Source organism: Agelaius phoeniceus, chromosome 3 (assembly GCF_051311805.1).
Source record: "Agelaius phoeniceus isolate bAgePho1 chromosome 3, bAgePho1.hap1, whole genome shotgun sequence".
Classification (NCBI taxonomy): domain Eukaryota; kingdom Metazoa; phylum Chordata; class Aves; order Passeriformes; family Icteridae; genus Agelaius; species Agelaius phoeniceus.
The window spans coordinates 22,835,729-22,979,907 of record NC_135267.1 but is presented as its reverse complement, the minus strand read 5'-3'; the positions used below and the strand labels follow the sequence as shown (position 1 = coordinate 22,979,907).

At 38.0% G+C, this 144,179-nt stretch overlaps 1 protein-coding gene across 2 annotated transcripts; it reads right to left on the bottom strand.

Annotated features, from left to right (window-relative positions):
• Positions 1–29,622: 29,622 nt before the first annotated feature.
• BCKDHB (branched chain keto acid dehydrogenase E1 subunit beta) lies at positions 29,623–141,019 on the bottom strand. Of its 2 annotated transcripts, XM_054629592.2 has the most exons (11): positions 140,835–141,018; positions 138,294–138,371; positions 135,666–135,734; positions 119,629–119,762; positions 118,792–118,947; positions 114,746–114,854; positions 108,164–108,261; positions 105,951–106,061; positions 76,549–76,635; positions 36,468–36,620; positions 29,623–31,135 (listed from the first exon to the last, which is right to left on the bottom strand). In XM_054629592.2, exons 1-10 carry the CDS (start codon positions 140,968–140,970, stop codon positions 36,480–36,482), a joined length of 1,119 nt encoding a protein of 372 aa, XP_054485567.2. In that variant the 5' UTR covers positions 140,971–141,018; the 3' UTR covers positions 29,623–31,135; positions 36,468–36,479. The 2 variants fall into 2 exon arrangements, with proteins under 2 accessions (XP_054485567.2, XP_077030977.1); XM_077174862.1 differs by lacking the exon at positions 76,549–76,635 and having other exon boundaries at positions 140,835–141,019.
• Between the last annotated feature and the right edge of the window lie 3,160 nt (positions 141,020–144,179).

Below are 144,179 nucleotides of genomic sequence, written 5' to 3'. Positions count from 1 at the left end.
TGAGGTTCTACAGGCACTGACTTTAGGCAAAATAACCAAGATCTGTGTGATGGAAGTCATCTCAACAACTTCGTGAAGTCAGAGCATTCTTAAGATGTGTTCATGCTTCTGGGAACGTTGCTGAAACTGATATTATTATCAAAAATTTAGTAAAAGCAGAATGCTAACTCTTTTATGTTTAAACATTCACAATATTTGCTGATTAATTTTTCCCATACTTGATAAATTTTTTACAATCTCCTCCAGTACATGAACTGAGTGGCATCAGCTGAGAGGAGAAAGGGATGGGCTGAAGCTAAATACGTGAAAATGTTTCCTTGCACATTAGGTCATTCAGCTGCAGGAGTCTGTTCTATGTTCAGCTAATGCACACGTGAGCTTGGTCCTACAGGGCCAAGCCAAGGAAGGGGCTGTGTGGGGCAGCATCCTGCCTCCAGCAGGGGCTCCAGCCTGAGAAAGGAGTAACACCCAGTATGGCTCTTCTTACCTGCTTAGGTAACCCCTCCCTGCTGGCCTGAGTCCTTTTTATTTGGACACTTTCATTGAAAGTATATCCAAATGAGGCTTCAGTGTGAGCTCCTGTGTACCCAAGTCATCACAAATTCTAAAAATTGTTTCACCCAAACATCTTTATTAAATCTGGAAACTTCAACTAATTTATTTCCTTCTTCAAGAACTTACAAGTAAAATGAGTGGAGAAAGTGGGAAAGGCCTTGAAGTCTATGAGAGACAAGACCTCTACAGAGAGAAAAAAACTGACCACAAAAAAGATTCACAAAAGTTCACAAGAGAACCAATGTTATACCTAAGGTAGTGTGCTATGTTGTACTAAACAGATAGAAAATCACATCAACATCCCTGACAACACGCTGAAGAGATGGCCAGCAGCTGAGGTGGCCAGGAGATAAGACAGCCTGTCAGATTTGTGCAGTGAAAAGACAAGAAATGCCTTAGTCAGGCAGCAAAGCCAATGGGATTTTCTGCCCAATCTCAGCAGATTCATTTATCCAGCCCAGCAGCCAGACCTTGGTACTCTGGAGAAACTCAGAAACACAAAACAGGAAAAAAAAAAAAGAAAAAAAAAAAAGTCAGCAAAGAGAGAACATATCAACATAATCAGGGCTTCTTGGTGAACAGTCTTTCTTTAACCTGTTCAAGGCCTGAAACTGCTATTTTGCTGCCCAGCTCAGTGAAAGTTTGCCCTGTGTTGCCCATTGCTTGAGCACCTGCGAGAGACATTTGCAAATAAGACCACAAGCAGATAAGATTTCTGAAGCCAAGGACAAACCCTCTCTTACTGTGACTTACATACCCAAAACTTGTTATCATTCTACAGCAACAGCCAATACAACAGGATTTTAATAATATTTGTCTAAATTAAACTTTACACAACACATGCTGAATCCTTCAGTACTGAGGGAGAGGGGGGGAGGAATATTCCCAATGCTATGGTTTAGCTCCTGTTGAACTGGGACAAAATCATCACTTGTTTAATTTTTGGGACTGGCTTGAAAACTTGGCTATGTTAAATCAATGAAAACACTGCTGTTGGCTTGAGAGAGCTTAGCATCTATGAATATATTATTCAATGATGGAATAGGGAGAAAAGGCTGTAAAATGCAGACAGCAAGGAGTTCTGCAGTACACCTGGACTTGGTCCTTCTAGAAAAACACAAGTGTGTGTTCCCCAGCCCTGTAGGATCCATGAGACCAGGGTTTGCCAAGGTGCTTGGACCTTGATCCATATGGCAGCCCAAAGGTGGAACTCAGCCGTCTTCCTCTGTCCAGCCTCTGTTTCTCTCTTGGCCCTTCTCTTCTGTCTCTCACTCAGCCTGTACCACTGCCACCATCCCAAAAGCATGGCATTCACTCAGGAGAAAGGGAGAAAGATTTCACCCCAGTAAATCAGTCTATTTTTCTCTATCCTCCTGCCTGGAAACTATTGCCCAGGAATCATAGAAAAATCTTGACATTTTGAGTTTTTCTGCCATCTTCCTATAAAAACCAAAAGAATGGGATCAAAAATCTTGAGTCTAGTGCCTAGCATGGAAAATGTCAGAAAAAAAATTGTTAAAATTTAACAAATTTGTTTATATACAAGAAATGGACCTGCTAAGTGAGAGTAGTAAGGAGCCTCACATAGGACTGAAGTGTGTCCAGGTTTGAGCAGCACTGGAAAGTCATTTTGTATTGCCAGAGCTATGCCGTGGTTTGTAAAGCAAAGGAAGAATGACCATCATTTCTGCACACAAAACTGCTCAGTCAGGATAAATTCCATTTGGGAACGGGCAGCCATGAAGTGTCTGACCTGGCCAGAAACTTGGTGACATAGCAGAAGCCAGGTTCAAAGACTCTTACAGGACACAAGTGGAATGCCAGCTGCATCAGGGACCTTGGCTTGGATCAAGCTTTTATTGACCACATATTGAAATCTCCTGCTGAGGTTGGCAGATGCTGCTGAATTCATCCATTGCTGGTTGACACACTTCAGGCCCACAGTCTCCTTCTGCACTCCTAACTTGTGCTCTTGGTGATATTTTGACCTGATTTGGGATGTAACTGAGATCTAGGCAAAGAACTGAGCAGTTTTTCCACCTGCTAAGTGTGGTGATTGATGGCTTTTCTCCATTTCTCTTTTGCCTTCACACACAGGCAGAGAAAGAGGGCTGTCTTTGTTTTATCTGGGTACCTTTTATACTGTTATTTGTACTTTAAAACACATTCAGGTGCGACTGCAAATGCAAAATCTACATAACAGACTGTAATGGATGTACCCAGACTACTTGAAATACCTTCTGCATCAAACATTTTTCAGCATTCTTGGAAATTTTAACAAGGCATCTTCTTGTGAAAGAAGAATAACAAATACAGGCCATTTTATTACACAGTAGAAAATAACAAACTTCTAAGTCCACAGCAAAGAGGGCATTTTTAAAAGAAGAACAATTTCACTTTAAAAATCCAAGAAAATAACATGCTTTAGAGCATAAATTAGAACATAATGCCATTTTGTGGTCTCAGACTAAGCAAGACATTATCTTCTCATCACAATTATTGATAAATACCTATTTTGGCACCCACTTCTGCATCTACTCAGCTTGCCTAGGCTGTTTTACCCATCCTGATGGTGTAATGGGCTTCCACATGAAAATGTCTCTTATTTACTCAAGACCTGAGCCAGAGGTTGAACTCTGAGCCAGATTGAGCACCCCAACTCCTGGCAATTCAGAAAGAAGTGAGGATGCCAAGGCCTTAGAGACACACCATGATCCTCTCTTGGTCATGGCTTGCACAGATCAGTCAGGCAGGAAAGCCATTCAGTGCACGAATGACTCCTCCAGTGCAACCAGTCGTGCGTGCTGCGCCCTCAGGTGCCCAGAGGCCCAGCTTTGCTTGCAGCACTTTGCTCTCCCAAGCTGTTCTCCTCCGCTTCCCTGACCCTGCAATGCCATCCCTTACCTCCTCAGAAGAGGGGAGAAAGGATGGAGAGGGAGAGGAATGGTGGGGTGCCACACCAAAACCTATGCTGGAAGGATAAGTTGGGGAGCATCACACCCAAAGGGAAAAGCCTGGGATGCGAGGTGCAGGGAAGTTCTGTTTGCTGTTGTTGCACCCCCCTGCCCCTGCCAGAGCTGGGGTGAGGGAGAGGCAGAGATGCCTGAAAGCATCCTAACTTGCTGTCAGAGAGCAGGAGGCTGGCTGCTGCTGAGGACAGAACATCATCCACTGCTTGGAAAGAATGAATGTGCAGTGAGAGGCGAGCTTTGGACGCAAGGCTGCGGTGCCTGACGCTGTGCCAAGGCAGAGCCTGGGCTCCGTGGGTTACAGGCATGTCTGTGTGCACACAACCATGAGAGGTGAGCCGCTGGCTGCAGTTGGGGCTGCAGTCCCCATGGCCCTGTGTTTTCCTAGCTAATATTTAGTTGAGAGGCCTCCAAGGAAAACCCATGGGATGCTGGTGCTGGTGATTCAATAAGTGTCATTCTTCCCTCTGAGTCAGTGCACAACCATTTCCCATAAATGGGGTTAATAAGTCCTCGATGGCTGGAGAGAGCAGTCTTTTAGGCCAGACATAAAAAGCAGAAGTCCTGAACAGTAGTGTGAAAAACATTTGTAACTATAGCAAAGTGAAGGGATTTTCCTAGCTCTGTATAAACAAATGGGTTCACTTCTGCACATTTTGTTAAAGCAGTATCAGGCCCATTTTCCATTGAGAGCAAGCCAGCTTCAGAGCAAGACTAGTCCTGGTTTGGGGTGAAAATGACTTTTTTATTATGTATGAACAAGGTGATATTTTTGTCTGAGTTTTGTCCTGCAGTGAGGGATGTGAGGTCAGGCAGTGGAGGGGAGCCATTGCACCAGCACACTAAAGAAGCAATGGTGGGGGAAGGACCACCACAGTGGGGCTCTGTCCAGAGGAGTGCCTTAGGCTGGGGTTTGCCTGGCAGGTATTTGAAATGATGCCACAATAAATGCCACTGCTGCTTCCAGCCATGCTGCACTGAGCAGTGGTGCTGAGCCAGCATGCCGAGGTCCCCAGCAGCCAGGGACGTGCACAGTCACACCCAGCTGTCCCAGGAGAGCCATGTGGCACTGGCTGTAGGCAGAGCTAACATGTAGCCCTGGAGTTTCACTGTTCTTAGGGATGCAGATTTTTTCTGCTGAAAAGACTTAGTTATAAGGCAAGGTTTAGCAAAGAAAAAGTAAATCAGAAAGTTACCTAAATCAGAAAGTTATAGTGAAAGCATTTCATAAAAACCAAGTTAAAGGCGGGTGCAAGAGATGCTGCTCAGTGCTGCCCAGGACTAGTCATGAACATCACCTCCACTACTCAGGTGATTCAGGTGAAATAGGTACCTCAGGACACAGAACTACAATTCCAGAGAGGTGTGAGAGCTTCTGAAGGTGGTACAAGGGGCTGTGGGGAGGTGGGCTGGTGGCCAAAGCAGAGGAGGAAGTCTCCATTGAGGGGATTAATCACAGCAGCAGTCACTACTGTCAGGAGGGAAGGGACAAGGGCCCTCCCCACACCTGCCCAAACCAGGAAACTGCAGGAACCTATTGCCATAACCTCAGTTCTCACCCTTCCTGCCATGGTTCTGCTCTTGCTGTGTCCTGTGTGCAATTCCAATATAAGCTCTTCAGAAACACTCATCATTGTTATATGTGGCTATTGCTATTATTTGTACATTTAATGACCCTAAACACGCAGTGATAAAAGAAATGGACACCTAATGTGCAGCTAGCAGAAGCCAGAAATTGTCACAATTCCATATGACTGATGGACATGGTTCTCCAGCAGAAGGGAGGCTCTGGAGTTACTTAACCCTCTCTGTACCACAGCATTAGTAATTCTCACTTGTAGTAATCTGCCAGAAGCCTACACAAAAGCATGACTCTCCACCAGAATTCACATGGTGTAGAAACAACAGCCGTGGAGAGATGCAAATACTGTCATGCTGTTCCAATCAAAATCAGTGCAGGTGCCCAGTTCTTGTTGAAATCTAGTACTTTTTTTTCTTCTTTAGCCTGAAAACTGCCATTCCCTTCTTCTAACCTCACATTTTACAGCAGCTTAGAAACCCTCACTGGCTTTTTTCAAAATGTTTAAAGGCTTCTTTACTTCTGTTCTCTCTTCTTGCAAAACGAGCCTTGGACATCCACACTGGAAAGTTTTAAAGGAACTGCTCTGCTCAGACAGGCTAAATTACTTGGTTACAGGCAGTCATTAGAAGGCATTGTTCATGACGATTTTTCTCCCTGTTGGGCATTATTTAATTGCTATTTGATTTCACCCCTGCGTGAACTCAAAGGCATTTTAAAAGGACTGGGAATAAAATCTCACTTGCAAGAAGCCAGCATTTCTCCTGCAGGGAATACTTAGGACAGGAAGCAATTCAAGGTTAAGGCTCTGACATCTAAAGGGCCTTCTTGTGAAGTAGGTGACTGAAATCCCGTTAGAGATGGACCTTGAAGGGTGACTCAGTTTACTGTAAACACCCTGCAGCTGTGCAGCAAATCGCCCTGTAGCCTGCACAGACACCTAGGACAAAGCAGAGCAGATATTTTGGATGCTTTGGGGTTTCTCCTTTTCCCACTTGCTGCTTTTGCTGTGCCTGGAAATGTTAGCCTGTACTGCACACAGAACACAGGCAAGGAGGGGGCACCTACCCCCAGGCACCTGCATTTCCACCTGGGTACCCTGGCTCCCGGGTCCTGCTGGCATAAAACTTCCTCCACTATTCAGAGGTGTTAACACATTTGGCACCAGCTTTGGGAAAGTTCAGAGTTTATCCTCTGACAGTGTATGAGCACTTTGCAGACAGTGCTGATTTATTAATTTTATTATTCATACCCAGATAGCCATGATCTATTATTTTTAGATATGAACGTTTAACTGTGTTGCCAAGAAAATGTGTCCTCTGACACATTTGGTTTCTTTCTCTTTCCTTTTTTGAGCAGTGACACAGTCAGCCCTTTGTTCTGCCATCCATTAACATCTCACTGGAGCTGTGATGGGATAGTATGTGTGGGACAGCACTTTTTTTATTTGCTTGCCACTTCCAAAGATGTTGCCCTGTTCTTCTAAGTTCTTCTAAGCCTTCTGATGTTTACATTCTTGTAATGAAGTTTCTCACACACTTTTATGTAAATAGTTATTGTTTTACATTCTTTTCTAGAGAAAGAGAAATTTGATAGACTGTTGGTATGTCCAGGATCATTGGAGAGGTGGAAATTTCATCCTCCAATCCACTGTCACTTTTGAAAGTCTATAAATATTAAAGTCAGGAAATAAACATCCCTTCTTCTTACCTTAGAGTTCCAGTGGCCGCGTTGTTTTATTTCACGTCCTATTTCACACAAAGGGGATCTCATTTCCCAGTTCAACAGGTGCTGTACAGAGTGGGGTTGTTGATGGCAGTGCAAGGGAAGTTAAATTTTATCAGAGCACTACTGCCCTTTGCACGTATTTCACAGATACCTCAATGCCTCTCTGTTCTCTGCCATTGCTGCCTGTGCTGACAGCCACTGCCCTCAGCTACAGCCACACGATGCACACACAGGAACAGTGATGAAATCCCCCACCGTGTTAGGAAAGGCACATTTTGCTGGAGGCACGAAGGCTTCACCGGGTAAGGCAGATTGCTTCTGGACAGAGATCTACTAATGAGGAGCTGCTGAGACACTTCTGTCCCCAGCTCTTTTCTTCCAACAAAACTGTGAGAATGTAAGTGTCTCATTTTCCTGTGAAGGATTAAATAACTACCCACATCCAAATATTTATACTAATGAGCACATTCTCAGGATTTCCTGATTAATACCTTTTTTTTTTTTTCCCTAGCTACATGCTCACAATGCTCCAGGCTGCAAATGGAAGTATAGCAGGGATTCAAATGAGAGAGATGGGGTGTTATGTGAACAGTTCACAAGCACGTGCCTTGAGAGAGAGCTGTGCTGGGAGCCATTCCCTCATGTTTTGCTGAATCCCCCTTTCCCATTACACCATGGCACAGCTCTGCTCTGAGGAGCAATAGCAGCTCTGGGCTGAGCCCCATGGTACTGGCTCCACTTTGGAACCGCAGGCAGGGGTGTTGGACAGATGTCCTTGCACCCTTTGGCACTGGGCAAATACTACACAAGCCCTTTGTCTCAGCTTGGCTGCAAACTCATCTCTCTTTAACACCCCAAAGTGCAGCCCATGGCAGACCTAGGGGCATGGTTGCAGTCAATATTTCCTCAGATGAAGATTTTAAATATCGGTTTGTTGTCTGGACTGTGTTCATAAAATGCACTTTTAAGGTTCATCAGACCAAGAATTAAAGCTTAGTTTTATAGGAATGTTTGGTTTTCATACATTTAACTAACCAGTAGTGGTATCTTTGAGTATATTTTCAAGCAAACCCATGAAACACTTCTATAGTTGAAGAAAAAATTGAAATTAAAGGTGCCAGTAAGAAGCATAAGCACAATGAAACTACCAGGGCAAAGATAGGGCATTTCTGGAGTATCACTCTGACAGCAGTAAAATGCTCATAAATGTAATCAAAGATTAGATGCCTGCTGTTTCCCAGATTGCACGTGAAAATACCACCAAGAGGAAATATTTACAAGCAAGAGGAACATACAACAAGTGCTTCAGCAGCTGAGTATGTGTGCAGTTAAAAGAGTGACAACTGGGTAAACAGGCATGACCTCTGGCATTTGGCTCCATAAAGACCTTCCTAAATAGCCAAAAGCTCTGCTTTAACTAAAAGCAGCAAACAAGGTGTGTGTTGATGATATCTGCCTATAAGAGGTTTTTATTTTGTGCATGCCACAGAAAAATTGCACACTGTTTTCTAGTAACTACACCAACATGGCTATGACATTTCCCTTTTGCAACAATGTAGTCATTTTGTTATTTTAATTATTGTTAAATAATTAAATAGTTAATAATTAAATTAAAATAATCATTTTAATTATTGTTAGATAGGAATTAATGGGGTATTTTTCTTTTCAACACAAGGCTGACAGTGCTGATTTTATAACACACTTACTTCAGGCATTCTTGTCTGTTTAGAGAAAGGGGAAAATTGGAGTGAATCTGGTTTGAAATCTGCTCCTTGATTTGGAAAGATGCCTTTGAGAGACTCAGCAGAGATTACCAGTCTGATTCCATTTGTGACACTACAGCAACACAAACCTCGATCCTGACCTGACACCCTCACAGTTATCACTAAAGCACTGACTGTCTCTCCTGGGGCCAGTCCTTCAGCCCTGGGTGACACTGCCCATGGTAATCACACTGATGCACACATACAATACTTTGCCATGTCCTCTGACTATCACTTCTTTTCATGCTGAAAAATACTCAGTCGTGCAGCAGACAGATGTTTTGATTTATCCCTCAGTGCCCAAAAACAGTGGCAGCTTCACAAAACATCTACTGATGCCTACAATCTTCTTTTATTTAGAAACAGAAATGAAACAAAAATTAATTAGTTGATTACCCACACAACACATTACTAGAAAAATTAATTGCAATAAATATTTCACCACTTTCAGAAAGTTCAGTAGGGTAGTAAGTCTTTGTCCTAACTTATGAAGACCAGGTTTGTAAATGTGCAATGAGTTTGAGTGGGATAAACACCTCTCCAAAAGGCTGTTCTGGAGGGGACACTTGCAACATCCCTTCCACTGACAGGCAGGCCCCAAATCCTGGCTCCTTCTTTGAGACCCAAAACAGGAGACAGGGAATGAGGGAATGGGGACAGGGGGCAAAACATGCTCCATTTCCATCATACTGACAGCATATAACCACAGAGAAATCTCCCACAGCAAACTTACCTTTTATTGACATTAGAGGCAGGATTAGAAAAATCAATGAGAAAACTATTAACATGTCAGATTTCCCTGATGGCAATGAGAGCACTAAGACATTATGGGAGCTGCTCTGACTCAGTGCAGCACATACTGAAACCCCAGTAAACTTCCCCAAACCACCAAGTACACAGGCTCTGCTGCTGTTGAGCTTCCTGTTGATGCAGAAGTTATAGATTTCTCTTGCTGCCTGCAGTAACTGCAACTTTATCTTTTTAATGCACAGAAAGGAGTCACAACTCTTTTTGTGAAATCATCTAAGTTACTAGATGATTTCACAAAAATGCCACTACAGCCTTTAACATAATTTGTGTAACTTCATCAAGAAGTCTGATGGAGAGATAGTGGACAGCTTAGGAAAAGGAAAACAGGGTACAAATCATGTTCAAAACATATACTTGATATTTCTTCAACAACTTGAACCTGGCCCTAAAAATCATAAATGTGTCAGTATTATTTTCTGGTGATATCTTTGAATGGAAGATAAAGTATCTTTCATTACCATGTAAATACAACCTTCTAAACTGCCACGACTCAGTAATAAATTACACAAACATGTATAAATGTCGGGAAAAGTTGATTCCAGAATAAATAAGGTTTTGCAACTCTTCATGTAGCTATACAATGTTTTCTAATTTTTTAAACAAAAATAATTTCTAAACTATATTTTTAGACAATACCAGTTATACACTGAATTTCTGTGGAGTTAATTATAAAATGTAGATTTCAGTGATTTGAAAAAATGCATACCTTTCTTTTAGATAGACCTGTCAGAAACTAGGCTCTTGTCCTGCTGGGGAACTTCAACCACTCCAGCATCTGCTGGGTGTGTAGCACAGTGAGCTGTAGGCAAACCAGAAGAATCCTGGAATGCTTGGAGGATAACCCCTTGAGTTATCCAGGTAATAGAGTGGATGAGGAAGGCCAAGGCAAAGCTGGAGCTGAACTTGGCAAGGGACACAAGGAATAACAGGATTGAGAGCACCTCTGCCAAAAAGGACTTTGGAGTGCTGGTGGGACTCAACAATGTGACCCCAGTTCACTAGAGAACAAAAGTGGATGGAAAAGTCCTTACAAACACATAAATGAATTTAGCAATGTGAAATATCTCTTAAATCACAAGGGTTACATGGAGCACAGTGAGGCCATGCTTATGAGCTCAGCACACCTTACAGAATAGGATTTTTCAGCAGATCCATTTCCATTGTGGGGTAGGTAAGAATTGCAAGTGCACAAGAAATGTGGGTGGCCATGGAGAGGGTAAGGCCTGGGAAATGCTCTTGGTTTTTCAGCAGAGTTATTTGGGCCTCATGGCTCACTAAAGGACTATTTTACAGCTTGAAGCTCTTCCACATTTCTTAAGTATATTCTATATTAAACGTGAACTAAAATAGACAGAAGCAATTTACCATAGAAATGTTGAGGGCAGCAAGCTGAAAGTAGAAGAAAAGTATTATGTTCAACCATGCCAAATCCTGCCTACAGCTCTGGAGTTTACCTAAGTTCAAGCTAAAATGAGGCTTACAAACCATCACTAAGAAATAAAAAGACCTGCAGAAAAAAACCCTTCCATATTGGCTTTTTGACCTGTCCACATTAACCAGCTTCTCAGGTGTTATTTCAGGGCCTGGGAAGGGGCCAGAGCTATAGCCTCTTACAACTGGAGCTGTGGGAAGGGTTTAGCTAAGCACCAGAAGCTCTGGGGGGAGAGATGAGAAGGTAGAGATAGGAACCTTAGGTAAGAAGGAGATTTCAATGGGTACAGGAATGTTTTGGGCAACCAAGAGCTGGAGAAAATAGAGGTGCACTCAGAACTCTTCAGCTGGGCTGGTTTCATGGTGAGGGCACTCTGGACTGCCAGGTCAGCCTGAGATTAAATGAGACTTAATTAACAGTTCCTTGCTGTTGAACAGAACACAGCTGCCCTACAAAGCCAGTTTCATTCAACTGTGAATTAAAAGGTGGGATTAATGCCTCTAACAGCCAAAATCAGTGCTCTTGATTTCCTGTTAGTTTTCCTTGTTTTGTTTTCACACATCTTAGGAAAAGCAAGATGGTATCCAGAAATGAAACTGAAGAGAGACTGTGAAGAACTAGCTCTTTAAACTTGTTTTATATCTTGTTGCATTTTTACCAATTCATTTAGCATTTTTTCACCACACTGATCAATCTGTAATGTCCTTATTGGTTATAAAAAATCGTTCCCACCAATATGACAATGACACAATAACCAAGACAACAAGATACAGTTAGTCTTGAGACTCACAACTAATTTAAAATAATTAGTGAGGCACTACAGACTTCTGACTTGAAAAAAAAATCTTTTTTATTCTTGCCATCCAGTTCAGAGAAGCTGATGAAAGGAAGTACAACTGATTAGCTCTCTCCTCCAGATATGAGTCCAAGGTGTCCTCAAATGGAAGAAAAAGTTCTTGTGCTGTCAAATGCCCTGTGAGGGAAAGGAGCCCGAGCTGCCTCAGAGCAGCTTGTGTCTCCTTCATCCCATTTGTTGCAGCTCCATGTGACTTGCTCTCTGGCTACTATAAATTGCTCATTTTATGGAGTTTTATGAAAATATGAATCTGCATCTCCTTTAGAGAACCCATTGTTTTGCTGTTTCTGAAGCTCTGTCAGGAATAAAATCTGTCCACAAGTCTGCCTGCAGACCACATGTCTGTGTTATATCTGACACAATGGCAATAAAATAGTGCAGCAGATTTAAGGCTTTAGAACTTGGGGGGTGTGTCTTGAACATGGGGTCCAAGTTAAGGCTTTAGGAGGGGCTAAGGCTTTAGTGTGTCATTCCAGGGGAAGTGAGAGGGGCTCTTGTATTTCCCAACAGATAACTGAGTTTCATGGGGAAAGAGAGCCACTCACTCTTGCATTTAAAAGCCCTCAGGAGGGATTAATGACATCTGGTTGATGTCTGTGCAAATAAAGACACATTTCATGCTGCTGCTGCAATCCCAGGAAATGGGGGGAAAGTGAGTTTTTTGCTCATGTCCAATAAAAACTAAATGGGAATTTAATCTACAGGTACTTCTCTCAGAAGTGATCAAGAAGTAATTGAATTAAGCAGACAAACTGCAGTGGCAAACCCTGAGCCCAAATGTGTCTTGATCAAAAAGCAAGTGCTGATAATGCATGAGCTGTAATAAAACTGATTAGGCCACTGACTGGGAGGAAATTTGTGGTTTTGTTGTTGTTGGTGTTATATTGACCAGATCCTCTAAGTCTATTAATTCCTTGGACCTGTGCTTGGGTAACACTTAGAGCACTGCAGAACCTATTATTTGAAAAATAACCTCGGTAAAGCCACAGATGCAACATGCAGAGATAAATGAGACAGGAATCAAAGCCACACAGGCTGGCTATCTTTCTTCTATCAGAAGTGAGGTGAAAATCATTAACTAGCTCTCAGAGGGAAACTTAGGCAGAAAGCCCAAGTGGATGGGCAGGGAAAGAGGTGCTGCAGTGCAGTGCTGCAGTGCAGTGCTACCTATTTCAGGTAACTGAAAACATATTTCAGCTAGTTTGCTGTGGTTTTCATTCAGAAAATATTTAGCTTTGATCTTTTGCTTTCCTTTCCTGATATATGCTAACCACCACCAAAAATGAGTTGTGATCAGTGCAATCTCCTCATAGATATTTGACAGAACATGTGACATCCTGAAGACTATTACCAGGTTGAAGTAATTGTCATCCCACTCCTGCCTGTCTGTGATTCTTTAGTAGTCCTCAGGAGTCCTGCAAACAATATCCAAACTACACAAACACCATGTCACTTTTCCTTCCTGTTTACACAAAAATATACATTTGTACAGATAAACTTAGACCAGCTGATTCCTGTGGAACTGACCACCAGCCAGAGGGAGGGAACATCTGAAGGATAATAATTTTATCTTCAGCTGCTTTTGCTGGGAATCGGAAGAGGTTTTAAGTCACTCTCCCAAAAGGGAGAGAACAGAAACTAGTGTTTGGGTTTTTTTTAACAGGCATCAGATTTCTGTGCAGCATGAGCCACAAGTAACTCTTCAAGACCATGGGTGAATGAAGATCTGAGCAGAAGTGGTTGGATGCTGAAGGGCAGAGTGAGGCTCTGTAGTATACAACAGGAGACTACAGAAATGGGGGAGAACTCCTTGGTTCATGCCAATCACAGGCCAGCTAGTACAGCCCCTACTCCCTTCTTCCCACTAAAATTTCAGAGGAGCAGTTGCAAAAAAAGTGTTTTCTTTGCTTCATCAGAGTCAAGTATTTTCAGAAGTTCCCCAGTAATACAGGAATAAAGGTGTCTCTGGCTTTCAGCAGTTTCCTCCATGCTTTTGAAATCCCAGCCTGCTTGCCTCACGTACTCACATGACCTTCATGACTGCTGCATCCAAGCACCTCACCATCTTTCAGACATTAATTTTCCCAGTGTACTGTCAAGCAGCCTGGCTGTACCAGCTCTGCTTTACAGAAAGTGATAAATGGCAGTACCAAAATCAAGACCTAGAGACACAAAAAGACTCAGGCATTCTGCTGCCCAGCGTGATGAAATGCGTGCTGGGGGAGGTTTAGGTTGGACATTAGGAACAATTTCTTCACATAAAGTATAATTACTATTTACTGAAATAGGCTGCCTGCAGAGGTGGTGGAGTGACCATCCCTGAAGGTGTTTAAGGAGAGACTGGACATGGACAAAGTGCCATGGTCTAGTTGACATGGTGGTGTTTGGTCATAGGTTGGACTTGACCTCAGAGGTTGTTTCCTACCTAGCTGATTCTGTGATTCTGTGAAATGTAACATGATCCAGCAGCATGTATAGCCTGCTGCTTTTACAGTACACGGGGAGGCTCAGGGATGTACAGCTTCCCTTCCAGTGCCCCACATGGGCTGCAATACATGGGCAGCAGGAGGCACATCGCTGCACCAGGAGGTGAATGAACCTCCACACCCCTCCAGGGCATCCGAGGGATGTGAAGGTTCATTCCCAGTGTCACACAATCATTTCCATATACATAGTAAGGTCCTTCTGAAGCCATCCCAACTACTTGACACTTTCTTTTGTTATAAAGCTCCTGCCAGATGCCATTTCTTAGGTAACCAGAAATTTCTCATTTCTGACCTAATTTCTTCGTCACCATTTCTTTTTTTCTACTATTAACACTGCCATTTAACCTAAATAATTATTTTCTCTCACTGTGATTTCAACACATGATTTTTTTCATGAAGTGTCTGTTTTCTTCATATCATTAAGCCAAAGAAGTCACTCTCAGTCTCCACGTGGAAGATAGACATCCCATTGCTTTGATCACCCTTAGAGCCTTTCACCACATCTGCTTCAGTTTATCTGTTATTAAAACACAGCTGATCAGAGCTGGAACCAGTTTTCTAAACAAAATCATGCACAAAGCCTTGCACAGCAGTGCTAATGCTTCCCATCTCTAGGGGGAAGATGTTGTCTGTCTCATCCTAGAACATGAGTGGATCTTTTTAGGTCACATTTTATCTGCAGCTGTAGCACTCCTGCAGCTGGGCTCAGTTGCTGTGACTGCTCAAGAGGCACCAGAGTCCGGCCTGCCTCACACCTCCCTGCTTGTTGCATGTTTAGCAGCTCTGCAATCAACACACTTAACTTCATCCCTACTTCATACTTAACTCTGGGCTTTGCCCACTGTGGTCTGTTGTGAAAAATGCCCATGGCCACCACGGGAAGGGAAGGGAAAGCCACCCCCTCTCTTTTGGCTACTTGCCCATCAACAGGAGCCCAAAATAGTGAAAAGGCTCAAACCTGACTCCCACAAGTCTGAGGCTTTCACTTCCAGGCGCTGGTGTCTCTGTATATTTTGGGCAGGTTTCACTGAAGAGGACAAGACAGCCAAGAGAGGCAGCCCCACTTGCTTTTGTTTTTCCCTAGTCAGTGTTATCAGAGCCTGCTGACTAATTAGCAAAGGACAGTCTTGTGCTTCTGAAGTGCATATGGCCTGACACCAGGAGCAATTTCTAGAGCATAGAGGCAAATACTCCAAGGAATACAAATGCAATAAGAAACAGTTCCCTGAAGCTCCCCATCCCTGCTGCATCCAGCTGGTTGGGCAATTAGTCTTTTTTTCATTATGATAATTTTCATTTAATAATTAATATAATGTCATTTAATTAATATAATTTCATTTAATAATTCATTAATATAATTTTCATTATTATAATTATAGTCCAATTTTAAATACCTGCCATAACCTTCTGGAATATGTACACAAGCACTTTATGAAGCCTTAAAAACAAAATTAAGAAAATATCTGTACAGCAACAGGAATACCAAATCTTCTGGGGTGTCCAGTGGCAGCCTTCCTGTTCTTCTGGGATTAAAAGAAAACAAATATAAACCCAGCAGAGCATAAAGCAAAAATTAATGAGCATGCCAAGGTATCCTTTGATAGAGGTATCAAGCAGGAGTGCTGTAATTGTTCAGCTTAGTTCTTCATTTTAAGAAACTTCTAACACTGAGAAGTGTCTTTGATCTGAACAAGGGAACAAGTGTTTTTGATACGGGCAAAAAATAAGGGTGCTTAGAGAGGTACATATCCTGTGCCTCTTGTATAATTATAGAAATGTAATCAAAATGGAGCTCTCTGGTGAGCTACAGGCATCTAGGATGGGATTTGCACAAGGAAGTGACAGGAGAGATTCTGGGAAGGTGTGGGCCAGAAGCTTACTGCACTTGTGAAGAGATGTATTGTGATCTCCAAACTGCCATCAGCATTCTGGAAAAAAAGATGTCTACCTCTAAACAGAGGTGATTATGCAGAAAACAAATTTAGAACTTATTTTTAAGTCAGTCCAAGTTTTATGTCACAGCATTTTTTGCCTGCATTCTTAGCATTGCTCTGGAATGACAATTGAAAAGGAAACTACTTCATTTAGTGAACAGCCAAACTTCAGATGAGCTGTTTGAAATGCTGTGTGAAGGAGCCATGTGCCATATATTTCTGAGACTGCAGTAAACAAGAACATCTCATGACCGACTGCATCAAAGTTTCATTTAGGAAAAAAACAGATCCAATCTCTTTCTGTAGGTAAAAGAAGTTTTAGCAAGGCTTTCTCTTCTGTCTGCTGGATGAAATCCTGAATTTGTCAGCTAGAGCTGTAGAAACTGAACCCAGATACATCACCAGTACTGCTTTTTTCCACTGGTCTTCCCAAGTGGACTGCAGGCTTGCCATGGTTGTTGCCATTATTAGAAATTTCAATTGCAAGATGTGATATGACACTATCTACACAAACAGGAGGAAAAAACTAGCACATCAGGGACTTTCCCCTGTAAGTCAACAAGCATCAAGAGCAAATGGAAAACACCAGATCCATCAGTCATGCTGGCATCCCAATCCCCAAGCACCACAAGGCTATTAGGGACACAGAAATACTTGGTGTCACATATTTGAATTACTGTGTCATGGTGGCTTTCAGTAACACCCTGTAAAAGGTCCTCAGAAATGTTTCCCCAAACTCTCAGGAATGTGACAGAAACAGTTTGCCCTCAGCCAGGCTCCAAGCAAACAGAGCACATTGTAAAAACCACTGTCCATAACTTGCTGCATCCCATTTGGTTACAGATGCAGATACAGCCATGTGCACACATCTGGCCACGGGTGCGTGACAGCTGTCACCTCTCCAGCTATTGCTCTGGGACATTAAGTTCTGCATGCAGCAGTCAGTGGCTTCATGGGAAAGTAGCTGGAGCTGAAAGCAGTGGGATCCAGCAAAAACAACTTAGTATTGCAATGCTCATCACCCCTTCCAGTGTCCCACCATAAGTGTAGTAAATAGATGAAATTAAAGCAAGAGAACAGCCCAAGATTCCCATGTATGCTAAAATTGATGGCCACCAGATTCACAGAAGCAGTGATGCAAGTGGTATGAATTAAACTCACAAGTGTTACTCATTTTTCTGGGTGTAAAACCCCCTATTTTTTAATTCAAATATGGAGGGAATCAGCAATACAGTACATGCAGAATAAATTAGTGGTTCATTCCCAGACCCAGCAGGCCATAACTCTGCCTGCCCAGTTCTTGTTTCTATCTGGTTTTGGTCTGTGTGACTCAGAAATCCAGCAGATGATTTCCCCAAAACCGCAGACATTGGTCCTTTCATCTACTTCTTCCCAGCTGATCTTCAGCTCATTTAGGTCCTTGCTAATGTTTTGTTGACACAATGCTCTTGGTCATCCCTAACTTGTCTTTCCAAACATTTTCTGGACCCCTGATGGCCACAGGGCCCTGCCAGCTTTCCACTTCAGTATCTTCCTGATCTAATGAGCTTTCCTACCATAGTGGAGGCCTTCTCACTCTCTTCAACTCCCTAAAAGGAGATGGTAGCCAGGTGGGGATCAGTCTCCTTTACCAAATAGCAAGCAATAGGACAAGAAGACATGGTCTCAAGCTGTGGGAGATTTAAGTTGGATATTAGGAAAAATGTATTTACCAAAAGGGTGGCGAGACATTGAAAAACATTTCCCAGGGAAGTGGTGGAATCACTATCATGAAAAGTGTTCAAAAACTGTGTGGATGTGGCACCTGGAGACACGGTTTTGTGCTAACATGTTGGTATTGGGTTAACGGTTGGACTCAATGATCTTAGAGGTCTTTTTCAACACTCGCAGTTCTATGTTACTTGTCAAGCCACACTCCCAAGTATTTTTTCTAAGAGCTGTTTTCAATCCATTCTCTTCCCAGCCTGTAAATGTGGCCTTACACCTGTGCAGGACCCTGCCCCTAGCCTTGCTGAACTTCACAAGGTTGACATGGGCCCACCTTTCAGGCCTGTCAAGGTCCCACTGGATGACATCCCCTCCCTCCAGCAAGTCAGCATCCCCACATAGCTTGGTCTTGTTAGGAAAATTGCTGAGGCTGTACCCGACCCCAGCATCCACGCTGCCAACAGAGATGTTCCACAGCACTGATCCCAGCACTGATTCCTCAGGAACACCATTCATCTTGGGCTCCACACATCAAGCAGGTAACCAAGGCATTCCCAGTTGTTATTACTGCAGATAGCATGTGTGCCTCTGGCCTGGCCAAGCCACAGCCTCTCCAGAGATGCCTCTCATCCAGAGCATGCCCCTCTGGGACCAACCGTGGTGTTATTAACTCACACCATACTTCCACACTCACAGTTTTGCCCAGAGGAGGTCTGAAGAGCAAAACCTGCACGTTTTGTACAGAAGAGCTCACCCCAGCAAACACTTGAAGTGAAGGTCATGCCTGGAAAAGCAGTTTTACCTTTCATTTATTGGATTTCTCACTTTGTATCAGAACGCAAAGTGGGATTGTGGGAGAACACAGTGAAAAATAATACTTCAAAAGATTTCAGCATGAAAAGGTTGATACATGTTTCTGGCACAGGGGTCTGAACTAGAAAACTTCAAATATGTAAACACACCCAAAATGCTACAAAAGATCAGGCCAATCATATCTGCCACATGACTGACTTTATTATAACTGGAAGCCATACAGGTACTGAACAAGGATTTTTTTAATTCTTTCAGATATTTTGTGAGCTTCAGAAGGGAATTCTTGGCATGAATACTGCTTGAAAAAGGGATTTTCAGCAAATTAACCTTACAGGATATGCCAAAATGAAAAAGCCATCTATCCATGGATTTCCTGTATCTTTTGGCATGTCCATACAATAGAAAAAATTTTGGGGGGTTTATTTATGATTATTATTTTGGAAGCTGAGTAGTGCACTCAAGACTTTAATCCTGGTAGCTGAATTGTGCAGTCAAACCACTGACCTGTGGACTACTTGCAAAACAGAAAACTTACAAAGAGCTTGAGAGAGGTTATTTCCCTCTGCAAAGCCACAAAGGTGCCAGCTGAACTTCAGGGTCCAGGTGCCAGCCTACAGCTTTCCCTTGAGGACATGGAAAACAAGGAACCAGCTCTGATTTTCACCCTGGAACCCTTCCTGTTCCAGGAATGGCAGCTAGGGCAGGGGGAGGCTGAGGCTCCCTTGGGTTTGAGCAATGAGCAAGATCCTCTGGGTTGAGCATCCTCATGCCATGCCATGCCATGCCATGCCATGCCATGCCATCCCATCCCATCCCCACCACTGCTTCCAGAGCTGACATGCTGCAAACCCCCCTGGCTGGGCTGGTGGCACTGCCTTCCTCTGGTGTGTGAGAGGCAATGCCCACAGCTTCATTTCTCAGCAGGCCCTGCTCAGTTCAGTGGTAATAACATGTTTGCTACAGGATGTAAAAATAGAAATGTATGGATGTGGTAATCCCTCCCTGAAAGCCTGTCCAGTGTTGCTCAGGGAATGGCTACACAGGCAAGCTAACCCCTATCACACTTTCTTGCATGTTTTTCATCATCTCTAGCTGTACCTGTGCTGCAGACTGAAGGTGGCCAAGTCTAAGGGGTGGGGTTGAGAAAAAAATAAATCAAGGACTTTCTTTAAGCAGGTTTTTCTGTTGAAGAAATTGTGTCAATTCAGAAATCTTACATCTTCATTAAAGTATTTTTAGCTACCATTGCTACAAGCCCTGCCTTAAGTCTCTGGAGCTAAAACCAGATCTTAGCAAACAAACTAAAGCATAATCCCTCTTTTTCAATATACTTACCTGTGTGAATTTCTGGCATATAGCACACTGGCAGAAAATCAGTACTTTTCACTCAGGTGGTTTTTTGGTTTTGTTTTTTTTTTTCTTCCACACAAGTAAAAGGAAGAGGGGAAAAAAAAACATTTAGAAAAGAAAAAAAGATGTGGAAAAAAAATGGGAGTGGGGGGAGGTGTTATGTTCAGGCATATCCAACAGAAATTAAGAAATTCTCCTCAATTCTCCTTCTTTTTATCAGAGATCTGTTCATCAAATCCACTTTAGAGAACTGACATTGCTGACAGTTTTAGATGTTCTCCACATGAACACCAGAGATGCCTCTTGGTCATTTTTTCTCCCTTTCAACAATGAAGGCAAGGAAAACAACAATAGGCAAGGGTAAGGGAAGCAAAGGAAAAAAGCTGAACTTTAGTATTACATGCACAGATCCCATCATGGCAAAAAATATAGTCAGTCTAATAGCATATCCTAGGCTGAGTATATATAATAAAGGCATATAGCAGTATACAATGTTTGCTGACAATACTGGGGTACAGTTAGTTCAACTAGAAATGCAAGTGATGAGGTAGTTTTTAAGGTGATGATGCTGACACTGCTGAAGGAGAAGCTCTTCAGCTCTTCCCTGGTGTTCCTGTGCTTTCCCCTGAGAGGACTGCTGGCTGAGGGAGTCGGTGAGGATCCCATCCTGCTCACTGCATGTGTCACAATATTCCAGTGGAATTCACCTATAACAGGGATGAACTTCACACATAATCCAGGGGCTGCAGTTTGGACTGGACAACAGCCTTTTGTTCCCAGCTCTGTGGCAGAGCAGAGCAGAGCAGAGCTGCTCCTGGCACCGTGCCATGGGGTTGTCTGCTTGCTCAGTGCAAGGCCCTACCTGTCAGCCACACAAACAAGAGATGCTGCAGGCACAGGCCCATCTGAGTCACTGCTCATGAAAGGCTTTCCTGGTGTGACAGGAATGCTCTGGCCAAACTGGCAGCACTCTGGCCACAGCCTTTCAAATTCCTTTCAAATCCCTGAGCACACCACCACCACCACCTTCAAGGAGCTTTGCATTCTTTCATGGCCAGGAAGCTCTACCCAGGTGTGGGACAGAGCTGGAGCCCTTGTACTCTCGTGTCATTTTCACTGGCCTGTTTATTTCTGTGTGGGCTTGCAACCCCAAAAGCCAGCTGGGCTTTTTGTATTCTGGGCTGCATCCAAAGCAGCCTGACCAGCAGCTTGAGGGAAGTGATTCTGCCCCTCTGCTCTGCTCTTGTGACACCCCACCTGGAGCACTGCATGCACCTCAGGGGTCCCCAATACAGGAAACACACAGACCCTTTGGGATGAGTCCAGAGAAGGGCCACAAAGATGATGAAAGGGCTGGAGCTCGTCCATGAACACAGGCTGAGAGAGCTGGAGTTGCTCAGCCTGAAGATAAGATTCCAGGACAACCTCATGACAGCCTTCTATGACCTAAAGTAGGCAACAAGAAAGCTTGAGAGGAACTTTTTACAAGGGCATGTAGTGATAGGATAAGGGGGAATGGCTTTAAACTGAAAGAGGGCAAATTTAGATTAGATACTAGGAAGAAATTCTCTGCTCTGAGGTGAGGCAATGGAACAGGCTGCTGAGAGGTGGTAGATGCCCCAGTCCTGGAAGTGTTCAAGGCCAGGCTGGATGGGGTCCTAAACAGCCTGACCTAGTTGAAGGTGTGGCAGGATGGTTGGGCTAATGACATTTAAAGGTCCCTTTCAATTTTATGATTCTAGGATTCATGCTTAGCACCCTAGTCCTGTGAGGTCATGCATCAAACCCCAACAGTTTTCAGGTCTAAGAGAAACCAGACCTGGTCCCATGGTCCATATGTCCACCTCACAGCCATCATCACTGGGCTCTCAGTGGTTTGAAGATATCAGTACAAAAAGGTTTCCAGGAGTTTCTCCTACTGTTTATACTGCCTGAAACAACATTTTTCTCCAGACATCCCTAGATCTCAGCAGCCAAAAGGCAGAGCTGCATTTACCCTGGGACTAAGAGGAGCAAAACAAGAAGGAAAACAGAGAAGCCTTGCAGACAGGAGTCCAGAAGGAAGACATGGGGATGGGGTGAGGCAGAGCTTGCTCAGGGATCTGCCTGCAGCCGTGAATGCCTCTCTGCCTGATGCTGGCTCCGGCGGCTCAGACGGGCAACAGAGGAACCGGGACTGGCACTTGGCAGGAGGATAATTATAATCTGGGCTCTGCAAGTGTGGGTTTGCTCTCACTGAAATAAACTCCTCCAATCTATGATGAATATCAACATTGTAGGCACAAGGGGCAAGGCAGTAAATTGTAGTAGGATGAAATACCTACATTTAATTATGCAAAATTATATAGAATTTGAGAGTTTTCCTGATGCATGCTATTTAAAGCTATGCCTAAGTGCACTTCCTTGTCTGAATAAAGCAGCTTTTGTTGCAAGATGTGGGCTTACTTTGTAGTTTACAATTTATAATCTTCACCACATTTTGTCACTTTCTTATTTCTTAACTGAGATGGTTCTGAACATCTTATTTCAAATAATAGAACACAGCTCAAGTGCTGCACTATATACAGCCTCTTAAAAACTCATGAACAGGGTTCTGTTGATTTTTTTTCCTCCAAGATACTGATACTTGAGTATGCTCTTCACTGAAGTGTGTAACACATGCATGCACAGACAATAGTCATTGTTCCACCAGCCTAAAATTCAAGCACTTGTACACCAGGTGGATGGTGCCAACCCCAACCCCACTGATTTTCCTTGCAAATAATTTTTGATCAAACCAACCAGGAGCATTTAAATAGCCCCAGACCAGCCCAAGTGAGCTCACTCTTAGTCTCCAAGGTTGAGCCCTGCTTTGGGACACTGCCTTGGGAGCTGTGCTGCACTCTCATCATGGTGGGGCTTGCAAATTACAAAGTAAGGAGCATCCATCTCGAGGCAGAGGGACACCTAAATCATTTCCAGTGTGGGCAGAGGAAATGACCGGCTGGGGAAGCTGAAAGGGTTGCCACCCACACAGTTCAGCAGCCCTGGAAATAAAAGAGGGTTTTATGTGCAAATAAGAGCCTGGAATATTCCTGCCTGACTGGCTTGGCATGCAGGATTGTGCAGAGTGAGCTTACAGCTGCAGGCCAGTAAGGATGCACAGGATGTCAACAGAGAGACTGAAATTTTGTTCAGCCTCAGTGAGCACAACATTTAGCTGGTGATGGTGACCCAGACCTGAACCATTTATTCACATGCAGAGACACATGGGAATATCTCTGATCTGATGTTCCTGCCAGTAGCCAGCCCTCAGCACCCTCCCTGAGCTGCAGGGCTCTCCTGAGGGGTGGTCAATCCTGCACAAGCCTTGCAGCTGCATTGGCTGGTAGGGCCAGGGCCTGGTGATGAGGCAACAAGATCTGATGTCCTCCAGGTGTACAGGACACAGGACAGTGGAGTCATGGCTTTATTTCTCAGTGTTGTGGTTTAAATCCCGCCAGCAACTAAGAACTGCACAGCCACTCACTCCTCCCCTCCACCTCCCCAGTGGGGAGGAGAATAGGGACAAAAAAAGTAAAGCTTGGGGTTTGAGGTAAGAACAGCTTAATAATTGAAATAAAATAATATAAAACAAAATAAAATAAAATTATAATAATAGTAATAGTAATATTGGAAAGGAGAGAAAGAGATGAAACCCAAGAGAAACAAGAGGCACAACATACTTGGTGACCAGCTGCTGACTGATGACCAGTGCCTGCCCAAGCAGCAATCCTCCTGGCCAAGTGCCCCCAGTTTATACACTGGGCATGGCACTCTATGGTATGGAATATCCCTTTGGCTAGTTTGGGTCAGCTGTCCTGGCCCTGCTCCCCACCAGCTTCTCATTTGTCTCCTACTGGCAGAGCATGACAAACTGGAAAATCCTTGAATTAAGGTCAGCACTACTGAGCAAAACTCAAAAGATCAAGGTGTTACCAACATTATTTTTGTACTCAATTCAAAACATCACATTGTACCAGCTACTTGGTGAAGAAAATTAACTCCATCCCAGCCAAAACCAGGACACTCAGATGCAGTATCAGGTCTTCATATTCCCAAGCAGAGAAGGGGAGTAATCACAGACACAGCTCATTGCATGGAACTGCAGCAACACTTACTGAGCAGATTTTTACAGCATAGTATCAGAATTAGCGAAAGAACTAAAGAGCTTCATAAATAATAAAATAACAAATCTCACTTGAATTTAACTATTTCCCCTGGTTGAAAAACAAGCAAATAAATCCAAAGAACCTGCTTAATTAATAGCCTCATATTTAATACTTAGTTGAAGAATCTTAAGATTTCATCTATGGATATATGTTTCATGTACAGATATTTATGGATATTTATGTTACCAGGACAGTAGAAGGAAATTACTGTAACGTAAGGATTGCTTGTCCTTAAAAATAAAATGAATCAAATTCATTGGGAAAGATACTTTAAATTTCAATCTCATGGAGCCAGATTCATTCAAGAGCAGCCTCACTAATTTCAGTGTGTCTGTAGACACCACAAACATCAGTTTCCTTTTGCAGCTATGCTCCACCGAGATAATTTTAACTGCATTCATAACTTGAACATCCTCCTTCCCAAAACATCAGGATGAATGCAGGCAGTTGCTGTGCTGCCACAAAACAGCTTTGCAAGAGCAGAGGCAGATGAAGCTGAGGGGAGTGAGTTGGTGCAGCAATGACAGAAACCCAGACAAATCTGCACAGGGCATCCCTTAAACCACAGTACTGTGGAAGCCGAGGCTCAGTTAGCGATGCTGACAGCAAAATGCTCCGTGATTTCAGTGCTCGTAACACAAGATGAATCACATGTTCTTCGTTGAAAGCTAATTAGATAAAGTGTCATCTCCCAAAGGCTCAAGCTGTGCAGATGACAACACCCAGATCACTGCCTGAGTGGGTGTTTCACAGCCTGAGCAGTGAATTGCTGTAAGTCACCAAAGCTGCCTCCACCTGGGTGAAAAGGAACAAGAAGGGATGGGGATGGGACATGGTGACTGCACACACCACAGGCAGGGAGAGATGCACAGTCTGTGACATCCAGGCTGGCTCCCTCTCCCAAGGGACTGAGGCTGGGATGGCAGCGGAGTGGGAAGCCTGGGAAGGCTGGAGTCACTGGTTGAGGACAGGCAGGGCTAGGACCCTGCAACAAAATGCTAATGCCTTCCTCACACCTCTTCTTCCTCTCACCCCATCGCCCAGCAGCAGCAGCCACCACTGCTCTGATCCACACTCCACGACCTCCCTGAGCCCAGCTCCCCTGCCTGGGGCGGCAAAACACCCAGCAAAGTTGTGGGTTGGCTGTGGCATGGGGCCAAGCCAGGAAGGGAAGGACCAAGGAGGAGGCCAGGGCTTCAGCTCTGCTTTGTAAGGCTGTTCAACATCCACTTGCTTCAGTGGCCTCTAAGTCAACTGTAACACAGCAAATGAGGAAGAATAGTTTGGTTTTATTCCAAAAAAAAATAAGTCTGACAAAAATTACTTCAAACATTTAAAAGTGTTGTAGTTGATGGAGAAACTAGGTTGTTGGCAAAAAGGGAGGGGGGAAACTTTACTGAAGAGATAGGTGGGGGGACTGACAAAAAATCATTTGAGAGGACTAAGTTACATTTACACTAGGCTTGTCCTTAGTCCTTTTTGTTCTCCATGTATTAACATTTGAATGCCAACCTGCTCACACTTTCCTTCCCAAGCTAAATTCTGTTTTGTGAACAAACCACAGGATCAGTAGGTTACAACAAGAGATGCCATGAAACCATCAGAGCAGCACTTGAACAAGGCTGCACTTTGTTCCTCCACTGCCTCACCACTCTTTTGAGAGCCATCTTTGAAAATTCCTGAGGCCAAAACACTTTATTATGTGACACACACATCTCAATCATCTTATGCTTAGACTTGAGGCACTACCCTGCAGCAGGCTGGGTGGTAGAGAAAAGCATACAGCACTATGTTACAGCCACAGGTCCTGCTGGGGGCACCTTCCCTGCACCTCCTGCACAAACCATCCAAAAATTTTAAACGTGTCTGCGTTTGCCCCTTGCAAACCCCTAGACTAGCAAACAACAAGAGGGAGACAGCCGAGCTGCATGTGGAACACTGTGCACGGCAAATGCAGGCAGGCTTGGAGTCACACAGCGCCTGTCAGGTCTCAGGTCATCACTGGAACACCATCTCTAATATCTCCCCTGTGCAGCTGCCACTGAGACCTGCCTGGCTGTGCTGCTCCAGCCGTGCCAGAGCCCGTTCCCTGCTCACAGACCCGAGCGGTGCCGCTGTCGCAGCTCTCACAGGGCAGGGCTCTGCACCCTCTGCTGCCCCCGCCCCGCCAAACCAGAGGCACCTGGGATCCCACAGGGAACAGCTCCGCACAGCCACAGCCCTTCGCCGGCCGCAGCCTCGGCAGGGGCTGCCTGGAGCCCCCAGCACAGCTGAGACTGGCAGGGCAGCAGAGGGGAAGGGGCTGCACCAGCTGAGACTGGCAGGGCAGCAGAGGGGAAGGGGCTGCACCAGCTGAGACTGGCAGGGCAGCAGAGGGGAAGGGGCTGCATCAGCTTCAGCACCCGCAAAGTCCCGCCTGCAGCCCGGGTCAGTTCTCAGAACTGCCAGAGACTACTCAAGCCTGGAACTAACAGTGGCTCAGGCAGGGCAGAGCTCACCAATGCTGCAAGAGAGCAAGTCAAACAATTTCTCTTTTCAGCAAGTACTCAGCTGCAAGCAGAGTGCAAGTAAACAGGAATGATTTAATTACCATATAAAAGTAATTAATTACACACAGGAATCAACAGGGATGCCTTATGAGACACTGGTGGCACATTACTGTCAGCTGTAGAACAGTTAGCCACAGACCTACATGAGCAAGACCAGACACTAGTTTCTGCTCTTAGAGTAGCAGAATTATTTTGGCAGACAAAAATAGGGTTTAAAAACATCACTAAAGACCATAAAGCAATTTCAAAGCAAGTAACATAAAACCAAGGCTGAGGTTGCTTCAGTGTTGCCCTTGAAATATGAAAATAGGCAGCTGATCAAATTAATTGGTATTGCTTATCAGGAGGTTTAGTTCTTTCTGTTAGGGGGCTGGGGATGACTTACATGACCTGAAGTATGGATTAGGCCACTGCTGCTTGTAGCAGCTGGACTGAAGGACAGACCATCCTCCCCCAGCTTCTTCCACCATTTAGTGCATGGCCCTAGCATCCTCAAAACACTTCATGTGCCTCCTCTCCATTCTATCCCTTCTGCCAAAAGCATAGAATGAGAATTTTGTCTGAAGTTAAGAATCTAATGCCCACCTTTGGGCTGTGATCCCATGGCAGCCACTGGGGAATTAGATCCTGCTGCCCACACATTTAGCAATGACGATCTGCAGCCCCAGATGACTTCAAGCATGGTGAAAGAAGGACTGATGGGAGATCTGAACCTTTCCAGACAAGCAGCTGAGGGCCAGGCAGGACACCTTACAGCACCTAATGTGGCACCAGGCAGAGACCAGTGAGTGGAGTCAGTTCAGCCTGCAGAATGAGTCAAGATTACCTTAAAGGAACTTAGTACTAGCTCAACTGCTCTGCTCAGTCATACACACCTAAATCCAGACACATTTAGGTGGCTTAATCCTGAGCTGAATCCCACATAGAGCCTACAGAAAGCAAGGGAACTCATGTCCCATTAACTCACTCCTGTTGCTCATGGTTTTGCTGAAATAGAACTAGGTCCTTGCCCCGTTACCTTCAGATAATCATCAGAAACCTTGTGACATATGGCAACCAACTCCAGCCAGGTAACAGCTCCAAGGTTGGGGTTTTGCTCTAAATTATTCTCCTTGGGGAACTAACAGGCCAGTGCAGCATCAGCCCATCACCTAGGAGATGATACTTTCTTTCACACACAACATCATGGATCCCACCTTATGTACATACTAAGGATTTGAGCAATTTACTTGGAAAATCAAGGACTGGACCAATCTCAGTGTTGGCATTTTATGCAAGCTCACAGAAAAATAGTCAGACATCAGCTATCCAAAGTTCTAGAAAACAAAGGACTCCATTTAGATGCCTGAATGCCAGCATCTATGCTATTTGAGATGCACATGGGGTTGGCAGATACCAATAGGTCCTATGGAAGCAGCAGCTGGAGACATGGAGACCATGCAGGATACCCCAGGGTGTCTCAAATGGTACTTGATGCCAAAGCACAAGCAACTGAACCAAGTTCTAAAAATCATGTTTCATACTGAAGTCAGCTGTAGCCCTCCCATATCTAATCAATGTGTATCTTGCAAAGCAGCTAAGCTGAAAAAGAGCTACAAAAGAATTGTATCCTTATTTCAGGTCTGCTGAAATCTGGCAGAGCTTACAGACTGTGTCAGCTTATTTTGTTATGAACATATAATGCTCACTGAACCCCATGAGCTGCTGTGATAACAATCTCTGCCAGCTTGCTGAATGGATTCCTTTCAGTTGCTGCCTCTGAAGTTATGTGGCTAGAACAGAGCTTCTGCAGTATACCAGTGCACCAGGTTTTAGCTAAGGGAGCAAGAAATCTGTCTGGAAAGATTAATGGGCTCAGAATTGATTATCAGACTGTAGGAGCAGAAGGTCATTGTGTCAAGGCTCCTGGCTACGGCAGCGAGAATGTACTACTGGCTAATCCTCTTACAAACACATGCACTTCCACGAGGAAGAATACATCTAATGATTTAAGTCCAATTTTTATATAATCAGCACACTGTTTATTATGGTGAGGTTGTTATGGCACTACAGTCTTAACTGAGCTAGATGACAGAAGAGGATACAAGTCTTTCATCTGCAGTTAATAAATCTGGGGTCCCAGGAAGGGTGTGTAGGTCTTTCATAGAATAATAGAATAATTTAGGCTGGAAAAGACCTCTAAGATCATCCCAGTTCAACCATTAACCTTGCACAGCAAAGTCCACCACTAAACCATACCCCTAATATCAAAGCTACACACCTTTTAAAAACCTCCAGGCATGGTGACTCCCCGATTTCCCTGGAGCTCTTCCAATATTTGAAAACCCCTTCAGTGAAGATCTCAGGATCCAGCAATAAACTTTGTACTGTAAGTATTTCCAGCAATTGGTGTTAAATGAGCATGACTAGATAGATTACTAATTTTCTGGACTATCAGCAAGGAGTAGTGACATGATTTTTCCTTTAGGAGTTACTTAGTGTGAAACAATCATTGCCCAGGTTAAATCTGAGAATAAAATTAGGAGACCTAAGTGGTTAAAACCCAGAAAATATGACTTGTCTTTGGATTTTATTATTAGGAAACTTAATAAGAAACAGTTATTTGTATGTACCAGCATACACCTTCCCATCCAGTTTAGCACTGTAAGTCATTTTTCCTTACCACGCACTTAAACAGCCTCCATCCTTGAGCACAGGTTATGTGAGTGAATACTGCCATCTAGGCAGGCTTTTGGAGGCAGCACCTATTTTAGAACATTAATTCATGTTTGCCAGGGAAAAATATTCTATATTACCCAAAACAGAGAAGAAAGGAACAATTTTTTATACTGTTAAAACTGACACAACACCAGTCACCGAAAACACAAAACCTGCCCCTCAACCAGATTGCAGCAGTCCACATTAAGTGCGAATATTTTCTACATGTTTATTAAGAAATATATTATTTCATATATCAATACAGGAAACTTGAATTTAAGCTTTGCACTACATTAGAAATCACTTTTTTCTGTGAAAACTGTAAATACAAAGTATATTTTATTAAGGCTATTAATTACCAAAGTACATTTTACTAAGGCAGTACTATAATTGCATTTATTTTATATGCTTTGAAATACAGTAACAGTACATTTTTAGGAGACAGTTACTAAAATATCTATTAATGTTTTACAAAGACAGAAATAATTTTTAAAACCATTTTTCTTCATATGACCAAAATAGCTTCCATCCAGCACAAAAAATATAAATTATGTAATGCACCTATCTTATTTCAGACAATAAACAAGTTCTATACATGGCATTTACAGGAGACTTGACACATTTTGACAACAATTTCATTTTGATTGGATAGATTAAGAACTAGCTCCATTATCAGGTGTGAAATTCTTTAGGGAATGCACAAACTGTGAAGACAATCTTACACAAAATGGTAAGACCTGAAAAGGTAACAGTTTAGCACTTCCCATAGATCCACTGATATTGAATGTGAAGTTATCCTCCTCAAGTTCCTCCCTGGTGTGTTTCACCTGTCACCTTGAGGATTGTCCTGAGCAGGTTTGTGTACAAAGGTATTCTTCTTTCTCTCAGAAAGACCCCCCTGAACAATCACAGAAATGTGATTATCTGGCTACAGCCATCCATCTCCTCAACCCCCCCCCAGTCCTTCCCCTATTCGGTAAGAAGCAATGCAGCATGAGACTGATTTGTACAGAGAGCAAAGCAGGCAAAAAGAAGAGGAATTGCTTTTTGCACAGCTGCTTAGTAGCAAACACATTCCATTTCTAGAAGGAAGGATATTGCAGCAAAGATGTACCAATTAAGCCTCTCACTCCCAGCAACAAAGCAAAAAATGCTCTCCTCCCCTCTCAAGAAAAATGGACTTCCCCTTGCAGAAAGGGAAATCAGTATTAGGGACTATTTTGCATGAAGCCACTCAAGTAAAACACTGATGCCACCAGTTAAAGCAGTCTCTATCCCACAAGTTGGTCTGGCTGTGTAAGGTTTATTGTGTTGAAAACAGTCACATTCAAATAACTTCTTTGGGTTCTTCCAAAACAATAGCAAAACAAAGAGACTACATGAGCATAACATGTTTTATTGAATAAAATTCTGCTTCTAATATTTACACAGTGAAGTCTAGATGTAACCTAGTGAAGCACGGCAATGTGCAATTTTCATTCAACATCTGGAATATCTTTGAATACATCTGAAAGTACTTACTGTAACAATCACCTGCCCATCACTGATTTCATAATTAAGGAAAATTTGAACTTGCTGAAGAATAGCCAAGATGAACATTCAGGATAGCTGAGTTAAAAGAAAAGTCTGCTATGTAAATTCAAAACCCAAAAGATCTGATTAAAATGTCAAGAGTTTTGAAGGCAGCTTCTGTATTTTCCTGTTGTTCTTCTCCTCTCTGCAGAAAAAGATGACAAAATAAATTATAAATCTGAAGACTGAAACTAATATCTGCACATTAAACAGACAGCACACTCCAGGGTAATCTTAGTTCTTAAATTCATAATGTCTTAACTTCAAGGTGTATGAACTAAAACAAATTACTATCAATTACTTACTGATTTTGTATTAAATACTATTTCATGTCTGCCAGGGTAGACCCACAGAAATTAGAAATGCTGCAAATGATACCTAGAGTCAGCACACCACTAATTATTGCCATTTACTCAAAGAAAATTATGATGAACTACCTTCCCTCCTACTCTAGAATGTTAAGCATTTAATGTTTTGTATTTTTTCTACTAGATATACTATTATTCTACTATTACAGAGAAGAGGGGTCTGGTAATGAAACTATAGTCAACACCTTTCCTGTTTACAGGGATTTTTTTTAAGATAATTTCATTATTGATCTTGCATGAGTTCTCAGCAATGCCTGAATGCAAGTACAGATTTGCAGCAGCCATACTAACAGTCTAACTCATAGCTCTAGTAGAGTGGTATCTTATATGTGGACTACTCACTTGTAAGACATGATTCACTGACCACCTGTATGATTTTTGTCATCCAGAAGGAAATGATTATAAACCAGGAATGTTGTGTCCTACTCAAGTTTCTGGAGGCTGTTAATTCTAGTGGGTTAGAGATAGCTCTTATTAAGCAGGCAGTCTTGTCTGACACATTTTTGATTTATGTATTGAAAGAAACTGGTTTTTAGTCTCAGGTTAAAAAGATTTTGCACAGTCTCTCATATCTTATTTACCAAACAGGGAGAGGAAGTACAGTTGTCCTGTCCTCAAGCTAACCTGTATGAAGCCCTGCCAAACAGCCAGGAGTGCAAGGAAGACACAGTTACTAACTGAAGTACCTTCCAGGTCCCTTCCTGTTTCCCAGCACAACCAATTTCAACTGCATGCTTGGAAAGAAAAACAAATTTAAATCAGCCCCCTAAGATCCCCTAACATCACCTAACCTTTAAGCACCAAGATTAAACTTCTCATAAAATAGTTCTGCAATGAAGTTTGGTGTGCTGCATTTTTAGAGACTAAGTTTGTAACAGTAACAATGCCTCTCCATGAACACACATGAACACTCTCGTGGAGGTAAATTGTAACCAAGCTTTAAAATTCAGAATTTGACAAGAAAACAAAATATGCAAATGTGGTAGTAAAAGCTGCAAAATATAACAGAAAAGCACTTAAATACCTGCCATTTCAATGCTACAGTCAGCCTTCAACAGATTTGTGAACAAGAGCATATTTTATAAAACTTGTCGCTATTTTCTTCAGTTTCATGGCTATCTTTTGTTTCTTCCTTTAGGGACTTTTTCCCTCCTCAAATAAACAGCCAGACACATTCCATTTACCCAGGAAATGTAGATCCATCCTAATCTCACTGCTCTTTTTATTTTTATCTGTTTTCCAGCTACAGAGAGTTATCTGGAACACAGCTGCCTACCTAGAAGCTATTTCTCATTCTCATTCTCTCTAATGTAGCTACAAATTTTAATAACTGAGGAGCTGCTGAAAGACAGAGACTTTGCTCTTGCCTGTCTCGTTGGTGAGGCACACAGGAGACATTAACAAACACTGGCAGGAAATCCATCTGTACTGACAAACTCAAGATAAGCAACTACCTGTGTGTGAGATGCTGTCAACATAGGCTGAACAAAACTAAATGTACATTAGGATAATAATGGTAACTTTAGAAATTATTAACCACAGTACCCAGATATTTTTACCTTTCTAGTTCTCTCTCCCCTATCCCTCTGGGGGGAAATGAGAAAGGCTGTGTGGGGTTGAGTTGCCTGCTTGGGTTAAACCACAACACCAGCTTGACCATTTCTGTAACTCAAAAGCCAACCCTACACCCCTCTTCACCACAGGGAACTCCTAGCTGCCCTGTCTCTCCAACAGTAGGACGTGAAGGGGCCCAACCTCTCTAACGTCCAGAAGGACTAGCTGTGCTCAAATCCACACAAACTGTATAACCATTTCTTAGAACAACATATGAGATGGTTTGGAACACATAACTTCATCACTCTGTACCAATGGCAAGTAACAAATGTTACCAATGAGTACAAAAATGTAAAGCAAATGTAAAGCAATCCTTCAATTTCTTAGAAACATAAGTGAGCTACCTTACAGGCAAACTCTGTGGAGTTGACAGCAGAATGGAGTTCTGTTGCAACTGCTGTGTCAAGTATGTAAGACCAATGTACAGCAGACAGAAAAATAAGGGAATACTCCCCTGAAATGTGCCTTACAACAAGACACATTAATGTTCTCTCATAGAAAAACATAGAAAAACTTTGAGCAGCTCATTCTGTGACACTAACATCTAGTCACACCGACCAAAAGATATGGTGCTATGGGCCCCAATATCTGGATGTTTTGTTAGACAAAGCAACAGACAATGTTCTGTTAGACAGAAAGCAGAGTTTTCTGTGTCTTGACACTGTTTTTCAGACAACCTCTACTAAACCTGCTCCTTGATATGCTTATGCTAAATCCAGGCAAATTTTTTAGACCAGGGTTAGTGTGGATTTCCAGTGTCGAAACTGGGCTGTGCACAATTATGATGCAATCTCAGAACCCATTTTTCAGCTCATACCTCCCTCACTTTACCATCCTATAGAGGAACAGGGGGTTAACTAAGTCTCTGAACCACCAAATGCCCTCAGTTTGTCTCCCTTTTCTTACAGAGGTAACAGTATTTGGTGCTTTGATTTCCTCTGAAAAGGAACAAATCAGAGGCTATCTAGCATGAGCCAGTAACTTGCCTCAAGGAACAGATACAACCAAACCATTCTCCTTAGGTAAGATACTCTGACTTTGTTACAGAGGTGCCAAAATAAAAGGAAATAAATCTTTAATGAGTTTACTTCAACCCAGATCAAAGGCAAGGACAACTGTTGAAAAAAGAAGAGCACTGATTACATATTCTACAAAAAATATGACAGGTCAGAAAACAGCTTTACTTTTAATACCAAGGAAATGAGGTGCACTAAGAACTGCATCACCAGCTGGGCAAGGGAGGGGATTGTCCTGCTCTGCTCTGCACTGGGGCAGCCTCACCTCAAGTGCTGGGGGCAGTTCTGGGCACCACAATGTAAACAAGCCATTAAACTATTAGAGAGTGTCCAAGGAGGGCAACAAAGATGGGGAAGGGCCTTGAGGGGAAGCTGTGTGAGGAGCAGCTGAGGGCACTGGGTCTGTTCAGCCTGGAGGAGACTGAGGGGAGACCTCACTGCAGTTACAGCTTCCTTGTGAGGGGAAGAGGAGGGGCAGGCACTGATCTCTTCACTCTCATGATAAGGCAGGACTAAGCTCAGGAAGCTGAGTCAGGGAAGGTTTAGGTTGGATATCAGGAAAACGTTCTTCACCCAGAGGGTGGCTGGGCATTGGAACAAGAACCTTAGAGAAGTGATCATAGCACCAAGCATGGCAGAGTTTAAGAAGCATTTGGACAACAATCTTAGGCATGTGATGGGACTCTTGGGATGTCTTCCACAGGGCCAGGAGTTGGACTCAACGATCCTGATGGCTTCCTTCCAATTCAGCATAGTCTGTGATTCTATGAATTGCTCTGGTTTGTCAGTCATAAGTGATTTTTGAGAAAAGTAGAACTACATTATTTTTTGCAGAAACTGCATCACTGGTAGCAATCCCATTTCTCATACAGAAACTCCACTGTCTGCTATTGAGGGAAACAAACAAGAGTGGAATGCCAAAAAGTCTCCTGAAAGTAACTCTGGGAGTTGGAGATGAGGGTTTGAATCCTTTCTTCCCAAGACAGGGTGGTGGGGTAACTCTAAGAAGGGGTACAGTCTTCAATCTTTGGCTTACAAGACCAATGTTTTTATAAACTATTAGAGTTAATTAGAGTTTGAGTAGTTTATTTTCTAGGGCAGCCACAACGGGGAATAAAACTAGGATGATTGTGAAGTAAGTGAATGAGGCTAGCTGGCCAATGATGATGAATGGGTGTTCTACTGGTTGGCTGCCTACTCAGGATAGAATGAGCACATTAGTGACTAGGGTTCAGAATAAGATTTGTGATAGAGGGGGGAAAGTTATTGATTGCAGTTTTGATGTGTGTAGTAACGGAGTGAGGAACAGGACGAGGATCGAGGCAGCTAGGGCTAGTACACCTCCTAGTTTGTTTGGGATGGATCGGAGAATGGCCTAGGCAAATAGGAATGTGGGGAGGGGTTTAACATTATGGTACTGGTAACCTTCTATCCATGGCTCTAAAGTTAATTCACAGTTTAATGTAGAGGTAAAACAGGCAGAAGATGGCACCCCTCATATAGGGCCCACATTGGCCTTCCTGTATTTGGTGTCAACAGCTAAAAATCCCTTGCCTGTCCATTACAGTTTCTATTGTTTTCTTATTTTCATTTCCCATGTACAAGATCCATCAAGACTGTATCTCAAAAACCAGGTTACTTTGTTCAGTTAAAGGAAGCACAGAATACATTGTGTTAACACATTTTCTAAACTGTTAAATTTTGGTCATTATACACCAGAAGTTCTCCTACAGCACAATTCTAAATCCTCATCAGCCCATCCCACAGTCAAATGTTACTTAGTAATATTATAATGAAACAAAAGATTTTACAGACTGTGAGTAACAGACACAGGATTATATATTACTTCACAGTCTTTGCACTCTGCAAACAGCAATCTTCAAGCTTGATCAAATTACATTGAAGACCATAAAGGAAAATTATTTTTATAATAAATATTAAACAGTAGTACTTCAACAGAACTGTAAGACACTACAGATGCTTCACGTATTTCCAATGGTTTGTGTGTGTTTACAATACAGAGCCAATATTCAGAGTAAATTGGGTGTTATTTGTACATTGCAGGATTACAGGCCACCCTGAGAAGTGAAAAATTACAAAATTTAACACTGTGGTTTGCCTATGAAGTAACTCTTGAGTATTCTTATAGAGATGAAAATATGGTCTCTGCATAAGTATTCCTTTCACTCTCCACTTTATACTCTTTTCACTTCTCAAGATTCAAGACACTTAATTTTTAAATTGATCAAGCAGTGTAATTAATTTTGAACACTGATTTCAATGGCAGTACTCAAAAATATTCAGACCCCTTTAAGACTGAAGGCCCAAAGCTGTAAGAGGCAATTCTTATTAAAAATAATTAAATAAAGCAATAAATTAAATAAATAGTTTAATAATGAATAAATTAATTAAATATACAAGTAGCACTATAGGCCCAAACCTTGCAGGTAACCTGTCAGTACAAGCTGTTATTCCTCACCTGTAGTGTTGCTCAGTAGTTAATCATTCTTCTAAGAGCATCATAGCATTTCCATTTGTCTGGGATGTAGAAAGGCTCAAAGATGTGAGGGAAGGGAGTGTCATAGCCACATACTCTTGCAATAGGAGCTTCTAAATTCAAAAAGCATTCCTCCTGTTAACAAAAGTACAGAAAAAATGTTAGTGAGGACATTCTTTTCAGGAGTCTTGAATCACAAATTGGGGTCATATGAACTTTGCCAGACAGACAGTCCTGGAAACTCAGAAGTTCTATTTATATCACTGAATAAGTAGTCATAACCAGAATAGTCTTCCTCTTGCACAAAAGTCCTAATTAAAAATACAAATCATATTAATGTTATTTTCATTCTCTGCATGTGTGCTGCATTAAATCATAGTCAGTTTATATTTAGTACATCTGCTATACATTCAGACAACTCCTGCCAAGAAACAAATATTTTAGGAGCAAAGGAGTAAGAGTCTATTTCCTGTGCCACTTTTAAACATATAGAAAAATTATATAATCTAAGAGTGCATATTATTTGTTGGATAAAGAAACATCATATTCAAAATTCTTTCAACTCTTAGATTATTAAGGCTCTGTCTAAGCATTAAGCAGTTAGGAAAAGTGGATTTGCATATCTTCAACCTTTCAGTCAAATCCATGCTCTACTCAACCCCCCACAATTTGTGTTCTACTTGGAGATCAGATTTGATAATGACTCATAATGTTTCATTACTTGACCTAGAACAGCACAAAATATTACAAACACCACATTAATTTGAAAGTAACCTGTAAATATGTAACATGATCAGCCTTAATAACCAAATAAATAGTGGGGTTTCCATCTTCTTATTCTCAAGTGCCAGAATGATGGCATGGACCACAAAAATCCACGAGAAGTGGATGTAGAAATAACTTAGCCAGACCAAACTGATCTTGATGCTAATTATCAGCTCCCCTTTCTCCCCATATCTTTAGTATAGGTATTTGCTTTCCAAAGCAGACAAATGAAGTGATAAAACATGTCTCCTCCTGGTCTCTCCTTTATGGCGTGCAGCAACTGAGAAATCCTGGCCAACTTCCCCTGTACTTGGCTCAGCAAAATGGAAGATGAAGTATTATCTACCGGTCCTTTTCCGCCAGGCCCACAGGGAAAATAGTTAAAAAGCTTTTCTACAAATGCTTGAACGAAAAGTTAAAATGCTTTTCTACAAATGAGTGCCAAGTATTTTCTCAGACTGATGAACTGTTTTGAATGCACGTTGCCTTGCAGTCCATGGCAGCCTAATTCTACTTACTGTGCTTTCTATACATCACTGTTTAGCAGTATAGAAGGTACTGGTAACACACTAAGATCTCAACCTTTCACTCCAGTATTGTGAGATGGGTTTTTCTGGACAATGAACCAAAGTAAAAAGTCCAAGAAGTCGTGTGATTGCACACAGTATCAATTACACTTAATAGTGCATTAAATCACCTAGAAAACTTCACAGTCTGAGTAGGTTTGAGGTAAAAGATAAAGGCAAACAATATAAATATTTTTGAGCTCCATTTCTAGACACTCTTTTCTTTGCAAAGCAAAAGATTCACATTAGTACAAAACCCTGGAAAGCAGAGTGTAGTAAGCCCTTTATCTGCCTATGAGATAGATCATGATGTCCTACTCTGACCTGCTGGCCAGGGTAATTTTGATACTAAACAGACCTCGATTCCCATGTTGTAACTGACCAATAAGACAAGGCAATAGATTTTGGACCATCCCAAAACTGACTGCCCAATCCACCTGTCAGTTGCATTACACCAAAACATGCAAATATATTTTAGACCTGCAGGCTCCCAGCCCTGCAGTGCTGTTTTCAAGTGCCCAACACAGACCACTATCTAGAAGACAGACTGTTTAAACAAACTGATATCTCCCCAGGAAAGACATTAGGAAAAAACTTTAAAGTTAAATGGTTTTGGAAGTAAAGTAGTAGGCATGGGATTTCTGGTTCAGTGTAAAATGTTTAGTTTTGAAAACCTGTATGAAAAAGTCATACTCTATTAGCACAATATCCATAACCTCCAAAATTCAATTAAAGTAAAAAATTATTATTTTGTTAGAAAAGTGTTTATGAAACCAACAGCTATAGTTATTAGTTCAATCTATCAAATTTTTTTCAATGTAAAAAATTAAAAAAAACATTAAATTAGTGTTCTTGCCCTGCTTCCTAACTGCAGAGGCCAAATTCTGGCCTCAGTTATTCAATATGACCTTTGCCAATTTTCCTTCATTTGCCTGATTTTCACTGAAAGCTTTCTGGAAAATACATTATTATATTAAGATATAAAGGCATATAATTGGTCATATAATTCTATTTGAACATGTGATGCTTAATACACTCTCATTAAGACTTTTCAAAACACCTAAAGAGCACAGGTCGCAATAAAAATGTGTTCTTGAAATTCACAGCAATCAGTCAAATGTATCACACATGCAACACTTTAAAACAATTACATGCCTTGATTTCTTAGAATAGGACCTAAAATCAAGGACTTGCTGGATGTTAGATAATTGTATATGAAATGGATCCTCCAGTATGTGGTACACTCAATCTATTTTGCCAGATTACAATGTCCCAGTATGCTAATATAGAAAATTTTATCCAAGTTTCTTTTAGCTTTATCTAAAAGCATATTTTACTTTTATCAGAGACACAGGTACTCATTGCTAAATCAGGGTTCTGAGTTAAAAACTCTTTAAAATCTTTGAATGAGAACTGCAGACATTTACAGAGATATACACTTGTACAAAAAGGATAAAATAAAATATCAAGTCCATTATTGGGCATTACTGAAAGAAAACATTACTCATCCATCTGCAATGTATGGAAAAATAAAGCAATCTCATCTGCTGTTTGGAGGAAGTGCTTTCAGGCATCGGGGCAAGAAGAAGATAGTTAAAAGAGGTTTTTTACTCCAGCCTGTCCTTCCTCTGAAGGGAATCTCTGCAATTCCACAGTCACAGTAAATGACCTTCAAATGCAAACACTTTGGTAAGTAAGTACTGGTAAATGAGACTATTTAATGCATAGCTAGCAAATCAGGCAAATTCAAACTCAGTCTTTCCCCCATTACAATCCTAATTTCTTTATTTCTATCTTTTGGATCTATTTCATTTTCCCCTGTAGCTGGCATGGATTAAAATCCATAAACAGGAATTTTTTTTATTTTTAATTTCTGTTGTGCATAGAATACTTCCTAAGTGAGAAAGCTTTCCTTTAAAAATAAATTACTTCTGCAATATTTTATGTCCTCAGAGTCTCTCCCACACTATTCTTATTTTGCAACACTACAAGTACTCCAAAAATTAACAGCTACTAGAATTCCAGATGTCATCTACACGAGACCACTGATTTTACAACTCCTTCTTCAGTGCAGGAATTTACTTTCTGAAGGATGATAAACAAAAGTTTATATAAAAGGCTAATATGAATACCAAGAGTTAGATGGAACTCTTGATGTTTATTGTGGTATTATAATAAAAAGAAGACTAAACATAAAGTCCATTACACAAGGCAAACTGTAGGAACATTCTTCATGCAGGAGTACTCATTTTTTGGCTGACAATTACAACAAATTTAGACTCAGGAATTCATTTGCAAATGAATTGCAGGATGCAAAGCTTTAATTAAATTGTGGTCAGTACTGTCAATTAAAACTGAATTTTGCCATCTCATCTACAGATTATAAAATTTTAAAAACCACATACTTAATTAAAGAACTTTTCAGAGTGAAAACTTACTGCATCAGAGTTTCAGTTTCTGTTCTGGATTTTTATTCAGATTTATTTATGCTGTTGCCATGAACTCAAGTGTGGGGCTTAAACAGTTAAGAAAATTTATTTCAGATCACTTTTTTCATGATTGTTATATCTATATTATCAATTACTTCCACATACAGATTTTCAACAGTAAATTACCTATTATTTTAAAAATAAGATTAAACCTATTATAGGTTAATAATGAACACGGAAATCTCATTTATAATAAAATCTGTTCTTTAACTCATAGCTTAGATTTTCAAAAGAAGCTTTCCAAAGACATTTTCAAGCAAGTCCATTTTATAAAATGTGGATTTCATGCAATAAAGCTGAATAAAGACTAAACGTCTTTTTCCTTGGTTTCTGCTTAAAAATAATGTCTTATTTTAAAAACCTACTTTTTATAACAGAAAAGTCAAGCGTTTTCAGTTTTCATATGTTTCTCAGTTGTAGTACAATACTTTTTACAGCTGCAAGCACCAAATGCTACACATTTTAAACACACTTTGCTTTGACAACAAATATATGTCACATTCCTATGAACAGTCACTTCTATGAGCTACATAAGTACTATACAATGCACCCACGAGATATTCTCAAGTTGAGATATGAATAGAGAGAGTGATCTATACATTCTTTCTTTAGAGGAACTTTCTTTTTTCCAACAGCTTTGCCATTTTTGTCTTAAAGTACTTCTATAAATCTTTTCCTGATAGTTACAACCATGACACAATTTTTCCTCAGAGAACTCTGCAGATGTATGTTGTAAACTTTTAACTTCTATCAAATATTTTTCTCCTGTTCAAATCACTTTAAGACTATAAATTTATAACTCAGCACAGATTAATAATGATCCATTTTATTTGTTACCAATTCTTTGAATATACGTAATTAATATTTTGTCAAATACAGAAAAATAGTTAGCTGCTAAAATTATTTATTTTGTAATTGTCAAAAGAGATCATACTTTTACTTAAAAAATACTTCAGTAATAATAAAACAAAAATTTAGGAGGGAAAAATGTCTGTTCTGTGTAATTAATTTCCTTGTTACCATTAAAAAGCAATTAACTGCAAATATTGTCTTTGCAGTAATAAATCATATAAAAGAGTATTTATAGAAAAATTCAAATTTATTCCATAAAAGATAAAGTATTATAACATAAAACGAACAATTCATACACAGGCTTGAAGATTGCTTTCGAATTTCATTTCAGCCAGCTTAAAAAATGAATGGAACAATCTTTAATTACCCAATACACAACTGGTATGGTCTGTTAAATTTTCCTTATCAAGTTAACAACAGAACCACTCCAACAAACATTGACAGCAAGAGCATTAACTTGAAGCTGTTGGCTAAGTTGTCTTGGTGGCAGAACTGCACAAAGAAATAGGCACTGCATTCCCAGGGTATTTACAATACCAAACAAACAAACAAAAAACCCCACACAAACCAAACAAGCCCAAAACTTTATTTATGTCAAATAATTATCTTTTCAACAAGGAGGAAAATTAATAAAAAGTAATTTTTATTTCTTCACAACCTAATCCTATGTTTTATGCAAAAAGTCAAAGACTTTGTATGAAAATACTACACCACTTAAATTGATTCTGGTAGAATCTAGGACTAGAATTGAAATATATTCAACTCAGAAGAACACACAGACAGGAATTAAGGTCTTCCTGGTAAATGTATAATTTGCATTGTTTGGGGTATGAGGTGCAGCAGCCAGTACAATTCTTCTCCACAAATTAAAGGGCACTAAACAAATACACTCAAGACGATGTGGAATGACTTGCAGATTATGAAATATGCTACTTTAAATTAACCATAAGAATGTCTTTTGGCAAGTCAAGTTTTTGATAATTAATTGCAATCTGCTAGATGATCACTTTCCACCTTTTTGCTACAAATACTAGAAATACTATATTTTCCTAGGCAATTATGTTATGTATTATGTATGCAGAATATGACAAAATTATTCAAGCAGAAGTTGTTCCTCTATATAGCAGCAAACCACCTTACAGCAAAGTTACTACAAATTATGTTATTCTATAGGATATTCCAAGTTTCCTGTGAACTTCTTAAGTGGCAATTACAAATATTTGCAGCAGAACCCACATATTTTCTAAAAGCATGCCCAAAGCGCCAGAGCTAGAATGATTCCCCAGGCCCATGAGTATCTGAATTCTTGCTTTTTTTAGCTACTTGGCATTACTAACTGATCTGTTCAGTAAATGATCCTGCAAACTGCTACACATACAATAACATGGCTGGATAATCCAAGGGAAATCAACAGAGCTGAAGTGCCTGCATAAAATTATTCTTACATGAAATTGTTTGCAGATCACAGGTCATTTTTCTGCATGAATGAGCAGTTGTTCTGTACAACAAACATTTGTTAAGATTTGCAGTAAAGATTAACCTACTTCTAATTATTTCCTACCTTTTAATAACAAAGCTAGAAATATGCTACCAATGTAATCAAACTTTATACTTTTCGATCATCATTTATCACCTACCATTCTAATTACTTATTTAAGTATTTTGTAAAAACATCTTCTGGTTAAGCTCAGCATGCCAAAAGTGACTGGAAGGATTTGCTGCTAAGAGTTTTAATACTCAGTGAGTGGTATTTTTATTTTTACAGCTGTTGAGGCAGCTGAGAGATTCTTGCAAAGACAGCCTTGTCAGTCTATGTATCTGGCACAGTAAAATTCTCGTAGAAGTATTTCGCTCAACACACACTAATGAACTTCAAAGGAAATGCAATTTCAGCTGCTGTTACTAAACAATTTAAACCAGCAGATTTCCCTCTTCACACTGAAGCATTTGCATTTTGGGACAGCGCAGCGAGAATGATGCTTTCAATGTGACTGTCACCAAATCCTTCCCCAGTGCAAACCTACAGCTTGGCCAGGCAGCCAGGGCACAAATACAAAGGAACTATTCTGTCCTCCTGTGAAAAGGTTAGGGCTTACCTCATATCTTTCCAGAATTTTTTACATGATCACCTTTGCAAAACAGGCTCAGCGTGGAGGGGATTATTAGATCACTTCACACAAAGATATAAGGAATTTCATGGTGTATTATTTAAACCAAGTCATAATTTTAGTTATAAATTTAATTTATCGGAAGCCGCTTGATGGTCCAAGCCCTCGGGTAGAAGAATTCTAGTGAAAAGCTTCAAGTGAATAATAAATATTCTCTCATACAAAGGCAAAATTAACAGTTAAGAAATCTGACTGGTGAGAATAGACACAATTTTTATTCTACAGAAAAAGTTTTAAAAGTTGGAGAAAAATGTAATGAGGTTTTAATATAAAAGTTTATGCAAAACATTACTCAGAAATACTAAAAATAATTATATTGGAGACTGAGCTTTTGGGTACAGGTTAAACTAAAAAGCATGAAATAATTATTTCACCAAATTTCTTAGAGTAATTAGCTTTTCTTCTTTCCTAGAGAGATGCAATTTTTTTATAGTTTTGATCATTCTACACTTCATTTCCTAAATAACTACTCAAACAGGCTACATTGATATTCCAGTGTAATGAAAAATTGCCAACAAAACAAATGAAAACAAGACGGCTAAGAAAATAAGAAATTAATACTTCATTAATTTTTGCAGCTATAAATAGTCAATGCAACTCTGTTACAAAAGACCAAGAAATGGACTGCACATGAAACATTTTTATTTTAAAATGTTTAATAGACCATAAACAGTTCACATTACATCTCTTAATTTAAAAACTGATCCAAAAATGAAGACAAAGAATAACATATTTTGGAGGCTATGAAATTTTGAGTTTCTTTTATGCCAGAAAAAACAGTTGAAAATTATTGCCCTGATTTCGAGGAGTCGATGAAATGCATGTATAAAAACAAATGTGTGGGACCTGCGACATATTCAGCAATATTACACACAGAAATACAGATAAAAGAATTAATTATTTTTACACAAGAGAGAAACATAACATAGATGTCAAATGTATATTTTAGGAGTCTCGCTGAAGTTTTCATTGGATTAAGCCCAAGTATTTAACTTGGTCTATGTCTTAGATCATTTAAATAAATTTCTTAAAATGGTTATGTGAACTTTACTTTTATGCTAAATCATTTACACAAATTTAATTTTCACCCCACTAATGAACTTACTGCTTTTAAGTTGAAACTATAAATCTTTTATATAACCTAACCAATCTTCTATCAATGTGACCAATTGTACAGTGAAATTTCTTAAAGAAGAAATGAAGTAAAATACCTACACAGCTGCCTTAGTTACTGTGAAGCACCTCTCATAATTTTCTTTTTTTCTGTTTCAGTTAGCACTCAACATAAAATTGCCATGAATGAAATGCAAAAATAAGCTATTGGTAGTACAGCAAAAGGAAAATTGCAATAGAGTTCACACTGAGATTTTCTTTACCACCTATGTGTCTGCTAAACAGTAAAAAAAAGTGTTTCTCTCATGCAAGTACTTGAGAAAAATTCTCAGTTTATTCACTAACTAAAATGTTTGCAGAACTCAAGCCATCAGGATTCTACTGGACTAGAAGTCTCTAACAAATGACATCCAATAGCATAGACCACCATAAAATCAGAATATCATAAATATAAAACAGAACAATAGTACAAATGGACATTAATTTACTATTTACAAAGTCTGATTTTATTAAGCTAATTATTACCCAGCAATCCTAATTTACATCTGCCCTGAAAAAAAACCCAAAACACTAGTATTATACTAATGCAGGATTTTTTGAGAATTAATGTTCCCTATGTCAGATTTTTTTTTTTTAATTTTTAACATAGCTCTTGAAGTACATGGGCTTCTGGTTTCATCCAGTACTGTGATTGTACAGTAGCATAAACTCTAACCTCCTGCAATCACAGAGGCTGTGATACATGACATACAACAGGAAGCATAAAGGGAGAACCCAAAATGTAGAATTCTGTGAAAGTCTGAGATTCTATTTCCTTTGCTAGTGACCAAACTCACCACTGCTTGAATCAGGCTTCGTGTCACCTAAAGGCACTACTGATTGCAGAAGGGAGGGATTAGGTGCACTTACACTGATGTACTCTCCCAGCTGGGCAACCACAGAATCAAAGCACATTTTCAAACAACAGTAATCCAGTCATGGACATTTCTGTGCCCACCAGTCCATATGCCTGATTTACTCTCAACAAATGAGACCACCAGGCCGTGCACAGCTGAAGTTTGAGCTTTTTCCCCAGACTTCTGACAAAGCATAAGGATACAAAACTTGGCAAGTTCTCTGAAGTCCTGTCTCCAACATCACAGAAGGCCACAGTTTCTATCACAAATTGATATTGATATATCTGACTGTATTGTACTCTATTGTGGTGGTAATACTGTAATGTGGTTATTGGCTTTTTTAATTCACACTCTTTCTATGTGACAGGTCATCTTGAAACTCTTTTTCTAATTTCAAGCTATTAATTTCAGATTCATTCATATATAGTTTCTCCCAGTATTACTTCAGCAAACACTTTTCTGCTGGTTACCTTTGTTTATTTTCCCAGTAAATTTATAAACAGGACTTCCATTCCTTTAGTCTTCCTTTTGAGAGTGGAAAGAAGGCAGGCACCATAAGCTATTTTCATAGAGCAAGCTCTCCATAGCTTTTGATAACCCTAACAGCTCCTGACTCATGTCACCTGGTTTCAATACTTATTTTAAAAAACTAGTTCACCACACCACTGTCTTCTACAACAAAATAAGTCCTTACTATTTCTACCATAATGGCCTCTTCAAACACACTTGTCTTTTTATCCACCTGCAGGATATACAACTGAGCCAAAGCCAACTGATACACCAATTCTTCCTCTTTCACCCAACAAATCATTTATAAGCTTATGCTTTAAAAAGTTAGGAGTTCCTAGCCATGTAGAAACTCTGCTTCTGAGATCCTCAATATCAACCAGATTCATTATAGGACTATAATTTTTACTCTATCAATAATAGACTGACTTTGTGACTTCAGAATTCTGTGTTTTTAACTAAGAAAGTAAAAGAATGTTAAGATCTAACTAAGTCTTAAATAATGCTTCTCTTTACAAATTGGTAATATTTTTGAGAGCCCACCATACCACTATCCCCACATCATATACCTTGCAGTTCTTGTATTGACAAGATTTTGCAATGTCAGGATCTAATCTGTCAGGTTAATCTGCCACATTCTACACTCACTGTATAAAGCCCAGCAAATTCACTGACAAGTTAAATTTCAAAAACATGAGGCTGACAACATTTTTATTAGAGCACAATAACAGGAAAATTAGTACTTCATGCTTTTAGAAGGGAATTATTTGTCAAGACTGAAAAACAGTATTCAAAAAAAATCCAGCCAGTACAGAAGTTATTATGGGGCTTTTCTCACTGTATTTAGTGAGATTTTTCACTGGTCAGATGGTAGAAATACAGTCAACCAATCCTGCTAACAACTGTAAGAATGAAACATGCAGACACTGCACATATGGGTTTAGATCGCTAAAGATCCAGTTTAAGTGTTTGACATTGTACTTTTTCTTGATCAAGACAAGAAACATGTCTTCTTTTGTGGTTGACTTTAAAAAAAGTAATGAAATAAAGTTCACACAACACTATTCTCCTGGTTTGTTTCTGCTATGAATTCAGGGATACTCCAGAAATTATGGGGTTTGTTGGCTTCATAGTTTCCTATCCACTGTAAAATCAATATTATTTTGAATACTCTACAAAAATAGAGGTTTAAGTATCTTTCTCTGAACAGTATATAATTTTTCAAGGCATTTCTACTTATTTTAGTGATCACCACAAATTATATAGAGAAAGAAAAGCTTAGCTTGTAGTGGTTAATAAACAACTTCAGCCTAGAAGACCCAGTGAATGAACTGATCAAGGGCTGAGATTTGCTGCAGCACAGTGACCACAGCATGCTGAAAATTCAAGCTGCTGCTTTGCAGTTGTCTTATTGAATACAACGGTTTCCTTTATTCAAACATCTTTTGAAAGCTTTCTTAATTATTTGATATAAGTTTTCTAAATTATTAATGCTGTTTTCAAGACTTCTTTCTATCTGATTTCCCCCCAGTCAAAGAATTTTTAGGGGCAAAACAGGCAGTTATTTGTAATTCATTAGTTTGTTACCATTAAAAATAAAGTAAAGCTATTTATGTTCTTAAAAGAGAGACAATTTTAGGAGACAATCAACAAGATCTCTAGTTCTCAGGCACTGCTAAAAAGTTTCAAATCTCTCCATAGGGATATTTACTCTAAAATGAAATGTACCATCCTTTGAAGATATTAATCCTTACTGACTACAAAGGAGGCCTGTAGTGCATAGATTAGAGATGCAATTTTAGATCAATCCCAACTGAGTTTTTTAGTAATCCCAATTACTAAAAAAATTCAAATCCATGCCACCTCATAGCAGTGGCTGTCTTTACACAGGCAATCACAGAGATGAAACAAATGTTCACAATGAAATGGAATTATTGCAGAAGATAGACCGCTACAAAATCTGTGGTCCCAGTAAGAGCATCCATCAGTAACAGTGAAAGAGAAAATGATACTTGAAAAATCAATTCATATTTCCCTCTCTTTTCAGTCCTGATCTACTGTCAACTACCTGGAATTCAAAGCCAGTATAATATCCAGCTTTACAGGTGAATGAAGACTGCAAGTAATCAAACATATAAAAGGAAAATAAATGCCATTCATTAGGTGATTTCTGAAGTTGCTCCTATAATTTTGGTAAACCCATTGGTTTTTGAAAGTTCTAAATCCATTTATAATGTTACATATAGTATTCAGAGCCAAATGTTTCCCTCAACTAGTATAAAATTCCATATGAAAATGGGGTAAATTCAAATCTTCCTACTCAACGTTAAATCAGAATTTCAATCCTTAAACAACAGTACAAGTTTGTTTATAATTTGTGCAAAGATGGTAACATCCATATTTATTCACATAATCCCATCATGCTTACTTATAGAAGAAAACCTTTTCTTAGTATTCTCAATATAGACAGTGATTAAATACCAGTAATTAGAGGATTTTGCCTCAGAGGAAACTAGATTTTTCAATTTTGGTTCAACCAAGTGGGAGTCCTCTCAGAGAAAAGCTGCTAAAATTATCTTGGTAAGGCAACATTGATGACATAATTTGATTTTTGAGTAACAGTGGACTGCCTCCTCTGTATTATGTACCAGGTTCCTGGCACATCTGAAACATTTTCAATACATTCTGGAGAAAAATTGCTTACCTGAGGATTTCTCAAAAATTTTCTGACTCAACACATAGCAATATATGGTGTTACAACTCATATTTCAAAGACATTTTGTCTCCTTTCACTTCTGCTCTTAGGGACTGAATAGACGTAAGTCCATCAATATATTTATTAGCATATAATCACATGAATTCCATCAATATCAATATATTTTGTGGTTGACTCAGACATATGCACATGCAGAATTGAACTTGACACCTACAAGACACAGAATGTGTATTGTGACACCTACAATGCACAATAGTCAATGCTTTTTATAACCAGTATTTCTTATTCTCAGCCAAACAATATTCTTAATGTAAGGTGGTGGCCAGGCTAGCAAGAATCTGATGTTTGGAACCTAATCCCCAAGTAAGGTATCTGAAGCTATTCTACAACAAGCAAATAAAAAAATAAACAAACAAACAACAAAATCTAATTTTTTAAGTACTTCCGTGAATAATACATGACCACAGAGATGGGTAAAATTTGAAAGAGGGACATTCTCTTGTGGCACCCCAAAAGTCACAGTGCCACCAAACAGCAAAGAAGGGAGATCAAGTAGGGCACTTCTGCCCATGGCCAGGGTGCTCATCTCAGGGATGGCAGCTCCTGACCCCCCATGCTCCTCACATAAGCATTTTATCCAATGGACATGAACACAAAGCAGAAAACAGTCCAGGGAACAAGGTCAAACTTTCAACCAAGAACACCAATTTGTCAGAAATTCCACCTGGAAAGACAGAACTAGTATTCTCTGAAAAACCTCCTGTTAAAACTGGCAAAAAGATTTGACATTGGCATTTTCTGACAGAACAGTATCTTGCCAAAAGGACCGTGGTCAGTCTTAAAATAGATGCACTTCGTCTCTTTTTTTTGTGCTAAAGAATGGAAGTGTTACATGCAATTAGCCTAAATATTAGCAGCCCCAGTGGAATTGGTTATTCCTCCTCCAGGTCCTCAGCAACTTTCATCTGTCTCCTTCTCCTACCATTAATGTCTTGGATCTAACTATGACTTACAGAGGTATTCAAATGTAAGAGTCTGAACATCTTTTACAGTTCATCTTGAAGAAAAATATTGAAGCTATGTTATGCAAAGGGACAGATACATCATATTTCTACTTGCATATTTCATAAATGAATTGCAATGCTTGCTTCTCTGGAATAACACCAGTCAATGCTAGCCACCCAAGGGGCCTTCCAGGATTTAATTACTGAAACTTGGGCCTACAGATAACTTTTTTTCTGTGGCAATGCTGAACAGTGTAAGTTTGACTGTATTTAGAGCAGCAGCCAATCCTAAAATACAATTCATCCATCTCAGCTGTCCAACAAAAGCATGGAACTTTCACATTATAATGCAGGATTTAAGGAGTGGGGTTTTCTGCCTTTTTTTTTCCCCTTCAAGTTTTTGCAGGAACACCACGTGAGTTGTCTTTGGCCTCACCAACTATTTCTTGTATGCTTTTTGGATATCACTGTTACCAGTACTTCTGCCTCCCTGATGGAACATCTTTGGTCTGAGGTTTCATGATTCAGAGCAATTATATCATAAAAACTGAATGTTAAAACAATTCATTTACACGTATGTTTATACTGCTCTGAAGATTTTGTACCCTGAGATCAGATTATAAAGCACATGCAACTAAATCTGAGTTTCAACTTCAGCTAATAGACAATTCAAATACAGTAAATTGTTTCAAATTAAGAAGACTGCATTTAATTTTAAAGTTTGTGCATTTTTATAATTATATTATACTCTAATGTATTTTGAAATTAATTAATTTTATTATTTGGCAAAAATACAAATGTAGTGCTTTTACGTTTCTATTGTATTATTTAAACCTGGCTTTGATTATAAAACCTATGAACAGCTGTAGAAAGAATAATTTTTCCTTTAGTCGTAAGTTATATAAAAGAGATAAAATGTAAAAAATTAAACATACAGAATTCCACATACTATAAAATAATTATCCTATTTTTAAGGTATGGAAAACTAATTTTTAAGATTTACAGTGCATCAATCAGTGCGGTTTTTAAATCAAAAGTTATGGGGTTTTTTCTAAAGGACAATTACTAATATGGTCAACATTTTTCTGATCTTTAGAATTAAATTTAATAATTTCTAAAAAGAAATAAATGATAAACATTAATTTAGCACAGAAAGAAATTACCTAAAATAACAGTTCCGTCTTTAGGTTCTGAATGTATGTTCCATAATTCACTGTTAAATTTCATGCTATGAAATAGGCATTAGAATGGCTTTCAGATTTTAAAGCTGTAGTGCTACAATAAACCAAAGAACATGGAAGCAATTAACTCCGATTGCAATCATCTTATGCTGTGCCTATAGAAAATTAAGCTTTAAAAAATACTTATTTAAAATTGTGATCATTCACAGATATGCTTGGATACGCATAAAGAGAATTAGAGGTAATCTACTATGTTTACTATCAAAGTATGCAAAGAAATATACTGTATTACTGAAGTAAAAACAAACACATACATTTTCTCTTGAATATATTTCATAATTGTTACTAATATTTATATAAATATGGTCACTAAATTCTCTCATTATTACTTCCACTAATCACCATTTTGAATTCTTTCTACAATATAAACAAAATTACTGGCTTGGAATTGTCAAAAAAAAAGTTGCATAGACATTAACAATTCCAGCCCTGTGACTTGTGAAATGCCTTCCCATGCTTACTTAAAACTCAGATTTCAGTCAAAGGTGACAGCAATAAATAACACAAAGGGTTAGGTCTGAATTTTTTGTGAAAGAAACAGTGCAAAACAGGCTAAGGCACTAAACTCTTTTACTTATTTTACTGCTCGAACATGTTACAGCCCACTAAACTGCAGACTAAAAGCAAGAAACATATCACTTTTAAAACAGCTCCTCAGTTTGGTTTTTGTGCCCTCGGGAATGGACACCAGTTCAGCTCCCTGGGGATTTTGGCTGTAGAGGAAGATAGACATCCATGCCACCAAATATTCACATTTCTGCAGTAGCTGGTCAAAAACTGTAAGAGCTAAAACAACTGATTTTGCTTTATACTTATTGTAATTCAATTCATTTGAAGACAGTGACCAGTCTGCTTCAACCGCTGCTCTGGAAGTGGGCCCTGAGAACAGCCATCTGTTCCACTCAATAAAATCTATTTTTTGGACCCTCTTCCACTTTTATTTCTGAATTCAAGTGCCAAACACCTGCAAATTCTCCAGGCAACTTCCAGATCCAAAATTCCCACTTCCCTCACATTTCAAGACATAAGTGCACACTGCAGTGACTGGCAAAGCTCCTCAGGGTGGAGCCCCCACAGTTAGGGGGCATCTCCAGGGGGGACAGAGCCATCCCCTCTGCTGAGCAGGCAGGAATGCATAATGATCACTCTCCAACCTTGGGCAGTGCAATTCAGTCCCTCAAGTCACAAAGCAAACATTGAAAATCCAGGTTTGGCAGGTTTAAGATACCTAAAAGCAAGTTTTGTTACTCAGAAGCCGCTGAATAAACTTGTGTTACTGTTTTACTACCCAGAGGAAAAAGGCAACAACCACAGCTGAGTGTTACCTGAAAGGACTTCAAGATGCACTTGGACAGTAAAATATTTAATTTAGAACTGTTTTGTCAACAAAATGTCTGAAATCAGTCCAAACAGTGGGCAGTTTCTAACCTCAGCTGGCTATTTTAGAGCCAGCATCTGGTTTAAGCCAGTTGTCCAAAACCTCCTCACAGTTTGAGGAGAAGAGAGGGGAGGAGAAGAGAGGGCCCCCAGGGCATGGCAGACCCCAGGCATTCTGTGTGACTGAGACCTCTGCTTTGTGACTGCAGAGGGAGCTTATGGCACCAAAACTTCCCAGTCACTTCACATACCCCAGCCCAGACAATTGTCCAGTCAAGCAACAATTAAATCAAGAATTAAGTTCCCTTTATATAAAGAGCTATCACCACTAAATTTAATGTATCTGACCCATAAAGAACATAGAAAACTGCATACAAAGAGTACACAACTACCGTGAGCCCTGGTCATCCTGAGAGTTAGCTACATAGTGAGGTGAACCTTTGTTTTTCATACAGAGCAGTAAATCATGCTGGAAGATGACACCATAGAGCATGTCTAAATCAAGAGAATCACTGAGGAATACCTAAGATCTATCCAGCCAAAGAACTGCAAAGAACCGGCACTAAAATCTCCCTCATGCCAAAAAGTGCTACAGGGTTAAAAGGAAAGTATAAAAATACTCTGTAGTGGGGAAATGCTCAACAGCTTTTAACACTGTAACACACTTGCCTATTAGCATGGTTATCTGCTTATCTGATATATTTGTCTTCTTAACAAAGATCAAATCTTTTCTCTGCCTCCAGGATTTCACATTTTACAGCATCACTCAGTGCCTAGATGAAATAAGTGCATCTATCTGGGATTAATGACTCTGGCCTCCCTCAATTTAAAACATAGATTCCCAGGTTCTGCAGCTGAAAATCCTAATTTTCAACTTTCTTGCTATAAATGCTAAGCATTTCTGAGCTGAGAAAGAATTTTCTCTCTTTAGTACTCAAGGGTGAAGACTGGCAGGAGAAAAATGAGTAATGGGTCGCTCACCATTTCCCAGCTACGGAAACAAAACCATCAGCGGTTCCAATCGGATCAAACACTTTGCTCTGTAAGTCTGAATCAGCTTTTCCAACCAACTGAGTAGTTAGAGGTTACAGCACATGATAAAATCAAAACACCAACGGCATTTCAGAGCAAATTATTGCAAACATCAGGATTTTCAAATATTCAAATGCAGGAGATCATTCTTAAGTCTTCCGAATAGCAAAATGTCCTCACTTGTAAAATCTGGCACCCACATAGCAATGTAGATCTTATGAAACTGAGCAAAAGTCTAAGAACAGCCTTTGAAGTTTCAATTAAGTATGTTTTATTTGTGATCTTATTTTTATTCTCTAGAAATTGTATTCACAATGAAGAACAAAAAAAAAGTGAAAGTTCAATAAAGTGTAAACATAATTACAACCATATGCAACAAATCTCCGTAACAAAATATTTGTGCAAAAGCCTGAGTGACCTGGAAGAATATCTCTCAACAACAGAATATATTTTCCTGATACAGTCCTCTTGCATTTTAAAATAACAATCTTTGAATATTATTATGTATTCAATCGTCTCAGTCTGTACAACTATGAAAGATAAGTCACAGGTAATGCCAGTTTTATATCAGAGCTTCAATCACATTTACTTATTTTGTTGTGCTTCAGAAGCTTGTCCTCTAGAATAAATGTCATCTGTCATTTTAAAGACTACCATCTTGATTGCATATCCCCTCCTTTTTATGAATTCTGAACTTTGCAAACACTCCTGAAATCCCATGAACTCAGTCCTCCTTTTGGACTCTATTCTGAACTCTAATACTATTTTTTTCCAGTAGTATTAGTGAGAGAATTACAACTAGAATTAGACCAATTGCTTTTTACAAAAATCCAAATTTCTTTCACTGTTTCAGGATATTTGACAACTCAGGCATTGAGCAAACACACCACTCTGAAAAAGCTCATGTTGTTAAGTATATTTCTTACTAATACCTAAAAATTTGAAAGATTTTCTGCTTCCTTTCACTTGTTAAAGTGTCATTTTATCTATAGCACTACACTAAAACAAGTCAGATTTTTGACAGACCTATTTCACTTTCTAGGATTTTAATATCTGAGAGAATTATGATTTAAGTCACCTTTTAATCCTCACATTTCTCAGCTGCATTGTGGGAAACACTACTGCTTACTCTTTATGTATGTGGTAATGTTTAAAAGGATACACTACCTCTTTTTTAAGAATTATTTAAGGTTGGGATTTGAAAATTTATTTTGATATCCCTTACAAACTTCCCATTGAATATTTGCTATTATATATGGTAAGATACTGTTTCTGTAGTTATCTTCAGAGAAAGAGGTATATCTTTAGCCTTTAATTCCTTGTTTTCACAGACACCATTACACAAGGCACTCCTACAATCTGGTGAACTAAGGCTTTTAGATACTTGGGAAACTATCTATTGCTAGATCACACAGGATCTTTATTAAAGATGCTATGGCAGCTTAAATAGTATTTTGATTGGGTTATGATACCATAAATACTTATTCACAGATTTTCCCTCACTGAGATTTTTAAGTATGACTCCTTCTTTTATAGCAATCTAGAGATATGTAGATATATTCAAAGGTATTTCAAGAGTAGATGGTCCTTCTGCTTCACTTACATTTTATTAATAGGCTCATAAAATCACAGAATTTACAGGGTTGGAAATGACCTCTAAGATAATTGAGTTCAACCATTAACGTAGCATTGCCAAGTCTCCCTCTAAACCGTGTCCCAGTTTGCCACATCTACACATCTTTTAAATATCTTCAGGGATGGTGAATTCACCACTTTCCTGGGCAGCCTGTTCCAATGCTTGACAATCCTTCAGTGAAAAAATGTTTCCTAATATCCAACCTAAACCTTTCCTGGTGCAGCTTGAGGTCATTTCCTCTTGTCCTACCCTCTTGTGACATGGGAGAAGAGACCAACTCTCCTTACAGGTAACTGTAGAGAGCAACAAGGTCTCAGAGAGCTCAGTGATCACTTCCATCAGCTCACTCAATATCCTTGGGTGGATCCCACCCAGACCTATAAACATGTATGTGTCTATGTGGTGTAAGAGGTTCCCTTGTGTTCTGGGATCTTCATTCAGATCCCCCTTTCTGCCTTCCAGCTCAGAGGGCTGAATACACAGCTATTAGATATTGTCTTCAGTGTGAAATTCTTAGTCACCTCTGCATTCTAAAGCTAATCTCCACAGCACATCTTCAGAGATCAGAACGTTAATCTCAGTTCTAAATACATTCTTTATCTTATTAGAAATGCTGCATTATCCTAAATAAACACCTGTTCTTTGAAAAAAGTACAATAGTCCTCCTCTACTTGGTAAAGAATCATTTATCTGGAGATAAATTGTTTGATTCTGAATAGACAAAGCAGAGTGTCTTCAAGTGATAATCACACGTAATTTATTAACGTCTCCTTTAGACAGGAAAACTGAACAAGTACTCCTGAAAACCATGTGCTGCCTTATGAATGCTTATTGATTGTCTGAGGAGACATTAGCACTCCTTACTCAAAATTAGGGATTTTCAGCATGTAATTCTTACCAGACATGGAATCCATAAATCATCTATTGTAAATTATGCAGTCTATTGTAAATGAAGCAGACAATTCACCTGTCTGTTATTACTCCCTCTAAGAGTGGAATTCTCCCTAACTTCAGTTTAAGTGAGGCATCCTAACCTAGCACCAAATACAAGATACAGCAGAGATTAAACACCCTCTGCATATGTTAATCGGTTTTAGAGAAGGGTCAGCTCTTCTGTGTAAAATCCTATTTCATCTGCTATTAAAAAAATAGATAAAAACCTGACCTTAATCAATTAAAACTATGTCTGACAGTTTGCATTAAGAAACTATCTATCCACAATAAAATTAAACTATTGGCTTATATTCAATTACAGAAGCAGCACAATTGCCTTTGGAGAACATTCCCAATCAAGCATAGATATATGCAGCATAAGAATAGTCACAAATGTAATGGATTCAACATTTTCTTTGACTGTTATTAAACAATTTTTTAAGTAATGCAAAATAAACAGACACCAATCAACACATCTCAGAGTTACAAAGATCATATGTTGCTATCATTTGCAAGTGATGCTAGCAAGCTTTATATAACAACTCAAAGTTTAAGGAACTTATTTTCAGTTGTTGACATCTTTATTGATTGCACTGATGCCAAGTGGAGGTAAATTACATGAGCAGTAGAGCTCAGTTAAGCAGTAATTCAATACTTATAATTCAATACAAAACTAGACAATATTTGTTGAGGAGCACCCACCTGGAGCAGAAGTCTCAGCAAGATCAATTAGCTACTTGCCAATACTGCCACAGTTTAGGGGATGGCCCTTGTATTCTAAGTCACTGCACCTCTGCAACTTCTGGAAAGACTTTGCACTGCATTCTGCAAAATCCCTCACAGTGCTCTTGCTTAAGATGCAAGCATCTTAAGACAGTAACAGGTTTACCTGCAACTTCAAAATGCTTCTCTGATTATTTTTATGGCCTGAGTTTAAAACAACAGTTTACCATTACAGGTTTTCCTTAGATCATTTTAAAATATCTTCTTGTAAATGAGACCATATGATTGCTTTCCTTCCAGGAGTATTTGAAAGAGCTGCTAAAATAACTGAACAGTGCTGAATGTGAAAAAAGGCAAAAATAAAAAATAAGAAAGGTACACTAAAAACAGAGAGCAAGAAAAAACAATGGAAACTAATCTTTAATTATGCAACAGGGTCATCTAACTTGATAGTGTGGAGATCTGAAGTGTTCTCCAGAACACCCAGTCCACTGCCCCATACAGAACCATTCTGTTTCACACAGACAGCTTCCAGTAATCCCAAAGATAAAATGGATTCATACACTAAGACTTTATGGAAACTGTGTGACACCAAGAAGTAAGAGATAAAGTAAAAGCCTTTTGTCAACAGCAGTCAAGGCTTATCTAGCATCAAGGATCAGGAGAAATATGGTCAAGCAATCCTAGATAAGAGACACTCATGCTCCAATGCTCTGCTGCTTTTCCTGCTAATTTTTCCCAAACAAAGACATCACAGGTTCCCAAACTTTCCAAACAGAAGTTCCCTTTTATCCAAATCAGCCAGCAATATACAAACCAGGAGTCTAGGAGAGAAAACTTTTCAGATTTCCTTCTGAGCACTGTTCCATTTGTCTACTTTTTGAGTCCAATTCCAGCTGTTGCAAAGGAATGTATGCAAAAAAAATAAAAACTTCAGAGAAATCTGATGTTGAAAACCATGCATCTCTGCAGGATACAAAGCCTACCAGACTTCCAAAATAAATACCCCTCTTCCTTCAAAAATAATAAAATATTAATTCAGCTTATCTTTTCCAAGTATCTCAAAGTATCACTGTTTGAACTTTATAATATGTCAAGAGAATGTTCAAAGAAAACCTAAATTGACCTGTTTGATGATGACTGGGCTTGACAGATCAGATGAGAGGTAATTTAGGTAGTGAAAGATGTTAACACAATACATAGCAAAAGCATTCCAGTCTCATATGGTCACTGCAGCTTTTCATATTGACACAATAACTGCCAGGCATTAAGTTGCTATGTTTTTGGGTTTTTTTCAGAAATGCTATCATTAGTTTTCTTTTCTTTCCACCATAATATTCTAGATTAATTAGGAAAATTAGTTATGTAAGAATAGACTAGCCCATGCACTTCTGCCAATCCATTCTGTTCAGGCCACTGGGTACTGTATAAACAAAACCCAGCATGGCCTTTCAACTAAATCAGGTGGTTGACACAGGACTGGGGTTTTTGCTTAGAGAGAGTCCCTGGTACCACAAAAAGATTTTATAAAACTGATTTCTTCCTCAAATCCTGTATGGAATCAGAGAGACTAGGAATGTGATCTACAGAGCAATATAATCAATTCACATTTTTAGTCAGGGCAAGGAGGACCTACAGATGAGAATTTACAGCTGTAAGCCAGTCAGCCCAATAACAAGTTTCTAGAAAGACAGAGCAAATCATTCTCAATTCCATCTCCAAGACCACCGAGGGGCCTCAATGCCATGTCCAAGAGCAAAAGTTGTTTGGGAATGGTCAATATTAATTAAACAAGGGCAAATCTTGCCTGATCAACCTGACTGCCTTCTAACACAAGATGTCAAAGATAATGGACAAGGGGAGAAGAAGAGATACTGTTCTACCAGGATTTCAGCAAAGCTGTCAACAGCCTTCCTTTAGTCAAGCTAGTGAAACACAAGTTGCAAAAATGAGCACTGTTGGAAAACTGTCTGTACCATCAGGTACAAAGTGTGGAGATGAGCAGAACAAAATCTAATAGGAGGTGATTAGTAGACCTGTGCCTTGGGGATCAGTGCTCACCAACAGCTTTATCACCAATCTTCAGGGATGGAGCACACAGAGCAAAAATACAGAGGCGACAAATATGGGGGGAAAGGATTGATAAGCTGGGACAGAGGCACCTCATCACACAGAAAAACTGAATGACAAGCACATCATGGAGCACAACAAGTCCTACAGCCAGTACCCAAACACTGTGAGCTGGGGACAGCTGGCTGGAAAGCAGCTCTGTGGAAAAGATGTTGGAAATCCTGTCAGGCAATGAGCTGCATGACAGGTAGCATCAGGCACTTCCAGCAAGGGCAGGTAATGGCATTTTGGGTTGTATTAGCAAGTCCAAGATCAGACTGGATTTAAAGACTTTGCTTTCAATGTCTTTGTTTCATGGTTTTGTAAATCATATTCCTTACATGACACAAATGTGACCCTCGTGGGTTAATACTACAACTGGAAGTAGTTCTCAGCTAATGACTTCTTCCTCAGCTCTCACTGTCTTTTCTTTCATGTATTGGGACTTTTCATGGATTTTCATTTAAAAAAATAGATTAAAAAGCTAGTAAAGGAAAACAGATAGGCCAAAGTCTGACAGATACATTTTTGTCGGGTTTTTATTTCTTGCTTTAAATGAACACTCTTTGCTAATGAATCATAACACATAACCCCTCTTCATACTATATTAGTTCAAAAGAATAAAAGCCAAAAATAATTGGCATCGGCAAAGATTTCAGATTTAAAGAGAGTGAGCACAATACATGCCTTGTGTTATTCCTCTGTACTGTACCAGAAACTCTGTAATATCCCATCATTACAAAATGTGCTTGTGAAAGAATATAAAAATAGACAAACAAAATAAAGACCAAAACACTCAAGCTCAGAACACACAGTGCACAAAGTACATTCCCATTGTATTTACCCAGTCATTAGCTATCTGTTTGCATTGTATATGGGGAAGTGCAAAGTAAACCAGAAAGCCTGCTTGCGTAGGCACTGACATCAGGACTGAAGGGTTATTAGACACTGGACAACCTTTTGCAAAAAGCTTTTATGATTTAAAAACTTTCTAAAATAACAGATATGGATTTACTGTGAGAACTGAGAAAATTCAAAGCCCTCATTGCTCTACTTTCTCTAATTAACACTCTCTGCTATGGCAGGCACAGTCCCCAGCACTGCATGACAGAGTTATCATGCCTTCTGTTGATGTTACACTCTTGAGTTTCCAAATATGATTATTTAAAATCCATAAACACAGTGCAGCAGATTATGCATTTCTCTGTTAATCAAAAGCTGTTATTTCCATGCCATTGCCAAGGCACACAAAAAAGGAAGGAAGAGTGGCCACAACTGTGAAAATATCTCCAAGATCTGTCAATAATCTTAATGATCTCCTCGAGAGCTGCAGCTCACATTGCCAACTGCAAATGAGAAAGCAGGGAAAAGAGTCCAGAAGAACAGCAGCACAAACACATCCTTTTCAGCCCAAAAGAATCTATGGAGCAATAATTCAACTCACATTCATCTTTAGGACAACACACAGACATCAGTCTTTAGCAGAACGGCTACTGTAAACCTGTGGGCTTGCAAGCACCATAGTAAGAGAAGGGTATAAAAGCAGCATGCTGGCACATATCTCCCCAAAAACTGGCTTTTACTATTATTTCTTGTTATCTAAAAAAATGTTTTGTCAAAATGGACAGAAAAACAAAATCACCTATATAGGAAGCTTAATGTGATGACTGGTTTTGATTTTTCATGATTGATGTATACCAGCACTTCAGCATCATTCATGTAACTTAGTCCAGTCTGGAACTTAAGAACAAAACCTTCCCCCACTAAAAAAAAAAGTGAAAAATTTTACAGTTTAAAAACCCTAAGAGTTATTATTCCATTTTGGAAGCATCAAAACAATATTTATTTCACTATTTTCAAACTTGAAAACTGCCAGTAAAATCTGCAGCCATACTTCTCCATTTTTTTTTCCTTCTGATCCATGTATGCTAAGGTTTCAGGAAGCACAAGCACTGCCACTTCCTTCAGGAGAGATACAAAGGCATGTTGCAATATGATTAATCACTTCAGCTGCAAGGCCAAACTTAATAGTAATTATCTCAGCCATCTTCCTCAATTGCTTCATGTTTTAATATATCTACTGCTAGTAAATTATGACAAAATTAAAAGCGAACACAGAGCATTTTGCAACTGACTGGAAAAAGGTATGATGAACATCTAGGACTCCTAAACAGTGAAGCTGTCTGGAATACTGTCAGAAATTTGTCTCTATGCCTTTGCAGAAACTGTCAGTTACAGGAATAAAGCTGTTGCACAGTGCAGCTATTTCCAAGCAAATTGTTAAGGCCTCAGGAATTGAAGTGGGTGTAAATAACAATTTTCTAAGGCAACAGGGGGTTTCCTCTCAGCCCTCAATAGATATCAAGGGGAAGAAGGAGAAGATACCACCTTCAGGTTTTGTTGAAAATGATGCTGTTTGCTCTATTCAAGTTAACACATTTGTGATATCTAGTGAGACTCCATTCTAGCCAGTATCAGAGGGGACTTCAGTTATGACAGAAGGCAGCTTTGGGATGTTTTGATACTACTCAGGCTGTATTTTTCCTCTCAGAGAGAACATACTTCATATCATTCCCTATGGCTGAATTGAAGAGACTTTCTTCCCTCAGCTTGTGACAAAGAGGAAAGTAAAGGAAATGTACTTGTGTTTAATTCAGTCACAATTGACGGGCTTGTCAGATCTGTATATCCAGTAAATCATGAAGCCCAGCCTTTCCTAATGTTATTCCACACTTTAATAGCTCTTTCTTCCTGATGGTTTCAATCAGCATTTTAAGTGTTTACTTCCACTGCAATCCTGGCTGTGATATTAATGTTGTCACAGTCAGTCAAGAATAGAAGTAACCTATATATTGGCCCTTATGTATCTCATAATTTATTTCAGCCTTGTTTTGATACACTGTAATCACTGGCTCTATTTTTATGCCTCTCAGTACCACTGACCTTAACTATTGCAAAGCAGGACTGTATTAAGATAGATGTTACACAAGGGCTGATAATTGGCCCTCATACCTCTCATAGTCCAAGTGCCAGGTAACTCACAAGGCAGTGAGCACTGGGCTGCTGCCTGCAGCTGGCATGATACCTGTTAGGACACAAATAAAGGACCAAGATCTCACACTTGCAATGAATTTTAAATATGGCACAGGCAATTTTTCAAGTAAAATAAATCTGATTTACTTCCACAGGTATAAGTGATCTTCACCATATTTTTAGCAGCACTCCCAGCTCATGACTCAGAGTAGGACTAACTTATGCAGAACTACATCCCACAGTGAAGTACTAAAGCACTGGAACATACGCAAAAAAGCAGCTTTTTTTTCACAGAAAATATTTTAGAATGTCAGTGAGGAGGACCTGGTTTTAATAATATAAAATATACCTACCATAATAAATATTTTAGGGGCTGATTAAAGAAAAACTGCCCACATAATTATAAAAATGTGTAGCCTATAGAACTTCAATAACAAACCAAAATTCTATTTTAACACTGTAAAACCATTTTATTTTAGATATTCAGCAATTTTATTTAACTACCAGCTGCAATCAGATTAGGGAAGATATTTTCTTTGGCAATAATGCACATTTGTATGCTTAGAAATACATTTTATTCTGGTCATAGTTTAAGTTACTAACACTGGAATGCAAGTTTCAGTAGCAGATTTTTCTTTCATCTTTAATTTGAGCAGTATCATATACTACCACAACTCAGACCTGAAATTCACTTCTGCAATATGAAGTCACTTGGCTGCCAGCATTTCAACAGTTCTCATATGTATCATAATAATTCTGTATTTAAAACTGGTATGCAGGATTTTCTTTAAAATTCATAGCAGCTAACTTTATTATGTCATCTAGAGTGCATTTAGCTGCGATGTTCACAAGAAGTGTTAATAAGTAATAGCCTCACCATGGCATCAATTATTATTCAATTATTCTGCTTACTTTCCATCAGACTGTTTGTACACATTAAATACAAAATATATAATCAGTGTAACAGAGAAAACTCTATTATTTTACCACAATGGATATTCCTCTGTCCAACAAATGTCATATGCGTGGTAGAGATTAACATATTTGTATCTTTTAAATTAATCAGTTCCTGGGAAAGCCATGTTTTTAACCACAGGAAGCTCAAATTATGTATTCACAACGTCACAGAAGTCACACAAGTTTCTGGAAGTTAAGTGATTGAAAGGTTCACATGAAAACTCTGAATTCAGTATGGAAAGATTTCTGAAACATAATTTGCAATAATTCTCAGACATCATTTTTTGCAAGCCATCCTACCTATAAATAATGCTTGCTCAGGGGCAAGTTCAGCCCACAGGTAAGGAAATAAATCAGAGGAAAGGACAGGAAAAATGTTTTTTATTCTAAATATTAACTTTATCTCTATTTCAAAAAAACTCATTATATAAGGATTATAGATTTCTGTATCTATTGGCATAATACATGTGCAAGCCAAGTGTCAGTCTCTGTCCACGGGGAGGCAAATTTCATCAGCTAAATTTGCAAACCATGAAACACATCACTGTTAAACACAAAAGTGCTGCTGCCCCAGGAAATAAGATACTCCCAAATCTACAATCCATTTTAAGAGAACCTTTCAAACCACACAACTCTCCATCTTCTTATTTCCAAAGCACTCTAAATTTAAAGAAGTTCTGAAACCAGTGAAAAAATAGTCAGATATGGACAGAAAACCCAACACCTTCTCAGTCACACAATCATGAGTGCAAAATTGCTGTGTAAAAATCATATCTCTCTCAAAAGGTAGAAAAGCTTCTTTATAAAGAAGTTTTGAAATGCTAGCTATGCCAAAGTTAACTAATGACGTGTTCATCTCAGTGGTTCAATCACTTTTAAACAGAAAACTTAGATAAAGATCTTTCCTTTTTCTTTCAGTACTTTCTTTTGAAAAAGTATCTCCGTGATTATGACATTTTTCCCTCATTTCTTCTGCAGATGATCTATGGACTATCAACTTTAAAAGGAATAACTAGGAGATTAGATTACCTTAGAGTAGATTAGATTAACCTTTTTTCACTCAGTTTCTTGAATGAGAACCACTAAGAAAAAGAAGCAAGCAGGACTGATTCAGTAAGCTTCAAGACAGATGTGGATTGATTATTTTTATTTTTTTTTTAAGTCAGGCCATATATTTAGGTAACCAAATACAGACTTCTTAGTCTAACTACAGGTATCTTATAAAGGAAAAAAACAGACACCTTTAAAAAGAAAACTTATATGAGAAGGACTGGAAAACAGAAGACTGTGGAGTCTCACAAATGGCTTTTAAAAACAAAGGCTAAAATAATAGAATTTCCTTTTCTGATTGTCAGTGACAGAACCACCGTAATTGTGGCATATTTTTCAGATGGTTGTGTGATGCCCATAAATGCACTTCATTGCCTTTTAAAACTTCCAGCAAGGCAAGACACACCGGATAATGAAGATTCCTTCTTTACTGCTGCTTTTACCATTTCATGTGGCATGGGTGCAATTTTGAACTGAATTGCTGTGTTGAGGAACAGAGTTCTCTCAAAAAATATACTTCATTTTGACTAATAGGGCTTAAAAGAAGTGTGCCCAAGCTACAAGTTTACTCTTACAGTTGGATGCTATACAGCTTCATTTAGGTCTCCCAGTATACAGTAAGTACTCGATATTCATGCAATATAAAGTACAAAGCCGTAGAGGATCCTGATACAATGTTGATGAAATCAACAAAATTAGAGCAAAACCATGAAATGTTTCCTCTCTAGAATACACAGTGATATATGATTCTTATACATCTACCAATATTATTCCTAATACTGCAATATTAGAACACAGTCTTGGCATATTATTTCTTGGCACTTTTTAGCTGTTTATTTATTTCAAGATTATTCATCAATGCACAGCAAACCTAAATTTATTGGCTGAACAAAAGAAGGTACAAAAAAGCAAAGCACTAGAGTCTTTGCTTTAAAGAACTAGAGCTTTCCAATTGTACACATGTGCAACCAGTTAAAGAAGAAAACAGGTGATTCTTAGGGCAAACCATCCTCTCCATGCACTGATATGTAAAAGAATACTAAAAATGGAATACTAAAACAGAGGTATTCAGAATGAAATCTCAATTCCACAGACTTCATCACCAGGGCCTACATTTGCACTGTGGTCAACTCAGAGCCGAGTTGATAATGCCAGAGACACGTGGGGATTGAGAAGATATGGTATCCACATAATGACTGAAATCTGTGCAGCTTGTGTTGCCTACCACCCCCTGGGAGAAGAGTCAAGTCTTTTTTTAATGTTGCTTTGAGTAGAAAGTCACATTTTATCTATATTCCTTCCTAAACTGCATTACTCCAAATGTAGGACATCAGTTTCTTTAAAATGTACAGGAGAAACAGCAAGTTTTCACTAGATATAGGGAAAAAGTGAAACACTTCTGTGCCCACTTCAAACATCTATTCAAGAAGACATTTGCACGCCTTAGACACCCAAGTTACTGTTAGTCATTTGTGCATGCTTAGTGCTTCAGCAAAACACAGCTGGGTGATGAGCATGCCACTTGCTGGAACAGGGATAAAAGGCACTTCTTCAGTGATGACAGGGAACAAAATATTATTTCCAAACAAATGTATCTGAGGAACAATTCCAGCTACGGCTACACAGATCAGCTTTTCCAGAAACTTCAGAAACTTCTATATGTAGATTAATAAAAGATGGATTTGGCTCTTCATAGAGAAACTTTTTCAGTTTTGAATGTTATTTTATAAAATTATTCCTTCAGTGTTTGGCAGAGAGGAAGCAGCCCTCCCTCCCTCAGTCACAACGAGCATTAAACCTTCACCAGCCTTTTCTGCTTGTGAGATGTGTCATTATAGAAGGAATTGTGCTGTGTGTGCCTAGAACTTTGTCTCTTGCTCACCATGATCACTCTTAAGTGTGGTAAGAGTAACAAATATTTCCAACAGGATGCAGACAGATGCCAGTACTGCTATAGCTCTTTCAATAATGCTGCCTTTCAAAATCCCACTGTGGTAGCAAACAGCACAACTCCAAAAAGCACCACAGGCACTGCTGATATACAGCATATGAATTACATGCACCACTAGGAGTACCTTAGCTCATTCTCTTTTGCTGGTGTTACATTACAGAATAGAGCTTTCTCTAGCACAGATCTTGTCACAGGTAAGATCATCGGAAGAGAGGGACACACGAGGTTCTCTCCCAGTGTGGTTATTTTTCTCATGTAACTGACTGTAACTGTCTTTGTCATTGGAAATTAGCTCCAGGCTTACATCTGCTATTCAGGCATTTTTACCTGGCTTTAATCACTTTTGTAGCTTTTCAATTGCCTCACTGTAACTGCTAGATCCCTGCATGATTGCAATGAACATGTATCCATTTGACTGTTGGACAAATAAGACTATTTGAAAATTTCTTCCTCTGTGCCTACCTATAACACGGAAACTTGGCACTGTCATAACTTATCCTACTAATCTGCAGATCCAGATTTGAGGCTTTAAGCCAGGTTTGACATCTGGGGCACTGAGAAGCTGTGCCTGCCCCAGGGAGATCAGGCAGTTCCCTTCACAAGGATGCAGCAGAAAATCCTAGACTAGTTTTGTGAGGTAGCAAAACTGTACCCTCTATTTTCTCTTCTATATTAAAAATCTTAATGTAGCCAACACCAACAGTATAAAATTCACAGTACTCTGGAAGAGCACAGAAGCTCAGAAGAGCTCAAGAGGCTCTTTTTACATCTCCTCCTACAAATACATTCATCACAGAACTGAAATAATTTGATCTTATGAACATACATAAAACATCAATAAACACACACATGCTGTTTTACAGGCCTTTAAGTAATTATTAAATTAAACCTGCAAGAAAATTAAAAAGGCAAAATTCCTCACATATTTCTTTTTATTTTTAAAACTTCACTGAGCCATTAACATAGAAGGATAGATTTTTCTGTGTTGCTCTACAATTTTCCCCTATTCTGCATAGATTTTTATATGCTACAGGCCACTCTTCTCTAATCATGCTACTCTGAACTATGTCTGCTGCTCTAAACTAATAGTCTAGCCAGATTATTTCCAACAGCCATATCAAAATATGAAAGACCAGGAAAAAACCAGAATATACTTGCATGAATCAGCACTTTACAACCCCAAACCAACACACTAAAATAATTTTTTCAGTAAGTAAGACAAGGTAGTGATTGTATAGTCCAAGGAGGTAAACCTGACATGCAGTGCAATTAAAAACCTCCACATTTTTCTTTATCCTGGCTTGCCAGGGTGCCTTAGTATGTTTTAAGTTGTTGTACCTGTGGCTAGTAAAGGATTCTAGCATCCCACTGAGGCATTTGGAGAAATTATGCCAAAGGTTGGCTGACTTTCACCACCCAAGTAGTTTTTTACAGCTCCAGGGCACTGAAAATTGAAAGAAAGGTCATTATTACACTTTTACAGGGGACTCCTGGGCTCCCTATCATAAACTGCTCTTCAAAGCTCTTACTAGTAGTTCTAAGGCAACTCATAATTTACTGGGAATTAAAGATAATGCCAAAGACAATAAAGCAAGTTACACATGGTATTGTTCAGCTTTCAGACAGGAGATAAGTTGAATATCCTTGAATTAGTAGGTGCTCTTCAGAGTTGCCTTATTCTAGAGCCCTGTCACAGATCATCTGTTATCAGACTAGAGTCAAAATTTCAAAAAAATTTATTTATATTAATTTTCATTAAGCAATGAGTCAGTGATTTGACAGGGTGTAATATAAAGGCCTGCTGAGTAATAGGCTTATCAGGGACCCAAAATTGCTAGAGGGAAGTTCATAGTTCTGATGTTCTCCTAGATCATCATTAGCTGTATTTACATATCAGCTAGAAATGCTGACATTACTGAACTACAATATGGTATTAGAGGGAAAAAATAAGGAAAAATATCACTGGATCACAGAGCAAAAAACATAAGATGAGCAGTTCAGAGACTGGTTTTTTGCCCTCCTCACAATTAAAACCATTTCATTTCTATCAGCTCCATGAGCTACCAGAAATGTAAACGCTAGAATCACAACATGATTCTAATCAAAAGAGTTTGCATTAAAACTGTAAATGTAAACTCTACCTTAAAGTAAGTAAAAAAATGTTCCTTCCATTAGAAGAATTCCTGATAGCTAGAAAGATGAAAATGCAAAGGGAGGACAGTGTACAAAAAAGAGAAAATTTTAATTCTGCCTCAGTGCCCATGTTTTTGGTCTTTTTCAGAATTAGCATATGGAAGACTAAACACATTGTTTGAAGTTATAAATCACATTGAATGAACATGGGTGTATCAGCAGGACAATGATGCTGGAGCTCAGCCTCAGGCATATGAACATTTGCATGCCAAATTAAATATTAGAACATGGAAAAAATGTCCTCATTGGATACACCAAGAGCACACTTTATACTCTACACTTGAGTTATTAGGGTGAATCAAACACTGAATTGTTCAGTAGTTAAAACTTTTGATTTCACTGAATCACAATGACTTTCAGCATATGCTTCCACTTTACCACTTTGTATTGCCCAGGGATAAACTCGTTCCTCTTCAGGAATTTGCATTTAAAAATTAAAGCACTTGGCTGCACACTTCTGTACCCCACCAATACAAGGAAAACCAGTTCTGTCAGAAGAAGACAAACAGGGTTTGATGCAGCTGGAAGAAATGCTGCCCTCTGCTAACACACAATGCAGCTGAAAGTGGGACAGGAAAGGGTTATTTTGTTTCAATCCCAAAAGCTGTTGCTCAATACATTACTTGAAAATAAGTAACTCCACAGAAAGCATTCAAGGTAACCCTCAGTTTTAAAAATGCTCTTTTCTCAGTTGAATGCTTTTGTTAAAAGTGCCCATCTTGCAGGGCTTTGCCTACCATAAATGGCAGCCTGGAGATGCAGGCAGTCACAAGCTGATCACTGGCTTGAGCTTTCCCTGTTCCACCATCCATGGTGAGGTGTTCATGGGCACACACCCCCCCCCCCCATCCCATCCTTTCCATCTGTGAACTCTGGTCCTGCAGCAGCAAAGCTGGCATGTGCAGCACACTCCAAAAGAGCAGGCATTTATCCACATACAGTGGGGTCAGTCCCTCAAAACCTTACTGCTGGACATGTTCTCTCACTTACAGAAGACTTTTAGCGAGGCAGACCTTATTGTTCTCCTCTCCTTTCAGTGCCTATGGAAACTGCCAAGCTCCTGTCTCGTTTTTCATGTAAACAAACAGCTTTAGCCCCATAGCACATGGGAAAAGCTTACCCCAACCCATATTTTTTAGACAGAACAGACCCAAAGCCAAGTAGATGGGGCACAGTCACATAGTGTAGAAATCCATGTCCAAATCAGTGCCAGTGGGATTCAAACACAGTTTAATCATTTGCTGCCAGAAGAACATGCCACAGGTGGCTGACTGAAACAGCACCTGAAGGCAAGGCATCGGTTCACGTCCTCTCTCACCCATGGAATGACAGCGTGCCCAAAGCCAGGAGTGAGTGTGCACAGGCAACCTCGTGGCTGGCACTGCTCTTAGCCCATGTGCCCACTCTTGTGTGGACTGCATCATGAAGTGCTTCACAGAGCTGAAAACACTTCAAGCTAAGCTGCAGATGAATAAGACATTTTGATATTTGTTATGTCTAGAGACTGGACTAATTGGACATGTAAACACTTAATGCTTGCATCTTTAGAGAAGGTATTCTGGGGCTGATTTTATGACAATCCACCACCATTTCTGAGCACTTCATTTCCCAATGTTGAATCTTGTTTTAGGATTTGAGGGGCGGGAGCTTGTTTTAAGAAATGTATTTGGGAGGTTTGCACAGTACAGAATACTGTGTTCTGTTCAATATTTGGCTACATTGAATTCATTAAATCACTCTTCTCTGCTCAGTATTGAATTTATTCCAGCCTAGAGAGAACACAACAGTCCCTTGTAGCTGAACTATAACATATGCCACTATTACAATCATTTGCTGTTTTCATTGTAGAAGAATTTGTTCTTCCTTATGTTCACTAAAATTAAATAAGTATGTGTAAATTGGACTTTATCACATGATAACATCAAACAAAACATCCTAGAAGTTCATTTCATCCTGTACTGAATTTCTCACATCCTCTCCTGCATTTCCTAGTTATTAACCAAGACATCTGTAAGTGTATAGGTATCAGAATGTAAGACAAATGAAAATTAAGATACTTCCATGCAGTGAGACAAACCAGAATAAGAGACTTTTATGCAATATCCAAAACAGTTTTGGCCTCGTAGATTTAGTGTGAAGAAAGTCCCAGGCACCACCCTGTGAACAGGCATTGCTTGTTAGATTTTGGTTCTCTTTTAAATGTGATACAGGTTCAGGAAAATGCCATCTCTGCCTGACAAACATAACCACCAAATCCCAACAGTTGGGCTCACAAGCCCAGGACTGTGCAGGCACTATAGCAGTGAGGGGCAATGCTCCTCCATAGGGCACACAGTGGAGTACAAGGCACAGAATTTCTTCTTTCTCATTTACAAAAGAAAACAAACAAAAAAAATTCCTAAATGTTTACTGCTATTTCCAAGCTCTTTGGAAAGCTCTTTTAAAATAAAAAATAACACTTAGCTTGATAATTAATATAAACTATTCACACTAAATTCATACATCAAATTCCTAATCTGAAAGAGGATTTTTTAAATATCGATTTTACCGAACTTTTCAGAACCACTGTTGAATCTTTCTTTTCAAATATTTTTCATAATGCATAAACCTTTTTTTTAATAGATGAATAACAAAGCTTCATTTCCTTTGAGAAACCCTGGGTTTGTAACGTATTGTCTATTCACCTTTATTTTCTACATTGTGTAACAAAATATGCTGACATTCAATGCTATGCAAGACTCCAGACTTGCATAGCAAAAATTGCTTCAAGTTCATCCTGCATCATAAACTGGGAGTTTGCTGAACTGTTTAGAGTCACATGTAATAAACACAGGCAACATTTTCATGTACCTTTGTATCCATCACTGAATGGCAACTTTATGCTGGTATTTCCCTTACTGTTCCCAATCCCTCACTTAAGAAATAATCTTATTGGTTTTCATCATTATGGCTTATTTCTGTATACTTTGATTTTATTTTCCTTCAAATCCCTGTTCTTTTTTGTATTGCTAAACAATTTATGACCACCTTGAATTTACTTGCCTGTATTCCAGCTTTTCTTTATATTCTATACTAATATTTTCTAGATCACACTCCTACTGACAGAAACTGATAGTGTGATCTATAAAACCAGACTTTTATATTGTAGTTTGTGATTGCTGCTAGATATGCCAAAGAGTGATAGTGAAAGTTAAACAGGATAACAAATGAAGCAGCACATTGTGTCAATATTTCATCTCTTCCAATTTTGCTGCCTATTGTAATTGTGATTTACTGTATTGTAATTGCATCAAAGGAAGTTAAAAAACATCAATTCAGATGTAATAATTTTCTTACATCAGCTGAACTACCATACTGCTGTACCTGTATGTTTTGGTGAGCCTTTTCCTTGGATATTTATGTTACATTTAGTCCAGAGCCTCTTTCTTTAGCCATCCCATGGTACTCAGTGAAAAAAGTCTGTGTCCTATGAAAAGCTGCCCAGGCTGGACTCAATTATTTTTTCTAATCAACTTGGGGAAATATATTTGAGTCCTTTTATTATTTCTCCAGCTGAATAGAGAACAATTAAAATTTCCTTCATTTCCATAATTATGTAGTTCTAACAATTTGTACCTCAAGCTCCTCCAGCTTCTTAACACACACACATTCCATTATGTCTCAAAGGTCAGTTCAAAAGGCAATTTGCTTCAATGCACCTTGTGAGAACGAAAACATTTACCTATAAATGAAAAACAATTACACCAGAATCACTGCTTTCAATAGAGTCAGACTTTAATACCAGTTTACAGCTTGTTCATTAAAATAAGACTTCAAGTGTCACCAGCACAAAATCTGATGCTATTCACCGTAACTTAAAAATCAATCCCAGAGACAAAGTTATTCATTAGTTCCTTTGGCACTAAGTACAAACACAGGTGCATAATCTGAAACTCAAACCTGGTCCCATGGATATTTTTAAGTACTGCACTATATTCACTATATTCACTTCCTCAAAGCACCACAGAGACCCACCGAGGACTTCCTCGGGAAACCCCACCTTAACTTCTACTCATGGAAAATTGAAACAATGGAACTATTTGGAAATCTCAACATCCCAAATTCTAAAGACAGATAATGCAATGGTATGAAGAAGTATTTGGGACCAATATTCTGAAAGCATTTTGTTGGAAAGGTGAAATTTTTCATTAAGACTCTGTAAAATAATAGTTACTCTACACAGTTCCTGTTCAATATCAGTCAGTACCAGGTCATTTTATTTCAAATGTTCGTACTGCTGAAGTCATTACATTTCTTTTTCTCATTCTTTTACTTTTTTGGGCACATTTTTTTCCTATGGCCACCTGCTTTAGGATAAAAATGCTGTGGAACTCTGATGTCTTAAAAAGGTATTTCACAATACACCCACTTTTCCTTTTCCTGAATGCTTCTCACAAAACCAGCTCATCTAATAGTTTCCCCTAATGCCACACTCTAGCAGAAAATTACACCACTTACTGGAGATTAGGACTTATTTTGCTGCAGGAGAAAGAAATCTAAAGCATCACTGATCAAACAGTCAAATACTGTTATATCCAATTTATAGATACAGAATGCAAGATTTGAAAAAGTAAGATCATGTAACTCAACTCTCAGAAACAGGTTATTTCACTGAGTTTTCTGAGTCCTATCCTCTGACTGATACCAGTCCTCTGGAATACTGATACTTCTGTGTAATTCTGAGAAACATGCCACGTCCTCTGGAAGGGCTCCTGAGGACTGAGCTGTGCTCACCTGAACATTTCTTTGGTAGCTGACCCAACATCCCCTGTGCAGGCAGATGCCCAAGGACAAAGTACTCACCAGGCAGTGAGAAAAGAAGCTGTGCAAAATACAGGAACCGCAATTAAATCAGAATTGCTCTGTTCCTGCAAGAATGATGCATCTGTGCAACCAACTACAAAAAAACAATGTGCTACCTTGTTACTTTACAGACAGCAATGGCTTTTACCAGGTTAGCTAACAAATTTCTTTACTCATACACATTTATTTTAATAACAGCATATATTTTCATGGTGTAGCCAGCTATAATGGCATCAATGTAAACAAAAATCAAAATTCCTAAATGAAAATTTAAGTTCCTTAAATGAAAACATTAAAAATTATTAGAGGAATTTTCTATTTTTAATAATTTTAGCCATTACTTGCAGAGAATGGGTAGAAAACCACCAAGATCTTCCTAAGATGTATATTTCCTGTATTTGCAGGATCAATGCCAGAGGGTATATGCTACTTCCCTGAATTTATTTCAGCCTTGTCAGAAAATAGCAACCACCATATTATTGAAGCCACAATACAAGCTTCCTCTTTATCCCTTTCTCTCTCTGTTTTCCCATATCTGTGTTTCTCCAAACTACCGTGGCTCCCACATCGCTCCAGTTTCGATTCCTTCTCTAAACATCCCACAAGGCTTGTATGATTCCAAAATGCTTCCTCCTGCATCCCATACCAAGTTCCCAGTGCTGGCAGGCAGCAACCCTGTGAAATAGTCCAGAGTCTCTTACTCTTTGTGCTAGCTGTCTCCATCCCGCCTGGTTCTCTTTCCTTTTTTTTTCATTTTTGTTTTTAAACAGGACACAGTTACTGGATTTATGTTTCTGTGTATTACAAATGATTAATATACTGATGATTTCCACAAACAATTCTTCGTTATTTTGGAAGTGACATCTCAGTGGGCTCCTCTCCCAATGCTTCTCAAACTGTGCTTTATGCAAGTTTAACCCTTCCTCTGCTGAACACAACAGTTATGCAAGCTTTTATACATAATATAAGCTATTTGAACTTTTAACTGTACCTGTATTGAATTTGTCCTGGTATCTGTTGCTCACTTCAGAATACCCATTGAGAGCACATATGAAATACTGGAGCAAAGGGCACAGTTGTGTCATGTAGAGTTTTAAGTACACCATCTTTTCTTGGTTTTAGTTTTATGTCTGAGCAGAGTAAATGACCACTTAGTGCAGTAACATGACCCTTTAAAATATTCTGTACTCGACACACAACAAACCTGATTTAACATGCTTTCCAAATGCTGTTTTAAATCTCTCATATGCAAAAAGGAAAATATTCAATGTATTTTTTTCCTATGGTTCATGACTGAAAGCCATCATTACCATTTGATCTCTTTTCCTTGAACTGTATATCACATGAAGTGTATGTGACCACTAACTTTTAAAATAGCCTATATACTTCTATTCACCTTATTTCTGTGATGAGACCTCACAGCAAGGATGGAATAACAATATGGAAACGAACTATCTAATCCAACTGGGCATATTTTATTGAAGTCTTATTACTTCCATGTGTAAGAAGAAACTAAAGCCAACTGCAATCCCCAATTTTTGGCATTCTCAGTATGCATTGTATCCAGCAAAAGAGAATTTCACTTTTTGTTTTCATTTTTACAGCACAGTGATATTAGACATACAGACTTAACTTGATTGTTAAGAGATCAAGATTTTTAAGTGAATAAGAAAAGCAAAGTCTTTATAATGCCTAAAGCAATAGTGTTCTTTAAAAAGTTGCAACTTTTTATTTTAATCTCTTTCGCAGTATAATCTTTAAAGAACTCATATCAAAATTTTCATATGGATGATAGAATCTTCAAGAATGGAGATACAGAATAATGACAACATGGTTATAACAGAGTCAAGTCAGGCAATTTATATGAAAGAAACTTGTCATGGATAAATGCAATGCCAAAAAGTTGTATTCAAATTTATTCTGAGGGAGCACATGTAATAGACCAGTATTTCTTAAGATACAAAGCCTATTTTCCTAAGAAAGATGAATATAAAATTATGAGCAACTATAATAAAACAATTTTTTTTTAATATTGACAGAAATAAATAGCACTTTAATAAAGCATTTTCAACTTGGTTTTCTAAACAAGTGATATTTGTCAGATATACCTCTGATATGAAAAACAACACCTCAAGAAGGATCAATCAGGTAAGTGGCTTTCTCAGGGGAGGTCAGAGAATTAAAAACTAATATTGTAATTTTAGCAATATATTGGGCATCCCATGTTTTTCCAGTGATATTTACTGATAAAATTTTTTTCCACTCATTTTTTATCCACATATGCTTTCCTCTGTTATATGGTAGAGTTTGACTTTTCTGCTCACCTTAGAATAGTTTTCTCCTCAAGTGTTGATAATAATACAAGATGCTAGAAGACAGGCTCTTTTGGTTGAGTCTATTTCACATTTTTGTGAGAATTTATAAAGGAAATTAATTTCCTGCACTCACAGCCGGCAGTACCTTATGGCTTTATTAGTCCTAGTTTAATCAGAGGCTATCTACTAAAGAACGGAGGTCAAATGCTGATCATTTAGAAGGATGAAAAATCATGGAATCATAGAATGGTTTGGGTTGGAAGGTACTTTCATCTCATTCCAACTCTCTGCCATGGGCAGGGACACCTTCAACTAGTCCAGGTTGCTCAGAGCTCCTCCATTTAACCTGGCCTTGAACACCTCCAGGGATGAGGCATCCACAGCTTCTCTGGGAAACCTGTTCCAGTGCCTCACCACCTTCACAGTAAAGAATTTCTTCCATAAATTTAACATGAATTTCCCTTTGTTCAGTTTGAATCCATGACTCTTTCTTATCACTAAAGTTCCTGATGAAGTGCCCTTCTCCAGCTTCCTTGTAAGATACTGGAGGGTGCTATGAGGTCTCCATGAAACCAAATATTTGGTTCTTAATACAGAAAACATTTTGGTGGAAAAAATGAATTTAACTTAATATAACTACATTAAAATTAGTTCAACTACTCTTTAAAAGAAACTGTACCACCAAGTTAAAGAAACATAGTATTCTGATTCTTTCTGCATATTTAATTCAGAATTACACTCCCAGAACAAATAACTCTATTCCTTCCCATAAAAAGGCTAATTACCAAACTTTAATAACTGCCTACATGGTTTATATTTTGAATATTGGGAATTTTACAATCCTATTTCATTCTAGTCCTTTAATTTACCTATCCTAAAATAATCAAAAAAGAGTCATCAGATAGTGATGGACACAATTTGGATGTTTCTAGAAACTGGAACTACTGATATGCACAGGAAAGAAATCAAGTTAAGGGGAAAATTTGCAGGGAGGTACAGGTATAAGACACATCAGAAAGCTCAGAAGGACTTCCAAAACCTAATGCTCCAGCTGTAAGTGACACTGATGGACAACTTAGCCTGTCCAAGCTGCTCTATGTGCACAAGCTTGACACGTGCATGAGCATCACCACAAACACATGAACAGCTTCTGCAGACTTTTCTCAAGAGGTCTCTGAACACTGTGTGTCACACTGTGTTATACTGTGCTGGACAGGAATGCTTTTTCTTTGTCTGATTTCAACATTCCTAGCATGTATTTTTAAGAAGCTCAAGGGATAAGCATATGAGAAAAATAAAAAAGAACATTAAAACCAGACTACACATGAAGATTTTTCCCCTGCATCTCACAGTGCACATTCTCCCTGTTTTGCTGTGGAAGTTAAATTTCTAACTTAGCAGACACTATGCACAGTGCCTAGTAGGTACATGATTTCTCATCTGCTCAGATAAAGAAAGGCAAGCATGCACAAAACTGCAAAACAGAATAACTTTAAAAAAATATAAAACCTCAACTTTTAATGTAGTGTTAAGTATTTCTTCTACAGGGAAACATTCATCCGCACAGAACACTTAAAAACAAATAACCTGTGTACCTGAACTGTGGAACTGATTTCAGATGCAAATCCTCCTGTCAGGGGAGCCTCATGGCTAATCAGCAATCGCCCAGTCTTTGCCACCGACTGAAAAGGAAAAACAAACGCCCAAAATGTCACCAAATTACAGCTCTTGTGATTTCTTATTTGTACTACTTGTGGAATATATGAAATATGTGACTTTGTTAGCAGTGTTAGAACACAGCTCCTTTTCCCCTCTTGCATTTCCAGTGAACAATAAATTATCCAAAAATACTCAACTGAGTCATTAATAGAATGGTTTTATACTTACTATAAAAGTATTCACATTTTCCACTCAATTTTAAGCAAGTATCAAGAATAAATTTAAACCCGTTTCATATTAATTTACCCTATCAATGCAAACTGTAACATTTCTGAAAAGGAATAAAGATTTTAACAAGTAGCCAGTAAAAAACTGAGTCCTCAAAATACTAAAATATGCATGCACAAAGAAATTCTTCCCTGATATCACTGTACAAATAGATTCTATATAAAATCATAAACCACTGCTATCCAGAAAGTAAAACTGCTAAATAAAAATTTTAGCAAGAAACGTGTGGATTAGTGCTGCATATTTAAATTTTACATGGCAATTTAGTAGTACCATTTTCTAATTTTAGATTTCTATGTTTGTGCAGTTATTATGTAGTCTACTTCATAGCTAAATAAAGAGCATAATATATACAGATGACTTAACCATCTTTGATGAAAAAACCAAAACTGTGCTCCTTGCAGACAGTAAAAATGAAAGCAAAATATTTTTAATCTTATGGGAAATATAAAGCTTCACCATACAGAAATATATTGATGTTTATTGGAACTATGCTAAATTGACTGAATCCAACAGTATCGGATACCTTTAATAAGAAATATGGTAGCAATGTCTCTGCTTCCATGACATGTATTTTAAAATTATTATAATAAAAAGGCTCATTAAAAAGTTTCATAAACTTCTAGATATGCGCATCAAAAAAAATCAGATTACTGTGTATGTTAATCTTTCAAGAACAGTTGCAGTCTGACATTGAAGATAAGTACACAGTGTACTGCTGGTCGAATATTATCCATCAAGTGGAAGAGCCCAAGACAGTGTTTGCTATCAGATCAGACCTTCTGAATACTGTGATCTTTAATTGAATGTCTACACCAGCACACTCTCCAGTCAGACAGCTCCATGTTATCTACATAAGAGGATACATAAAGGCAATGCCCTAATTATGCAGCTTTCTCTCTGATTCAAGTACTTTACTAATTCTTTTGCTTTTCTAGCAATGACTCAATCAGTGGCTCTAAGCAGCTCATGCACAGATGTACTGGCAACTTGTAGGCTACGAACATGTTCCATATACTGTACTATGAAATGGTTTGAAAACATTCAGAGCTAAACAAGACAGAAAAAGTAATTTCAGCAGTTGGAAAGTAATCCAGTTACATAGGCTGATTTCTGGGGTATTTTTCCAGCACTGGAAATTCATATCTAAAGGAACAGGGGTATTAACTGCGCCATAAATCTGTCCAGTACATCAGAATAACAGTTCCACGAACAAAATGTACGCTCTAGTTTTAAGTTGATATTATTAAAACTGATAAAATCAGTTGCTATAGTAAAACTGATACAACTAATCAATGTTAAAGTTCAGTCTGGTTGTTCATGTGTTTTTTAATCCTCTTTATTTCAAAGAAAGATTCTTTTGCATTACAAGCTGTCATTAAAGTTACAGATTTTGTTTCTCAGATAACAGAGTATAATCTAACACTGTTAGTATATGGGAAAATTCACATGGGGTCAGACCAATAATCTGTCAGTCCAGTAAATTATCTCCCCAAAGAGATAATTTAATGTTTAGGGTAAAATAAGAAAAGGACCTTAAATGTGTTCCTTCACTATGTCTCAGTCTCCAAATACTTTCACATCTCCTGTTTCTTGAATCCAATATTGTCTTTTATACTAAATAATTAATAACTTTTATTCATCTGTTCTCGAATCCATGTAAATAAAGAAAAGGCGGGGGAAGGGGAAAAATAATCTCTTGTCGGTAACCTGCTTCTACTGTGTGAGAAATCCTTGGTTTTACATATGATTCCCACGGGCTCCAAGGAAGTCCATGTCTGTGGGAACTTGTTAAGAGTGAACAAGCAGCTGTGATCACCAAGCATTGCATACAAACATCTCAGCCCTTTTATAACACAATATATGCATCACTCCTGCTACAAAATCATGCAGAACCCAACCAACCCTACAGTGCGTTTTTCAGGAACACATGCAATCTTAAGTATTTCTAGTGTTTGTAAATGAGTCATACCTATTAGTAAATTGTTCCAGTTTTTACAATTTTGCACCCTATTTCCAAACTAATTTGGCTGACTTACTTTCAAAGCTGCTGCTTCATGTTTTATTTCTGTTTGCTAGAAGGAGGCACTATTATCACATTTCTGCTCCCAAATGAATACATTAAGAGTGTGATCAAATGGTCTCTTAAATATGATTTTGATAAATTAAGAAGACTGAGCTCTTAATCTTTCAGCAAACAGCACATTTCCAATTCCTTCATCATTCTTGCAACCCTACCCTGAATCATCATCTCCAGTTTTCTATCTCCTTCTTGAAGCACACCCATCTGGAACCAGCATTCCAGATTTTATCAGAACACCATCAAATGAAAAGATAATACAGCTGCAGTACTGCAGCTCTTGGATGTATGAGGCCTGTTGGCCAAAGCATAACTGGACAAGTCCAGCTTTCACTGATAACTGGAACTCCCTGCTGGTGAGAAAGAAGGTTAAAGGATAATGGCTTCCTGGAATAAAGATGAAAATATAGTGTGCCTTTATTATTTCAAGACACAAAATTATATTTGGATATACTGAAAAACATCTTATGTGCCTGAGCTTAGCTCAATTAATGAGCTTATCTTCTCTTTATCAGTAACTGTCTATTTTACTGGTTTCTTAGCTGTTACTTACCTCTAACTTTTTACCAGTAATGGTTATAATGTTTTGAATATATTTGACAGAAATATTAAAAAACAGGTTCCAAATCCAACTTTGCAGGAACTTGAGACTATTTCCATTCACTATCACATTCACCACACAGTTACAAGTCAGCTCACTACTAATGTCTTACTTTTCAAACTATGATAATTTATTTTGAGCACCTATTAAATGTTCTCAATGCTGAACAGTTGAGCATGTATTTCTAATTACTGTTGAATAGCTGCTAAATTTCTTGGTAGTGTCTTCTGAGCTTACAGATCATTCTCCCCAATTAATTTAGTACAGGTTTTTTGTGGAAAAACTGATCCATAAGGCATCAGACTAAGAAATTCCTGGTCAAGAAATACTTTCAGTTAGCAAATATTTTGCAAACATATTGCAGTCTTTGTATGCCCTCTTAATTATTATCTTGTTTTTTCTGTCTACATATGACAGCACAATACAGTAATAACAGCAGACAATAACAACAGATGGGATTCTTCTAGATACAATTTTTAAATATCTATTATCATGTAAAATTATTTTAGTTGGCATAGCTTAGAACAAAGCCCAGCAAACACATTCATAGTGTCCTAGAAAGCTAACATTTAATTTCAATATCTTCAAATGAAAATTTAATCTTACTTCCTGGAAGCAAAATAGTTATTCAGTTAAAAGTGCAAATTTCAAAACTAGCTGCTCTGCTATCTACAGGGCACAGCAGACATGGTTAGTGATTATTTGCAGGTATCATCATTGTTCTTTTATAAGGCACTAATTTCACTTTATAAATCTATGGCAAAACATTAGTTCCTGTTAATTTAGACAAGGTGATTATTCAACTGCCAGGACTCCAAAGCCCAATATTCAGAAGAGCATTTGGAGTACAAATAAATGCAGCTCAATAACATCAGATAATGGAGTCCTCAACCTTCAGATTTCCTAGGAAACACCACTGCATAAAACTGGAGAAAACATTGGCTAAATCTGCACAGTGTAGCACACTGGCCAGCATATAATCCTACCATTTTACCACCTTTTCTGAAGGTGGACAGATGGATTGGTTTTATTGGTCTGAATTAGGTAGAGAAAAGGATGGCCTTTCAAAGAACAATGTATTTTGTCCCCTCACAACCAAACACTTGTATTTCTGTAAGGGATTGATTTGCTCCACTTCCCCAACATCCCCATTCTGTCTTCCAAAGCTGCAGTCTTTACAGTTTATTACCTAAGTAAAAAACTAAGATTTTGAAATGCATGCACATTCTGCATCTCATGAAGATTATTTTTGAAAATACGTCTTCAAAAGTGTGGTATGCCTTAAGAGATTAGCACTGATAAAAATGTTCCTTCTTTACAACTAGAAGTTGTTGCTTCCTGATCTTTAATGTCTACATATACTTCAGAGGGCACCAAGAGATTCTGCATGTATATCACATCTCAAATTAAATGAAAATGGATTTTTTTTTTTTGCTATCTTCAGTAACAGACCATAAAGGGAAGTCAGAAGCAATATCCAGGCACTTAGAGAGCATGGCTTCTCCTTGTATCATGGTCACTCTGTGCTGTCACAGCCAAGTTCAGATGACACAACCCTAGGCTACCAAAAGGGAGAGGTCCTACCCTGCCCAGAACCTCTTTTTCCCAGACCATCCCTGACATCTCCTCAACACCGAGAGGGCTACTGGGAAAGTCACTTGAAGGGGATAATCTGATTTATCCTGTACAGTTAGCACAGAGCAGCAAACACCACTTCAGAGACAGATTTCGAGATGGAAAGTACTTCAAGATTTGCACAGAAAAAGCTTCAGCAGTGCTCTCTCCTGGAAGGCAGCAGAGACCCAGGTTATGGCACACCAATGTCACCTCTGCTATAGCCAATCATTAGAGAAGAGACTCTAGGGCTTTAAACTATTAAATTAGCCCTCTAAAAAAACACAGAAACCAATACTGACTATACTTTTCCTCCTCAATTTCACTGTCATTTCTGTTTTACATTGGTGTCATTCACAAGAATGACAACTGATAGTGCATCAGAGAAAAAGGCTAACAGCATGATCTAATAAGGAAATGTAAAAAAACCTAATGCCTTTGCAAAACAAATGCTTTCAGGGTGCACTCTGAAGGTTTTCTGAGATGCAGCCCAGTGTTTTTATAGTGAAGCAGTTGAGCAAATTGTTTTCAACCTCCCTGACCACACTCTCTATCCAAGAGTTTCTATAATCACTTTTCTGTTCAACTCTCAATTCATTTTGTTGGATGTTTTCTCCTCTCCTACAGGCATCGATGACAGAAGAAAACAACACAAGCCTGGCACTTCCAAGCACTTTGAAATCCAAGTGCTGACACCACCAGTAACATATTCTGCCCTTACTTAGGAGAAAGCAGCCAACCAAAATGAGTTTGATGCTAAGCCACATGTAACACTACTGCTCTCCACATATAGCAACACCACAACTACCAGTGTAACCAGCTGCTTCACTAACACAGACACTGCCTTTAGAGATATTAGCAAAGTCAAACTTTTCTTATAAATAGCTGTTATTTTGTCATAATGGTAAGCTAGCTATTTTCTTTAAGAAGAAAATTCTGTTCTCAGAATAAAAAAAGATTTTTCCATCTCTTACAGAAAAGGATTTTTTTTATTATGTTCACTTTCCCCTTTAAATTTTTGCATACCTTTGATTGTGTTTTTTAGAGACCATAAAAATTTCCTGCATAATCAAAAAACTAGCTTTTCAAAATAATTTGCAAAAAGCTGGCAGAAGTACTGAAATGATATTTTTATTGTATTCCATTTTGTACTGAGCACGTATGAAGCAATTATAAAACCGTATAAAAATGAACATTAATTGATATGTGCTTTTGCTGAAAAAAATCAGAATATGGAAGCTTTAAAAAATTACTTGGCAAAGTTTCAATAAATGTCTTGAAAAACATTTTCCTTTTTCATTTTTAGACCAGCTTAAATGAATTTGTGCTTGGAAAACGTAAATCCTGAGGGAGGCTACTCTCCCCATTCCATTAGTTCTACCTTCCCTTTAACGTTTCAATAACAAATTGCATAGCAGCATTCTTGGTACTGAACACCACAAGCACAGGGATAGAATTAAGATCCCAGATTTGTATTCAGCACTTCCCACAGAGAAATATGTAACATAATCTGCCAGATAAATCACTGAGGATTACATTCACTTAGCACAATCAGATCCACAGGATGACACATCCCAGCTACAATGAATTGTTTGTGCATGTGATACACTGACAGTCTAGAAAATGCAGTTATTCCATCCCCTATTTCCAGACATCCCAGAGGATGAAACCCACTGGATTTTTGGGATCTCTGGAAAACCAAATAGATCCTCAAGCACCATTTTTCCCCCCTAGGGTCCTAAGAAAAGGAATAGAAAGGAAGGGGGGCAGTTTGTGTCCTAGTAGCCTGGATGCAAGAAAACCCTGCAGCTTCCTAACAATCATGTTCTAGCTTGCAAATTATAGCCCAAGAGTGCCTTCTCCTAGAAGCAGGAAAACTAGGAAAAGTATGCCCTCTTTAAAGGTCCAACCAACAAAAACTAATTCTTAACATTGAAGAAAAAATCAAACAGGAAACCAAAATAACATCATTTGCTGTGGGTTTCAACAGAACTAGATTTCCAGAGAAGGAAAATGAGAGATGTACTCTATCACAGTGTCTATGCTCCACTTCCAAAAGTTGACTGAAACTCATTGAGTCATTTTTCAATAAAGTCAAGACAATTCCCAGATAAACAAATGGCATGAAAACCATTATTTCATCCGTTCAACAGCCCAAAGCATGAATGAGATTTCTCAACTACTGGTAACAAGGCAGTCAGCCTTACCCTCCTGTTAAAGATTCTCTTAAGTATAACAAATATTATCACAGTATTGCAATTGTATAGTAGAGAATCCTAGCCTAACACTGGCAACAATCTATGAAGATCAAAGATAAATCTACTTGGAAAGAAAAATACTTGGAAAGAAAAATTTTTATTACACCTCTGACACTTAGGAAGGCCATTGGACAAAACAATCTTTAACCAAAACTTCTCAAACAATAAAATGAAAAAAAACATAGGCAATTCTGTAATAAACTAGTAGGCTGATTAACAGCAGGGAATGGAAAACAAGTCTATCACCTTTTTAGCCTGAGACAAACAGCTAAACAGGTGCCAATTTGAACTGACCCACATTAGCAGAGCACAAATCTTAGTCTTCCTGTTACTACTTAACCAAAACTGAGGCTTCTAATCCACTCCTGTCTGCATTTTCAGCTGACACAACCAAGGTCTGAGCTTTCTGACCTACAAGTCTGGAATTCATGGACTGCAGATGGCACAGCCAAAGCTGCTGGGACAGGCTCAAACCTACTGCCAGCTTTGGAGGCACAGAATGAGTTTCCCCAAAGCAAAGGGATCTGTCATAACTGATTTGCATGTCAAGAATGATGACAAGCAGATCCTTTATGGTTTCCAGACTGCAAAGAGCCAAAGATTAAGACACTTTGATTCTGGTTTCTATCAAGGAGAAGCAAAGCAAAGAAGAAGACAACATTAACAGGCAACTGTGACAAGGGAAAGAACAGAGAACAGTCGTCCACTAATGTTGAACAAAATGTGTGACCTTCGCATATCAAGAGTGGTAAGAGGAGCTGTCCTGCTACACAACCCCCCTCTGACACTGTCCCTGTACCTTTACCTGCTTTCTCTGGAGTAAAAGATGAAAACAAATAAAACCCACAACACCCTTTTTCCAAAAAAACAATGAAACAAAAAACCACCACACAAAACCCCAGAATTTTTTAGTCTCACCTCCTTTCCAATTGATTTCAAATCATAATAAAAGACCAGATATTAGAGAAAATTAACAAAGACCTAAAGTATGAGGCATTACAACTGTAAGTATAATTGCAATGGACAAAAATGTAGGAAAATTAAGACAAGTATTAGAAATGTATTTACTGCCCAATGTCTACCTGAAACCAAATGATTAATGCTTAATCAAATAAATTATCAAACCACATACTCAAGTATAGTATGTTGTAGACAGTTGCCATGCTGTCTACTCAGTTCTTTAAAAATGCATACTCTGCATTTGAATATTGACTTTGAATAAGGAGCAAAGCTCAAAAAAAGAAACTTAAGTTCATTTTACATAGCCCCATTAAATCTGTTCTCTCCTAAACAATCAGTCCAACTGTGCTTCTACCTGGCTGCTTCTTTTACCAACTCCTTAGTATTAGCAATATATAGCTGGAAGAAAATCCTAATGAGAGCTCAAAGGAAGGGGAAGCAACAACAATTTGGAGCACAGAGAGTAGCTGGGCTGTATTTTTGACAGTGCAAATGCAGAAGCGGGAGATGATGCTAACAGTAGCATGGATGAAGGAAAGGAGAGAGGACAGGCCCTAGTACAGATCCCTGCAGTCCTTGCTTGTCACTGGCCTCCAGGAGGAATACTGTGCTCTACCCACTAACCATGACTATGCAAGCACTCAAGCAGTATTTTACCTACCCAGCTGAGCACTGGACCAGAGCTGTTCATTGGATACAGGAGTATTCTGAGAGTATCAAGAGTTTTCTTCCAGTCAAGGTGTCATTCACTGCTCATCCCTTGTCCACAGATCCAGACATTCATCACAGACTTAGCCTTAGCAAGGCCATGCTTACTTTTCCTCATCTCATTAACACATTCAGAAATCATATGAAACATTCAGTTTGGGTGAAGTTTTATCAAAAGCAGCTTAAAAGCATTTACTGATAACTCTTTCATGAAATACGTAACATTTTCTTAAATTTGATCACAAGATGCAACCAAGAGCTCACTGAATCAGAAGACATGCACCTGTGAGCAGTCTGAGTGCTGTCAGTAAGATGACCCACAGCTGGGAGCACTCCAGCAATCTCAATACACATTTTCAAATCCACATTCTACATCATTATTTAGAAAATTCTACTGTTTTCTTCTTCAGCAAATCTGCAGTTGCATCTGAATAATGGGGTAGACTGTATACCCTTAGTAGAGTTGCAGATGACACCAAACTGTGAGGAGCAGCTGATTGGCCAAAGCAGCTGTGCTGCCATCTGGAGAGACCTGGACAGGCCGACAGGCACCTCGTGCAGTTCAAAATAGGGAAGCACCTGCCCTTGGGGAGGAACAACTCCAGGCACCTGTGCACACCAGGGGCTGCACAGCTGGAAAGCAGCCTGGCAAGAAAGGGAGATGGATGTCCTGATGGACACCACATTGACCATGAGCCAGAAATGTGCAGCAAAGAAGGCAAATGGTATCCTGGGCCGCATTTGGAGGAGAGCTGACCATACAAGGGATATGATGCTGCCCCTCTGCTCAGCATTGGTGAGGCCACAGCTGGAATGGTGCATCCAGTTCTGCACTCCTCAGTAAGACAGGCATGGACATACTGGAGAGTCCAACAGAGGGCCACAGAGATAATTAAGGGACTGGATGAGAGGAGTGGGATGAGGGGTCCTCATTGATATAACTACAAACCCAAAGGGAGGGTGCAAACAAGACTGAGCCAGACTCTTTGCAGTGGTGCCCAGAGGCAGAGTTTCTGTTGTTATGCTGATGTTGCATTCTGAAATCCACATCAGGACAGATTTTTTCCCCAATTGTATGTATGGCAGAAATAGTTCATAAAGAACTAATGTGACCACAGCAGGGAAGCACATATGAAACATCTTGCTGAGAAATGTTAACACAACCATAAAATTTACTGACTCAACATACCAGGATTTTAATATTCCAGTATGTATCATTTTACACTATAAACGCCAAAAATAATTCCAAAATACTAATGTGGATTCTTCCTGCATAGCACCAAGAACAATGCTGTGGTGTAAAGATGGTGGCAGAGAGAAAGAAAAATGAAAACAAGCACAGGAATAATGCAAAGTAACGTGGAAAATTTTTTAAGTTGCAGTCAAAACCAAATGGGGTTGCTACAGGACTAGACAGAACATCCTAAGAAACAGTGAAGAGATGATAATAAAACAGTTATGGCTTTTATATCCTACACAACATAGTCAGCATATGACTGAGATGATCAACATAGAAATTTATAAGCTTCCTGCAAAGCCAAGAACCAAAGAGAGATCCCTCGTGTGTAGAGTAGCATATGAAGAGTAGCAGAAAATTCCTCTCCAAAGAACTTGCAATTTAAATAGCTGAGACTGTGAAAAGAGAAATGAGGTATGACACATGGTAGGGTGCACCTCAGTACAGTTTGAGTTGCTTGATATAATTTTTAATAGAAGAGGGTTAAAGTACACTAAAAGGACTAATATTCTACCAAGTAGTGACTAACTCTCCAATGCCTTTCAGTAAACTTACTCTTGTAATACAACACTGCTACAAACTCTCTTGTAATACTTTTGTAACATCATTCTACATACCCTAAAACAGATAATTGCTGAGAAAACAACAGGTGATAATAATGGTCATGGATTGTGGGGAAAATGAAGAAAATTGATGTTTTGTGCAGGTGGACACTCCTGCTTAACTTAAAAGTATTTAAGAACACATTAGTCAACTTCATTAAGAGATGGGCAAAGAAAAAGTACTTCTGGAATGCAACAGCATGCCTTTTTGATATCCATAAGACAAATTGCTACATACAAACTAGACTGAATTGGTTAGGGATGTAAACTGATTCAGTATTCAAAAGTAAATTTAAAAATAAAACCCATCTGGCTCATTCTTATAACTTCAGATACACTATAGTTATTTAATTGCATTATTTTCCTCCACCTCTTCACATCTCATTTACTTTCTGGCACTGGAAGCTCTCCTTAATAGTGACAATTAATAATTTTAATATACATTTGGTGCAAGAGTATGTTTATTTCTGAGGATTCCACGTACAATCTGCTAACACTACTGAAATAAGTAGCATGAATGTTAAAAAAACTTCTTTTAACCAAATACCTCTAGATTTCCCAGTCATTGTGCTCTAGCAATAATTATGAGCAGATTCCTTAAATAGCCATTTGAAGTATAATGGCAACTAAACTCAATGAAAATATTAATGAGTCCACTGTATTGGTAACTCATGACTCCTCAGTACTTTGAACTACATTTGCCTACTTAATCACAATTAAATATATCTATTCAAATAATCCTTCTTTGTGTATAGCCTACAACATAACATTTAACAGCACAGGTTTCAGAAAACAGGAACTTTTGCAGCAGCTTCCAACCTTCACCAGTGTTAATAAAACACTTGGGTAGACTTATCCCTCCCTCACCCTCTACACCATTTAATTCCCTGTTTATGGGAGCAAAATTAGAAAGTCTCAGGAAATACAGATGAACAATACCGCACCAAAGAGATCCTTTTCATCCCAAAAATCTACATGGACACATTATAAGACAGCCTTCAAGTCTGTGAGGCATCACCACATTCAGCTGACATTCCATGGAGAAAAGTCCTTTTCTGAGTTTTAATTAATTGTTAAACATACTAATTAGTGCCTTCATAAATTAACTTGCTTCTTCAGTTTTTCTATATTCATGTTCAAATCCAGCACTTATTTTAGGCCTTAAATGTTGTAAGTCTGTTAATAAATTAAAATTTGAGATTAGCTAGCCCTCCTCTTGCCTTTCAGAAATTACATGCATATTGTTTATTAATATTCTCAGGTTTTGAAAATTTCATCTGTCCCTCAAATTCCTGGAATAATCAAGCTGACATAGTACATATTCTTTTCGCTATAATACTTTTTTTAAAAAAATTAAATCCAAGCTTTCAAGTCTGAGTGCTTTTTGAGGTTCCTCCAAGATAACCTTTAAGGAAAGACTGCAGTCTTCTGCAACCAAAAAGGTAGGGAAAACACCCACATTCCATAAGATGAAAGTCCCAAAATCTTAGAGGGATCTACCCCAGGACTATGAAGGTACCTAAACCCCGAAATACTTAGAGCCTCTAGCTACCTTTATTTATCTCCTTTCTTCACAACCACCACCATTCTCTCTGTTCAGTACCCCTGCTCTTCCAGGTGCTCTGATTCTCAAGTAGAGTCACATCAAAAAGTCAGACAGTGAAACCAAGTTATAAAACAAGAGGATGAACAGTGCCTCAGACATTCTTTTATTCTTGAAAAACAGATGGGATCCTGGGCAATTCTTAAAGGCCCTCCATGGACAATCCAGGGCTTTTTAAGATCCATAAATTCTCTATTAATCCAAATATTGTACTATACTTTTTGTATAGAATATATTTTATATGTTTTCTCAATACCAGATAGAGAACTTCCCCAGCTAATCTGGAGGATCCAAGAAAGGGCCAGCTAATTCACTCCATACTCACACCCCAACAGACACACAATAACGTCTTGGAACAAATCTTGGCAGTACTCATCCAGAAGCAAAACACCATCTTGCCAGATATGACCCACATAACAAGTCTCCTCAGAATAATTTTACTGAAGCTAACTATAGGTTTGGAGAACTTGAAAGAAGCCAAGAACTGTTCTTAAAAGAAAAGAGAAAAATAGAATCAGGTCACCAATAAAATAACTAAAACAGACTGAAATTTCATTGCTGAAGATAACAATACTTTCATTTCTCCCCACTGAATTGGTTAGTAGCTTTTAACACAATTCAAATAACCCTGTAAGACAAATAGTTAGAGTGTCCCAGCAAAAGACCTGCTCTGGTCCAAAGAGAAAGATTAAAATAAAAGTGATGTTTCTTAAATTTGTAGGTGAAGAGGAAGACTGTAAGAATATAAGAACCTGAAGGCAATACAGACAGAAGAAAATTAAAAACACAGGAATGTCAATGAAGAACGGCAAGGAAAAAGAAAAGGCCATAGCAAGAGAGATGCCAAGTTCTGGAAAGAAAACATCTGGATTCTGAAAGGTATGGAGAAAGGAACTGAGAAAAGTACTGGCAATACCACTTGTGGCATACCCCTCGTTTTTCACTCTGGCTCATACTGGGAATTATAGCATGACCTGGACAGCAGCAAGACTTTGTTTCACCAAACCTTCCAAAGAAGCAGGAGCTTCAGAATCTCTGCATCCAGCATCTGCTCAATTCTTATTTCCTAAATTACTTTCAATTCTGATAGTACAAATTCATAAAGTTCATCACAGACACCTGAATTCATTTCACTGCAGATGTTGAACCCACTTAGGCTTTATTGGACTTAGTATCTGAATAACTAACATGGACAATATGGGAAAGCACAAGACAATACAAGGCAAAGATCTGAGCAAAATAATCACTAAATAATTAAATAAAAATATGAAGCAGACCAGGATGATCAAATAAAGGTCTGAAAATGAGAGCTGAGCCACCTCTGCCCCTTTTAAAAACAACCATTAGCAGGTGAAGGGATAGATTAACTGAATAACACATTGTTACAGAATTTTATGCCAATTATCTTGCAAATCTATGCTTTAAAAATTACAGTATCCCTTGGTTATGTTCTTCTTAATATATTTTTTCTGTATTACTTCCCATTTATTTTTCTAAAGCAACAACCAATTCACCTTCTCCTTTCATTCTTTCAGCATCATATTTTGTCCTATTCTCTCTTCTATCTTTTGTGCTCTCTTCATTCAAACTATCTCAGCAATCCTCATGTCATTTCTTCTACAATCTCCATTTTTTTTCTATCAGTTACACTCTCTCCCTATCTGGCCGACTTCAACTTACAGAAGAAGGAATAGCCATTTTCAAGATATGCATTAATTTTCAGCCTGTCAGCCAAGAAAATGAGGGTCCCACAACCTGAGCTCATTTTTCTGTCCATTTGTCAGTGTCCTGATAGACATTTTGCAGCCAAATGCAAGTCTTAAAAATATTAAGTTCCTGAAAGCTTTGTAAAAATCAGTCTGTCTGAGGAAGATTAGCACTCCTACTAACTTCATAACCTCATGAAAGCCAAGCTGCACTTAACACTATCTCTCCCACAGCTCTTTATTGGTAAGCACCAATAAATTGTCCCTGTCACTTTTTGTCTAGCTATCCATTTTAGAAAGGAGCTGAGCATCTTAATGTAGTTAAATGGAGAACATGGAGTGATGGAAGGCAGGAAATATGGGACATAAATTCATAGAAAAACAGTTTCACTCCTCATGTAGTAATCATTTTTCATTATTTATCATAATGTTGTTATCCAAAGTAAAGAAATAAATTAATTTCTGTGTCTTCACAGCATTGCATGAGAAGGGAAAATATGGTAAGGCCAAATGCAAAACCCATGGAACATATATCTGAGAGTTCTCTAGGGGTTTTTTTCAGGCTTCCATTTCATGGAACAGTCCTACTATGCCAATACAATTTCTAAATCATCAACACAGAGTTGATGATTTAGAAACTCAGTAATTTGCCCATAATTTCTTCATTTAAATTTCCATGAAAATACCATTAAACAATAGCTGTTTTCTATTTAAGCAATAACTCTGTTGCTTTTATAACAATTAATTTGACCTTTTTGATGTCTGTCACTCAAGCTACTAATTTGGATATAACTTCTTTTTCCCCAGAAGAGGGACTACAGCTGCAGTGCTTGGGATAAAGGTAAAACAATACTTCTCAATATCAACTGAAAAAGATCACATGATGACTCAAGTCTATATAAATTTGCAGGTTTTATTATTCCCGTTTTCTGGAACAATTGTATGTAACAAAATGTCTGTATCATATAAAAGAAAGGTTAATATTCAGCAATCTTTTCTTTAATAGATAGACTTGAATTTTAGAAACACTGATTCTATTTTCTGGCAAATGCCACTATTATAATCTTCCAGCATGTTCCATATGTCTTTCATATCCAAGCTAAAATTAATAAAAAGATTAGATTACACTAAAATAAGAACTTCTAATGCTCAAAAACATTACTGTGGTGAATCATATGCTGTTTAGGGCTACTTGTACTCAACCAAAGTCATCCTCCAATTATTCATTTCCATAAAGTTTAATGGTCTTCCAGCTACTGAGAGCAACAATAAGCCAATGACATTTGATGGGTTAGCACAGGACAATGAAATATTAGCACACACAAAAACTGTCACAAAATGTATGCATTTGCCACTGACCTCAATGGAAATCTCTTTAGTGACAAACACCGAAATCAAGCCTCATATTTGAGACAGGTATTTCTTGACACATAACTGAGCTTCATTTAATCATTACATCAAAACTTTTAACATGCTGGTCCAATAATCACTAATTATAGTAATTTTAAAATGTAGACAAAAGAAATTATATGTATAGACCAAGAAATACATTTTATTTTTAAATAGCCTCTCCTGGTGAGCTGAAAAAACTGTGAAAGTAATCTGGGAAAAACAGCCTGATATAAATTTTTTTCATTGATCACTGATCACCATAGCATTAAAATGAGACAGCAGCATGAGAAAAGTATCAGAAATAAGAGTTTGGAAATATTCCTTATCCCTTTGGTATATACTCCTAAAAGAATTAACTATTTAGGTTCTTCTGTTCAACATGATATACAGGCACTGGAATTTTTCACTTAGATCAGCAGCTTAAAAGACGTTGAACTCGTTAAATGTTTATCAACTAAAAGACAGCAGTCATCTTTGTACATGACAGAAAAAATAATCAAAGCCTGTAATTCATTCACTGCAGAGTTCTGACTATTGCTGAATAATAGCCTTTGTTCCCTCCTGTCTGCTTATTTCATATTCCTTGCATATCTGAGACAGCCTTTCCTCTAAGCAGTTTGAAATATCACAGTCTTAAACTATGTGTCACATGAATATTTTTCACCCAAATTGCTAAGGCGGTTTTTATGTTTTTTGCCAGAAGGAATACAGACAGAAAAATCATGAAGTTGCTGTAAGAACCATACAAGGCACAAATGAGGCCTTCCTGTCTTGAAGCTTTAATTTCCAAATGCAATATTATTGAATAACACTCATTTCCAGTCTGGAATTAATGCTGCATCACTGTAATCACTGAAATGCCTGTAGAGATCTCCTCATTTACATCCTCTACATATGCAGGGCCAGAGAGAGAAGGCATTAAACACAGATCTATGGAAATACCAAGGAGCTTTGTACATCTCAGAGCAGGACAATGAAAGAAGCATAACCAAGCTTGTCAACAGAGCAAAACTATATTTACCAGAATGTCAATTCATTTTGGGAAAGCAGTAATTAGCAGAGCTGTAGTTTTGTAAAGGATCTCTAAAAACCTTGGTTTTGCTAGAGGAAGGGCCAGAGGGAAGACCAATTACCCAGCACTGTAGGTAGCAAACAACATGTGGTTGTTTACTATTTTTCTCCATTTTTTTTTTACTCTGAGCAACATTTGCTTACAGAAAAGCATTTGCTACACACCACTTCTCACAGAAGCTCAGCAACTTACTGCCCCATAAATTCTGTGTGCTCTGATATTCTTTAGAGGTCTATTTGCAAAAAGCTTTTCAGAAGCCAGTTTATCACAGTTTCTGGAGTTTTCAGGTAAAATTTTCTTCAGTGGAATGCAATCATTTTAGAGAAAGACTGTTGCTTAGTCTTTGTTGTCACTTGGTTTTCTTCAAGGGGAATTGGTTAAGCAAAAGTTTAACAGTTAGAATGCTATATTTAGAAAATTGAAAGAGGGAACTAAGGGAAACTTGAAGAAAATGAGAAAAAAGACCTAAAACTTTAAAAGTTAGTGGAAGCTCTAAATAATTCATCAATCATAATTATCTCATGCAACACTGGAAAAATGAAAGATTAATACAAAATTTATAAAAGGGAAGACCACAGCATAAAGAAATTGAGCAATTTCACAAATATCTTGAAGGATCTGTAAGGCACTTGACTAATGCAAATCCCAATTTCTTCCTCAATACTTCCACGTTTCTAATGATGTTTACTTATGAAACCATTGAGCCTCTAAATTATGGAATTTTAGATTGCTCAGAGTTTCTTACTTGTTTAAAGATCAGCACTTCTGTATTGCCAAAAAATATTTTATTCCTTTAGAACACAGATGGTGAAAGCTCAAAACTTCATCACATCAGCAGCTTCCTCTGTACTTTGCTGAATCATCAGATCCTCAATTGTGTCAGTTCTGATATTATTTTAGGTGATAATGAAATAAATACTAAATTAATACAGGAGAGAGGGAGAATGTGAGTCTTCTACAAACCTTTATTTTGACTTTTTCCCAACAAAAAAAAAGGTAAAAAAAGGTATTTTATTCTAGTGTGATACAGGTCAGAAAATTTATGCTGATGACTTGAGCAAAACAAGTTACAATTATACTAAATATGTGAGAACTACTGATGTCACAGAGAAAAAAAATATATAGCTAAATTTATCTTTTCTATTAAGCAAATCCCAGTGTGCTACTAAGTAATTTCTGAAACAAGAAAGAGTCCATATATTAGCTTTTCAATTACCCCAAGTAATTGCCTTAGAAAATCTCTACACTTTGAAACACTTCAGTATTGCATCTATGCAATTACATATAACAGCCAAAATTTTTCAAGTTTAACTTCAACATAGATACATCAATCCTGATGATACTTAGATGTCTAGATCATCAAGATGATACTTTAAATCTAGACACATACATACCCAGTAACATATGCATTAACTATTTCAAATATATTTTGATTGTCCAGTAGAAAGGACAATTTACAAGTGACTATGCAGACAGATCACTCTGAAAGATTCATTTTCTTTCACTGGAAAATAAAACTGTATTACCACAAACTGCTGACAGTGTTTTAAGATCCAAAAATCACATCTTTCCCTAGCCAATCTATTATTTAAAACATCACTGAGCTCTTAGCCAAAAAAAATGACAGTATCAAGACAATTTTCTAATGTCAGCAAAACACCATAGCTGGTAATCAGAAATTAATTGTTTCAATGGGCTTGTTAAAGTGCAACATTTTTTCCCATCATATTGCAAATGGTTCCATATTAACATGTGAAAACTAGGTCCCACTGCTGAGCTTAATAACCCAAAATTTTTCCCCTCAATACCATTGTCCTTGTAAGAAAAAGCAGATAGAAAACACACATCTTCTAAATTTAATTTTAAAATTGAAATTTTTAAGAGAAATGTTTTAAAACTTTGAAAAAGTTTTAACAATTCAATTTTTCCCTTTATTACTAAAGTAACGTACCAGTTTAATGGCAAATAAAAAATAGATGCCACTTGCTCTTTAAACTCAAAACTGATTCCCCTTTTGCAGCAAAGCCATATATGTCCTTCTTCCTTAAGAAATCTGTAAGCTTCCAAACACAGCACTGTTGTAAATTTCAAAGTGTAGGGAGCATGTCAAAAAAGGCACCACAAGTGCCAGATGTGATAATATAGTACAGATTGGTACTTATTGGTAATGTGTTGACCACATGCCAAAAGAGTGATTTTACAGTTTTGTCATGTGCAGATCACGGAACTTATTAAAACTGGCAATATGGGGGTTCTCAGCTGGACAGAGGAATTAGAATGCACATTTATAGCACAATCATTATACAGTAACCAAGTGGTATTAAATTACCACTTCCTCTTTTTCTCATCTAGAAAATTTGATTAGCATTCTCTGTAAACTTTTGTTAAGTCTTAAGCTACAAGACACAAACCAAAGCACAGTTCCAATTTACAGCACACTTCACTGCTGATCCAAGTAATGTGACTACAGTTTAAACAGAATACTGCTTAGGCAAGTTAATAAATACCTCACATATGAATCAAATGGAAAAAATGAATTAATTGCATAATCTTAAACTTATATCATGGCAAGCATTCACTATGCTGACAGCTTCCTCAGTAGGCTGAATGAACAATTCCCCTCACACCACACATTTGAAAAATTTTGAAGATTATTCTTATGTTTAACATAGCTATTTTAGATTGCTTCAGATTAAGACCTTCCAGTACTTTATTAATTTCTGACTGCTTTTCTTATATGTTATTCTTCATATTCTCTCATCAATGAGATGAAAAATCAGTCTGAACTAGTTCCCCCTAAAGACTTTTTATAACTTTATGAATAAAATCTCTTATTTTAAATTAAATAAATTGGCAAAATAACTATATAATGCCAGCTCACAAGATACTAGGTTGATTAATGGCAAAAGCATTTGCAGAATAATCACACAAGTAGAAAAGTAGGGAAGAACAATGTCAAGATAGTAAAGGAAATTTATTTTGTACTAATATTCACAAAAAGCAGAGAATACCCAATTTCCCAGCAAATTTAGCACTGTAGTGAGATTCATTATGCAGTAAGTAAAATCATACCACTTGCAGTACTACAGATGGGTAGTTCTTAGTCAAGTCATGGGTAGAAGAACAGGACATGAATCAAGCATATGACAACATTCTAGCACTGCCAGTGGAATCTCCTGCTTTTTCTCAGATGTCACTGGTCCATCCTGCATTTCCTACCACTAAGGCTTGGTTTTTTCCATTCTTCTCAAAGTAACAATGATGTATATATGCCACAGCTCAAAACACTTCCTTTCTCTTGGCTACTCATTTTAACTAGTTTGTACTTCAAGTACAAAGACTAGAAACTGTTGTAACACATCTCTGTGAACCAAAAGGGTACCTGAAGAAGAGAGCAACAAAAGCAGTAGCAAATGTTCCAACAGTCATTCCTCCTGCTCTTTGTGTCTGGGAGAGACTAAGACAACCCCTGTAATCAGATACTTCTTTTCCTTTTTTTTTCCCTTTGTGCCTAGAAGAATCAAGGTGAGTAACAGCAAAGCTTTTCTCTTTTTCAGCACAGAAAACAGAATATGCTCAGATGCCAGTAAAAAACAGGTGCAAAGATCTCCAGAGATCTTAAAGGGCTGATATTAAAGGTAAATTAGATGAGCATCTTCCAAGAGATGAAGCCACATGGTGTCACAGCATTATTAATCATTTGCTGTATCCACCATACAAACACCAACAATCTAAATGTAATTTAGCCGGGAGCAAAATTTCAAGCAGAAGAGACTAAGAATAAAAGTTAGTCTCTGTCCCTTGAAATTGTCATGTGCTGTCTGAAAAAGAATACTCTGCACAACAGGCAGCTTTTGAGTTCTGTAGGGTTAGATCTATATAACAATTGAACAGAAATCACAGATGAGAGGGAAAAGCTGCTAAAGTACACTGCTAAAATGTAGTATCACAGAAAAATATAATTAATTATTTTGGTTTATATTTTCCTTTTATGTTAAAGTTCTCAAGAACTTTGAAACATACAAAGTTTAGGATTCTCAAAACTGCACATCAAGTGAAACAATTTCTGCAGTAACAGCTTTACACATCAAAAGCATATTTTGCAAACAAAAACCTAAGAAAATGAAATTAGTCTAATTTGTTTCTGGAGAGAAAAAAAAATGCAGACATGGTGGTTTTTTTCCATGTTAAACCACTATATAACTATGCAATAATTAAATACATGCATCTCATTCTAGGACATTTTTTGTGACATTACAAAACAATTTTTTTGTTTTCTATATCCACATGCAAAAGTAAAATGTCCACCGAGCCCAAGCAAATTTTGTCTATTCTATCATATTATGAAGTGAAATATTATAGTAGAGGAAATGTATTTGAATATGTGTATAGAGGCTTTGCCCCAGAGGTCCCGGTTGCCCTCAATGGGCTGCAGCTGCGATGTCCTTAATTGGGCTGCAGCTGTAACTGATGAAGATGACTGGGATAAAAGGGGGCGGGTAAGCCAGTCAGGGAGAGCCTTGGAGGAGCCCTGACCTGAGAGAGAGCAGCATGCAGAAGAAGGAGTCTGTGAGGATCAACAGCCGTGAGAATACATCAGAGAGGTATGGACTTTGGAAATCTAATAACAACAATATGGGACTCTAGAAATAATAGAAAAACAACCAGTGGTGACCCCGACGTGATAGTTAGCAGAGCATAAGACAGCCGAGAGCTGTGGCGGCCAAGAGCTGCGACGGAACATAGCCTTTGGGTCAGAGAGCTGTGAAAGAGTATGGCCTTTGAGCAAGGAGCTATGTGGGTTATACATGGCCTGTGAGTCATGGGAAAATGTGGGTGTTGTGCATGACCTGTGAGTCATGGAGAAATGTATGTATTGTAATTGAACATCTGTATAACTGTTAACTTAAGTAAAAGCGAAGGGGGAAATATAGTAGAGGAAATGTATTTGAATATGTGTATAGAGGCTTTGCCCCAGAGGTCCTGGTTGCCCTCAATGGGCTGCAGCTGCGATGTCCTTAATTGGGCTGCAGCTGTAACCGATGAAGATGACTGGGATAAAAGGGGGTGGGTTAGCCAGTCAGGGAGAGCCTTGGAGGAGCCCTGACCTGAGAGAGAGCAGCATGCAGAAGAAGGAGTCTGTGAGGATCAACAGCCGTGAGAATACATCAGAGAGGTATGGACTTTGGAAATCTAATAACAACAATATGGGACTCTAGAAATAATAGAAGAACAACAAAATATCATAAATTTCAGGACAATGCAAATTACTTACATAGGAAAAGTAAGCAAATTGCAAGGTTTTCAGATTACTTCAACCTCCATATGATAAAAACAGTAGTAGAAGACTCATTAACATATAACCAGAATTTCAACATTTCAGTATGGTAAAGGTCTTAATGTATCTCAGAGCTTTCAAAAATTATATAACAAGAAGTTATAATACATATAACAAGACAGTAACTGTTCTATCATAAGGAGTCAATAAAGTAATCAGATATTCAGGATTTCATGCATTAGTTCAGCCCACCAGATTGCAGGGAGCAGAATTAAACAGCCCAAAAGAATTTCAAGAGATTTGGGGTCTTTTAGGAGTACTCCATAACAGCTTGAAAGAAAAAGTTATTCTCGAATAGACTGAGTTTATTTAGAAGAAACCCAATCACAAATTGACTGTGCTGAACACTGTTGTGTGGCAGACAAAAAATGAAAGCAATCTTTAAGTACAGACTCTTGAACACAAAACAAAGATGAGAGGGTTAGGAAATATTTGTCCAGTTCCACATTAGTAGTATCAGAGAAGGTAGCAGCATAATGAAAACCAAGTAATACCAAGTATAGCTCTAAGACCTTTGGAAAATATCTGAGTATATATATCTTAAAGAAAAATAAAGCCTTCCTATAAAAAAAATTCTAAGTATATTTACCTTTGAAAATCTCTGTAGTCAATGCTTTTATTATAAGCATTTCAGATGGCCTTCACTGTGAACATAAAAATACTTACAAGAGGCTAAATACAATGCACTGTGCTATTAATAAATGCATATTGTTAGGCAATAATTCAGTAAAAAGTAGGTTAAATCTTGGCATGATGAATTTCAACATTATCTTTAGAAGTACAAAATTATTGTAGAGATACTTAAAACTTCATTCTCATGGGGTAAAGGTTAATAAAGCATAAATATGAAGAATCTACAGCATGTGAATCCTAAAAAAAAAGTAGTCTAAAAGAGCAGGTAGTAGTCTAGTTGAGCTGGCTCAACTAAGTGATAATGGCAAGATAAATAGCTACAGACATTTAAAGAAAGGCAATACTGTAGAGAAGCAATAATTATGTCTGTGGAAGAATGATTCATCTATAATCACCATCACAGAACTTCATCCCAACTTCCATTAGAATTCAATCAGCACCACTTGCAAGGAAAAAATAAATGCACATACTGGAGCCATAAAATAGCTTCTAACCATAGACTCTGTACCACTACCCATTTATTTGCATAAGTGCCTTTAAATCTGAACGTTGTAATACATAATGTGAGCAAAAGGGAAAAGGTTTGATGAAGAACTGATGGACAGTATCATCAGCACTATATGTTAAGAGAAACTACTCACAAATGACTTTTCTCCACCTATGCTTTTTTCTAATCAGACTCTTTCTCACGTATCACTTGTCAATATATAGGCAAAAAGACTGAGAACTATTTTTATATTGGGAGGGAGAAAGGAGAAAACAGAATTATATATAGACAAACACCTTGGCACTCAGGTACTTCCCTTGAAAGTCAAGATGCATAGGAACAAAAAACAAGAATTTTTTGTTTCAAAGAAAACAAGAACTTTTTGCTTCAAAGTTTTCTTAAAACATAAACAAAGATATCAATAATTAGTTTCTAAAATGGTTCTGTATATAATCTCTTAACTTTAAAAATGTCTGCCTCCAAGTATGGCTCCAGCGTTCTGCTTCTGGAGGCCAAGCAACAGTCCACAGCACGCTCTAGTAACCTGAAACTACAAGACCAAAAGACACAAGTTTCTTATGGAAACCGTGACAAAATTAACTGTCATCATGCAAGCAGTACAACTTTAATCATATTTTATAGGTGCAAGATCCATTCAATAAGAAATCCAAGGAGCAACATGTAAAATGGCAAAAGATCAAGAACAGATAGCCAAGAAACATAAATCTGATCCCAGGATACCTGTGCTACAATTGTACAGTTCAATGCCTGGTGAGTGTAGTTAATGCATAAAAAACCCACATCAGGGTTGCTGATCTTGATTTTCCTTTTATTCACAGTCCAAATAGATGAAGTAAACTTAAAGGAATGGAACAAGCTGGTAGACCTATAGGTCTGCTAGGACATGCTGCCTATTAAGTATAGGACATGAAAGATGTACTACTGAAAATTATTCACTGATGACATCTGACAAAAATGCCACTTGTGCATTAAGGATAATGCTTCAATACATGCTGGAAACAAAAGCTCCCATCAAGAGCCTCGATGAAAAACAGGCACAGAGTTTGCTCCATCTGCATTACCCCCTGGTTCCCTCTGTGCAACTCTGTATTTCTTTTGCTCAGATTTGCTCTTTCCAATGAGTAGCAGATGTGTTTGGAGCCTGACAAGCATTTTTGCTGACCTCCATGAGGGGGTCTGCAGAATCCTTCCTGAAGAGGAGTAAAGTAACACGGAGTGCCCAGAACTACATACATGCCTTCACTTGATTGTAGCATAGGGTCCTAAAGAAGCAAATTCTGAATTACTATTCTCAACATTTCTTTGCACTAAGGTAGTAACCATTTAGAGACAGTTAAGATGACTAATTAGGTATCATTGTGTATGGCAAATACTTGCCTTCTAAATAATTCAAAAAGGTAAAAATGTGCATTTGCAAATTTTCACTTGCACAGTTAAAATGGCAGATTGCTACTGATCGGTTCAACATTTAAATTAACATTCTTGCCTCAGTTCAGGGTGAAAAAGCTACAGTAACTTGCACAATCCTTTAAGAGTACTTAATCCTGAGCTAGATTTCCTACTTCCAGTAACACATATTTTTCAGTATAAAAAACACTACACCTACAGAATTTTACCCTGAATGTGACCAATGAAGCACTGGGAAGTGTGCCATGGACTTTTTAATCAATACCACACCACCCAGCAGTTTATACACAGGAAAGTCCACACAGCCTAATCTATTCAAAGTGTCCAAGCAAATCTGTTAAGTATAGTGAAGGAAATAAAACTTCTGTTTGAAAATTTCATTTCTGAAAGGGAGAAAAAGTGCTTTTAAACAGTTTTGTGGCTTATAAATAACCAATTTTATAGACATTTCATATATCACTCATGTTTCAGTTTTCTGAGCAGTGTCCTTCATGGCAGCTTATTCTTTCAATAATAACACAGCAAATCAATCAAGTAGTGGAAAAGTGTTACCTGTCTGGATTAGGACCTGACATCTTTGCTGTGGCTGCACTAAATGCAGATGTCTGCATGCACATGCAACAGCTGAGGAGTCAGCAGAGCATTTAAGGCTTCTTTATCAGCAGGATATGTTGAGAAACACATTAATTTCATGCATTCATTTTTACAGGTGAAGGTATAATGGGAAAAAATCACTCCTGATCCACATGAATAAAATACACAGATACAGGATGATGTCAGAATAAGCACAGGGAAAGCATTCTCTCCTTCAAAAAAATAAAAAAAAATCAACTCTATGGACAGCTAGCTCACCTCTTTTTGAGTTATAACTGCTTACCACTTATACTCTAATCCTAGTGAATAAAACAAGAGCTATAGTCAGAAATCAGTCAAGATTGTCAAAGTAAACAAAAGATCTAACAAATTTCTCACTGACCACAATAACATTGTGCTTTGAAAACTCATACATAGACAAGATGCTCACAGCCTTTGCTGTTACACTTCCTAAGGAAGCAGCTAAGGCAGCACATAGTCTTTGAACAAGCTTGTGTCAATTTTTTGACACATAACAAAACTTTTTAAGCTGGTTTATACAGCTACATATTGGGAGTTGATGCTGAGTTTACTTTCAATCCTGCAGGGAAAAAGCACATGTTTGCTTTTGCTCCATTTTTCATTCAGAAGCAATATCCTGGGAAACCTGTGCATGTACAATCTGTACAATCTACCCCATTTTTCTTGCAAAAGACTTTAGAAAGATTACAGATCAGCGTGCATTTTAATGTACAGAAATGTATGCTAAACACATAGATTCTTTACTTTTATCCTAGTAAAAATGTCGGATATTTTTTAAACAGCCCAACTACTTATGTCCTTTATGTCAGCAGCAGGTGTCATTTCTCAGGTGCAAAATTAGGGTTCAATTTGTCTCACCTAACTTTAGGAAAATTACAGTTTCCCTTTTTTTTAAAAAGGCCAAACTTTTAAACCATGACATTTCCAGAGGCCAATTTAATCTCATGAAAAAAACAGACTGCTGATGCAGTTGTGGAAGTATCCTTTCTCTAGAATAGCCTTATGAGCTCCTGTAACTTCATTTCTCTTTCATTTCTCCTTCTTAGACATCTGAAGATCAACAAAAGAAAAATCTAGCCCCTGTTTGCATGTTGACCTGTTCCAAGAATTGCACCAAAAAAAGTTTCAATAACTGCTGGGATCCATTAGAAGTCCATGGTAGTCTGCTCCAGGCAGGTGCAAGCTCATCTCCTCATGCAGATGACAAATGCTAACCTATTTCAAAACTGAGAAGAATCTCAAAATCTTAAAAATGCAAAGAAAATATCAGTAAAATAAGGCAGCAATTTTTATTTATGTTCACTGTATTTATTCTTTATGTTTATTTATGTTTCTCTCAGAGATATTTATTCACAAACGCGCTCATAGGAGCAATGCAAAGTCAAACAGATGCTTAACTTGGCTAGAAGAGGCCTCTGCTGGCAGTTGTGAAGTACAACGTCTCATAGTTCTAGGAAATATGCATTTTGAGGACATAATTTTCTGTATTGAAAAAGCTACAAAAAGCAGACCAAACAGTTAGATGTGCAGTGAAAATCTATATATTAGTGCTCATCTCCAAAGCACTAACAGTTTCAGCCCATCCCTCTTCATGGCTACACCACAGCTGTCAAATTAAAGTTGCATGTATTTCCAGCTAAGACTAAAATGACAGCCTTTACTGATCATAAAGGACACCACTCCCAGCAGTGAAACTGAGGGATGTATTTTTACAGCAAAACCCAAAGTCCTGGTCTCCAACACCACACAGAACTCCCATCAACCATGGACCATGCATTCCAGCACCACCAGAAGAGCAATAAGGTTACAGCATATTATGTGCACCACCATCTGCATCCAACAGGACAGACAACAGACACATTTCAAACACACATGTGAGACAAGGAAAAACAAACTGGCTTGATGTTTATGAGTGCTGACACAAGTAATAGTCAGCAACAAACAGTCAGACCTGTAACAGCTGATAATTTGCTTATTGGTTGGACTGGAGTAAAAGTAATTCCATGATCATTTAAGAGCTCACAGAGAGAACATAAGCAGACCAATGGACAGCTGAGGACTTTCTCTGGAATGGCCAACTTTTCTATTCATCTTTTGGACCTTGACCCTGGCATCTCAGGATGGGAATAACAAGTCACGTTACCCAAACTGATGCTGTAAGCCACTGTCGACTACAACAGCTGCCACAAGCAATTCCTCTTGGGATGAGACTAGAGCAAGCAGCTAGAACTGTGGTTCCATTCATCTGTTTACACAAGTAATTACCTTAAAAACTGTCCAGGATGCAAATTAAATTAAAAAGTTTCAGTGTTACATAATGCAACCAACTAATGCACAAATGCAAACCACAAATTATTTTCAGCTGAGCAAAACAGACAAGATCTAAAGAAGAAGAGAATATTTCTCCCATCAGACCAGCTAGCATACAGCCAAACTAACATAACAGCAATGCTAACTAAAAACATTTACTGTTTGGTATTTATTATAATAAACAGCTGAACTGCCTAGCCAACAGGCACTATACTTTTTTTTAAATGATTCTCTTAATTCTTAATAGTAAACATATTAACAGATTTAAAACAACAGGTCCATCTATTCCATCTTTTAGAGATATGGGAAAGCTCTCCTGCAAGGAAACACTAAGAATTGGGATTGTTCAGCCTGGAAAAGAGAAGGTTTTGGGGTGACCTAATTGCAGCCTTCCTGTATCTGAAGGGAGCCTACAATAAAGATGGAGAGAGACTTTCTACAAGAGCATGTAGTGACAGAACAAGGGAGAAGAACTTCAAACTGAGACAAGTGTTAGATTAGATATTAGGAAAAAAAAAACACCTTCATTGCAAGGGCAGTGAGGCAGTGAACAAGCTGCCCAGAGAAGCTGTGGATGCCCCAGCCCTGAAAGTTCAAGGCCAGCCTGGATGGGACTCTGAGCAACCTGATCTAATAAAAGATGTCCCTGTCTATGTCAGAGGACTTGAAACTACATGATCTTTAAAGTCCTTTTGGACCCAAACCATTCTACGGTACTTTTATTTATGCTACAGTTACCTTAAAAGATGTTCAGGACAGAACATGAGCCAAAAATCTTCATGGAGTATCCAAATTTAAAGATCATATTTGTAAAATATTGAACAACTAAAACTCTGCACTTCCTCTGCACAGCTACATTTTTTCCTGATGGTGTTTCAGTGCAAGTCCAACCCAACAAAACAGATTTAATTGCTCTTTCAAAGAGATACTGTTTTCAAAGAATGACAGCTCAAATCTTCAAAGAAGGAAAAAAGAATTATCAAAAAAAAAAAATCATTTTACTTGTCCAGAAGAGATTGTAAAGGATTTATTATGGCCAAAATTTCACTTTATATTGATGACACATAACTCAACACATTTCATTTTTTACAGTTAGAAAGTATATCCAAGTAACAAGAAATACACTTCAAACAAAAAAATGAAAACACTTCAATGAAGAAGATCAAATTTTATGAGGCAACTCATAGCTACACATATAAGTACACAATTTGTAATACTTCCACAACCAGACAGCAGAACGCTGCCAATAGCAAATGCACAACATGGATCTTTCCTCCCATAATCTATTCCATCCCATCCCACTGGCAGCCCCTCAGATAAATAAAACTGAGGAGAAATACAAGCTTTGCCATAGAGTAGCAGACCAATGGCCCATCTTTCCCTTATCATACTTAATGTGTTTATATGTTACCTGACCAGAAGCAAGGCCCTTACTGAGCAAACACAGGATGACAGAGCACTTGTCTACACAATTAAGATATTCCAAGGATATAGAGTCAGATATGTGCCTGATCTGCCCTATTTAAACATCTGTACAATCTGAGTTAGCTGTACATGACACCATATTGCCTTAAATTAGAAACTGCAGGCAGAGAAAGTATTTGATGGAATCACCTTTTTCCAAGCCCATGGCTGCTCTCATCCCTGTGGTTAACTCAGTACACTATAGTTACTAGGCCTGAGTTAAGAAAGCTGCAGACATCTCTCAATCTTCTGAATAATTTGTTCAGGAGCATAAAATGAGCAAGTCAACCCAGCTTGAATTAGGACCCAAGGAGTTGTTAGCCATGGTCCTGCAGGGCTGTGGATTTGCCAGACTAAGGAAACTCTCAGCTCTAGCAGAAGCAGTAAGTGTTCTGTTAGTGACATCAAAGACTTCCACAAAGAAGAAAAGGACTTTCCAGTACCCAGGAATTTCAAACTAGGTAGTCTGAGAAGAATTAATGCTGCTTTTTCTCCCCAACTCAAGAATTCATATACCTTAAATCAAAACATTTATTTCTAAAAATACAGATAAACAACACTAAGGCACATTACTGCAGACCAATAACTAGATGAAGATCTTAATGTAAAATAGCAAGAAAAAGAAAATATAAAGATTTTCCCAACTCAGCAGGGATGTCAGAAAGACAAAGACTAAGAAATTGTGGAAAAGCAATTTTCAGGTGGAAGTCTGATTAAATCATACCCTCTGCTTGAAAGTAAAGAACATGTACTCTGACATTATTTTGAGCCCTGAAACATAATTCTCTTTCAATGCTAAAGTAAATGTCTGGTCCATGTAATGTGCATGTACTCTGCATTTATGATACAGAACAAAAATACAGAATATATACAAAGAAAAAAACATAGGTCTTTTTAAAACAACCTAGGTTGTTTTTAAATGAATATGTATCATTTCCTTACCTTGCAAACAGTCTCTGTATCCCATGGTAAGATGGTTCTCAGATCAATAACTTCACAGGACACACCAAGCTTTTCTTGAGCCATTGCTGCCACCTCTTTAATCACATGTACCTGAAAAAACAATGTATCATCACCAAATAATCTGAATTATGCAAATTGCTCTAAATTATACATCTGGAATACAAGCAGTAATTTAACACATCACCTGCACGTTGAGCGGGGATGTTTCTATTCAATAATAACCATTTAGTATTTAGTGCATTCTTCTTATTTAGTACCAAATTATTCCCAGTATTTTAGCACCACTCCAAAAACTCAATTCACTGAAGAACCACTGAGAACAAAATTTGCTTTCTAGAGAAGTGTCTTTCAGTGAAAAGTACCAGTCCTCACTATTTTTTTTTAATTAGTTTAAATGAGTTTTGGAAGATTTTTGTTAGGATTGTAACTAAGCTAATACCCAAATACATCAGAGTAATGTATTTTAATGTAGCAGTCCCATGCAATCCTGCAAGAAGCATTAAATACATTCAGAAATGCTACACTCCACTACATCTGATCTTAGCCAAAAAGCCAAGAAACAGTTCTAGTAGCCCCAGTAACTGCTCTAACTTACTGAAACATAGCCAAGTGATCATCTCCAAAGCATTATCTTATGAAGTGCTAGGAGAAAATGTGATTACTACAACCTGTAAATATCCAGTCCTGATCCCCACAGTCAAAGCATATAGCAGTAGCACAACATTAGAAGCACTTATTGCTCTTCCAACACATAGTTTAACACCAACAATACAAATGCTGCATTACCTGATTACTACAATTAACATTCTACTAAAACAAAAAAGTATTCTTCTCTAGCAGGAGGCTATCACTGAACTGGAATACAGATTATTGCCTATCCACCAGTCAAGGAACCTATTTAGTAGTAGTGAATCACAGTAGATATAAATCATCCACATCTACACCCATCCTTTACATAAGGTGTATTATGCTAACAGAAAAGAAAGTAATACTCTACACATTCAAAACTGTATCTTGACATTAGGTTATAATACACTTTTCAGCAAAATGAATCTCAAGCATTGGTTTCCCTAAAACAAATATTTGCAAGCACATGCTCCAACATGGAAAATGAGAACTGTTACAACTCAGATTATCCTCCACAAATATCTCAGCAAGAAGCATTTGCTCATGAGATATGTGGGTAGAAAAATTTCAATATGATGTTGCCAATAAACTCTGGCGCTCTCTTTATTGTTAGAATATTTCACAATACAGATTTGCATTGTGGCAAATGACCTCCATCAAGCAACTCCTAGGCTTAGCTAAGAGGTTGAAGCCAAGGACCATCCCCACTAATCAATTTGGATGAAGTCATCTTCATCTTGAAGGCAACAGAAATTTAGCAACCTGGACATGGTCAGGCAGTGTCAGCTGCCTGAAGGTCAGAGGGCATTAATAAATCCTACACAGACCCCAACAACAACAAAAAGCACAAACCCAGAGATCAGGTCAAAACCCTTTTGTTACAAAAGTTGTAAAATCCTCTCCTCTGAAAGCTTCTCAGATACAACTAGGCCAAGAAGACAGTAACTTCTGATTAGTCCACACTAGACTCAAATTTCTTTTCTGTAATTCTGGATGAATTGAAGGTGTATTTTCTTAACAGCTTTTTCAGTATTTGCAGATTTTCATCAGGGGGGCAGGGGAGGGTTGCCAATGATGTTCCTGAACAGCTTTGAAATGTAACTGTTAGAATCAAACCTATACCAATCCCTACTTATATTAAATGCCCCATGGATTTTTAACTTTCAACAAAGAGACCCAAGGTTCTTTAAATCATGCAGTGAAGATCTATACTTTTCTTTCAGCATACCATTTTGAACTTTTCTTTCCCACTACCTTCCTCAGAGTTACATCTCACTGCCCCATTCTTAAATCTATAATTTTCATAATCATAAAAAAATCATTAGCCTGATGCACAGGTACCTGTTCTACACTTCCAGAGTCATCTTCAACCAAAAATGGGTAAAAACTTACACAACAAAAACAGGTTTCATAGAAATTTAAACACTGGCAAACATTCACCCCAGCATATAGTGATGGAAGACACACACATTTTAATGTCTGGCACTTGAGTTTGAATGCAAACACCACCTACCCCCAGCCCAGGCTTTGCTGGGTGACAAATAGCTTGTAAGAGAGTTACTGACCTGAGTGCCCCAAGCAACCATTGTCACATCACTGCCCGTCTGCAGCACCTCAGCTTGAGACAGTGGAATGTTGTAGGGCTCTACAGGAACTTGTTCCACTGAAAAAAGAGAAATGGGGGAGAATAAGTATTAGATTCCTTTATTAGTCAATATTATCCCATAAAAACATACAGTAAAATGTTTCTTCACCGTTAGAGCCATCTAAAATAATAGACTAAAATTTCACTGAGTATGTTACTGGTGCCCAGTGACAGGATTAGGAGCAATGACCATAAACAAAACCAGAAAAAGCTTCACCTCAATATGAGGAAAAAACTTAATGTTGAGGGTGGCAGAGCACTGAAAAGGCTGCCCAGGGAGGTTGTGGGGTCTCCCTCTCTGGAGAAATTCAAAACCCACCTGGATGTGTTCCTGTGTCACCTGCTCTAGGTGACCCTGCCTTGACTGAGGCGTTGAACTGGATGATCTCCAGAGGTCCCTTCCATCCCTAACAACTGTGCAATTTTATTAGCATTAGACCAAAATAACTGAGTATTAGCATTCATTTCAAAGGTTTAGCTGCACTTCAAATTCTTTTTAATTAGACTCTTACAAATATGTTCAGTGTAGAGTTAAATTTCTGTTCTATACCACAACAAGATTATGCATATATACACATGCAAAAGATAGTAATAAGTTCTGACGTACATCCAGTCAAAATGTCAGCATCAGATTTGGAAATGGACACTGCTACACTTGATTAAAAAACTCAAGTAACCACTAATTGATCAGAATTCTTGATTATTCTAGTAATCATCAGAAGAGCCTTGAAAGTATACTTTAATACTCAGACAAGAAGGACCATCTGTCCCAGCATCCTCCTGATGCTCCAAATATGGTGCTCTGCAGTTTTATGTTTAAATTGAGGTAAAAGGTTTTCAGAACCTACATAGGGAATGTCAGCAAGAACTTCTGATTATAGCAGTTTTAAATAAATCTAAATATTTTTCCTTTAAAAAATGTTACCTAGTCACCAAAAATACACAACAATTCAAGAGATAAGGCAAGAATTAGGCATCTTGTCTTCTCCTAAGACATTTAACATAGCTCCATTCAAGACTCATTTACAAGTATTGAGCTGGAAAAATGTTAGGCTAGGTCAGTTGTGCTAGTTTTGAATCAGTGCTCCAATGCACTATACATTGACTGGTTTAATGACTAAAACTATGATTAAAGACATCCATATATAATATTTTAGAAGAAATACTGCTTTTGATCTAAAGATGAACTTGTCTATGCATCAGCAAGCCAAATAATACTTCTTGAAACATATTCTCATGAAAAGTAGAAAAAAATAAATCTTCTAAATACACAGAAACAATATATAAAGAAAACACTCTTCCTTTTTTTGTTAACATATTTTATAGCTCATAAAATACTTATTGAGTTCCTGCTGAACAAAATTGCTTCTTGAAGTAACAATGAACAATCTCCATGAGTGATAGCAGTAGTGAAGTGGTTGGGATTTTTCCTTCCCTGTTATGGTAAAGACAACACAAGTAGAATGACCTAGGTTTCTTCCTGGCTTACAAGTTCCAAATGTAACTTCAAAAAAATAAAGTAGCAAATAATTTTCAATCCTGGCAGACAATTTTCTTTTTTCTTGTTGATAATGCAGACAATTTTCTTTTTTCTTGTTGATAATGATCTATAAACACCACGTATATTACAGAACCAGAGAATGGCTGAGGTAGGAAGTGACCTCTGGAGATCACCTAGTACAAGCATCCTGCTCTGTAATAATTTTTTGAATGACAAGTGGCTAGAAAAATATAGGGCTGGGAAAGAAAGGGAAAGAAATGCACATCCAGCAGTTGCTCACTGCACATTAGTGGCAGACCAGGTTTCTATGAATTTTGCACATTGTACAACCCTCAGGCAACAGAAAGAGATCCTGAAAGATAATGAAACTCACAACTACACTAATTGTCATTGCATGACTGTCTTTGTCATGGAATGGTCACCTACATGAAACCTGGAGAACAAGAAACTTAAAAAGATACCACAGGACCTTCAAGTGGAAACCCAGGATACTGACAAGAATTAGAAGGTTCTGAAGAGAGGATGAGCCAGAGGAAGAACTAGAAGGTGTACAAGCTACAGGAATAAAAGCTTTTTCTCTGTGCAATGGTTTTATCCACGTAAGGAAAGGAAATATACAGTTACACAAATTAACTAATTTCTTACTATAGCTGAACCATTCTGCACTAAAATGTTCATTAAATGAGCTCATCTATCATACCTGACAATTTTAAATGGAAAATTCAGCTTGTCAAAAATTTACAGGAAAGTCCCATTTGGAAGGACTTTTCTTGATTGCTTTGCAAAAACTCCTTTCCCAGCTAATACTGATGAAAAATAGAACATGGAATTATTCTATTAATGTTCTTTCATAATAATTATCTAATCCAGGATAACAATGTTTACGTACAAAGCAGCCTGTTCATCTATTACTGAAGAAATCAAATATTTTAAATCAAATGTTTCAAACACAGATTTCAAATACAGCAATTAACAAAAAGTTGTAATTATCAGTGAAAAAGGGCCATGACAATTTTAAGAGGTTACAACATCTGTTGCATTTTCTAAAGGAGCAGTCAGAACAGCAGAAAGAAAATACATGTTTTCTCATCTTACCTGCCTTGTCTCTATAACAACCACTGATGCAAGTTGTATTTATTTCTACACCACCAATGTCATATATAGTACAATTAAATGAAACTGAAAAGGTCAGAAAACATCAGAGTAGGTTCTCCACAAGATGTCTAAACCTGATAATGTCAATGTGACTCATCTTCTCCTTTGATTCATAACCATTATGTTCTCTTGACACTGCACAGGCTGTTAACACTTTTTATAAAACAAAGCCTCCTTTTCCTTTTTAATTCAGATATTTTCTTAGTATCTGATATTTAGGGGGACATCACTACAGCACTTTCAATAACACTATGATCTCATAAGTTAAATAGCAACAGAATTCTCTCTTCACACATGTCCTTGCATATTTAACTAGATTTTCACTCAGAAAGGTTTACATTTCTTTGCTCCTTCCTAATATAATTGAAGGAAAATTAACATACACAATACTTCTGATAAACACTTGTATGGTTATGTGAAAGAAGAAAGCATCTGCTACTTGAAGGGTGTCTAGACAAGGATCTTTACAACATAAAAGGGGATAATAGGAAGAGAGAAAAGCCATGAGGAAGGACACACAGGGAGACAGACCTTACCACAAAGGTTGAGAGTTGCAGTTACAAGAACCAAACCTGCTCAGTCCCACTTATTCATAAGGGGATGGGGAATATGGGAGTGTTTCTTTCAGTAAAGCTATCTGATGGGATGATAAAGTAAAAGGAGAAAAAATTTGCAGACATACATGAAGACAAATATGACTAAGACAAGAAACAAACCTTGTCAGGAACACTCAGAGAAGGGTTAAAATTTTTGGTGGCTGGAATGGAGTGGAAATGGGATTTTTGTCATTATTTTAGTTTAACTTTTTGCTTGCTTGTTTTAAACAAAGCATTATTAGCTTCAGGCTTCCTGAATAAGGACAGATACCCTGTCTTTTAAAGACTATCCCACCTAGAGTTTCTTTTCAACTGTAATTTCAAATATATCAACAACTCTGAACAAAATATCACAGACAAATATTTAGAGGCCTCATAGGAAGAAAGAAAAGTCCATTAGAGGAAAATGATGAGGCTCAAAAGCCTACATTAGTTTTACAGATAGAAAATCTTCTTTCTCATTAACATCCTTATCACCTTAATTTTTCAACGAAGTCCCTACACACCCACTGTAACATCAGTCACAAAGCTCTCTGAACAAACATGTCTATTCACATGAAGCTAAAAAAAAAAGCTATGGTAGGGGCAATATAATTTCATTATTCAATGACTGAGCCATCATCATGGAAATAAAGAAACTTATTTTCATCTGGAACAACGAGATCCCAAATCTTAGGTGAAGTATTATACCATGCTAAAAAGGAAAAAAAAAAAAAAGATAAATTAAGTAATAGAGGACAACTGATACCATTTTGTGTTCTTGTTTTGGAAAGCCTGCATGTTCCCAGCCTTCAGTAAACCCTGTACTGTTCTGAGACACTAATGAAAAGCACAATAAATACAGACATAGTTCAAGCTTACTCTCTAAGTCAGAAAATTGTACAGATTCAGAAACTTTCTCCTGCTAGAATCAACACATTCACATGGCGTGTTGTAAAAATTTTCTTTAGGAAACACAAGAAAGTCACATTTTTAAAACCCTTCTTTCCACCATTTATCTTATTCTTGTTTACCAGGTTTGTGTCTCATTGCTGCTGCATCTTGATCTTATCAATCATGATGGCCCCAGTGCATTTCTGAATTCCCCAGGCCACCTGGTTTCTATGGTGGAATTACCAGAAACCCTGACTGTGGCCAGGAGAATGAACTCTAAGAGAGATCAATTTTATAGGAGAAACTCCCAGACAGCAGTCATCTTCCAGTCCAAGCTGACCCAACCCACAAAGGATAGTAAAGATGGAAAACTAATGATAACACAAAGGTTCACAGTGAAAATAAACGGAACATGAAAACCATTCCAAATAGTAAAATATTCCAGATTTACATTGTAGAAATAATAAAATATCCATGCAGATGAAAGAAATTACTTGTTACAATCATCCCTGTCATATGTACATATACAACATTTGTTGATGCAAATGTACTATATGTACATTTACACATATTGTACATATATTTGCACATTTGTACATATAAATTTCAACTTACACCACTAAACTGATGTTCCTAGAAATTTTAAGACAAAAAATATTGGTAAAGTCTCTGAAAATTAGCCATCAGAATGCAGGAGGAAATCACTGTCTTTCAGAAATTACCAACAACAGCACTGCTGTGGCTGGTTACTGACCAGCACATACACCACATTAAACACTATTTCAGCACATCTTTACTCATGATTTCCATCACAAGCCTGATTTATATTCAATAAATGATCCAGTAGTTGCTTTACAAGTCATTTCCTCAAACACAAAAAACCTCCCTATTTCTCGAAAGCTGTGTGATGTTGATGCTCAGCCTTTCATGCCAATATAAAAGCAAGTATTTTATTAACTCTACAGTCTGTACTTGTGACTTGTAAATATGGGGGGAAGGGGGAGAAATAAAGGCCTGTTTTAAAAACACTTCATTTTTTTTCTTTGTTTAACAGGACTCAGACTCAGGCTCATTTTTCAAACTACTTTCTCTAAATGAATGGACAGAGGCCCTCCAGTTGAATTTTAGTAAGCCCTCAAAACACACTGAACTTAAAGAATGCAAAACCCTATGAATATATCACACCCACCACTAAAAACAGGAGAAACTTAAAATAGCTAAAAATAGCTGCACTTTGAAATTTACATTGCTATTGGGATTTCTGGGCTTTTTTTAAAATTTAAAAGCAAATAAGCAGTTTTACCAGTAAATATCCTATTTGATCCTGAGTTATATTACTATTTCTTTGTAGTTTTGATGTCTGTTTTCTAAATTTTTCCCTTATTACTGTCTCTCTAGGAAGAGGATAAATTTACTTACAAAATGGATGCACTGATGGAAAAGTGCTGTTAAAAGGTCCAAAGCAAAACAGAAACATTTTGTCTCTCACTCAAATACAGTCCACACAGAGTCAACTTATAAACTGGACTGATGGATCAAGCAGAGTTCGCACATAAAGACAAAGGACAGGGAAATGCTACAGGTAAGTCAGGGCTTCTGTTATATTTTATCAGTTCCTCATCCTATTTCTCTGCCTGTCTCCACATGCAAAAATTTTAATCTGTTTTCTGTTCTGTCAAGTTTCTCTAGTCCAAAGAAGTAACAAGCTAATTTTTAGAACCAATTCAAACACCATCATTGTCAATTTCCACTGTTCCAATACGTTACATGCAACTGAGAGTTGTTTAAACTAATCTGAATCAGAAAGTTCACTGTGACTAAAAACAAAGTAATGGCAATCACATTTCCTTTCAAATAAGGTTGAAATCTAAATGAGGAGATTTTGAAGATTTTTAGAAATTAGGCATTTCAAAGAAATTTAAACTTTGAGAAAATGGTGATGGTGGGGCTCAGTTCTTTTGGAAAAATAAAAACTGATTTGGAATCTTTTTTTAGTATTTAGAGTTATCACAAGAAAGCAGTTCAAATTCTGCCAAATTTATACTGGAATTTGATAAAGAGTAATACCTCTTAGTTCTACTTCTTTTGTTAATCTTAGACTGTAAAGCATTCCACTTCTGAAGCTAATTGAGCATAATTGAACAAAAATCTGACTGTAAATGTTTATCTTTGCAGTCAAACTTCAAGAATTTATTCAGTTTTCACAATTCCTCTAAAAACTCATCCCACTACATAGTTAATGTCAAGACTCCTACTGAAGTCAAAACAAGTCAAGACTTCTACTGAAGCATTGTTTTAGCTGAGGCTATTAATATATATGTGCAAAAAAACCCAAACATTGCTGCTTTACTGGAAAATACAACATACAAATCTTTACCTGCAGCTCTGTAAAGTATTTTAGGTTCAAAGAATATGCATGGATTTTTGTCCTCTATGCATGAGAGCAGCAGTCCTTTGGCCTGCAGAGGACTCCTTGGAATAACAACCTGTAAAAATATTTTTAAATAGTTTAGTTAAAATAGCAATTCTGCTAGAAACTTCCTCAATAATACTTAAAACTAAGCAATTATTTGCTTTAAACAAATCTACGTACAGATTGAGCTGTTCTTACAAAGTGAATTGACATCAGTGCTTCATTATTAAAGCACACTCCAAATTTTGAATTTTATTTTGTTCGCTGATGAGGCTTCAATAGTCCCCTCTATACAGTGATTGAAATACTAAGGTACTGTGCTCAGATAAGGTAGAACTAACATCTTAACAGTAACATTTGAGGCAAAAAGGAACAGAAGAATGTCAGTCAGATACATATATGTATATATGTATATACATATGTGTATATGTATATACATATATACATAAACTTAGTGAAATTAATGGAGATGTACAACAAAAAATGCAGCTGAATGATCCTCAATTACTTGGGTGAAAATTCATCAGAACAGACACTAAAGGTATTGAGACTTAGTCCAGTAAGTTTTGAAGGCTACAAAATGAAATAGTTACTTAAAGCTGACTTTCTTTTCTTACAGTAGAAGCTTGAAATTTGTTCATTTTGGAAATAAACAACCAATAAATACCTTAAATCATTTTCAAGCAAAAAAAACCTAAGGCCTCCAGATGTAATCCAAATACTTGGAAGGAAACAGTATAATTCATTTGCCAACAGAAGAGTTAACTTTGGATGACTTAAGAGAATTTCAATTATGAAAAGAAAATTTCCAAATTATTGCAGTTTAAATGAAAATAGAATCCAAGAGCCAAATTCCCTCAAATCAAAAGAACCAATTAATTTCCATCCCAGAGACCTCAAAGAGCTGCAACATGCAGCATGAAGTCCACCAGCAAACATTTTTATAGCTGTGAAGTTAGAAGTCACTGAAAACATTAATTCTAGCACTTGTTAAAAAAAATACATTTTAATTACAGCCATGGCTTCAAAACATATTTTGAGAGTAGTATCACTTATTTATATAAAGATAATATAAAAGAGTGAAAACACAACCTAAATCTCCTATTACATGAAATTAACTTGAAAAGTGATTTTTCTAAACAAGGGAGAAGCAGTTTATTAATATTTCACCAAAGCATTTGGTAACAGACACATGGGAAATTACCCACGGATGTCACTAGTACAGCTCCTTAGGAATGAATCATTTTTAGGACAGACTTTATTTACCTTATTCATTTACCATGTTAAATCAGAACATGGTGATGAAGACTATTCCAAAGCTGGAAGTCACTACACTAGAGAGGATGATACTAAAAAGACCCAGTTCACAAAAACAAACTGAAAAATATATATTGAAAGTCACATGCTTAAGGACTACATTTTTGTTACAGATTTAGAACTCAGGAGTAGAAATTCAGATGTGAATTTATTATCTCCTCAAAAAATGACTAGCATACTATGCAGTTAAGTCCTAAAAAAAAGTAACATAGCCAAGGAACTGTTAGTGCTATTGTAAAAATCGCTGCTGGAAACTCAGCTGGAATACTTAATGATTCTTTCAACCCTTTGAGAAGAAAATGAATGAAACAGATGGCAAAAGAGCTCCAGATACTGTTAACAATTCTTTGATACTTTGATTTCTTTAGTCTAACAAAACAAAGACTAAAGAGAGTACAAGTGCTTTAGGCTATAAATGAGCAGATAAGTTAAATATACAAGTTAGTCAAGAACAAATTTAGGCTGGAAATGAAAAAGAAAGCTTCTAACCATGAGAGAAGATATTCATACAAGGGAATGCAGAGAATCAATATTAATGTCTTCCATGTACACCCTCACAACAGTGGACAGAGGATACAATCATCCAGTACCCAATAAGCTTTGCCTAAGTACCAATGACCACAGTCCTTCCACTGAATAAATAAAGTTGTACAAACTCCCCTTGGCTTCAGCAATCCAAATTCTACCTGCCACTTAAGAAAAACATAAAATAAAAAGCCAGAAACCTCTCACAAAGTTTAATAAGAGGGTTGTTTTGAAAGCCACTCTTTCCAAAGATCAAACCTTACCCTTCTCAGCTTGTAAGACACTGACTTTCCTCCTGTAATATGGAGAAAGTATGCTTAGATATGGGACATTTGAAAATGCATCTGAAACACCAGTTCATTTTAACTTCTTGATTTCTATTTTAAGGGCCAGGGTTATTCATAAATACCTGCAATCTTGAAACATTATGAACTGTACCAACAAACAGCTTTGCAAAAAATATTAAAGAACAACACTGTTTTCACAAAGCAATATTATTCAAAAGATATAGTCTAAAACAGTTCTCTGTGCACAAAAAGCTAGTAGATTGCTCCATCAGTTCCACAGAATTAATGTGCCTTTACCTTTAACTGAGATGACATATCTTAGTGTTAGCAACCTACTTTAGCATTTTATCCAAGGAAAAGTGAAAGAAAGTGAAAAACGAACACAAAGATCAGAGGTGGGAACAAAGAAATCATATTACATGGAGTGACTAAATAAAATTCTGACTTACTAACTTGTTCATAAGACTAGCCATCAGTCTAGGTAGCTGGTATGAATCAGAAAGAGTATTAATCACCAGAGTGGACCACTAAACCTCATCCTTTGGTTTAGTGTATAAAAATTTAAGATTGACCTATAAGATCAGCAGAAATTAGCTGGACCTGGAGTCAGTATTTTAATTATCTGAGCTATGTTTTGCTTTCATACAATATTAAACTACTTTAGTTTTAAACAACATCTAGAAAACATTTGATTCAATAACCTGGCAAAAGACTTTGTAGATTGCTTTTGTCTATAATCAGGAAATACTTTCAAGTTCAGAAGATGACCTCAAATATCATAAAGAACACCCAAAGACAAGAATGTATCCCATTCCTCAAATATAATGAAATAAAGTGTGAATAATACAGGGTTTTTTATTTAAGAGAAGAACAAGTAGGAAAAATGGCTATGGCCTCCCTGTAGATGAGTAATATCTGAAGCTTTAGGACACCAAAATCATACAGAGACAACAGTATAAACAGCAGATAAACAATGAACATGTGTCTTTAGAATACAAATACTGGTTCTGCTTAAATCTTCCACATTAATCTGCCCTGAGTCATTGCTCAATGGACTGGATGCCAGCTAACCCAGAAGTATAAGTTCACAGACAAAACTCTGGTCAGGAAAAAATGAAGAGCCTGACAAAGTATTCTCTTGGTCTGAGATGATTATATCCTACACTTCCCTTTCTCTAGGAAAGTTATCCACCTAAGCACTAGGTGTCTTCACTTCAAGGGAAGCCACCACCTCAGGCAGAAAGCTTGCCTGAAGTTCTCACTCCAAGAATCACCAAGCAGTTGAGTTTGGCAAGGACCTCCAGAGGGTCATCTATTCCAATGCCCTTGACCAAGCAGAGGCATCCAGATCCAATTGCCTGGAATCACATGCAGACAAATTCTGAGTACCTCCAAGAATGGAGACTCTGCAAATTCCCTGGGCAATCTGTACTTCCTCATGTTCAGAAAAAGCACCTCTGGTGCTTCAGTTTGTGCCTACTGCCCACCACTGTCTTTCATATAAATTAATTCAATAATGCACTTAAGAAAGATGCAGAAATTTTAAAAAAATTAAAAGGAAAGTAGTATTTTTTGTTAGTTTTTAGGTTCTGTATTATACTGGACACAAAACTATGTAAAATGTATGTTTGTAGCACAAGAAAACAGACAAATACAAAATGCTATGTGTACTAAAGATTGCTTCAATAATGGCTATAAATTTTCAAACACTCAACAGAGTTTAAGTTTTCTAATAGTTTTTAATTAGCATATTCAGATATTTTGTTATGGATTGACATCTACTCTTCTTCTCCTCTCTGCACCCAGACTCATTGCTAGTCAGGTCCAGTATAAAACAAACAAACAAAAAAAATAATCTTCGTAAAATAAGAGCTATTATACCTTTATTCCTGGACAGTGAGCAAAAAAGGCTTCTGGACTTTGAGAGTGATATAGTGCACCATGACCCACACAGCCCCACGGCGCTCTAATGGTGAGGCTTCCACAATTGAACAGATCTCCAGAGCGGTAACGATATTTGGCTGCTTCATTAACAATCTGGGAAGATTTATATACAAAAGTAACATTCAGTCCAATACCTCTAGTTATGCATCAAGACACTTCAGTACATGCAATGTAACTACATCATCTGTTCCATGCATGGGATTCAGAGGATGAAATTAGAAGCAAAGGAATACTGTAAGTCAGCACAAAGACAAACATTTTCCAAGGCAAATAAACAATAATTTATTGTGTTCAGTTAGATGCCTAAGCCTCAGGGATAGCCTTATAACACAGTTGTTTCATCATTCTATACTGTCAATCAGCCCAATCCAGATCTGTACTTTGCCCTGTGGACACATGGCCAGCTGCAGCTGTATGCAGAAATGAGCCTGTGTTCAGAAGACATAGGCTGTTGACTTTATGGCTGCTGAAGCCAACACAGCCACAAAACCAAAAATTAAAACAAACAGACATTTGCCTCAAACCAGATCTTTAATTTCCATTATTTAATAAGCCTTCAAATTGGCCATGGTACAGTTTACTGTTTACAGTACAGTACTAGCACTGTTTGCAGTTCACGCCTGTTTACCTAAAGCATGCATAAATATTAGTAATACAGCTGTGGTTATATTTGCAAAAAACTACATATTCAAACCAAGTACTAATGCTAACAAAAGAGTAGTTTAAACAGATGTAAGATTTATTTTAACCGCTCTCAAATTTATTAGTACTAACCTGATCAAATGCTGGAAAAATGTAATCTGCAAATTGAATTTCTGCAATGGCTGTAGCACCTGTAACAGCAATTCCAATACCAAAGCCAACAATTCCTTGTTCACATAAAGGGGTGTTGAAAACTCTGTCTTTACCTAAAAAAAAAAAGAAAAAAACCACAATTCCTTTAATAAAACCAGCTTTAAGAGGAAAATATTGTCCCAGAAATATTTTACTTATAAACAAGTCACATGCAATTATGCATATCACTGTTTAGATGGGCTTTTTTAGGTGTAGCAACAATAACCATCCATTACAGGTACAGATACTTTAACTTGTAACAACTTAGAGGAAGAAAAGGAGAAACTAAATGAAAGCTAAGAACAGTTTCTGTGACTTACAACGTTCTGAACAGTTGAAGGAAAATTTCTTCTGATGTTTTCACATTTAAACATGCATACCCCTCCCATGCTTATATGGGAGTGAACAATACTTACAATCGTCCTTAACAGTTTACAATAAAGGTAACTGTTGCTTCTTCCATTTTTTTTTCCAGGCACTGACAAGTAACTGTCCCTGCTCAAAGGCAGACAGAATGCCCAGGGGCACCTGTACAAAAGCACACTGCCTCTGGTCCACACTCCCCATCAGCAGTGCCCATTCTTACCACTCTTCTCTCCCAAGGTAAGGCCACATTTACATAAGTTGCTTTGTCCCCAAGGAACTGCAGTTCCTGCTACAAACCCAAAACATTTGATTTCATTTCTCCCCTATGGGAGTGCAAAATTTCTGTGCCACAGTAATTTCTGATCCCAAATATGCATCAATCTAATAGATGACTACACATAAAATTGTTCAGATCATGAAATTAAAAACAAGAAGGAGTGGGAGGGAGATGAAACACCACTACAATATCCTGTATAAGACTTATTTACAATACTTGCCAGCAGTACTTTTCTGCCAAGGGAGTACAGCAGAAAAATCTTGGTCTGCTATTAAATCTTCCCTTTAGAACACTGGGTAGACAGTAGGTTTCTATAGGAATCCATCATGCATGAAAACACCAAGACTTCAAATTGGATAGAAAAAATGTGCACAGTGCACACCAGTGGCTATGAAATAAATTAAACAATAACAAAATAACCATGAATCAACTAACCAAAAAACCAGACTAAACTAATAAGTGGGAAAGCTGTTACTAGCAGGATTTCTAATTTCAATATCTCTAAGTTCAACTATAAAAAGGAAAGCTAACAAAAGTTTTCAGAAAGAGATGATTAGGGAAAAACCATTGTCCAAGTACTTGCAATATACTAAAGGGAGGTATGTTTTACAAATCTTAAAAGGACACATCTTCCATTTCCACAGGTCACCCAGCACACCACTGTCACCCCTTGTACCCTGTCCACATGCATGTATGAATGTATAGATATATCAGTGTATATGTTTTTGGCTCTCCCTCTGCTTTCCTTTTTTTCCCTCCACCAGCAACATTCATTTAAAGCAAGTAAAAAAAGAAATGCCATCAAATGATACTACAGTGTTGGTGGTGTCAGTGAGGCTACAGAAGCCAACGCCAAGTCCAAAGAGCTGCCACAATTGCAGGACACACCATGATTTCTCATACAAGACAGTGGAAACAAAGGGAATCCAAGATTAATTTTCCCTCTAGAGGGACCCTTCATTATGTAAATTGTTCTCATTCCTGAGGAGCTGTAATCTCAGTTCCTATATTGCATTCTCTGGTGCACTCTCTCCATTGACAGACATCATGGCCAAAAAAAGACGAAAATAAACTTCCTGTGCAAACATGTAGCTGTCCCAGGCCTTACCACCACAAAAAGATTTTTCAGAGTACACTGGAATAGCCTAATACACAGATTCCATAAATAAATAAAACTCACACAAAAATTTAAATGTATTTGAACAATCCCGTAAAATGAGTTTTCACCTAGTAATTGACACAAACTTGAAAATTAATTTTTTAATATCAATTTAGGGTGACAAATTAGTTTAAAAGCACGTTAGCCCCACCACACTAGCATGTAACACTATAATTCAAAATATAAAATACATCCTAATAAAAAGGATGTATTTCATCCTAAAACATGCTACATACACACTAGCATGTAACACTATAATTCAAAATATAAAATACATCCTAATAAAACTGCTGAAATACTAATGAAATATTAAATGAGAGGTATCACATTGCTATCAATGGAGTATGATTAAATAAATGAAGTGAAAATCATTAAAGCAAAAGTAAAATGTAACGAGACAGCTGTAATGTGAGGAGTGTGAAGCACCTAATTTGGAGTTTCAGGACTAAAGGTACAATTCTCAAGCACCATGACTTAGAACAGAAAAGAGTAAGCAAGGGAACTCAATGAATGAAATGTATTACTCAGGAATGGTTTTGATGTAGCATTAAAACAATAATACTGACCACTTAAAAAGAAAATCCTAAAGCACTTTACTATATATTACATCAGAAAACAACTTCAGGCAGAGTTTTGAGGAGTAGAGCTTTCTTTATAAAATCTAGCCCCTTATGACAAAAAACATACATATTGTTAGGATAAAACAAATATATTCATTTCCTCAAACATTAAAAATTATTTCGTGTTGCTTTAACCTTCTATTTTTATTGATACAACATGAAAATCATTACTAAAACTAACACAACATATTTAAATATTTAGCATTTAAATGCACTAAGCCTATGTATTTTTATCTATTTTTTTCACATTTTCTTTTCACTTTTTTCAAAACATAAAAAGGAAGTCCATTTTGATAAACAGCCATTCACACCATCCTCTGCAAACCAGCTGAGTCAGATTTCAGCTGAAATCTGACTGAAGCAGACAAACCACCCAGAGATATACTTTGTATTTCCATATTTCATTTCCTTACCAACAAAGAAACACTTCCTAAAATGTGTTCCTCCTATGATTTGTGTCAGCCACACAGCTCAAAACAAACTAACACCAACTCAAGGAGGTGACTTGTCAGCCCAGGGGAAAGCAGCAAGCTGCATTTTCTGCAGCCAGGTGCGTCAGCCCCTGCAGAAGACATTATTACACTGGTGTGCATTTCAATTAACCTGCCTGGCTTTACAAACATCCCTGGCTCCAGCCACCTGAACAGGTCAGCACCCTTTGCCAGCTACTGAGGGAAGCAATACAGCAAACATGGAGGGTTATGGGCAAAAAAGGATGATTCTTCTCATCTCTCCATCCCAATAACTAAGGAGTAAAACTAGATGCATGTTCAGGAAGTTAAAAAAACACTCTAGAAGTCTTCCCTAACAAAGAAAATTTGAAATTATGAAGAACAAACATTAAAGACAAAAGCAATACTCGGTTCAATTTTACTTAAATAAAAAGGAATGATCTTTGTGATTTTCAGAACAAAGAGTATCCCATGAATGTTCAAATTACCACTGACCCTTTGTGTAAGAGACAAAAGCTTTAAGGCAGTCTCAGTCATCTTCTCGTTCGCCAGGAATAAAGAGTTTCATAGCAACCTAACAGAACACGTTTACAGACATTTGTAGTCGATTATTGTGCATTAATGTTTTGGCTGCTTCATCTTTATTTGTTCCAAGCCATCAGGAAAAAAGTATTTCAGGATTCTGCAACAAGTCATGTTCCTGTCTTAATTTAACTTCAAAAATAGGATATTCAAACAATATTAAATCTCCTATAATGTTAACACACCACCCAATGCTCCAACTCTGAGTAATTTTGTATCACTCTGCACAAGTCCACCCTGGACCATTTGGGTGGTTTAGGGAGTACTGCTGGTGATTTAGCCAAAGGAGAACTGTGCTTTGCTTTCAAAGTACAGCTACATCACTGGTGCTAAAAAAAATGCATAACGCATCTTAAAAGATGTCAGTACTGAGCAGTATTAACAATATATGTGGACAGCATTTCATTTGTCTCAATGATCTCACTGACTTCCACTTAAAACATCCATAAGAAGTCAAATAGAAAAGTCTAAGAAGCTAAATATATTAGGAGCTCAACCAAAGCAGTCAGGCTCCATATGCAGAAAGGACTGGAAAGAAAAGATGAGTTTTTTTGGTACTCACCAGGGACTTTGTGTAGAAAATTCAAATAGGAATTATTAATTCCCAATCAGTCCTGCCTTCAAAGACCTTTTTTAACCTTAATATATCTAGGATTTTTCACAGATGTACTTCTACATCAGTCTACTAATTTTATTTCTTAACATATTTAAAACAATCTATCCAACATTTAAGCTTTCTTGGTCCCATCATCCCTTTTAAGCCCCATTTTACAACTGGTGACACTTGCAGTCTTCCATTTCTCTGATACTATGGAAGAGGGCAAGCCAAACAGCAAGTAAATTTTGGAGCTCCTGGGTTAACAAAAAGTATTTCTAACAACTTTCTCATTTTAATAATTTTGTTCTACCATTTTTTCTACTGATAACCTAGTCACAGTTCTCTAGCTTTAAAAAAATAGGACCTGTTGCTCTGAAGGGAATACCAGTAAATATACATTGACTTTACAGCTGGATATAGAAATTTCAAAGCTACTTGTCCAAAGCAGGGCTTCAGGCTCACTGACACAGAGATGGTTTAACTCTCAGTCTTGAAACTTTGCACACTAACATGCTGTGCTATTTAAAAAGCTGCTTTTTCCAGAACTATCCATGTTACAATACTTCACCTGATGAAAAGTGATTGTATGAAAAGGATTTCATACGCTGAACTTCTAAAGATGACTTTGACCTACTGTGCACAGAATTACAACACTTACAGAATTTAGCAATATTCCTCTCCTGTTCTTCCCCAACCCCATATCCTCCAAAAGCCAAGAACATTTGTGTGTGCCCAAACATTCATAACAGGCTTCAAGGGCCCAGCCATGCCTCTGGTATAACTCAGCCAACCCCAGGGCTGAGTAACCAGGTCTCAGCCCTCAGTCAAGTCAATGTAAAGTCCCAAGTCATGTGCAGTGAGTTGGTCTGTTAATAGGAAAAATACATGCATCCACACCCACTGTGTATAAACTGCCTATGCCTTCAAAACTTTCAACATTTCATTACCTTGAATAAGAAGCCATTCAAATTTTGACTATTTAGCAACTAAGTACATCACACTCCCATTATACTTTCCATAAATATTCCAAAAATTCACATTATGGCAGTAAGATACAAAAGTTAGTAAAAAAAAAATACTGCCAAAATCTGTGAGCAACTGACATGAGGGTCAGAAATGAGATTTGCATGCATTAAACTAAATTAGCTTCTTCCCATTTTGCTGCTGCAAAATCCACTATCACACTCTATTTTGCAACAAAGGAGCTGACTTCCTATTCTAGTTTTACACAGAAGTTTTAAAGATCAAATGACAGATAAGCCTTTCTTACTTGGTTTCACTTGTTCACAGGAGTCCTAATTATGCTTCATTTGGGGCAAAAAAAAGAAAATCCCACAAAAAAATGCATTCTTCTGAACCACTTGTCACCCCTGTGTTGCCCAAAGTAAAGGACACCTGTTCTGCCTGGCAACTGTTAAGAACAGGAATTCTTCACAGGTTTATAATATATGTCACTGACATATCCTACACTTTAGAAAAGCACTTCAAGTAATTTGGAAATTAGGAACAGCTGAAAGATATATTTTCCTTTCCTTTTAAGTCTTTCCCAGTTACTAAATCATAAAAATCATACATTTGAAGAAACATGAATGTTTGAACTAGTAGTTCTAGCTCAAAGTGTTCTCAACAAGTCATTGTTTGACCTAAGATGATGCATTTTTCTTCTAAGAGCTTATTAGATCACAAGTACACTTTCACCTCCTCTCCCCCAAGATTCCCTCAGGAGAAAAGCCTGTTTACTGCAGTTCCATTTAACCCTCACTCTCACAGACTACAAATAGTATCAGTCAGGAGAACTGCTGAAGTACAAAGAAAAGGTTACCATGGACAGAAATTCTTATAATCTGCACTGTTACCAAATTTCAGGTTTGGAAGGAAAACTTTCTACTAAAACTTAGTAAATTCTGAAAGTTCACAGCATAAATATAACATTAATAATGTCTTTGTCAGGCTTACAGAATTTTGGATTAAAGAGGACCCAGAAAAACTCCATAGATACCTCTGCCTTCCTAAAGCAAAGAGTGAAGATTTCATTTTTAGCCCTCTCCCCCAGTTCAGAATTCCTGTCATTTGTGACAAACTAGCAGCCACTGAAAGCTAAAGAATAAAACAAAATATTAAAATATATTATGTCATTCTCTCCCTTTCTCAGGGAAGAAGTGAGAGTTGGGGGAGGTTAATTCAAAGCTTTGGCTTTATCTTTCAATGCTGGTAACCTTGCAAGTCATTTAATCCTCCCACAATGGAAGAGCAGCCAAGCAGTAATATGAACAGGGGGAGGAGCAGATTCTTTTCAGGTACACAGTGTCAAGTGAAAGAATGATGCAAGAAAGTAAACGAATTATAAAAAAGAAAAAATCCCTACTATGACAGTAGTCACACGGTGGAATAAGCTGTCCCAAGAGGTTGTAGAAGCTCCTGCCTTGGACATGTTCACCTGGACAAGACCACAGGCAAACTGAACTCTGTGTTGAGTACTGACTGGTTCTAAACAGATGACTTTCAAGGTCATCTCCTTACAACTCTCTATGGTTTATTAACAGCCCCAAGCAGGGCTACATGCGGACTGCCAAAACTTTTTAGGCCTGTCCTTTTCACCTGTCCTGTTCATGGAAGCAATTCATGATATCGATAAAACAGTACTCATTCAGACCCACACTCTTAGGAAAATATTTAAAAAGATGCTCACATCTCAGCAGCAGATTTCCTCACCAGAATTTCTTTTTACTTTTCTAAGGGACTCTTGGAGGAAGAGAAGGTGAAAGAGTAGTCATGATCTAATGAGCCCTTGGAAGGAAAACACATCATCTTGAGTAAGAGAATGACTTGTTGAGAACACTTTGAGCTGGAACTGCTAGTTTAAACATTCATGCAGGCTGCCCACTCCACACTGAAATCCTCCTCATCATCTGGCTCATACATCCAGTTGCAGCCTAAACAAAAAAAAGAGCAATGCCTAACTGGACAAAGCATTCAAATATTCCTCCAGCTATGATTAATAACATTCCTTTGTCAACTACAAAAAACTTTTGCTGCATGAGAAGCACACTTGCAGAAAAGCATAACCGACATACAGTTTGACATGAGGAGATATGCCAGACGACCGAGTGCTTACTTGCAAAAATATGCCCCAAAATTGACATCTACCAAATACTTATATGTGGGTATAAGCAGAGGACAACACACCAGCTTAAATTACAAGGCTTAGATCAGTTCCATGCATTTTCACATCATCTGCAGCATGACATGACATGACAGAGATCCAACAGGAAACACAGAACAGTTGTCAAGGCTAAGTTTTGCAACCTGTCAATGAAAATTCTGCTGTAATAAGCTGTGCACACCATCTGGATGACAAATCAAGAAGTAGGCAAAAATGTCAAAAAATACCAGTTACCCTCTCTCACATTTCTCAGTATCAGTAGTGTAGATGTATTTTACAGTAAATGTGAAAGCATGCTAGATCTACCTGAAATTGTGAAGCAAGTATTCTCAAGAGCAAGGATTTCATGCTGCTGTAGAAGTACTCAGGAGCAAAGAGCTCAATGACCAGAAACCTGCAGTAATGAAAACCATCTTACAAATCTCACTGGTAACCATGCCTGTCCCTTTATAATGCAAAGCATGTGCAAGGGAAAAATTAATAAAGTAGTCTATACTTGGTGCTTCCATCTAGGTGTGAAAACCATGTGCCAAGTTTTGAGAATTTAAAGCTTCTGCAAATTAAAAAGAAAAGAGACCTTTTATAATAAAAGACTAGCATGTTATATTAACCTGGTCACTAGAAGATGGCTCTAAATCAAGTCAAAATAAAATGAACCTGCACCTCAAAGTGCTTCTGCTGCAAATCTGGTTAAACAATTCCCAAACTTGGATACTAGTCTTGATTTCTTTCCACCCTTCTAGGCTTCAAGCAAATGACTTCCAAGAAAACTCTTGAGTTTTATTCCCTGTAAAAAAGCCTGCAGAACCTTCTTAAGTTGAAATTACCACCCTCTTACCACCAAACTCAGAGTAGAAAAAACAGCAGACATATTGAATTAACCCCAGCTGATGAGTGGGATAAATAAACATACAGATAAACAGAGGGAATCACAGGACTAACCAACGAAATTGAGAATCACTTCATTCCACCTAAGGACATAAAGAGAGATGTCAAAAAGAAGGTACACAAAATGTGCTTGTGACCTCATATTAATACAGACTGCAAGACTAGTTGTGTTTATCAATTCCATCTTGGGTCTTTAATATACATAAAGTTTCATCCTCCTCGACATGATATTATCAAAATACTGTTTTTACATGATTCACTGCAAGTATTTTCTGAAGTGGAAAATTCCATTTTTATGAAGCTTAGCAGCACATACTTTTTTGCCCAGCAATGTATCTTGAAATATCTTAAAAATGTGAGAACAGCTTTCTCTTTTTCACTGAGTATCACGTTCTATATTAAAAAATATATTCCTTATCTTTCCCTCAAACAGTTTTACAACATAGGAAAAGAAACATAAGTATTAGCAAGCCCCAAATAAATAAAATACAGTTTTCACAGCGGGCACACTATCAGAACAATTAAAAAGAAAATAAAAACAAAACTAAAATAAAAGCTATTTAACTCTGACAGTGACTGATTTATATTATTATCCCACAGATAAAAAACACGTAGAAAGGACACACTATATTTTACCAAGTTTTTACATTTTACCAAGTTTTCAAATAACTTTCCTTCTAACTGTAAATTTCAAAAAAGAATTGGCTATTTAAGATGAAAATGAACAAAATGTACTATTGTGTAATGAGTCCGGAACACGTTCTCCAGATGTTACTGTTCAAAGACATTTATATAAATCAGAACAAATCCAGGTCTTGCCAAACTGTTCTGGAAGAACCAGGCAAGCAAACTGCAGAATTCTTCACTTAAATCTATGCAAAAAGAAATGAGGATAACCAAACCCCAGGCTATTTACGTTTTACTCAATCTACAAACAAGTAGTCATTTTGAACTCTGAATGAAATGTTCCACCCTTAGCTTACATCCATGATGTCAAAAATTCTGAACTCCTTCCTTCTACCACATGCAATGTTTTAGAAGGAGCAGGACCTATGCCAAAGAAGAACCATGTTTCTCCAGCAAGCTTGCAGTCTGCTTTTAAGCATCGAGATAACATTGTTCTATCTGCTTAGAGAGTAAAGCCCTAACACTTATGCTACTTTAGGCTGAGTTTTTCCTCTTCCTCATACTAGCCTATGGTTATGTTCTAAAAGAATGTAAAAGACACCATGATTACTGATTCAAAATTCCACATAAAAACCAGAGTGTCTTCCCACCTGCTGAATTAAGACCCAACTACTAGTAGCTTTTGGGAGGCAGAACACACTACCTTAATATATTGCATTACAGCCCATCCAAATTGTGTTCTTGTACTTCTTACCTTTGCACTGTAACATTTGGGACCACAAAAACAACCACAACAACCCAGAATCTCCATTAACAGATATGTGCTATCTTACCAGCCACGTTAAACATAGTCTACACAATAAAAAATGTCTTGATATCACTACCAAAAATATATACAATATAAACATTTTAAAGTATTTTATGTATTTTGGAGGCAAACTATCAGAGTTGTTTTAAAAACAACCCTATACTATATATAGTTCTATTAGCTCAGCTTCAAAAGATTCTCCCATCATTTCATGCTACTAAAAGCTATCAGGACATTAAGCAGTTTTTGCAAGCACATCCAAACTTCAGCCAACAACCTTCACCAAATCCCATAACAACATGGGGACAACTCTATCTTCTCACCCATAGGTTTCACCTAAAACACAGAACTTGCTTTCAGGAGTTTTCCACAGCTAAAGCTCACAGAATAATATTGTGCTCAAGTAAATACTTATCTTCAAAGAATGACTACTATTTTTTTAGAAAAGCTGGTGTCCTTTGGGCACAGCTAGGTACAGCCATCTCCTGGCCAAATAAACAAAGACTCATGAATTAGTTTACTGGGCTATAAATAAACTATTCATTTACTGAGAATGAAGTGTTCCCTGAAAACTCACACAGGTGTTTATACCTTAGACACAAGATCTACAGAATAACAACCAGGGATTACAGTGGATCAGGTGTTGTAAATAAACATTTTTGCTCAAGACAAGCTAGCATTATCATGGGATGTAAGAACAGAGAGCTGTAAGCAACCAGGTTTTACTCAGTAAAACACACGAGTAAAGCATCCAGTTTTGGATGCCCTATATCCTCCAGCTGCAGCAACCAGAGTTCAGAGAAATTGATCAATAAAGAAAAGCTTCAAATCATAACAATAATCCTGCACTGGGACCATATGTGTAGGAAACCCAGAGAAACTTCACCACTGAAGGCTAAAAACAGCCTTTGCCAGTTGATCTGTCCCAAAACATACCCTGGGCTTCAGAAAGAAAATTTTGTAAGGAAGACAGAAAGAAAAGAAAAACAAATATGGAAGTGATAAATAAAATCATTTTTAAAGAATCCAGCTGATTGCTAATGTGGCTAGGTCATCCTGACATAAGGATACTATTTTCTTTCACAACTACAACTGTGGTTTCATATGTAGTTCAGTCACTTGCTTTTTGCTGAGTTTGAAACTTGCCACAGGGGAAATTTCTGATTCAACTCTCCCTCTTCTCACAGGATTCAATACAAGTGTTACCTCTTCTCCTGATGTTCCTTTTTTGCCTGTAATTTATCAATTTGCAAGCAAATATCCTGAACTCACTTAATAGACAGAAATTAGTGTTTACAATCTGCTCCCAATCTATTTAACACTTTTTTAAAAATATGGTTTGGAAGAAAATAATCCTAGCAACTATATTTACACTCCTAGCTGCATCAAAATAATAACAATAATAAAAAGCACAGGAAGGATTATATATAAAACAATCCTATAAGCTTGAAAATATTAGGGAAAAAAGAGAACTAAATTTCAAGTTACTTGTGCATTCCCCTTCCACTCTACATAAAACCATAAAATGAGTAAGGAGAAAAAAAAAATGAAGCTGCTTATTACACATTGACTACTATCTGCATGTATTAATGTCTCTAGCCATGTGTGTACCTCAGTATTACCTAAAAGGAAATGATCTGAGATTGATTTTGTTTTATCCTACATACATACAGGAGTGACACACAGTTGTTCTTACAGAGTTTCATTTTATCAAGCATCCACCCAGCAAAAAATCAATTAGTGGCTGCACAGCAGTAGATTAGAAAAAGAACTTGGGGACTAAATCAAGCCACAAACTGACAGCCAACACTGCATTGCTAATAAAGGCAGCAAACATCCCTCTAGAACATTTCAGCAATGTTACACAGAAACCTTGGGAAAAGCACTTTGTTCTAATTGACTGTGTTTGAGGGTATCACAAGCTGCTGGGGGGGCAGTACATCTCTGTGTTCACTGAGACACAAAAAGAGGAGAACAGCAATAACAGAGACCAAACAGAATAGATAAAAAATAAAAAGCCATGAGTCAAAAACTCTAATCAGTGATGGGACATTAATTCAGAAAGGAAGAACCCTATCTTCCTCTTATTCACTCTGCGATCACACAGAGGATCCCAAACAGTGACACATTAACCACATGAGCAAAAGACAAATTCCTTCCAAAATATTTCAAAAGAACAACTGCTGCTGTATCTTCACAAAGATCAGCTTTGGCATCTCAGTCAACTCTTTGTGAAGTAAGTTCAGAACTCCTGAGGGACAGCATTAGGCCAAGTCTCTTACACCCTGAGCAAGCATTTGCTTCTGGTAGGAGATACCACAGTGACATCCTCTTGGAACTGAGAGAATCTTTGAAATAAAAACTCCCATTCAATGTATTCACACTCTTACCTGTATTTGCAAATAGTTGCAAGGGAATTAAAATGGCATTATTCAGGAATTCCCTACTGAAAAGTAAAAGACTCATTTACACTACTCTTTCAGTCAAAAATAATTTTCAATAGCTCAAAAACTTAGAAAACAATATATTCAGGCCTGTAAATACTGGAAATCTAACTTCTACAGTCACCTAGACTCCCTTGATGGCAAACAGAAGGACATTCCATGACAAGGAATTGAAGGTTGCTGCACAATAGGGAATTGAGCGGAATCTCAAAAAGTTTGCAAACTTCATCTGAAAAAGTGAACATATACACCAAAAAAAAGTCAGCTCCTACTCAAGCACTGCTATGGGGAAAGACCTGCCAAGCTCACCTTTCTTCTGTTGGACTCTGAGTTCTGAGCAAGGACTGATCCTATTCCACAATCTCAAAATACCAAGCTCTGAAACAGCCAGAAAGCTCCTGATCCTTACCCTCGCTAAGGACAATCTTTTGACATGGCAGCAAGTGCACATTAGAATCTCCCTTCAAGTGCAGACCAGAATTGTATGAAAGAAAAATCACCACAGAGGTCAAATCACCTGGGGCACTTACAGATATGGAAGCACTCAAGCTGTAGGTGTTTGGAGGATGGCAGAAAGAACAGTCAAGGAAAGTATAATATATATCTATATATATCTATATCTATATCTATATCTATATATATACACTTCACTTCCCTGTTTATGTAATTTTCATTTCTTGGCCACAGCAGGATAGAGAGGTCTTTTTTTTTTTGTTTTGAGTTACACAAAAAACACCTGCCTTAGCATTCTTCTGAGTTACATCCTTTGTCAATCACTATTTCTGCTATTCTTATTTCTCAGTCTTCACTTCTGTCCAATTTCTCCATTTTTACCTTGTTTTTACCTCTGTTTTTTCCTCCCATTTCTTTATCTCCTATCATCTAATTCCTACCTCTGATCTCCTCTATATTTCTGTCATGTGGATGATACTGATCTTTACATGTTGCCACTTTATGTCACACTTCAGGCAGAGCAAGAGAACACATACTCCCATTCCAAGATAGTTGTTTCAAATCCATTTGCAGACTCAAAAACAAATGGACAGCATTTTCTCTGAAGGATTGGCATAATAATGTACTTCCCTTTAAAAAAAAATTTAAAAATGTTTGCACACATTACCTAGGCCATCAAAACACAGTAGGCAGTTTACATCACACTGTTCTAAGGACAAGAAACACCTCCAGAGAGCAGGACTATGAACAGCAGGCATTCCTTATTTTGATAAATATACTCTAAAGGTTAGAGGATGTAACTTCTGCAAAACAGTGACAATCAAAAACCTGTCAGAGGGTGATGGGGAAAAAGATAAAAAATAAAACATGAATATGCCTTCCAGAGTACCAGATCAGAGAGAGGGGACAAAGGAAAAAAACTGTACAACACTTATTTCCCTTATCTGAAAGGAGCACTCTGCATAAATATTCCAGAAAGTCTACTCATTTTCATTATACAGTGACAGATTTTTAAACATTCAACTCAATGCCAGAAAACTGGAATAATGTGTTTCAGACCTTGACATAAGATGCATAGGAACAAACATACCATCTTTAGTCACACTATCATGAAAATTAAATTTCCACACACTGACTGACTTACATACAATTCCTTAATTAAATATTTTTAAACATAATTCCTGGTAGCACATTAAAAATTCATATGCTCAAAAGGTTGCATTTATTTCCTTAAAAAGTCAATGAGCTTTCCTTCACTTACTAGTACAGGCCTCGGGCTATGTTTATACAATGTAACGCTCCACTGGAAGAAAAAAATAAGCAGCTTTTATATTTTATGATCAATTTATTCTAAAAGCAAACTTTTTTTCTGTCTCTCTCGAGAGACTTCAGTAACATTCTGGACACCTACCAACATCTCTATAATACTACTACTGAGTATTACTATATTAAGTTCTTCCTACTATAATATTAGACTATATTTAAATCTTGACCTCTATAGAAGTGCTTTAAAATGAACTATCAGTTTTTATCAAAATAACAACTTACAGGCATAGACTGCCACCTAGTGATCTTAATTATCCACAAAGGAAAAGAAACAAAACAAATGAAACAAAAATCAGCTCCTCTTCCAGATAGAAGGAAAAAACCCCATTCATTCCTTCATATTTTATATCAACACATAGAAACAACTTCACATTATGTTACTTGCATCACCTACTATAATTTGACAGTAAATTCAGGAGGGGGATGGGGAAAGAGTCAGTAAGTGTATGTAATCTTCCTCATAAGATTCATCAGGTTGGTTGGTTGTCACTTCCATCTGCAATTCCTCCTTATTTTACAGGGAGTCTAGCCTTTTCATAATACAAGCATTCCATCAGGAACTTATTTAATCTCTGAGATTGCACTGATAGGCAATCTCCTATCCTGACAGACCACTCAAAACACTGTATTCTTTCAATTTTTTGCACTTTCAGTCTTTTCTGTTTCTCCTCAGCATTGTAACTATGTTTTCAGTACATCCTCCAGTTCATCTTTGCCATTCCCTCTTCAGCCACTGCCTGTTTTCTACAGAATTTCACTATCAGTGAACAAAGAAGCTGAGTTACCTGTGTCCTCTTATCTGCCTTACAAAACTGAATTCCCATTATGTGAGTCCTAAATTCAGGACCTTATCTTCAGACTCTCTTCCTGTTCAAACTTGTATTTCATCTTATTCACTCTGAAGAGGTTAGTACCCTTTTTGAGCAAATGGCAATACTAGTTTAATTAGTCCTTGTTCAATGTTCATGTAAGTACAATTGTAAGTTGTATAACTCACAATTATAAGTTTTAAGATATATAAGTACAATATATAAGTACAATTCCCATGTTCCCTCTCACATTTTAAAGGAGTTCTTTCCAAATATTCCTGAAGTCACATCATAGCTTCCTCAAAAATCTCATTAAAAATCATTGATGTTATACCCATGAAATAAACCTGACCCTAGCTAGACTGCTAATGTGCTGTGACTGCTGCTTATCATGCTGATTAGCACAGTGTAAACAGTCCTTTTCACTCTCTCAACAGACCCCCTGTGCTCTGTCAGGGCTGTCAGTCTTTGAATAGCACTGGCACATTGGAATACACTACCAATAAAATGTTACTACAAAGAATAAATAATCTCTTTTCTTCATGCCAATATTATATGTCTGTCTTACATCAAAAAAACCATCAAATGACCCTCACAGCACCACCCTAACAATATAATGTTTGTCCCCTCTGTCTTTTAAACTGGAGATGTTCACTAAATCCAAGAAGGTTTCTTATGCAACCATCTGCTTCTTTTACTTCCTTCCCAAATAACATCTGTTGCCTGTGTTCCCAGCAACTGGTTGCTGTCTCAGAGGCCTGGTTTTCATATGGAGTCTAGTACACACAGTCAATATATCACACCAGTTACAGAACTATACCTCAGTCTCAGCAAGCAGCACTGAAGATCATGGCTAACAGGAGTTTATCACTAACAAGTAAACTAGAGAGCAAGAGAACATCTACATAGTAATTGAAGCACAGAAGCAAGGCAACAAAATATGTTTGTGCTTCTGAAACTTCTTAGAAATATAGTCTTCATCCTCTCTCTTTTTTGGTTTACTCAAAAAAAATGTGGATGTTTGCTCTCCAACATGGCTGTAACACATCTTAATTATTGTTAAATAGATTTAATCACTTGCTGCAAAAGGTCCAAGTCATCTCTGTACCTTGAAGAAAGTAAGCTGCTGAAACTAAATATGTTATAACCTCTTATTCTCTGTAATAGCCCAGAGGGGGAGCAGCAACTGCCAAATTAAAAGCTGTATCATGTTACTGTCTCCACAACCAGCTTCCAAGACCTGTAAAATGCTATACACTAATTAGCCTGCATACATGAAACATTGATTTTACGGTTTTTTAGCATTCCAGTAACAACACTTCTCACAGCAAAATGGGTAAAAAGAAAAAAGAGCAGTGATGTTAATATGAAACTGATGTCAGATTTATAAATTACATAAACTTACCATACTTGTCTCGCAAGCCAACTGTACATCTGAAGACTCCACCAAAGGCCACGTCTTCACCAAATACAACTGAAAATAATAACAGTAGGGGAGGCTAACATTACTCCAACACATCTTACTTTCAAAGGCTTTTATATGGGACACTAACAAAAGTAACTCCTAACACTTCATTTCACTTCAAGATTTATCTAGATCTAAGAATTTCTCATGCACAGCCTGACTATAACAAATGAAGGACCAAGGTTAATAAGGAATCAGAACACAGCTGTCTCTAAACAGAATTCATGAAAATTATTCTGTAAGGCTTTCATTAGCTATGTACTTTTTTGAAATATCCTATAGTAACACAATATCTGAAACTAAATGAGTAAAATTCCAAAAAGCAATTACACTCAGTCACAAATGAGTCATTGAAATTAAGCCTTCTGCTCCAACTGGTAACCATTTTCATTCTTCATCCACAGACTTCAATAAATATAATGTTTTGAAAACCATCAAATTGAAGTTTTTTTCAAAATATCAATCCAATATGAAATGTCAAGCCTTCTCCAAACATACTTGCCAGACCCCTGAAGAGTGACTTCAAAGGAACTCCTCTACAGAAAAGATGACTAATTAATAACTAGCACAGTTCTCAGTATTTAACAGTACTATTCTTGTAGTTAATAAAGTTTTATTACTAAAAGCATTTGCCTTTAAAACTTAGCTTCATATCAACTAATCTATTTGTGGGGTTTTTTTTCCTTGAATTTAGGGGATGGTTATGTCTAATTTTCTTAAAACAGTTTTGCTATCTGCTTCACAGAAACAACTATTGCCCATTTAAAATTCTTAAGCATGTAAAATGTGCAGCAATATCACCAATAGCTGTCTGCAGGAACCAGGGTCAGTTTTGATCATTCCACAATTCTTCAATATTCTCCATATTCTAAAGGACCCAAAATAATAAGTTAACCTTCTTGCCTTTCAAATACTATTCTTAATTAAATAAAATAAATTTCTGATTGGAATCACTAAAAGGGATTAGCATACTTGTGCTAATCACATCAGTGACACCACTTAAAGAAAAATAAATTCTATAAAGACATAAAACGAACACACTCATGGTGTGTATGATTGCACTATGTCCCTAAATCACTTCTCTAATTTTTAACAATAATTTGGGTGGGGTTTCATGTACTTAAAATCTTTGCAAGTCCTTTCTGTTACCATATGGCTCCTTACTTTTGAGCCAGCTGGCATCTACAAAAAATATTCCCATTTAATGCTGGTATCCACAAACTCAAATGGATTTACTCATTCAGTTCAGCCACTGAAATGTATTTTCTTGGAGACATTCTAATTCTCATCAACACAAGTATGAGGATTTCCACACTTAAACAGCAATTGCTCAATTCCCATACAACTAAAAACATATGAAGGACATGTTTTCCATTGTGAAAAGTCCTAATTAGTTCAGTAAGTGTGGTGATTCTGAGAACTCACATCTGGACTGGAGAACTCCAACATGGTCTTGCAAAGGGCTTTACAAAGACTAAGCCCTGCAAAGCTGAGGAGCAAGACTGGAACCTTAGAGCAACTGGTTCTCTAAAGGCTCAAGATTATATATGAGTCTAGGCTCCTGATGGACTTCACTCTACTTGCTTTTATACAGCTGATTCCACAGAAATGGTAATAAAATCTGTTCTTGGCCCTAATTTACCCTCAGTTGTCTAAATTTAATCTAATTGAGGAGCATATAGAACAGCTGAGATTGAGAGGGAATTTATACAAGCATAGTACTGCACACCACACGGGATTTGTCCCAACAGATTAGACAATTGGTCAGAATTTAGGCTGAGCAGTGATTCAAGCAGTGACAAAAAGGGCTACTAACAAACTAAAAAGAAAACTCAAAATTACACAGGATGATGCAGCCTTAGCAGCTGTCTTCATGGCATGAAGCATCTCTTTCAGATATCTGGCCATCATCATGCCTTTGTTGGGACAACAGAAGCAAAAGACCTCCTGTTATATATAAGAATTAAAAGTGGAGTAAATAGTTTTGTGCAATAGTTTACAATAAGGCTTTTAAATCCTGCTATAATGAAGTAGCATCTTCCAAGTCATGGGTTATCCAGACCACAAAAGCCTAGCAAATCTTACACTGCTTATGGACAACAATGAACAGAAAACAGTAAAGCTTTAAATCAATTTTGGAGGGCAGGGAAGAAAGCAGAATGTACAGAGCAAGGAATATGTGGGCTCTTAAAAAATACCGGTTTTAGGGAACAGAAAATTTAAGAAATGTGAAGTAATGTTTACATTTTTAAAACTCTGACTAGTGGGACTCAAGCTGCCCTCAAGGACAGTTCTCATCAGTAATACTTTAAACATGTAAATAATGTATCTTCTGTCCTCACTTTCAAGTGAAATACACAGAGCTAATACAGAAGATACAATTGCATTTTAGACCATATAATCCATTAGTAATCTGTTAATGCAACACATTTTTAAGATTTGAGATCAAAGTGTAGTAATAACTTATTAAAAAACTTCACAGGCCATGAGAAATACAATATTATACATAGATAGGCAAACCAAAACACAATTTATATAAAGCAAAATACACTAACAAGTATAAGGTACCTGCAGTTGGATCTTTGGCTAAAGCATTGTCCAAGGCACTTGTAATGGATTGGAAGAGATTCATCTTCTGAGTTTGCCCTGTGTGAAAGTGATCATTCCACAGTTTAATTTGGTTCAAAACACAAAGTACATTAGAAAACACTGGTGCAAACATGTCCGAAAACTTAACCATCAAAAACAAGATCCCTGTTAGGAATACCCAAGATTCATTTGTTGAATAAAATTAAATTATGGGATAGATGGGATTGAGCAGGGTATACTTGGCCTTCCCAAGGACTGTAATTCCACTTCCAATTCTTTTTTCAAAAACCTATGCTCTTGCCTGGAGCAGATGCAGCTTTGCAAAGCTCAAGCACTGGGAAGAATGCCTTCCTTTTCAAAGGAAGAAACCAAGGTATTATTGTTTTGAGGACTGGGATAACCCCCTTACTAAAATTCACTGAAGCTTACTTTATCATTCTTTAATCACATTTCTTTAAGCTCCAGCCTTTCCCATTTACAGACATCTATTATTATCAGAAATTTTCTAGACCACTGGCCTGCTCTCTGCACTGCAGTTAGTAAGTGTCTGAAGCTTCAAATCCATACTTCAAAGAAAGAAGCTTGGTGCTGAAGTAAAGCAAGCTGTTTAATTCAAACCAAGGCTACCAGAATGCCCTTCTTCATTCCAGCACTTTTGGGAAAAACAAGGAGACCTGAAAGCAAAGATGAAACCAAAGCAGTAGCCTAGTCCTCACTACTGTGACCAATTCAGACTCTCCAAGCAAATAAAATAATTCTTAAAAGAAACCAAGTAAGTAAGAAATTGCTTGGCTGACATTTCATAGATCTTTAATTGGCAAAACCTCTGAAGTCATAACTAGAAGCCACAGTCCAAGAGAATTCTACCTACCAACACACACAGTGTGTAAAATTAAAGAGAGAAATAAGATTATTAGATGAAGATCCCACACAAACTAACAGGAGTTAGAATTCAGAAAGGTGAACTACATTCTTTTCCCAGTAGTTATAGTACCTCTCAACAAACATTCAGCTTCCCTTTCTTCTAAATCTTTCATTAATGTTAGTATTTTTTGCTAGACTCATGTCACACCACACCTGAGTAGCTGCATAGTTGCATTCCTACACATTCCTGTGCTTGGTAACTTCACTTGTACTTTAGGTGGCCCTTTAAGGAGAGCAAAATGTGGAAAAGAAAATGTTATGGGAACTCTTGAAGTTATACAAAAGCCCAAACAAACAAAATTTACAAATTCAAGAGAAGAAAAGCTCAGGAATGGCAGCTGCTTCTCTCTTTCCCTAGTTGTCCACATTAGTACTTAGGTTACCTTTCCTACAAGAAACCATCCTTCCAGTATTTGATATAAATGGCTATTACTTAAGCTACTGTGAGAAACTCCTCACCATGACAGCTCTACCCTGCTTCTCTTGCTTATAACACAGGCCTTTGTATAAGGCCCACAGAGGAATGGGGGAACGAACTGTGCCTTTTAGATTTGAGCTGTGAAGTTGGAAAAGCAATAGCTCAACAATATCAGGATCAGCATTGCCATAATTTTATTTCACTTCCACTGCTTTTCACAGAATTTCAAAGCATATTTTGACTCACAGGGAATTAGACTTCTACTAATTAATGGCAATAACTGGCATGCCACTCCAGAGCTTCTTTGCATGATCTCAAGCAGGGACCTGCCATACACGAGCTTCACCACGTGGCACTTTGGTCGCCTGTACATCTTTGTCACTAATAGAAACTCTGTTTCTCTTGGTCATGATCAAGATGCAACACCAAGGTACCCAACCAAGTAACAAGTTATCTACAGGACAGTGAGGTTCACGTGACAGAAACAGCTGTTCTGCAGCTGGCAGGCTTCTTCCAGGAAAACTCAGCACTAGCCATTTCCAGGGATGCATCTCAGAAATAAAAGTCAAACGCCATGCGCTGCTCATTCCCAAGTTATCTGTGTTTACTCTCAACCATGTGACCACGAGGATGACCTCGAACCTTTTGGCAGACAGCAGTCTTTATTCACCATAGGTTTATTATCGCACTCATGACCTAAGCATGCAATACAAAAATCAGGATAGATGTCAACTCGCTAAGTTACTGCTAGAAGCTTTTGGTCTAGGGCAGGGGCCGAGGATGGCCTTGCAAGTTTGAGCACACGATGGGCCCATCTAGGGCAGCTCCGGCTCTGACAGCCCGAACCATTTCGCCACCCCACTGTCGAGGGGGCCTGCCGGCCCCGCCAGCGGCCTACGGGCCCTTCCCACCCACAGCCCAGGATTTCTGGGACAACCCGCGGCTGGAAGTGCCGAGGACACAGCGGGGTCACGCAGCCGTGCGGATGCCCCCGCCGCCCGGGGCCCGACTGGCAGCGCCCCACGGGGCCCTGGGCGGATTCCGCCTCCCTCCCTCCCGTCCCGGACGGGGTTGTTGGCGGCCTCCACCAAGAAGGCGGGGGGTGACAGGACGGACCCGGCGGCAGAGCGAGGTTGAGGCCGGCCTGCGGGGTGGACCCCGGCCAGCCGCGCTCTCACCGTACTCGCTGGGCGCCGGGTCCGGCTGGAAAGAGAAGTGCGCGGCTGTCCGGCGGGGCGCGCCCGGCAGCGGGGCCAGGCGGCCCCAGAGCCCGGCGGGGAGCGCCGCGCGCAGCGCCCGCCCCGCCGCCGCCATCGCCGCGATGCCGGGCCCTCCGCCGGCAGCGCGTTCTAAAGAGGCGGGGTCCCGGGCCGGCCTCCCATTGGCCAGCGCCGCCGGGACACGGACCAATCAGCGACGGCTCCGCGGTGGGTGGAGGTGCGGGAGGGAGGGAGGGTGGTTTGCTGCGGGCGCGCCGGGAGCGCGGCCTGGGGGGGGCCGAGGGCACGAGCACGAGCACGAGCACGAGCACGGGCACGGGCACGGGCACGCGCGCGGCGCGCGGCAGCGCGCTGCTCCCGTGTGCCCTCACAGTTACGGGGACAGGGACAGGGACAGCTCCAAGGCACGGCCACAGCCATGAGCACAGGCACAGCCATGGCCGCAGTCATAGGCTCCGCCCCGGGAGGCTTCGCCTCGGTGCTGTCACAGTCGCAGATGAAACCAAAGGCTTCACCTCTCCCCTTAAACTCTTCTCTTTTCTTCCGCTGCAGTTGTCGTGTCACCACCCCAGAATCGACGAATCGTACACTGGTTTGGGTTGGGAGGGACTTTCGGGATGATCTGGTTCCAACAAACCTGCCAGCGCCAGGGACGCCTTTCACTAGGCAAGGTTCCTCAGATCCCATCCAGCCTGGCCTTGAACACTCCCAGGGATGGGGCACCCATAGCTTCTCACTGTTCCAGTGCTTCACCATTCTTGCAGTAGAGAATTATTTACCTAATATCCATTCTAAACCTATACTCTTACAGTTTGAATCCATCACCCTTGTCCTGTCACTACATGTCCTTGTAAAACTCTCCATCTTTCTTCTAGGCTCCCTTCACAAATATCTGAAATCCTCAAATTCTACCCCAGCAGCTGTCCCAGAAGGTAAAAAAGAATTCATAGACCTGCAGATATTACCTGTTCCACTCTGTCTCTCAGAATTCCTCTCAACTGCCCATCCAACCTGGCTCTCAGTCTGTCTTATTTTAAATTTATTTTTTCCAAGGTCTTTTCTTCCAAACTCTCTTGCTCAGACCTTTGTTACATTATTTTATTGAAATTATGATCTTTCATATGCACACATTTTCTTTGTCAGGTTTTATAAAAACATTCCTTCTAATGTTCTCCTCATCAAAGTGTAACAACCTCTCTATTCCTCCCATCATCCAGGTGAATCTCCTTGGTCTCCTTGGTCTACTTTTGCAGCCTCCATTTCTTCCTCTGTACACCCATTCTTGCTGCCTTTCAGTTGTCTCCAGATCAATCTTTTTTGACTTTCCCTTTCATCAGTGCTTCACATCTTGTCCCTGTGCATGCCCCTGCATCAAGCCCTTTCATGCAGCCTCCAATGCATGTGACAAGCTTTGAGTTGTTCTTCCCTGTCTGTTTTGATGTTATCTGTAAGATCAACCATACTGGCTAGCATTTTTACTTTGCTCCAAGAACTCTAACTCAATACTGTGCCTCAAAAAAACCTGCTAGAAATTAGAATTATATATAAATGGCATCACCTCTTTCAAATTAGATGGCTCATATGTAACCCTGTGTGAACAGGGCCTGGTTTAAATACTGGAATGTTAGATTTCATGTCTAACATAAAATATGTATAATTGTTATGATTAGATTTCTTTTTCTATCTGAGTTCCAAGCCATTACTGAAAATTTCTGTAATGACCACAGTTCCAGTTCATTAAAGACTAGTGCTTCATTATGTATTTGAAAAAATGTAAATTGCATTATGTATATGAAAAAATAAAAATATTTTTTCATGTTGATTTAGAATTTCTTAATTGTTAAGATTTGTGCAAAATAAAAGGCTTAATTCTCCTGCTAACTGGGGAGAATCTTCCACTTGCTCTTTAAGATGCTCTTTATCCTTAGAGACTGCTGAAAAAGCACTCAAATTTTGAGTGATTGATCATGGGATCAAACAAATTTGAACATATCCCAATATATTCCAGCGAAACAAGGCACTATTTAAGTTTTTAAAGGGGGTGAGAATTTTAAAAAACAATAGAAAAGCCATCTTTGCAATGAACAAGGAGTATAAATGTCAAGTGTTGAGGTTGCTTCCAACTTCAGCTGAAGGCAACATTTGATGTTTGAAAAAGTTTAGGACCTGGAAAACATCATAATCATCAAGTGATATACAATCATGTAATATGTATTGCTAATAGTGGAAGATATTAAAAATATCCAAGTTTACTATTCAAATGTTTGTGTTTCAGTAAGCAATGTATCTAAGTTGGAGGAATTTAGCTATATTTCACATCATTGAGGCAAAATCTGCAAAACTTAAAAATGGAGAGCAATAGTGTAGAAAGGAATTACTTTACATGTGAGTCTGTCTTCTATTACTAATGTGTCAGTTACTCTGAATTGCTAAACTCATACTATAAACTGTCAGATATATCCTGCTTATGTACAGTTAGTAGATACCATGCTGTGACTCTTGTCTCCTATACCTGGTGATACATGGAACTTGAAAAGGAAAAGAATGGTCATGTGGCCCAGTATCTTACAGAGGAGGTTACAGCATTTATGATGGAAGGGTGGAAAGAAGAAACATCCTCACTAAGATGTTCACCTGCTAGTCAGGCCTAGGTAAAAGAGAAAAAAGTATCTGAAGACATACTAACACCTAAATTGTTGTTGCCTTTTGAGTACAAAAGATGGTTTGTCCACATGGCCTTGGATATTTGCACTGGTGATTAAAAAAAAAAGGGGGGGGCAATCAAAGAGGTTTATCCAAATGTACACTGGCTGAACAATATTTTAGTGGAGTTTAGTCCCAGCATTTATGTCTTTCCAGCTCTGAGAGGGTAATAATTATATCCATGTTGTTGCTGGTGTATGTTGTGATATTCCAGCAACTTCAATTACATTTTGAAGACATTTTTCTCTTTTGGAAGTTGTTCAGTCACTTAGGGCCACTTCTGTTAAATCTGTACAGCAGACATTAAGAGCTGAAATCAACTGCATTCCCCATCTGTGTGTATTAGTCATTTTGCACATCCTTAGTATTCTTGACAACCATTAAAAAACTCTGGCAGGGATTACTATTATTTGTGATTTAAGCAATTAATGAGGATATGATGATGATTGCAGACCTTACTGAACCAGACCAGATTATGCTCATATTTAAGCCAGCATCAGTGAGATGTAACTCCTTTGAAGTCCATGTTGTTGCCTCTGATTGACATGGATCTAACTGTGAGTAAACTGCAATATTGGATTTGGACATAAACATATGGCT

Excerpts from the sequence above, each read along its gene's own strand:
- BCKDHB (XM_054629592.2), bottom strand. The coding sequence starts at position 140,970 with ATGGCGGCGGCGGGGCGGGCGCTGCGCGCGGCGCTCCCCGCCGGGCTC. Across the intron at positions 119,763-135,665 it reads TGGCTTGCGAGACAAGTATG|GTAAAGACAGAGTTTTCAAC; the intron begins GTAAGTTTATGT and ends TTTTTTTTTTAG. Across the intron at positions 108,262-114,745 it reads AATACTTTACAGAGCTGCAG|TGGAACAAGTTCCTGTAGAG; the intron begins GTAAAGATTTGT and ends CTCTTTTTTCAG.